The sequence below is a fragment of the Strongylocentrotus purpuratus genome, unplaced genomic scaffold (genome assembly GCF_000002235.5).
Source record: "Strongylocentrotus purpuratus isolate Spur 01 unplaced genomic scaffold, Spur_5.0 spur5_scaffold_5, whole genome shotgun sequence".
Classification (NCBI taxonomy): Eukaryota; Metazoa; Echinodermata; class Echinoidea; order Camarodonta; family Strongylocentrotidae; genus Strongylocentrotus; species Strongylocentrotus purpuratus.
In genome coordinates this window covers 12439261-12552699 of record NW_022145611.1, presented here as the reverse complement: position 1 = coordinate 12552699, position 113439 = coordinate 12439261, and the positions used below count along the sequence as shown (strand labels likewise).

The 113439-nt window shown below is 37.1% G+C and overlaps 7 protein-coding genes across 9 annotated transcripts; 3 read left to right on the top strand and 4 right to left on the bottom strand.

The window, feature by feature from the left end:
* Positions 1–13137: 13137 nt before the first annotated feature.
* Positions 13138–23413, bottom strand: LOC594755 (protein NRDE2 homolog). The gene is made up of 10 exons (XM_030999478.1): positions 23062–23413; positions 21850–22450; positions 20593–21518; positions 19920–20056; positions 19348–19468; positions 17576–18986; positions 16282–16463; positions 14906–15015; positions 14074–14145; positions 13138–13528 (listed from the first exon to the last, which is right to left on the bottom strand). The coding sequence occupies exons 1-10, from the start codon at positions 23156–23158 to the stop codon at positions 13385–13387; spliced, it is 3801 nt and encodes a 1266-aa protein (XP_030855338.1). The 5' UTR covers positions 23159–23413; the 3' UTR covers positions 13138–13384.
* Positions 23414–27793: 4380 nt separating this feature from the next.
* Positions 27794–35528, bottom strand: LOC755333 (vicilin-like seed storage protein At2g18540). Of its 2 annotated transcripts, none has more exons than XM_001189437.4 (6): positions 35337–35528; positions 32835–33341; positions 31052–31135; positions 30247–30357; positions 29582–29768; positions 27794–28067 (listed from the first exon to the last, which is right to left on the bottom strand). In XM_001189437.4, the coding sequence occupies exons 2-6, from the start codon at positions 33210–33212 to the stop codon at positions 27835–27837; spliced, it is 993 nt and encodes a 330-aa protein (XP_001189437.1). In that variant the 5' UTR covers positions 33213–33341; positions 35337–35528; the 3' UTR covers positions 27794–27834. The 2 variants fall into 2 exon arrangements, with proteins under 2 accessions (XP_001189437.1, XP_030855208.1); XM_030999348.1 differs by having other exon boundaries at positions 35416–35522.
* Positions 35529–38810: 3282 nt separating this feature from the next.
* On the top strand, positions 38811–44616 carry LOC756261 (multiple coagulation factor deficiency protein 2 homolog). Its single transcript, XM_001194225.4, has 5 exons — positions 38811–38995; positions 42534–42719; positions 43188–43271; positions 43579–43718; positions 44385–44616. The coding sequence occupies exons 2-5, from the start codon at positions 42544–42546 to the stop codon at positions 44486–44488; spliced, it is 504 nt and encodes a 167-aa protein (XP_001194225.2). The 5' UTR covers positions 38811–38995; positions 42534–42543; the 3' UTR covers positions 44489–44616.
* A 3927-nt stretch (positions 44617–48543) lies between these two features.
* Positions 48544–57854, top strand: LOC579721 (protein YIF1B-A). 2 transcript variants are annotated; one of them, XM_779819.5, is made up of 7 exons: positions 48544–48680; positions 50265–50545; positions 50966–51070; positions 51591–51727; positions 52598–52753; positions 53449–53542; positions 54094–57854. In XM_779819.5, exons 1-7 carry the CDS (start codon positions 48653–48655, stop codon positions 54262–54264), a joined length of 972 nt encoding a protein of 323 aa, XP_784912.2. In that variant the 5' UTR covers positions 48544–48652; the 3' UTR covers positions 54265–57854. The 2 variants fall into 2 exon arrangements, with proteins under 2 accessions (XP_784912.2, XP_011673873.1); XM_011675571.2 differs by having other exon boundaries at positions 48544–48686.
* LOC756277 (epididymis-specific alpha-mannosidase) lies at positions 57063–80049 on the bottom strand. The gene is made up of 20 exons (XM_011675572.2): positions 79688–80049; positions 78626–78766; positions 78137–78248; positions 75345–75517; positions 74080–74198; positions 73265–73442; positions 72214–72412; positions 71191–71384; positions 70260–70449; positions 69148–69287; positions 67261–67550; positions 64667–64861; positions 63788–63931; positions 62979–63078; positions 62319–62435; positions 61700–61910; positions 60958–61092; positions 60280–60383; positions 59548–59650; positions 57063–58773 (listed from the first exon to the last, which is right to left on the bottom strand). Exons 1-20 carry the CDS (start codon positions 79886–79888, stop codon positions 58565–58567), a joined length of 3255 nt encoding a protein of 1084 aa, XP_011673874.2. The 5' UTR covers positions 79889–80049; the 3' UTR covers positions 57063–58564.
* Positions 80050–85701: 5652 nt separating this feature from the next.
* On the top strand, positions 85702–95646 carry LOC100892178 (monocarboxylate transporter 12). Its single transcript, XM_003726182.3, has 4 exons — positions 85702–85781; positions 85926–86072; positions 93777–94694; positions 95289–95646. Exons 1-4 carry the CDS (start codon positions 85703–85705, stop codon positions 95429–95431), a joined length of 1287 nt encoding a protein of 428 aa, XP_003726230.3. The 5' UTR covers position 85702; the 3' UTR covers positions 95432–95646.
* Positions 95647–102965: 7319 nt separating this feature from the next.
* LOC579902 (fibrous sheath-interacting protein 1) lies at positions 102966–111993 on the bottom strand. The gene is made up of 10 exons (XM_779994.5): positions 111866–111993; positions 109302–109486; positions 108299–108896; positions 107631–107738; positions 106683–106816; positions 105779–105883; positions 105102–105257; positions 104494–104643; positions 103706–104120; positions 102966–103187 (listed from the first exon to the last, which is right to left on the bottom strand). The coding sequence occupies exons 2-10, from the start codon at positions 109467–109469 to the stop codon at positions 103009–103011; spliced, it is 2013 nt and encodes a 670-aa protein (XP_785087.2). The 5' UTR covers positions 109470–109486; positions 111866–111993; the 3' UTR covers positions 102966–103008.
* Between the last annotated feature and the right edge of the window lie 1446 nt (positions 111994–113439).

The window sequence follows — 113439 nt, the reverse complement described above, 5'->3', positions numbered from 1 at the left end:
AAAATTATTTATTTGATATACAAAAGATAATGGTACAAATGGAAAGGAGTCGGGGAGAGGGGGAGGGGGGGGGGGGTAATGAAATAATTAATTTTGCACATGTGAACACATTGTGAAGTATCACAAAAGTAGCACGTTTCATTATGGAAAATTAATCTGAACTTAAAACTTAATTCAATCATGCTGAGTAATAATAACAATTCGAGAAAGATATACTCGGCTCTTTTCGACCACTTTATTTTGTTTTAAACATTTTAAATTCATTACAAATATATAATACCTGATAAGTATGAAGTTTTTTCTAGATCCGAGTCAATAAGCACACCAAGAGAAGGAGAAATGTAAGTGTACTTAATAATTATCATGATGCTCATAATATCAAATGATATGTTCAAAATGTGAAGAACAGCCACACAAACAGATCGCATCGACCCATAAAGAACATGGACACCCCTCCCCTTCTCTATCTCTCTCTCTCTCTCTCTCTCCCTCCTTTTCTCTCTCTCAGTGGCGGATCCAGGGGGGGGGGCCGGGCCCCCCCCCTTGAAAAAAAAAATCATGTAAAATCACGTGATTTTTACCTTTTTGGGGGGTTGCCCCCCCCCCCCCTGGCGCTCAAGGGGGGGGGGGGGGGGGGTGCAAATTGAAATTTTTTTGAGGATCCAAAAAAGAAACACCCCCCCCCCCCCCCCCCCCCCCCCACTGAGCGAATTTTTGGCCGGCGCGTTTTTCAAATTTTCGGGAGCAAAAAAAAAAAAAAAATTGTGCTATGTACCCCCCACTGAGCGACTTTTCGGCCGGCGCGATTTTCAAATTTTCGGGAGCAAAAAAAAAAAAAGTTGGGCCCCCTCCCCTAAGAAATCCTGGATCCGCGCCTGCTCTCTCTCTCCCTCCTTTCTCTCTCTCTCTCTCTCTCTCTTTCTCTCTCTCCGTATGTCTCACGCTGTCTCATTGTCTCTCTCCTTCTGTATGTCTGTCTCCATCTCTCTTTCTCTATTTGGAGTGTGTCTACGTCAGTATGTGCAGACAGTCCCGAGGTTTTTCTCCAATCCAAGGCAACATAGATCACTTCTCTTCCCATTTTAATAGATCAGTTCAATTCTTATTTTTGATATCTGAAGACGATGTTTTTTTTAACATCTTTAGTTGTCCGACTTACCGACATCATTTCAAAGAGAGTACTTTTCAATTTAGGAAGGGGTATCCCCCTCCCCCCCCCCCCCCTCTCCTCCTTCAAGCGTCGACCCTGACTAAACATCATGGCAGTGTGAACGTACCGATTTCATCGGTCAGTCAATCCGCAGCCCCAGATTATTCATTGATTACCCAGACGAACTTGATACTCCTCAGATGGTGAGGACATATTCGAATACACACACGACTGTTTGTTCAGGCTTTCAACATTATGTGACGATGTAATAACACTGTTTAATGTTAAAATAGTGCTAGTAGAGGTCAGGGTTTCAAATAAAAAAAATACAGACATATTGATTTCCTTCTGGTCGTTTTTTTTCTCCAGTTACATTTATAAGGAAAAATGTAGGCCTAATCATTTTTATAACAAGTAGGTCCATGCTATAACTCGATTAACTGTGAACTTCTATTAACATGTCACTTAACAGCGCTGTGACTTTGGAATTAGATTTCGAAAATCATTTAAAATCTTAATGAGAGCCAAAATTATGATTGGTAACAATGATAATCAAACTCTAGCCATAATTACACATTCGTATCGCAATACAAACTCATTTCTTATTAATCATAACGCACGGACTTGCAGAAGAACATCCATTGGCTGAAATTAAATTAAATGAAAATAATGGATATCATCAGGAATTGTCCCCAAAATACAACTCGATGATTTTCGGTCGCTGACGTTTCTTTTCTTAACCTCATACAATAAATGAAAAAGGTTCAATAGAACGATTTGCTATTCTTGAAGGGACATTATTTGGTGCAGTTATATCCGACTCCCTGGATATACCATGTAAAATGTCACTCAGAGAAACCTCACCCCAATAATACAGAAGCTGACAAATCTATTTCATTGTATGCGTAACCTTCACCCCAGAAGAGCACCAACTTATTTATGCAATTCGCGTTCTGGCAATTGTTGTACAAATGACAATAGCAGGGGATGAAATGCTTCATCACCATACATACCTGGGAAGGAACCATCCATAAATTTGAATACATTAACTTGATAAACGACTTCGCATATAGTACGTCATGTTATTTAGAAAACGGCGATGTCCATGTCTTGCTGAGAAACTGTACATTATATTTTTGTTCTATACCTCTCTCACACACTTTGGTGGGGAATCTGGTAGATTTTTGATTGGCAAGGATACAATAAATAATAATTGAAGTTATTTCTTGGAGTGAGGTTTCTTTAAACTTTCTCTTGGCGTCCCTCCTCAGATAGAAATTGAACTCTTGTCCCCCCCCCCGACCCCCCCCCCCGACCCCCGACCCCCCCCGACCCCCCCCCCCCATATCCACCCCTACCAATACGCATACCGAACAGAGCAATCACGTAATGTCCCGTGAAACAGTAATTACTCCTGAGCAGGATGACGATAATGATTGCTGACGAAAATGTCAAAACAAAATTATTCCCATAAATGGCCACGACGATAACTCGTTACGGTGAAGGAATGAGAATATTAGAAAGACGGTTTAAGGAACAGTTTGGTTTTGTCCTTTCTGTTGCAAATCGTGATGCCAAACACTAACAAAGTATTTTAAAGACATGAATCGAATAACATAAGTACAAAGAGTCTTGTATGATAAAGATATTGATTTAAAATGAAATATAGAACTTAAACTCAAATGCTCAGAGTTAATCCCAAGCGAGAAATGGGCAATAAAAATGTAAATTACATGGGAATTGGTTATCCATACCATCTGTAAATTATGGTCCATAAAATGAAAAACATGAATTGTAAACATCTCTCTCTCTCTCTCTCTCTCTCTCTCTCTCCCCCTCTCCTCTTTTCACCTCTCACACTCTCTCTGTCTCTTTCCCTCATTTATTTTCCATCATTTTCTAAATGCGCTGGCACTTCCAATAATCCGATTTCTTCAATTATTCCCTCATCAGCGATGCTATTCCTGGTTAAATCTTGCTTCGAAAAATATTTTGGAAACACGAGCTCAGGTGTTGCTGTTGGCAAACCTCCTACACCATAATTAATCAACATCTTGCCATATGTGTTATATTTCCGGAATCTAATGCCTTGTATTGAAGTATAATGTGATATGACTTGTTTACCGACAGGGAAGACTACAGTTTGTATTTTGATGATTCTCCAGATAACCTGTCAAATCGGAGATAAAATCGCGCGTGGGAATTCATAAATAACTTCACTTTACCACTCTCGAAATTAGAAAGGAAATTATTTATGAAAAGAAATTGGATTTACAAAGGTGTAAATGAGACATCTGAGAACAAGTAGAGATCAATGAACTTATTATGTTCATTCTATAATGTTCAACGGAAATACGGTAGTTATTATGTTATCGCGTTTCCCGAAGGATAATTAGACTTGCGTTTAAAGGTATAGACCACTTCTGGTCATGCGATTGCATTGTGAAAGAAACGTTGTGGACTCGATCAGAACAGGTTGATCATCTATATAGCAAATAAGTATTGGTGTGTACTGCAGGTTCTGGAATCTTGACCCAGTCTTTGTAAAGTTACAAGCACTGAACACAGAAAGATGTATATGGGACTGCACGATATCTATCCAGGCCGGATAGATATGATAACTTACAAAATATGTCAATATTAGAAGGAGGTTTCCCGGCAAAATTTGTATCATCACGTATTAGTCAAAACATATTCTTTCACATGATTGGCAATAAGAGCTTCCATTTCAATTTTGGAGAGGGGGCGTTTCCAAAACTGGTCTATACCTTTAAGGAACTCAAATTTGCGTATAACTAGTATCAGCGCTTGATAATATTTTGTGACGTCACAAACCCAGATCCGTCAAGAAGCCACAGCGCGTTGCTATGATGATGCGCCTTTGAGGACCAAACATTGATCATTTTTTCTGTAACTCTTTGCGACAGTCGGATGCATATGGATGTATTTTCTGTATATCTGTATCTGTCCGTGACGTACAATCACCAGCATCTGGTTGTATGTCGCGTACGTAGGGTTAGGGTCAAACGCTAAACACGCCTAAATATTGAAGTGTGCATGCTTCGGTTACAAGGTTTTTAATATCTAATGAGTCCAATCAACAGTCTAAATTTCGCATCTTACCTGCTCTTCACTACAATCTGCCATCTATCAGCAGTAATTGTGTTTGTTTGTTGAATTCAGATTTGCTGTTGTGAAGGTAAGATGGATTGCAACACCACCGACACCGGCCCCTCCCCCTCCAATCAATATTACAGGCGAAGGGAAAGTATGATGGGTTTTATTCCAAAAGGAACTAAATTCACTTTTAGCGTTTTTTAACAAATCAAGAATTTGTAATGTACCACTTTCTCTCTTTAATAAGGCTATAATTGTTTTTGGTTGTATACTTAAGGTAGGCCTAGAGATATTGCCATACAATTGACATTTTCTAGACCGGTAACTACAGTATATCGTCACAGTGGATTGAACTCTTTTTGGAATAAAAATATTTTAGTGCAATATAGTGCATTTGATTTTCATTCTGTGTCAGATGCAGATATTCATCTAATACAACAAATATTGGTTAAAAGTCGATTTAGCCCCTTTTGGAAGTAAGCTCTTCATAATTTAATTTGTTGTAATTGTTTGGAGATTTGTTTTGTTTGTTTGTTATACATATTGCAAGATGATGAATAAATAATCAATACGGCTTCAAGGATCTGAGTGGCAAATCGTTTTTAATTTACGTGCAAGAACCTCTTTAAAGTCATATTTCCCGTTTTGCTTGAGAAATCTTTCTAATTCATTTCTTTATTCAATTTTTATTATATTGAATGATACAGGACTGGTCTATTTCTCATCTCGAAATGGGTGATACAGGCGGTATTGACTACGATTTCGTCGCTGACGGCCGCTATGACTGGGTCGCTTATTTCAACAAACATGGGTCCACGGAAGATCATGTGACACCATGTCAGGATTTGGACGGATATGACGTGACTCCAATAGAATATCCAGGGGATCGGCTTGATTTCGTTCAGACTCTAGAAAAAAACGAAAGCACGAAACATGTCTCATCTCTCGAAGGTGAATATAATGTGCTGGAAGAAATAACTTCTTCCTCGTTCTGTGTCGGAGAGACAAATTTTTATCACGTGGATAATAAGGAGTACGAGGAGAAGGAGGAAGAGAAGGAGGAAGGAGAGGAGAGTGATGATGAAGAAGGGGATGATGAAGAGGAGGAGGAAGAAGAAGTAGAGGAGGAGGAAGAAGAAGAAGAGGAGGAAGAAGAAGAAGAGGAGGAGGAAGGAGAAGCAGACGAGGAGGAGCAAGAAGGGAAAGAGGTAGACAAAAACGATTTTGAAACATCCCATGACGAGGTAGGCGGAGGACAAAACACCGAGGACGAAGCAGATGGCGATGCTGTGGAAGAAAACGACACAATCGACATCACCGACCTTCTTGCCATCAGCCCTTTCCGCGTCATACGGGAACATCGGGAACTTGCCACTGGTGACATCATCGTCGACGTCGCATTCAGGCGCCTGCCTGGATCACCCACGCTACTCGCATTCAAAGACGAGTTCGGTGAACTCAGCGTTCCCATGGACATGAGATGCAATCAGGAAACAGTCGCCATCATTCATCAGATGATTAAAGACAGAAAGAATTCATCGCCACGAGTCAAGCACATCTCGCTCTCAACAAATACCTCGTCCTCCGCAGTTGATCGAAATAACTTTGGTGAAAGCACAGTCAGAAATCAACAACGTCCATTGCTTGGCGACGGCGGAAAAACCTTCGGAAATCGAAATCGCAAACGACATCGAGATGGAGATAACAATGACCCGGTTCGTAATGCACGGCCAAGGATGCACTGATTACATAGATGAAAAGATCTGAACGGCTAGCTCAGTGAATCAATAAAGGTACACGCCATTAGACATGTTTCTCCTTTCCTGATATTGATCAGATCGGTTAAAGAAAATGTGTTGAACTTTCCATCATGACCGATATTCCATAGACTTTCCAAGAATGCAGTTTTCAACACAATCATCAATAAATATATGAATTTCAAAAAATTGTGTGTTATGTGTTTGTATATCTGTCATTCGTAGACTTCTCAGGGTAATAGTGATGATAACGTTGAATAATTACGAATACAGATCAGAAATGGTTTTTATTTTAACCAACTGAGCAAAAACAATAACTTGATAATAATAATCACCACTATCTTAACATTATTATGTTTGAAATAATTCCTCTTTTCCGTATCTAAAGAAGGGTATCTTATCAATAACATCTTACTTACCGGTATCCACCGATCAGAGCTCATATTTGTCCTTTTTCTTTTTTTTTATAAATCCAAGACACAAGTAATTTAATTCTTTTTTTCATTGAATTATTATTCATATTTCGAGAGTAAAATGAAATAATTCATTGATTGTGAAATATTTGGTGAAGGATTAAATTGATTGTGGTTTGGATTGCAATACTCCGTATCGGTGGATATTGTAACAAACGGCCACCAAGCAATGTCACTTATAACGGAACCGTATCGAAACTTCCATGAGAAAAGAGGCAAGTATCATCATGAGTACTTTATCTCATGAATAAAGTGAGAGATTTAATGAGAAGATATATTTTGTACCAGGAGAATGCTAAAACAAGATACGAAAATCAGTATTAACATACCATTAAACATGTTCTCTAAAATTCTAAATCAAATTCAGATCTTTTAAAACACATCGAGGTAAACAAATTGACTAATCAAACATAGTATACAATATGATGTATCTAAATGTGAATATGGTCTTCAATATACATGTAGTTACAGAAGGCTCAGTCACATTTTCTTATTGTACATAGTTTTCGTTTGTTATCAATGCCCTAAATAACCATGCATGATCAGTGAAGCAAAATGGGGTGTTAACGAAATAGAGTGGAGTAAATATATGTGAGCAGAGGTGACAATTATTTAGATGAAAAATACATCATTTTATATAAAATTACCATTTATCTCTGTCAAATCATAGCAATGGGTTTCGGAATCTGTCTTTGTCAAAAAGAGAACCACCATATATGATTACTGTCATTATTCGCAAATACTGTACTAGGCGTTTAACAACAAATGTTAACCTTTAACTTTCGAACTTTTTTGTTCATCGTCAGCATCCCTTGTAATTCGTAGAAAAGCTATACAGGAACATGTTCATAAAAATATGACGAGACGAGAAACGTGACATCGTTAACAAAAGGCACCGAGAAATATCCCCGAGCACGGAGAAAGAGTAATCATACGTGTTTGTCACTAGACAGTACCGGCCCTTCAAACTACCCCCCCCCCCCCTCACGCATCCCCCCTCTCTCTCTCTCTCTCTCTCTGTCTCTCTCTGTCTCTCTCTCTCTCTCTTTCTCTCCTTCTCTCTCTCTCTCTCTCCCTCCTTCTCTCTGTCTCTCTCCCTCCTTTTCTCTCTCTGTTTCTTGTACCTCATTCTCACCCATGTCTCTATTTCTCTTCATCATTTCATTCTCTTATTCTACCCTATCAACCCCCGCTCCAACTCTCTCTCTCTTCCTCACTCCCACCCCCCCCCCCCTCATCTCCTCCTCGACCATTCTCTCGACACACCCATATTACATCCTATGTCTCAATAATCTGCTCCATTTAACAATTTTGTATCGCTAGTCCCCCATTAGCTCTTAAGGCAACTCAAGAGGATGTCCCGAAGCTCCCCAAGAAAATGAACCCTTTATCTTCAGGATGATGCTCAATTAGATTGTTACCATGGCAACGAGAGATGCCTACAGGAAACCCATTAGGCCGATGATACTTGACGTATCTAGAAGTTCTAGGAGACAGAATTGGCTCAGTAGCGAACACTACCTGTCGCTGCTCTTTGAGATATCAGTAGGGATCCCTTAATATTTCCCTTTATTTCATGGTATCTTATACACTTTAACTGGGAGAAGATGATTTTTGTAATAATAAGATGACGTACGCCGGAGTGAACTACTGACTTGAAAAAGATAATGCAGTTGATGCTCCGTAGAGCGCTGATGTACATTGTTCACCGGCTGCATTAATTGAATTATTGAAGAAATATTCTGTTTTGAGCCAGAAGGGCGTTATATCTTATACTTTAACACAAAGATAAAGCCTATCTCGCTCTGAACAGACGGTATACAGCTCACACATGGTATATTCACATAAGCCCAGCTAGCATCATAAAGTATGAAAAACATTTTTGGAAATTAACGTCGATATGAATTTATTGATGGTTCAAAACTAATTGGTTGAGTTTATCCCGTCTTATAGAGACGGATAACACGTTCAAATAACGGCTGCTTAATTTACAACATATACTTTCGTTTTACAAACACTCTAAGAAGAACAGAAAAGGGTTTTATTAAATTTTCTGAGTATATTAATTTTGCCACTTCATGCATCGGGTTAATGTTGTTTGGTTTTTCTTCATATTGAAGCGGGTACTTCAAGACATCCAAAACATGTCATTCTGTCATCCTACAGCCCTCAAGTATTTTCAAGACTTCCACGTTGAAGATTCTCGATCAATCTGAGTGGACTTCATTTCCTCTAATTTCCCTTCACAAGCGTTAGCTAGATCGAACGCATTGTTAGAAGTATCTCCCCCCCCCCCTCCCTCGCCCTATATCTCTTTCTCTCTTCATCTGCCTGTCTTAATCTCTTCCTCATGTTTTTAAATATTTTTTACAAATCATTTTCCACCTCTCCCTCATTTTATTTCAAAAATAAGTACGTGCCACTTCCAATATTATCTGAAAGAAATGACAATATATTATCTAAAACAAATTTGAGACGACTATAAAGTGACTTGGTTATATGCCATGAATCACTTTTTCTACGCACTTACTCACTTCAATTTGCTCACATATACCATAGATACCTATCTAATCGACCATCGGTATTTATTGTCATCTTAATTTTCGCTCCTCCAGCTTTCACCAACTTTTATCACAGGCACCTATAAACTCATAAAAGCAAACGGAATCTAATTACTCACGTATCAAGTGTTATCCCTTCCCTACTTATTCATTTTAAAGAAATCAAATGTTTCATCGATATCAAATAAAAGATGGTCTGTTATTATCACGTTTGACTGTAATATGCTCCTCTTCAATGCCACTCTCCGATTCGTAACACTTATAATGTCTATAACTGTCACATCGTTCTTGACCTTTATAGTTCACTTCCTCGTGCTTTAAGTCTATCTTTATTTGGTTGCCAGAAAGGTTCCTTAAAGCTATTACAAAGTTTTGGTATGGGGTCATGAATTTGGTTCAAATGAACATATTGGAAGCATATACTATCCTACAATATTCAGTGATCGTTGTCGCGGTTGAAATCGAGTCTAAAGTTATGAAATTATAAATAACAAACTCTTTATGTTGTATAGCTCCCTCTCAAGGTCAATATATTAATCAAGCTATAAAACAATGTTTCTTGACTACAATCGACCGATTAGCTATTCCGGTTTGGAATTATATATCACAACTACATATTCTGAGATTTTCATGGTGGCAGCTACCATTGTACGGCCGTAGGCGCTATGTGAAAATTATCAAAATTTACCGGGAGCACCGGTAATTTTTTATATTCAATTTTGGTCGAAAACAGACATTTTTTAGGGGCTAAATTTTCTAGTGCTTATACTACATCCACATGAGCATCCAAATATATCAAAATTGTAAAAAATCACTATCCACCCAATTTTCAAAATTTCCCAAAACTTTGTATTACCTTTAAATTATTTCATTGTGCGATAGTTACACAATCAGACTCTCTTTTGACAAATTCTTCCCTGCTCTTTTTTTTTAAGTCAGTGATTGGGGTGGTTAGAAACAAGCGGATCATCGTGAAGTACATTTTAATGGCTATAGATGTCGGTACGATTTAATTCGGGAGGGGGCATGGGGGTGGGGTAAAGGCATTTAGATTCTAACCTATTTTTCATGGGTGAACAAACTCTTAATATGACATCGAACTGTATTTTTGCTAATCCGTCGCTCATTACGAATTACCCACTGATTGCCCTGTGCTTCTGCAATTAAAATGACAAAATTGTCATTTTGATGAACAATTACACGATTCTTGGTAAGTGTAGCCCTTTTTATTGATCGGAGGCACATTTCAAGATCGATAATGACATTGGCATATGGGTTATCATGAATCATTACATGGGAATTACGCCATTACGCTCTCCGATGTCTCCAACCACTTCTGCCTCATCCTATGTCTCTGTCTGTCCCCCTCCATCTTTTTCTCTCCCACTCTCCTTTCTCTTTACTCATCTCTCTCTCTCTCTCTCTCAACTTTATTCGTCACTTCTCTTTTTATCTTTCCTTTTTTAAAATCTTTATCCGTCTCTCTCTCTCGTTTGTTACTCTCAATCTTTATCTGTCCCTCCCTCCATATCTATCTTCTTGATATCTATCTTTATCTATCATTCACTACACCTTTCATTTTGTCTCTCTCTTGTTGTTCTCTATAACTGTCACTCCCTCCAAATCTCTATTTTCTTGCTCTTTTTCTTAGTCTCTCCCTCCATCTTGCGCTCTCTCTCTCTCTCTTCCCTATACACTACCTCTATCTGTCTCCCCCTCTGTATCTCTCTAGTCTATATGTGACAACTCTCTCTTTTTATTTGTTTTTCTTTGTCAATTATGTTGGCAAAACTGTAAACTTGTCACTCTTTCTTCTTGTAAATCAGATGGATTTCCAACAATTTTTTCTTTCTATTAAGATTGAAGAAATACAAGACTATATAAACAATAGGAACATAAATATAGCTAGAATCTGCATATCATAAGACATGTAGGGATTGTAGGCACATGGTTCTATAATATCTTTAATCATTGAATGTCATTCAACATAATCAAGCTATTATATAATAAACAAAATTCTTTCACAAACCAGCATTTCTCATATCACTAAAAGGTGTCACTTAAAGAGCAGGTCGAGTTCTAGGAAGAGGTGAAAAATAATTTGTGAGCATTATCATTGTATTATGCAACTGTGGAAGAACATCATAAAAAATGAGACAGATTCTTATGTCACATGTTCGTGTAGTCCCATATACATCTTTCTGTGTACAGTACTTGTAACTTTACCAATACTGGGCACAAATTCTTATCATTTTGATGATTCCAGAACCATGCAGTACACAGCAATACTTATATGCTAGATGATCAACCGTTTCTGATCGATTCCACAACATTTCTTTCTATATCCTGCAGTAGATTGGTTGTTTGAGCCAGTGAAATAAAAACAAATGCACAAAAACTTACTGGGCATCATCTTTGATAAAAACCACAACTCCTATTTGTAAATAGTGGCCTGTGATAAACACATGCTGTCAGGCCTACTTACCCAGATTTCCAAATTTTTCTATGCTCATTACTCAGCCACGTTTGTGACATTTATTTGTAATCTTGAACATTCAGCGTATGTTTTATTGGGTTTGGTGAGAATTTATTTTCTATATTTACCAGAACTCAAGTTTAACATTAATATTTAAAAATTCCTATGGTAAAAATAACATAAAACGATTTTATCTCATTCCAAAAAACATAGAAAAGTAAATACAAAATGATTGTTACTTCACACATTTGAAGATAACAAGCACTAATGGCAGCAAAAAGGATATTAGAATGTATGTAGAGTGTATTATAGTATCATATTGTTCTACTTGCATCAATACATAGTGTGTGAGATATTTTAATGATCTGCCTATGATCATTTCCAATAAATAATAATAATAATAATAATAGCTAGTTCTTATATAGCACTTTTCAGGACTGAAGGCCCTCTCAAAGCGCTTTACAGATATACATATTATTACCCCGGTCATCTGATTCAGGCTTACCTGCACACAATGTATGCACATTCTCCACTCCTTGGGAGCATTCCAGACAGGCGTCAATTTAGCAAGCGCACACTTGCTAATCTAAGCACATGCGCTTTCGCATCCTACCGGTTACCCATTTAACACCTGGGTGGAGAGTGGCAAATGTAGATCAATGTCTTGCCGAAGGACATTAATGCCGCGGTGGGACTTGAACCACGGACCTTGTGATCCACAGTCCGGTGAGAGATCCACTTGTCCATGACACCTCTAATGTAAATATCCAAAAAGGAAAGCTAGATCACAGCTACATTGGGCCCTACACTGGGATCCTTCTTCACTGAACACCTCTCCACACATCAATCTCATAGGCCCATTGAAGATGTTGGTACACAGCTGACCATTGATTTTACATGTGTATAAAACGTGTTGATGTTTTGGGGATTAAAGTTTAAAGGGTACATACTATTTCCCTCAATAAAACAAAGTGATTAGAACCAACAACAAAAAAACACCCTGAGAGCTAAGCTATTATGTCCACTGGCTTTTGAGCATTGAAACAAGCATACAAGTCTATTCCAATGCTTTTGAGCATTGACACAGACGTGTATGTTTAATGACAATGAATCTCCTGGCATTAACCATAACCAAGGCAAATTTAACTTTTTCTATGACGTATGACATGTTGACACCGTGTTTTCAGTCAAAGACATGTAGATTTTTGGAGCAACTGTAAGCGATAGTAGGAAAATTTCAAATTATATGACAATTGACCTTGCTTTAAAATTTCTTAATTACCGTATGCTTTTGACAGGATTCAACTCCCCCTCCCGCTCTTCAGAGCCAGAAGGGCGTAAAATCTGTGATAAAGTACTGTATCATGAGCCATTACCCTTCCGCCTCCAAACAGACAAAATATCACAATATGTTAAAGGGATCGTTTAACAATGTTAAATCTGAGATGCACGGCCCTATGTGTTATCAGTGTCTGTGATATGGTGTTATATTGAAGCCCTAAAAAAAATGTGATTCAAAATGTTCAAGAAGTGCCTCTAAAAAGTAAAAGCCTTTGAGTGACCGGTTTTACCATACTCGTTTTTCCCAATAGACTGTAGTGTTATGAAAACCATTTGTTGAACGCAAATTTCGATTTGGATTTTCAATCATAAATATCTTGATAATCAGACAGGGGATGGGCTTGTAAAATTCAAGGCGTTCCTGACTAACCTAAAGGTTTATAATCATCATTGCAGCATGAGCTAAATCAAGGAATTTTTTAAAGGATCTAAGACAAAGTTACCGGATCCCTTTAAGCAATACCTTTCAATAGAATTGGTTGTGAAATGTTGATATGGATGAGGTGAACTCATTCTTTCTTGTTCTGTGCTACCTTCATGAGTAGCTGGACTTCTTCTAGAGGGGCCCTGACCCTGAGCTCCTTTTCCATCAACAGGTCCAGCACTTCCTGGAGTTCTTCAGGAAAGTAGCGCACAGCATCCAGGTACAGAATCTGAAAATAGATACATCAGGAGCTAAGATTAGAATGACAACATCTGAATTGATATAAGCCTTCCATTTTCATTATCAGAATCATCTTTATCAACAAATTTGCTTACACCTGATATATCTGAAAAATGTTGTGTAAAACCAATTACCCATCTTGATGAATACATTTATTGGAATGATCCTGATATACATCTTAGAGAGACAGTGTAAGATATACTATGTGTTGGGATATGAGACAAATCAGGCTGAAATATTATACTATGAAATATCTGTTTAATACTATTCTGATTAATTAAGAATTAAATGAAGCGTCATCTTTATAAAATCTTTGGAAGAATCATCATCTTAATTACATACTAATACTTGCCAAATCTTTGCATTTATTTAATCACTCAAGTACCAAATCATCACCAGTAATACACTATCGTTTCCAAACTGCAATTCTCCCAAATCATCACAATCCTAGTAACAAATGTCATGATCTTCAGCAAGGATCTATGAACTTTCCCATTATTCCTCCTCAAATTGTTCAATTTCAATATTCCTCACCTTGGCCCATGGGCAGTGTTGAAGAGCTCTGTAAAATATTGCTTTCCCTCTCTTTGGTTCACCATTCTGCACCTACAAAATAATACCAATCATAGATGCGATAAAAGAATAAAATGTGCCAAAACATTGAGAATTATGGATAATATATAACTGTGATTCGTTATAGAAACTCATACAAATTGATTGATGATAAGAATATTTCAATCACAATACAATTAGCTAAACTTCACCAGCTACTTACTAAATTTACAAACCAGACAGTGTTGTATTGTATTGCCAATTACAAACTCAGTTCATGTATCTACTGGTCACTCATGCTTGTACAAAATGTTGGCTTCACTGAAGTAGTAGGACATAGGACTGGCTCTATCCCAGTTATTATAGTGCCAGTTTTATCAACTACCAATGAGGGCTTTTCATTAGTTACCCTTGATTCTTCATCTTTCCACCCTAATTTAGATCATCTTTAAATCTTCAAGTATAGCACTATCCCATTGCACAAAGTTGAGACATATGTGTGTTTTAATATTCTTTCACTTTAATAGGAGAGAATGTTACTGGGGAGAGAAGTGAATCTTAATACTCATGATTGTACAACACTTGATCCCACAACAAACGCTTAGAGATAACTCGTCAAATTCAAAATTGAATTCTGTTCTCAACAATGTATCCAACATGAATAATAAAACATAACCACTGGATAAAATGTTGGATTACAATACACCGCTAAAGTTTAACAATTTGAAGGAAAATAAAAAAGAGAGATTCTGTTTGACCTAAAAATCAGTAATCAATACATAAAGCAGAAAATAGATCAAAGGATTTATCTTACCTCAAAGAGTATGTAGAGACGCCACAAGAGGACACAATGCCGTGTGTATCTATTAGATGAAGCTCTGTCAAACAATGAGCGAAGCCTGTGTGTGATGCCACTCTCCTTACCTGCAACACAATAGAAAGAAGAAAACAAGCAAAATCTTAAAATATTGTACTCATGAGAAGTTTGGAATTGGTATGATTTATCATTATCAGTACTACCCTGATTATTAATTTTGAAATCCAGAGGTGTAAACACTTAGAGCAACTTTATCAGCTTTGATCAGAAGCTATTCTTAGAGAAAAACTAGATGGAATTTTGACTGCGCGCAGTCGAAAATGATGCCTCCGCCATAGAGCAATTTAAACAAGTTTGGAGTTTAAATCTCCAGTGGTTCTTGAGATATCATGATAACAATCTTAATGTATGGAATTTCATAAGTTGACCTCTGTGACCCTTGACCTTTGACCTACGTGCTCCAAAATGTAATCAGATTGTTTTCCTATAGTGATACACACTATCACTAAGTTTGAAGTTTAAATCTCCAGTGGTTCTTGAGATATCATGATAACAATCTCAATGTATGGAATTTCATAAGTTGACCTCTGTGACCCTTGACCTTTGACATACGTGCTCCAAAATCTAATCAGATCGTCTTCCTATGGTGATACATACTATCCTTAAGTTTGAAGTTTTTACATCTCCAGTGGTTCTTGAGATATCATGATAACAATCTCAATGTATGGAATTTCATAAGTTGACCTCTATGACCCTTGACCTTTGACCTACGTGCTCCAAAATGTAATCAGATTGTTTTCCTATAGTGATACACACTATCACTAAGTTTGAAGTTTAAATCTCCAGTGGTTCTTGAGATATCATGATAACAATCTCAATGTATGGAATTTCATAAGTTGACCTCTGTGACCCTTGACCTTTGACATACGTGCTCCAAAATCTAATCAGATCGTCTTCCTATGGTGATACATACTATCCTTAAGTTTGAAGTTTAAATCTCAAATGGTTCTTGAGATATCGCACTAACAAACTCAATACAAGGAATTTCATAAGTTGACCTCTGTGACCTGTGACCTTTGACCTACGTACTCCAAAATCTAATCAGATCGTCTTCCTATGGTGATAAATACTATTCCCGAGTCTTAAGTTTAAATCTTAAATGGTTCTTGAGATATTGTGATAACGGTCAAACGGGACGGACGTACGGACGTACGGACGGACAACCCGAAAACATGATGCCTCCGGCACCACCTTCGGTGGCGGAGGCATAAAAATGAGAACACAGACAGAACAGGGCTAGAACCTTACTTCTTTCATCATGGTCCGAACTAAACATTGTAAGGTTTGTGTGCTTTGGGCTAACCTAACCATACCTGAATATTCTCCCTCCAGTCTATGAAGTCTAGTGATCTCAGCATTGATGGCATAGAGCCACGGCACGGGATGTTGAGCTTCAGAGGTTGCCTTGTCAAAGTACCTCCTCAGTCTTCCAGCTATGTGAGACCTTGCTTCTAAGTCGATCAGGCCTTTCAACAACTCAGGGTTTTTACTGTACCTGGAAAACAGATGTAGAGGAGGTTACCGGTACATATTGAATAATAATTTTTTATCAATCGCATACTCAACATTCTTTCTGACACATTACAGCATTTTGACAAATTTAATTCAATATTTGGGGCCAGTCACCACGAAATGAGTCCAGTGTCGCATTAGGCTCAATTGTAGTAATAGCGATGTATAGTGTGTATGTACTGAAAATTGACCCACCTACCACATTTAAGATTTTTCCAAAAATCGACTTATTATTTCTTTGTTTGTTGAAAGTTTCATTGAAATCGAATGATGGGAAGTGTGTTGTTGCTATGTTGTTGTTGACCAGACTATAATATGTTACGCATCATTAACTTTACACCTTATTATCTCAAAACTGGGTAATCCCATTGTTATAAAGTCCAATTAGGTCTTTGTTCATATTTCTGGATATAATTTATCAATTTTAATGTGTGACCCCTTAATTTAAAGCTTACTTAATGTAGATTCATATAATACTTAAAAACAGGAATAAAATTTTTGACCAACTGGACTCATTTCGTGGTGACAGGCCCCATTTGAAATGGCCATGGAAAGGTTCATTAAATAATAATAATAGTCAGTTCTTGTATAGCACATACTACTTAGTCTCTATGCGCTTCCCAAGAGCATCATAAATTATTACCCTAGCTTTAGCTCCAGCTACAGAAGTCATCATTGGTATCTTAGAACAATTAATAATATTAATACTGTATTCTATTTTCAATATATCATTTAAGTACTGTACATGTAAAATGTGTATGCAAAATACCAATTTTTCCTAGAGGGAGGGTCAAATGACAATAAATTGGCAAAGGTTCTTGTTATGCAATGTAATCTGCTGACTGCCATCTCAAGCTTGAATAGGGTAATTAGGATTAATTAGGATAAATGCAGAAATACATCTGCAATAAAGTACATACATTTAAAAAAAAGATAATGTTCATGAGTTTGTATCACAATTTTCCATATTTCTTCAATGCTGTCGTTTACTTAAGGAGGGCTGACCATAAACTGGTTATCTACAAAAATGGCTGTTCTGTTTTTCACACGGTTGAATAGTTTCACATTTATCATTTATTATGGTACATTACCTACCTTTTAAGGGCTCTCTGCATGAGGATCCTCAATGACGTCACTGGCATTGGATGACTGTGGACATGGTGAGACACAACCTGTGTGTAGAGCAACATAGTCATCTCAGCATCAACGACCATCTGTTGATGGACTATCTCCTTCTCCGCATCATCCATAGTGCTGTTCACATGGTGCAGAAGTCCATCCCAAAGTGAAAGAGTCTCTTCAAATACCACTCCTGCAGCTAGCATCCCAACGCTGAGATACTGAAAGAGAGCGTAGCAAAGGGCAATGTGAACAAGCTGTGAGCCTTGCTGATCCAAGCATGTGAATAGTCGAACGTGGCAAGAATGTATAGAATCCCTAGAAGAGTCAGTGGCACTCTTGTACAGCTCAACGTAACCCTTTCGAGCTTTGAGGATTCGCCCCGCAGATACATGCTTGTCTGGGGTTGATGACAGGGGTGTGAAGTTGCCCCTCTCCCCAAGAGTGGTCAGCGCATGCAACACTTCTTGCCTACAAGTTGAGGTTGTTGATGTGGCATCACCTTTCTCTGACTCCGTTGGCGCGTGTGACTTGAGGATTCCAAGTTTCAAAACTGCATAGGTGGAGAGAAGTTTGGTGAGACCTTCTTGGTCATCTTCCTCTGCTCCAAGGTTGAGATTTGAGAATGCCAGAGCTGTCTCAAATATCCTCCAACTCTCCACCTTGTTTCCATTATGCCACTCCCACTTTGCATACTCCTCCCACAAGGACAGATTGTTACGATTGCACTCCTGGCTGAGCAGCCTCTTCGCATACTTCTGGCCTTCTTTCTGCCGTTTCTTCTGCTGCTTTAAGCTTGCAGAGGGATCCACTGTCTGAAGATTGTACTGCATTTGCAACAGTGTCAGGTGCTTCTTTGCTTCTGGTGGAAAGAGAGAAATGGCCTGGGTTGTGATATTATCCGCGAAGCGAAGAAGAGCTTTGTTCTGTTCATGTCCTCCACCGAATGTCTGGGCTTCCTTGTCATGACTCCCAAACTGAGACAAGTCTGGCATTCCTTCTCCACTCATCACCACTCCTCCATCATAACCTCCACTGGAAGATGTGCCTCTAGATCCAAAGACCTCTGCAGGATGCTCCATCGTCTCTGGTGTTGTCGTATGCACACAGGACAGGCGCTCTCGCTTCTTCACCCCTAGAAAGTCCAGGAACTGAAGGATCAACTCAAACTTCAAGTCTACGGAGTCCAGACTGATGAGGAATGGAGTGATATCATCCACCAGGACCATCCTCTCAGGATCCTCACAGTCATCTTCCGTCTGTCCACCGGTTGGTTGCCATGGGAGGAAGTGGATGCGTTCACGCTGGATTTCTTCCTGCAACCAGGCTTGCCACTCAAGATGTGTTTTGTTGATCACAGAATCATCTTCATCATTACCCTTGGAATCTAGGATATCAATGGAGAAAAAAAATCCACTCAAACTCGAGCTCAAACTCAAACTCAAACTCAATACACAGCGATTTCATTACTTCAATATAATACTTAAGTAATCTGGAAAGAATTGTAACAAACCTCTGAATAAATAGAGGCAATGACTACATGTCGTAACTGGGAGGTTCCCAGTTTGTAACAAGTCACTGCACTAGTGCTCTCTGGTATTAGCATTAATATTCAACTGCCTATTTCCTTGGATAGGACTTGAATCAGTAAATTCACTGATTGCTTTAATATCTACAAGCATGTTCTTTCTTAACAATCAGGAAAAATAATCAAAAAACTTCTTCAGCATCCTGAACTTTAACCTCACCTGGTGGTTGGCTGGACCATCCCCCTTTCTCTTTTTGTTCAATCCACTTCGCCCATCCCTTTGCATCAGGCTGTCCAAATCGAGGTTCATTGCTGTCCAGAAATGGCTCAAAGAAGGCAATCTGCAATGAATGAGAATCATTTTCTTAGAAAATAAACATGAGTCAATTCTACAATGTCATAATATTGTATTACATTATATCTCAATTTCTTGATCTGCTATTGTATTACATTGTATCTCAATTTCTTGATCTGCTTGTAGCAAGTAATCCAGAAAAGAAATATATCATATGACTACGGCATTGGTGAATGTCATTAATTTGATGAACAAACAGTTTTCGTCGTGTATTCAGATGGTCCAGGACAATACTGATAATCAAAAGAGCAAAAGTCCTCCAACAGCCTAGCAAGTAATGACAGGACAAAAAAAAGTTGACTTGCCTCTGTTCACCGCTGAGCCACATAAACTATTTTTCTCTTCTTAATTATTACAAAGAGAAAAATAATACAATGAATTCCCAGCTTTTAATCAATCAGTGTCATATTTTATTTTCCTCATTTGACTCTGCTTACCTTGCCTTCAAGTGTAGTAGACTCTTTTACTTTTTCGGGGCAGAAGCAGTTGAATTCCACTAGAGCTTGAAGCAATGCTACAGCCTTTTCCGTATGTCCTGACTGCCTCCATAAGTGACACATCTGCATCACAATATCTGATATGGAAGAATGAATGAATGATGAAATGCATCACTTCCCAATTATTCACAACAATAATGAACAATAATGAACAATTCTGTTGTATTCTATCATAAAATTCATAGGTTGCATCTTCCATTGCCATAAATCAGTATTTAAAATAAAAATTCTGCCCAAATAACAAATTCCATTAAAAAACTACAGATTGTGACAGAAAATACTAATTTAGTCGACAGCAAATATAAGAGCATGCGATGATGCCTATTAAAGTCTATTTGCACTACTTTGGCCAGGAGGGATTAGACCTCCCTGCATGGTCACTGACATGTAATTATCTCATCAAATCAGCTCTCAAGTAACATAAGACAATGGGGAACATTGGGGACCAACAGGTACCGCTTAGGCATTGTTTGCTATATAGAGGGCAGTGGGGCTTAAGATGGTCAGAAAATGTGAAGTTTGCGAAAGATGAAAGAAGCTGTCATTATCATTGTTTAGCTTGCTACAAAGACTCTAATGCTTCAAAATAGTTAGCTTGTAACTGAGAACTTACCTAACTTGACCGCAGTGTCCTGAGCCTCCATTGCATTCAGGTATCTACTGTAGACCGATGCAATACCTGAAACTGTGAACTTGCTGAAAGAGGAACGCTTGAATGCCAGGTACTGCTTCCACATGATGAGATTCTCAGAGTGTTGTCTGATGACAGAGTCCCACTGCCTCGAGAGCTTCCCCAGCTCCCATGTCTCCCTGCATAGCTCTATCTGCTCCAGCTGGAGCTCTGCGTTCAAGGGATTCAACTTCAGAGCTTTCTCCAGGATGGACAGCTTCTTCTCAACAATCAACTGTTCTCTCTTGGAGGTCTTGATTGGCATGGTGCTTTGGTGATCATCAGACCCTTGTGAGTTGATGGATTGAAATGCCTGGTCCTGAAACTGCACAAACTCGACCCATTTTGCGATGTCACCGGGGTGTTCTTGGAGGTGTCTGTTATATGAAGCGACCTCTTCTGACAAGCCACTACCACCAGATTTGCTTGTTTCTTGGACTTGCGAAACATTCTCACATTCAGTATTGGTTGTGGAATTATTCATAGAGGACTTGACGGGTATGTAAGGCATTTCTGCACTTTTCTTCTCCAGAATCATATCCATACCTGCGCTTTCATCCTGCTTTCTCTCTGCAGCAGGAACTCTTTCCACATCATCAACGGTATAAACTTGTTCAAAGTACCTTTTAACATTGCCTGAATGCTTCTTTTCTTTCTTCTTATCCTTCCCATCTCTCCAGTCTACCATTTGCTTTTCACTATCTAGTCCAAGGCAGGATTTTCCAAGTCTTCGGTAGAAGGCAAGGTCTGTGTGGTTAAGTGTCTTGAAGCAAAGATTGTTCCTGTCTGATTTTTCATCCACATAGAAAGGAGTCTCTGGTATGAAACCAATGTCGTCGATCCATATAGACGAGGGTCGAGCTTTGTGGCTGAAATCATGAAGAGAAGAGAATGTGTTAGGTGACTTGAAACTTGATGGAGAAAATATAAGGCTGTAGGCCCTTTTGTTAAATAAGAATTACCATATTCCATCATTTAGTAGAGAACACATGACATATATAAAAAGACATTTGAACTCTCAAGGCATTGAAAAACATCACTGTTTAAGTTACATTCCTTTGTAGGATTTAAAAAAAGTCTCTTTAACATGTTTAAGTATAGCCAAGTATAGATTGATGTATGGAATTGTTTGATCACTTTTTGTTTAATCATATACAAAAATGAAGAGCTATAATTAGAGATGAAGGCTTGATGTTTTACCTCTTGTACTCCTTGGCGTGGGACTTGGAGCTCCTTTCTCTATCTCCTTTCTGCTTCTTCTTCTCCCGGTCTTCCTTATGTTTGCTCTTTTTCTTTTTGTGTTTCCTGTTGTCTCTCTCAGGGCTAGGGTCCGACCTGTGATGTCCCTTTCTGCTTTTCTTATGTCTGTGAGAATCCTCTCTGCTTCTGTGCTTCTTATCCCTGTTAGGAGGTTTATGCTTCACATCTTCTACCTTCACTTTGGAAGTTATGTGCTTTTCCTCTCTGCGAAGGTCCTCATTACTCGAAACTGAATCAGAATCAGACTGCCTCCTCTGTAACACCTCTTTCCTCTCATCCCTTTCTGTTTTTACCACTATATCACTTCTTAAATTTGCTGAACTTGATGGATCATTTTCATCAGGTATGACCATGTATTCCTCCTTAACGGTGGGTTGAAGAAGCTTGGCAGAGAGACTTTGATATGAACTATTGTCTAGTAGGTTATGAACTGTGACATTGGTCTCTTGCTTGTAATTGTAGGCATCATCGTTTCCATGACAATGAGCTCTGTACTGGGCTACATTTGGATCGAAGCTCTGATTGGTGAGCCAATTCGGTTCTGTAAATGAGATGGAATGGAAAGAGTGAGAATATGAGGTTTAATTCCCTTCAGATTTAATGGAAAATATTCTTCAATACAGCACTAACCATCATGAGAACTTGTCCTTTAATATATTGACTTTTTATTTATCTTGTCTACTGTCTAGGTCTATCATAAGTTTTAAGATTTAAATATTGCTTGTTGTTAACTTCTTCAAATTGCGGTTTTTAATCAACTGTCCAAATACACTAGACGAAAAAACTTCAGTCTCTCTAATCGTCGGTTGTTCCACTGAGACTACGTCTGGCTCCACTAGACCTCAACAAATGTCAGTTTTATTAAAGAAATGACCCAAATCAGATGGTTATTTCTGCATTCTGTCTACAAATACACAACCTGTCCAGACACAGAATGAGTAAACCAGAAGATGCATTAATAGATCTAAAGTAAATACTTTAAGTTTATCGTTACTTGATTATAATTTATCAATTATTCAGAGTTCAGATTTGTCAACGTGACCAGCTCGTGTCGCGATATGTAGGACTAAGATAAGTAATGTGTTGACTGTTGTGATTATTTGGGAACCATTCTCACTCTCAGTCTCACTACACTCACTCTGGGTCTCTCACCTTCTTCATTTTCTAGTCTTGTCACTGTTTTGATAGCAGATGCACTGGGAAACAGTCCTCCCTTTCTCTCACTAGCAGCTGCAGCAGTGAATTCCATGATGAAAGACTCTAAACCTTCCAATTTCAAACGTCTTCAGAATTACGCTGATAAACGTTGCACTTACGTTCGAGATATACGATAGCTAGGCAGCAGAAATAGTCTAATTAGGAACGGTACACGCCAGATTTGTATCGGAGTAGCTTAGGCGCGGCGAAGCCAGGCTCTCCGTATGCAGCCAGCTGAATACTCGAGACTTGCAAATATCAAAATCTTGTGCAAAAGTTTCCCGTAGATGGCGCACCGTTGTTTTGTTTTTTTCTGGTATGGGAAGAAATATTCTGTTTGGAGGTTGGGGTGCATGTATGGGTGGGTATGAGGGACCGAGTTATGGGAAGGACAGAGGGTGATGATGGACTATTCAAACATAATAATTAGTGGTTGGCGGGGAGGTGGAGAAATATTAGCACCTGACGTGTCGGAAAGAGAGAAAGAGAGAGAGAGGGGGAGGGGGAAAGAGAGGGGAGGGGGGGGGAGAGAGAGCTAGGAGGGGGGGGGGGGGGAGAGAGCTAGGAGGGGGGGGAGGGAGAGAGGGGGGGGGGAGGGAGAAGGGGGATCGAGGGGAGAGGACCGGGGGGGGGGGAGAAAGAGGGAGAAAGTTCAATACAATTTTGTGGGGGAAGGACTGCATGGAGGGTGACCGGTACTCGGGTAATGCGGTTGATCATGTCTTATAATTCATAAAGAAGATGATAATTTTTCACCAAAAAAAACTTTAAAATGGATTCAAATTAGTTCTTTACCGTCAACAGGAAAATATGTGCCGAGCAAATTTTGTAACACTTTCTGAATGCAGAATAATAAAACTACCCTCATTCCCCGAAGTATTTTTCATCGACAATGGTCAGGCACGTCATACCTGGTAGGTGAATTAGAGAAATAATGAACAATTAAGTTACAGACGGGAAATGGAAAGCAAGTCCTATTGAAGTTATTTTCACTTTCTAAATTTAGAAACATAATAGATATCCTTTATAATCCGTCATAATTTATGAAAGTCCTCTTCCTATCATTCTGACCCAAGGATATTGTCAGTGTTTTTCTTTTATCATTATCGATCACCCCCTTCTTGCGCACTCTCCCTCGATCTCTCTCCCTCTCTCCCTCCCCCTTCCTCCTATTTCTCCCTCTTTTTGCTATATGTTTACACTGTGCACATTTGCTTAATCTTTCCTTTCAAACTTTTCATCATTAAGCAACAACCAAAATAAGACACAACTACAGACATTTTAAAAGTTTATATACATTCAAATATGTTTATTTATTTCTCATAAAATAATGGAAAAGTCACTCACACACTTCTGTATAATACAGCACATGCATGCATCAATATAGGACAACCTCAAATTAAATATATATGGTTTATATGATAAAATCTTGTTCATGAATGCTATTCATGGCACACACAAAGTATATATTGAGTTTGTTTTTCAATCTTATATGTTTCACTCGACACATACTAGAAAAATATCAAGGCTACGTATTAGTAGCTCCTATCCATTTCATTTGCAATTTACACAGAGACTCATTTTTGTAAATATACATGTACATGTGTTCAGCTCCTCCTTCAAAATACATACAATTTTTGAGCACTATTAAACAACAAAAGTACCGGGTAAGTACTTTTATGGACCATATGCCACAAAGAATTTCATAAAGTTAATATCTTACTTATTTAGTATTGATAATTCTTGTATGGCATATCAATACTTGCTATATGGATTAAGGCAGTGATATGGCACATTTAAGTACATTCACAAGGAGTTGAGAAGGAAAAAAAAAGCATGTTCATGGTTTCATTCTTTTACCCCCTAAATTTACTACCCCACTTTATCTAAAATATGAATACAAATGACAATATGTTACAGAGTAATGTTCATTGTCGAAGAACGGATACATAGACAGGCACCACCAATGTTGAGGCTGGAACTGGATTAACTCTGTGTTTGATGATGGGATTTAATGCCCACATGTATACACCTAACTAGAAATGCATGTTAATCACATGAAATGTCCCAAAACAAAAAATTGGTCCAAACAGAAGTATATAAATAGACTTTAAATGGAACGCTTTCACTTAAACCACATCATATTTGTTTTTGGAAGACTTTGATTTCTTACTCTTTCATCTACTGAAATTCTTTTTCTTCAAGAACTCATTAATGAAAACAAGTATAAAAATCTAATTACTTAATATACATCATCTCCCAAATAAAAGTATTAATAAAACAAGAGTGTTATAAAAACTTTCAGCTAAAATAGTTTTATTTACCGGTAGCTAATCTGATATGATATTGTTAAAATGCCCCGCCCCCCCCCCCCCAAAAAAAGAGAAGAATACTGCGCATATTGAAGTTACAACAGTCTAAGTACAAAGTGTCATCATCAAGTGTATTGTATGTTGTATATTGGTTTAACATAAAATTGCAAGTATTCTCATAAATGGCACACAGGAAGAAAAAATAATATTAATCAAAATACAATATTTTTTTTCACATGTGTGGTAATTCCTGATATTTGTCATGTGGATACTCTATTATTCAGTGCAATTGTGATCTATATTCAATCCCTATATAATGTACCCTATGCACTTTAAATATTAAAAATGCTACTCATATCCACACACTAGTGATAATGATAATGATAATCACCATTACACAAATCAAAATTATATACCCAATTTAGGAAGTGATTTTACATATCATCATTATCCTCATTTTAGATTCAAATTAATTTATTCATCCTAAATTGCATGCAATATTAATCTGTGATTACAAAGTATTTTCCCTTGAATCATAAACAACCCCACCTGCTTGCATAGATTTTTCTGAGAAGCTTTGAATACCGACAAAATCCTCCCGGCAATATGACACATCCACAAAGCACATCGTTTCCTCAGCCAGGTGCAAGCATGGAGAGCTGGCTGCAGTCAATGCAACTTAATATGCACGGATTGACACAAGAGAGAAAATATATCTTTCATTATATCCCATTACATTACATTTCAAACTAATGTAAAATGTATTATTTTGTATACAGAATGAAAGATGATAAACGGATCAGAATCAAAGAGTTGCAGGCAGGAGTAGGAAATATCATTCTAGAAAGACCACACTGAACTGAAGTACTATTTCTCTCGACTGCAAGGCTATCCGTTGCAGCTAAACTTGAATTCAGCCTGAATGTAAATATATATATGTAAACCTGTATATATTTATTTTTTAAATCTCTTCACTGAAATATTTCATGCAGAAAGAGCAGTTGAGCATGGAACTTCTGTCTACCGGTATTTAAAAATCTTTATTATTCAGAGTTGAATGCAAATCTTTATTAAAGATTTGTTATAAAACATCAGCAAAATTTAACTTGTTTTTGTTGTTCTCTTACCAAAGCTTGTAACACAATCAAACCTGCTTTAGTGACCAACTATCTACCAAGACCAAATTTTTTGTTTCCCTTGAAAATTATTTTTCATTAAAACGTGTACTATAGGCACCTGTACATAAAGACCACCTGCCTATGAAGACCACTTTTCTTGTCTCCCTTGGGTGGTCTTTATAGACAGGTTTCACTGTTTGACCTTACAGACTTTACGTTTCTACCTGTGGTTTGGAAAGAACTACAGAAAATATGTGTGTACACAAATGTTGTCTATCGATTTAATCAAAACAGAAGTACTGATGAGAACACACAATCTTCAGCAACAGTTGGTAATGTGGAATTCACAGAACGTAATTGAAAAAGAAAACATGTATTTGAATGACTAAAATCCATCATATTTTCACTATTTTTACAGTCTCTGTAAAGATGGATTTGATGTATCTTTACATACTAGTAAGGCCTCTTCAAATAAAGTTAGGCCGAGCAAACTCTTTGGACAGTATGTACACCATTCATAGCACCATATTAACAGCAAAAATGAAATGGACGGATTCTGCACAATGGTCAAGCTAGAGCATAAAATCCTCTACACAAGCTTGAATAGACACTAGAAAAGCTGCATTCATATGGGAATGTAATATGTATACATAATACTAATAATAAAATATCCACCAAGTAAGGTGCTCAAGGTGCTCCAATGTTACCTGGCTCTGCTATAGGCTACTGATTTCAGGCTACTGAAAAGTTACTCACGGCAGACTTAGCATTGTCAAATATCATCTTTACTAGTTGCATATATGTAAATGTCAAGGTCCATCAGTGTGTGTAGATAAAATCAGGGGCCACTGTCTTTTTCCAGAGCTGTACTAAAGGAAAGATCAAAGTCCCAGATGAGTAAGGAATGAAGATACTCTCATTCCAGTGATAAGAAGGACTCCAAGTGCTTTCATAGGGTCAAAGATGTCCCTTTTATTTACTGCCTGACCTGTATTATGTGTTTTAGACTTTGGTGGTAGCTGCATTTGTTCTCCTATGAGCTGTGAGCAATGACCAATGCCCTTGTCTACCTCTAATCTATTTGATCTTCTTCATGGCACCTCAGGTTAAACCCAAGTAGTCACATGTTTCTAAAGAAGCTAGGAACTGTAACTGCTGACTGCCATTCCAACCTATGCAGTGATGGTATCACTGAGGTTTGAACTACATCGATCCAGCCTCGATCTTGTCTATTCCATGTCTCTAGCTTTGTATTTCTTCACAGGGCTTGAAGTCAAACATAACCCTCCACATGTTTCCTACGTGTCAAAGAAGTCATCTTTCCCTGCTGCCTGACCTGCGCCATACGCATTGCCTGTCCATCCTTGATTGTCATCAGAGTCTGAAGCATAGTCAAGGCTCTTGTCGACCCTTGGTCCATTGCTATGTACCTTCTTGGTAGGACTACTCCTACCATTATAGATCCTCTCTGATGTGGTGGATGCAGATCCAAGGCCAGCATTGTTATCACCATCCAACCAAGAGTCCACATCTGTACAAACGCAGAGAAAAAAATAATTAAAAAATTTGGGGGGCTACTTTTCAAGCTTGCTTGCATAAAAATAACACTCTTTAATTTGTTTTGCATTAAACTCTATGCAAATTTTGGGGGGCTCTTTTATGACTTTCGGGGGCTATTTTTGGCATTTTGGGGGCTAATTCACCCCAAGCCCCCGTGTATTTTTGTCACTGCATACAAGGATATGATAATTCAATGTACATTGACCAAAACTGACTGTCAAACAAGCAAGTGACCTATAATTGTGGAAATATATTTTGTATTAATTTTTCCTTTTAAGGAGAATGGACCACCACAATATGTAGTGTGAATCACACTACATATTGTGGTGGTGATAGTAATTGAACAATAAAAGTTTGTATCAGACATGCAATTACCATGTTCATTATAGTGATAAATGCAGAACACAATAATTTATGAGATGTTTTCATTACCAAGGCTCCATTAAAAGGAATTTATTGCAGCCTTCTGTACATTCTTTGACATCATTGAATTCATTTCTAACTTTCTATCTGTTTTTGTTGTTGTAATTGTTATGTGTACTCTTTTTTCTTGCTTTATTCATTTTATTATACCTTATACTATGTGTAATTCAAATGTTTATCGTTTATGTATTCATATTTGTTTTTATTATTTGGCTACAGAACCTGTTGGCCAAGCAGCTCTCTAACTAAAAAGGCAGCTTAGTTAAAATTAGACAACACATGAATTGAATAAATCCTTTCATTTACTTATGTAGATAAGTATAAATTTATGTGCATGTGATTTTTAAAAAGTCATATTTGCATATATGTTTTGATCATTTTTTTCTTTTACAGAATAGAATAAAAATTGAAGCTTGACACCTGAAGATAAACATGAGCCTTACCAATACATCAAAGAGCTCATTAAGATAACCCGCACAGTCAACATATATGTATGTATCTACCAAAATTTCATTTTTGTAACACCTTGTTCAAAGAAAAACATATAAAAGAGCAGCTGCCCACTGTCGTTTGTAAGGCGAAACTTCCTGCCTGCATCAAAGAAACCTCCCAATCTACAACCAACTGTTCATGGTAACAATTTTATCGTGTAGTTCTCAAAATATCCAATCCTCTTGATGACAAAGTTTTCTGTTACTTCTATGGAGGAACTTTCTTTACATTTTTCAAAAAGAGAAGAAATTCAAATAGCGGCTAAATATGGATTCCTACTTGTATGCACATAAATATAAATCTTAAACATAATACAGACAGTCAAACCTGCTTCAGTGATCACCAGTATAGAAAGACCACATGTTCATAAAGATCGAAGAACATTTTGTTTCCCTTGAATATTATCTTTTATTGAAAATCATCTTTTATTGAAAACTTGATGTACAGGAACTGGTACATGAAGAAGACCACCTTCATATCAAAACCACCTGCCTATAAAGACCCCTTTTTCCTGTCTTCTTTGAGCAGTCTTTATATACAGGTTTCACTGTACTTGGCTTACATACTCACCATCTTCTGCATTGAAAGTCTCGTCTTTTTCCACATCAAAGTGATTCTCCTCGTTCTCCTCCTCCCTCATCCTCCTAGCCCTCTCCTTGGCCTGCTTGGCTCTCAGTTCTCTCTTCTTCTGCTTGGCAACGACATCAGCCTGAGCCTTGGAACGGTTCTTGCTGGCAGAGTCAATCTTTTCTTCAAGCTATTTGTTTGGACATGAACAGAAAAGGATTTACAACGATTTACCCTTGACACTTTGATTGAAGGAAACCTGGAGTTCTGGTATGCATGGGTGTGATATTAATGTATTTAAACATCATCAATCAAATTATCATAATACACAAAACCATCAATCAACAAATCAACCTCTAATGACATTCAATTAGGCAAGGGAAATAAAAGCAATAATTTTAGGGTGTTTTTGTCTTTTGATGTCCCATCCTAACATGAAATACCAGATAAAATATCTGAAAGTTGAATCGACTCATTTGGAATGGATTACTGGATAATAAATGTATCAAAGATTGGGACCTATTTACGGTAGTCCACATTCACACTAACCTTCCCATTTTTAAGTAAATTGACATGAAGAAAATAAAATCTCATCTATGTCTCTAAATGTTTCAAGACAATTTCCATTTAGTAACAAATAAGATGACAATTGTTCAATGGAACCATACCTTCTCTCTATGCTCTGCACTGTCTTGAATGTTACCAAACTGCCTTGCAAGTATCAGCTCTTTCCGCCTCCTAGATGACCTCTTTGAACTCTGACCTCGTTCTTCAAGGACCTGAAGAGAAATGACATTGGTATTGCAGTTGATCTAGATTCTTTTGGGTGCACTGCATGCTTGACTTTTGCAGTTGAACTACATTGTTGATAAAGGTACACATGATACCCCCTTAAAAAAAGAAATAGGGAACAAAATCCTACTATTCCTTTTTTAATTACTGTTACAGTATTCAAAGTCCTGTAATTGCTTGTTTTGCAGAGGATCTGGATAATGTTTTTAAGGCCATGCATGTGCATTGGGTACTTTGTTTAAAGCCTAACTGCACTAGTTTGGCCAGGAGGGATTAGACCTCCCTGCGTGTTCACGGACAGCTTGGTGATTATCTCATCAAATCAGCTCTCACTTAACATTAGAAAGAGGGGATCATGGGGAACCAATAGGTACCGTTTACAAGTGGTGCAGTCCCTACTGTATAGTCTCACCTCAAGATTACTTATTTTCTGGTGTGTGGGGGGGGGGGGGGGGTGAAAATTCAGCATATCTTAATCCATTAAACCAACAGCATCATACCATCACATTGTATGTCTTAATTGTCACACTAGTCTTCTTCTTCCTGCAGTCTCCATTATATTTCCCTCAAACATTTTTAGTGGGGGAGGGAGGGAGCTAGGGGTGGGGGGGGAGAAAGTTGGGCATATCTTTAAAAAAACATCATTCTGTGACATCATACAAAGTGTATGTCTTGTCATACCTGTCTCCTTCTCTCCTCAGACTCCATTAGTTTTTCCTCAATCATATCCGCAGTAAGAGTTGGTTCCCTTTTCATTTCCAATTTCTGTAGGTAAAAAGAAATATGGAAAATGACGAGGGAATAGAGTACTGTGCATGAGACTATGAGTAAGGGCTTGTTCAGATATGGTGAGGTAAACTACCGCAAAAAAGCTGCCGCGACCTTTTACTTGTAAATGAATGACAACTGCACGCAACAAAGGACTTGCATGCATTTACTGAGCTAAATGTTAGATACAGAAAAGGGAAGCTTATTACACTTTATTTCATCATTTAAAAACAACTGTGGTTTTGCAGGTTCATATCTGAACGAGCCTCAAATGTAAATAATGACAAAAGTTTAGACTACAAGTATTGGACATTGATTTTTTTTATCTTGAAATTTGAGCTAAAATATTGTGAACTAGGACTACATGTATTTTATCAATCAATCTCGGTATTCACAATTTTTATTTTTGAACAAAGGTGGCTGGAAATTATTTATCTCACTATATACTTTCAAAATATACCCATTTATGTCTCAGAGACGTAAATGCAAATCAAAATCATCTTTTTCGACAAAAATAAAATGACTTTGACTACCATAAGCAAAGTACACACATTGGATACTTGACCTGGGGGGTGTTTCACAAAGACTAAGATCAACTTTAAGTTGGACGTAACTATGGCAGGCCATTCGTGCCACTGTATGCTCTCACCGTTCACTGGCATTGGTCTCTCAAGGGACGTACAAATCATGGTCACAAATCTACAGAACTTTTATTTTTTGATAATTCATTATTGAAGGAATGATATTACTTAAAGTTCATAATGGTGGAAGCAAACAGTGACATAAACAGCCTGTCATATTGAAGTCCAACTTAAAATCAATCTTAATCTTTGTGAAACAGTCCCCAGCTCACACAAGCCAGATGAACCCCACACCTATCGGTTTCTTGACAAGTCTCTGTTCAATTCAGTCATTGTTTGACAAACTCTTCTAATAAACACACACACATTGTTTGCTAAGCAAGCACACCCTTAGAAACCAAGTATCAGCCACTGATAAAAAATAAAAAAAGATTGCAGACAGGAACTAATGGCCTGCAAAGTAAACAAGTTAAAGTTGTTTCTGGTTGCAGTATTAAAACAAGGGAAAAGATGAAACCACAAACTTTCCACATGAATGGATCAGAATGTATGGATCCAACGTGTATTTTGAAGTCTGGAAATGATGACCATTTATTTCCATGAAAACCCAAGAGGTTTCTGGCATAATTGTGCAACAGTTTGAATAACATGAATGCAGACCAATTTGTATCAAAATGGATGGCAGTTTTGAGATGCATGAAGAGAGAAATAAACCAAAATACATGTATATTCATATTCTATTCATAGTTATTATGACAACATTCTTGATCGTATTACATCTGTACATGTCATTAATAGGATGGGAATTAAAATAATATGGTCACCGGCTCACTGCTCTTTTTCACACATACAGTATATGTATATGGCAAAGTTCTGATATTATCTCCCCCCCCCCCCCCACAAAAAAAAAAAAAACGCAATCAGTGCAAATAGGAAACATTGCACACCATGCACCAAAAAGGAGATGACTATCTCCCTAAGGAAATGTCAAATTAATGATTCAATTTTTTTCAATACTTTGGGTAACATTGAATACAGTTCAATTTGCAACCATTCCACAAGTGTACAATTCGTGCTCTTTATTTCATGAATACATACAACAACAATCAACTCACCTGTAATCTCCTGGGTGGATGCCTGGCAATAATACTTTCCCCTTGATCCTTGTCATGGTCTACCATCACTTCAAAAGCCAAAGCCTTTGTAGGCGAGACACGCGGCTCACTGGACGACTTTGTCTCGTTATTGTTTGATTGTGAGGTTGATTCTTGATTGGCAGCCTGTCTCCTACGACCGTCTGATGTCTTGGCACTGTCAATGCCACTGTCCCTGCCAGAGGTACGACTGTTTGCTCTGTGCTCCGCATTGTCTCTAAGCACTGACTCGAGGCTTTTGTTGATTGGAGCAGTCTTGCTTCCGGGTCTAGAGTTGCTGTCAAGAGTTGCTAGTGAATTATTCTTGCTGTTCGTTGGAGTGGAATTTCCACACCCCATTGCGTACTGGAAAGCTGTTTCAGATCTTGAAAACTACATCTATTCTTCCGACAGTTCTTTTATGTTTCAGAAGACCAGTGAGAGCCACGTTACGATGAAATTAGAAACACATGTGTAGAACTGTAGACCCTGCAAAAGAACAAGAAAGGATTGAAAGTGCATAGATCTAGATACGTACCTGGTAACCCTCCTTTACTCCATTACCAACTGGGTATAACAATGCATAAAACAACAGGGGTCGATTTAAAGCCTTTTGATAGACCTGGCTCTAAGTCTATTTCTTACTTCATGAATTTAATGATTTTATTAGATCTCTGGACTTGGATGTACTTCACATAAATTGGGAAAAAGTAAACTTGATGTTTGAGATCTACAATGTGCATATACATGTAGATCTACTCATCAAAATATTGATCTACGCTGTACTGTATGAATGGAGATTTTCATCTTCTCTACACAATTGCTTTGCCCTGGCCCCTTATTCAAATCAGAACTATCCAACAAACTTTAATACACAATACAAGTTTAGTCAAAGTCAAACTCAAACTAAACAAGCATGAAGCCATAATATCATAGAAGAGTTTTGATAGACCTTGACTGGATGCATTTAATGATTTTATTACTTACCAAAAATGGTATGCACAATTTTCGTTATATCAAATGTAGGACTTAGCATTTAGAGGACTTAAGACTTAAGACATGATCTAATGCAATGTTAATCGTTAACTGGGATTGTATCTGACAGCCGATATTTGGGAAACTGTCTCTCAAAATTAAAAGACTTTGTCAAGGTATTTGATAGCCTATTATTACTATTTGTAATACCAATTTCATTTATTTACATTTGCTGGAAAGAGATTACTGTACCTCAGCTCAAAATAAATATATGATAAGCAGTTAAGCACATTCCTAATGAAGTATTACCCTTTTGACCATCTACAGTTGTATGGTGGTGTGACCATAGTTTGCGCATGACCTTAAATCGCTATCCTGATATGGCCAATGAAAAGAGGAACCAAAAACTTACTCAGAGACAAAATCTTTGCAGTCCATTTGGTAATAATTTAAATGAATAAATTTGTGTAGAATATGAGAAATCATGGATCAAATATCACACTTCCTAATATCTTTAAAATCTTTGCACTTTGGTCACTCCATATCCATCATACTTTTTTCATATCTTTTTATTAATAATAATATGATCCATACACAAAACCTTTTAAGTTTAGAGAGACAAAAATTTGGTAGAGAAAAAATATCTCATTGTTGTTTCCTTTGATTTTTGTAAGCATAGATCTAGGCCTTTACTTAGATCTATTATTAGCCCAAGTCTCCAATAATGGCAGTATACAATGTAGAAGGGCCTCAGTGGAAAACAGTATGTTACTACTGATGGAGCCACCCTACCGAAACAAGACTAGTAAATAGGTCTACCGGTAGATAAAATAAAGTTCGCCAGCCACTGAATTCTTCAACATAAACAGTTTAACTTTTAAAAAATCCAATTTATCCCAATCTATATCTATAGATCTAGATCTAGTCTAGCTAGGTTGATTTTAGATCCTCCTAGACCTAGTCTAGATCTAGTGTAGTGAGTAGACCCCTAACTTTTTTAGTGTATTAAAAAAAGTAAATCTAGACATTTTTAAGGGGAAAAAATCCTAATTAAGGGAAGAGGCGTAAATATTTACTTCTGAATGACAAACGCCTATAAACTAAGACAACAACGAAAACAATTTGGGAGACAATCTCTCAGTCTCACTCAAAATCAAATCAAATCAGCCGTGTGTCACTGACGTCGTGACGATCCGTCTTTTAAACTAGTTTTTATTAACTTTAACAAACATGAATGAAAGAACCACGGCCAAGTCTAGATCAACTAAATATCTGTTGGTGCAAACAAAGTTCTAGATATACATGTAGAACTATAGAGAACATCATAGAAATAGAGAACATCATGATCATGCACAGAAAACCATCCAGCTTAGCTTAGCGATTTGTGGGATAGGCTAGTCCGCTAGGCTCGGGGACTTGAAGCTCGTGGAGCGCTGGAACGTTCATCAGACTCGGACTAAACTAAAAGTCATCATGGATGATCACATTACAACCTTCAAAATATCTTACCTCTAAATGATTTCACACGATGAAGATACTATATCTGACGAGACCAATACTTCAATATCTATGTAATATGAATGTTTACCGATGAAGTTCACACAACATTCCGCAAATAGTAATATTTCGACGAATACGGTGCTACTGAGAAAACTTTCGTTAACTCCAACTTGGCGAAGTTAGCTAATGTGGACGATTCCATTATTGTTTTAGGTGTTTCGGTATAACAAAATAATTATAAATATATATTTTTCAGCACAATTGAAGTAATTTTCAGACAAAAATTTGCTGGAAAATACTTAAAGTGATATGCTATAATATTTTCTCGAATCTTTGAAACTATTAACACATATTTTCTAAACAACTTTATCTTCCATTTAAGATGCTGCCCTTCCCTCTTTCAATAAACAACGTGGCCGCGTCTGGTGTCTTAGCAACTGACTCCGACCTCGGTCGTGTAATGGCTTTCTGCGAACTTGTGAAGGAGTCTTTACATTGATTCCCGATTCAACCTTGTCAAATATTTCAAAATCATTTGACCTAAAAAAAGTACGATGTCTGACTTGCCAATTGACTTCACTGATTATGATTGTTATATCATCCAGAAAATTCAGTGTGTACTGTCCTAATCAACCATACTCGGCGTCGATCGGTGTTGGTGTTGAATGGGGTGGTATGGGTAGTGATGAGGGTAGAGGGGGGGGGGGGGGGGGGGGGGGGGGGGGGGGGGGATTAGCGTTGATCCCGGGAAATGGGAGTATAACCACCTAATTAGATGTTGGTATGTATACGTACAAATTATTATCTCTACGACCTTTTTTGACAAAGGAAAATATATATTTATTTGCACACTAGTGACTGTCGTCGTTTGTTCAAGTTCATTTATTTACACTCACCATGAAAAATACAGAGTAGTCACATTTACAAATACAGAATAAACATACATAAATATCATACATCCAAACAAAAAAAATAACATAATGAGAGTGAAGGGATGAGCAGATTAGGAGAATAGTCTTTATGCAAGAGTCCATCCCTCATATTAAATATCGTACCATTGGAAGAATGAAAACAAAAAACAAGGAGGGGGGGGGGGGTAAAAAGCCTGGTAGTTTTATCGCACGTAATATTCAATTAAATATATTTCATATTTTCGTTTGATAGTTTGAAGACTTTTACAATGTTGTATATTTATGGGAATGGAATTCCAAATTTTTGGACCATCGAAAGATATTGATTTTTTCATTAAAGTTGTTTTAAATTTGTGGTAGGTGGAAATTAGATGGATTTCTAGTTTCATGAAAAGTCGAATTCAATTTCAAATACTTTAGAAGTGCACATGGTAATGATTCATTTCGACATAAGTACATGCAGACTGCAATATGATATTTACAGATATCAAATACATTGAGAAGCTTTAATTTATAAATTATAGGTTTCGAATGAGCTCTGTAGTGTGAATTTGAAATTAACCGGATGGCTTTCTTTTGCATTTTCAGTATTCTGTTCAGATTGGTTTGACATTCTATTCACCTCCAATGACCTCGGCAATTGTATTCAAACCTTGGTCTGGGCCTCCGTGAAATACAAGATCACTAGGGAAATGATGAATGTCTAGGTTCATAATGAATGAACTGCGGAACACTCAATATTTTAGAATTCACAGTATAAACAAGTGGGGAAGGATATAGCAGACGGGTGTTATTTTTAGGAACCTCCAGAAACGAGAAATTCCGGAATCGAGAGTGGAAATAACGAATTCCGACCTATTCCTGCCTATATTAAATGCACGAGTCGTCTTTTTAGGCAAGTATGCCTATTATTGTATCCATTTATTCGTTTGATATCTTTTTATATACTCATTTATTTATTTATTTATTTATTTATTTATTTATTTATTTATTTATCTATTTATTCATTCATTCATTCATTTATTTATTTATTTATTTATTTATTTATTTGTTTATTTATTTATTTGTTTATTTGCTTATTTTTGTATTTATTTATTTATCTAAATATATCTATCTACCTATTTATGTATGTATTTATTCATTTATGTTTTCATTTATTCATTTACTTATTCATTCACTTATTCATTTATTCCTTTATGTAATTTAAAACAGATTTGCTAAAGGGTCTATACTAAACAAAGTACGTGGTTGGTCTTTCAAAGGAAACGGGTTGTACTTCCCTCGACTACAACTTCTATACTACTACTACTACATGTACACATTATGATAAAACAATAGAAATAAGTTATCTTCATTTGTCAATTTGTTATTTGATTGAATAATAGGCCAATGAATGTATTTGAATATATCATAATCACCAGTTTCCCCACAGATGAATTTCTGTTTTTTTTTAAATCAGACAATAAATTATCCGTGAAATTATCTTGAATCATTAGATGTAAAATGATAGTAACCATAACAATTTTTTTTTAAATTGTGACATCAATTGAATCTCGTAAGACAGTAATTAAAGCTACAACCTCCCCCCCCCCCCCCCCGAGTTTGGAAAGGTTTTGTACTGTGATTTTCCCAATTAGGCCTATATCATTTTAGTTCATCAGTGAGATCGTTGATCAAATTCACGACTATCAAAATGTATACCAATTAGGCGCTAGCCAACATTAAATGGCAATTCAACCCTTGGTATAAGTTCATTTGTAATTGTATGAAAGCAGGAAAATAAAGATAAACATGCCCTAATAATTGTTTGAGTGTTTGAAATATGATATCACTAAATAAGTGTGAATCTCAATCTGGAAATTTGGTTCGCGAATCGTGGGGTAGACACGGACACTAACTCTTCCGTTTGTCGTGTACAAAAATTATCATTAATTTCTGTTTTTCTCCTATTAGTACTTTCTCAAGTTCCTTGGTGCAATACTCAAGATATAATAATGATAATGTGTTATGAAATAGGTCCTTTAAATGGAAAAGACACTCCTGAGTCATAGATTTTTGAAAAAATTACATTTACATTGGAACTAATGGGAAAGTTGTTCATCACTAAATCATAGAGACTTTACCGATTCAGCCAATTTGATTAGCCCACGCCCTTGGTGATTACAACTTTCAAAAAATTATAACACTCCCAAATGTTGGATTTACATTCAACCAGGGATATGTTTAAACTCACATATCCCTGATTCAACCGTGGTCCTACAATCCACATTGTATAAGGACATCTAATTTCACATTCAAACGAAATTCAATAATTTCCAAAATAATATGATAATTATTCTAAAATCCATTGTCAGCGTCAATAAAATAGGGGAGGGGGAAATTTGCACTGAGCACTGCACTGGCTTTTAAAATGAAATGAATTTTGAACGCCAGATGGCGGACATGTCAATTAAGTCACAGAGTCAGATTGGGTTTATAAACAATACTCGGTAGTGCTTTCGAGGATTTTAGATAATGAGATGCGAAGCCTCCATTTCCTTGACTGTGTATCCACGATGTGATTGTATGTAGTACAGCACTGAACGGTGCATCGGTGCATAGTGCTATCGTGTCTTTGTGTGAGTGGCTCGCTGCATCCACACCGTATGCTATCTTCTGCTGACCGCAGATGCTGTCTTATTTCTTCCAACATATGGACTTGAAGTGAGCATAATATTCTTCAAAGGAAAAGGTATCGGGTTATCAGAAGAGGATTGAGTGAGTATTCAATTTTCTATATTTAATTTTCTTAAGAATCACGAAGGTGAGATTGTAAAATATATCACCATTATTATTCAGTCACAGGGGGTAATATCACTAGTACAATGGTAGTGTAATTTAAGCGCCAAAACAGAGAATCATATATATATAGATGATGATAGTCATTCATGATGGTGGCTCCTTAGATGTACCGACGACATCCGCTTTTGTATAATGAAATTCTTAGTATACGACATAGCCAATGTACGACATTGCTCATGCGTTTAATCATTTGCTTTATAAAGGCACAGTATTTGCGTTGCAGAATCATACTTTTTTTTGTAAAACTTATATAATGATTATGAAGCTTATAAATTATAATGCAGTTTATTTATAAAGATCATCAGGAATGCTTTCCCGAGTTCACATTCCATCAACGTAACACAGATCACTTCACATGCATATTATATTCGAACGTTGTGATTGATGGGTAGCCTCCTTGACAATATTACAAGGATTTAGTCAAGGTTACACTTGAACTTTGAAGACCCTTCACTACTTTGCCCCTCCTATCGATTCTTGTCACCGGGGTATATGACAATAAATAACAATAGACTATATTCTATTTAACCTGCAATGCATTGAAGTACAATACCCCCGAACAGTAAAATGAATTGTTGCTCATTAGAGAAAGGAATTCCCGTAAAAGGATCTATCACATTTTAAACACCTCCTCCCGAAGTTGTACGCTTTAGGTTTAGTAGATCTTACCATACTCCTTTAATTCAAGGTTTAAATGTTATGTCCGCCTCTCTATTTATAATCTGTTTAAAATTTAATTATTTCTCTTTAATATTAATTACCGGCTAATTTTCGTCTGTTTCGAGTCAGAAGGGCATTAACTCATGTACTTTAAAACAAAGTTAACGCCCTTCTGGCTCTGAACAGATTATGATTTACACTTTAAGCTTATAGGGGTATATAGATCGTCTGAAATGATTATAGTAATTAAATGATTAACGAAGATTAAGTAATTAAAGGCAGATGGGAAGTCACGAATCATCAGATCGGGCATCTCTTGAAGGTTCTATGTCCCATTTGCAGGCCCAAAAAATGAAAAGGTTAAATTCCAACGGCATTTGAAAGATAATACTAATTTAGAACTTCCCTCAAAACGAAACGAAAATGAAAATGTCTTTAAGTGGGAAAATAACAACCATTATTTTTCGAATCGACTTAAGTGATTGCAATCACCTACGCAATAGTCTGATTTTCAGACCGTTTTAATGAATGGTCGTACGTTTTGTGCTGCACAAAGATTCAATTAGTTTAATTTTGGCCATTACAAGTGGTCAGTTATTAATCAAGACAAAATAATGCTCATGTATACCTGTTATACATCTCATTTCATTAATGTTATTACCAAAGAAAAAAAGATGTCAATCAGTCACTCAATAGTGTCTGACGACTGACGGTGAAGTGTAGAAGATAAACACGTTTCCTTGCATAATCTTAATACTAGGACACAGCTAATGTTTAAATTTCACAAATAGGTCATACGTGACAATATTCATAATTCCTGCAAAGTTCTACAGAATTTGATGTTGGCTGCAAAAGGGACATAGTATCTTTAACATAAATACGATGTTACATGATTTTATGAAATTGTAAACAAAGACGTTTTATTTTGTAGCATATTTAACGGATTTGTTTTTCCCACTTTTTCCTTAAAACCTGCATGGACGAGAATTTAAACATCTATATAATTTATATAATTTGGTATAGATAATGTTATCCGAAATCTGATGGTCAGGTAAATGATACAAACAATTTTCATAATCAGGAAAGGTCAACAATTAAAATGAGCCACTTATCAACTTTTGACCTGCCATGTGTTCAGCGTCTACAATCATTACAGACAAAATGTTCTTTCATTTCACCCTTACACTATTTGTTTTTCATATGTTTTTTACCCTTGTATGCATGGGCAGTGTAAATGATGTCTCTTTGCTCAAGCTACCCTTTGGAGAAAATATTAATGTCTGACAGTCCTTATTACGATGATGATCCTGTAATCGTGCTGTACTGTATATCATTTTGCTCTTTTACAATAAATCTTTCAAAATTGAGGATAATTAAGAGACCATGACGAACTGTTGGAAAATAAATATAATCTTTCATGTTTAGCAAAAACTTGCTATATACAAACATATGTTTTCAATTTGAAAATTAAATGGCATAATATTAAAAATTTATTTTGTTTGAATTTATAGTGTTTTCAATTGAGCTTCATATTGAATTAGCACATTATTATCCCTATACTAAAAAATGCGATTAGTAATCGCATTTTTTGTTTGCAGTTTTCTCATGAGCTTTAATGAGCAGCATATATTTTGCACTTATGATAATATTCAAAGACCGCATTAATTTTCCTCAAAGCTCATGCTTATCCGCAAATAATATCGACCTTGAATCTACTGATAAGCTGTATAAATATTGTTGCTAGCTATATTAATGCACACAATGTCATAAAGGCAATAAAATATTCATGGTTTTTATACGTGTAATTTGCATACTATTCATGGGAACATTTTGACAGGAAAATATACCAGAACGCTATACCTATTTAGCTCTTTCCATTAAATTGTTTATCGATGTCCATATCGATGTCCATATTTAATAATTGGTAAGTTTTGAAATGATATCCGATGATATTACAATGGCAATACAGGGCTGTTCACTCTGTATATAATTTAGAAATGCATGAATGATCATTTCAACCACATATAAGCAAGATGACGGTGTGAGATTAAGCCATATTCTGAACTCAAGTTACAATCCCTCTGCATGATAAAAAGCTATATCGGGAAACAAATATGAACAGTTCTGTAACTGTATCGGGCTGAGAGCTTGGCCATATGGCTTCATTTGATATCCGAGATAAGACACAAATAACACGTACATGTACCCGTTATTATTGTAAACCCACTGATTGATTACTGCTTGTGGCTTTAATATCATGACTATCAGAGGAGAAAGGAAAGGATATGCGGGTGCATTAAAATAAAGTTGATTTAGGCAAGACAGCATGCGTATGGAAGGGGATGAGCAATGCATACGGAGATTATTCATCGAATATTTCAATAAAAATATTTACCTTAATTTGTCATGAAAAAAACAATACATGGATAAAGAACACATAGTTTAACTTAAAGAAATATATCGTGCTTCATTTTTATTAGGGAGTTCACTTATTGAACAATGTTGTCCGAAACTTAGAAATGTTGTTATCTGCTCATAAAGGTAATCAGCATTATACAATTGAAACCATCTTGTTGGTATAGATCAAATTTCACTGATTATGATGGAGCGAAAATTGCTTCTGCAAACAGTCTTAGGTTTCTGAACAAGATACCTTGATTTTTTGTTTCCTTTCAAAATGTATCAAAAGACCTGATGATTCAACATGACAGGTTATTCATAAGATGAAAATGGTTGATCCGGAGCCATTTCAAATTATATTACCAGTCTCTTAACTCTATTCCCTAATTTACAGAATTAGCATCATGGACCGTCAAACGTTGGAGCGCATCTTGTGGACGAGTGTCATTTTTCTCATCGCTCTCCTCCATCTGGTCTCCATGACAACCGGTCACACTGCGCAGGGGAAGAATATCAATCCACACGACCCTACAGACCAATCTAACAAATTCAGAGACCCTGAATTCGTCAGAAATAAAGAGTATGTGTATATATAGATTGTAGTTTATCCAACTGATCTAAATACATCACTAAGGTGCTCAATAATAGGTCTGGAGAAAGATCAATATTACATTTGACTTACCAATAAAACATGACGACAATATGTACATATTCTGATTGATCCGGATAATTATTATATTCAAGTAGGCCTATGTCAAGAGTCCAAACGCAGCACTTACGAATGAAAAAAATAAAAAATAGTTTGTGGTATCCGTACACTACTCGACGCATCTCAGGGATCGTTGACCTTCGTGGATTATGAACATTCTAGATCTGATGTTTATGTGAGCCCCCTCCCCTGCAGGTGTGTATCCCCCTCTAACTATTACAATATTAATTTTAGCTTCGTGACGTTGTCGATGAATATGCATGGAACAGCTTGAAAGGACTAACACGTTATTGCTGTATTTTTATGATATACTGAATTAAATCTTGTCCTTTATTTCAGGCACGTCAAAGAACATTTAGAAGGACAAGTCGATACAGATGAAAAGGAAATGACAGACGAAGAACTCGAGTTCCATTATTTTAAGTAAGTATATACTTACTTCTATGTACGAGGTATGTTATCAAGGAGATTAAGATATAGTATAAAAACAAACAACATCATTATATCTAAAATAATATTGTAAGTAATGAAATTAAGACGAATGATAATTATTATGCGGAACAATATTCTCATATTTTTATGAAATAGATTGACATTAATTTTGTTCATGTCGTTCAAAGTTTGTACACCTTTTTGCAAATCCCTACATCTAAACATTTTAGTCCATGAATATGAATATTGAAAGAAAGAGAGAAAAGAGCTATAAATATATTTTCCCTCTCTTTTACAGACTACATGATTTCGATAATAACACCAAACTAGACGGTCTTGAGATTATGGCAGCTATAAGTCACGTGGTGCCTTTTGAACCTCCTGAAAAAGACATGTCGGTGAATCAAATCGCAGATGCAAGGGTCAAGTATTTTTCAGGTGAGTATTTTAAGGGGAACAGAGAAATGTAGGGACTCTATTTTGTCATGGTCGTGGAAGTAGCTGGTTTTTGAAACGATTTGTCCGATAGATTTAAATCCACGCTGCACTTATAGCTACTTGCTCCCTCTATAATAACAAACAATACATAATCGGTGACCATTGATCCCCCATGATCCTCTTTTTATTATGTTAATTGAGAGCTGATTTGATGAGATAACCACCTGTCCAGTGACCTTGCAGTGTAGTTCAATCCCTCCTGTTCACTAGTATTGATGGGCTTTAAGACAAAACTATGCCTCCCATCAAAGTATCGCGAAATGAAATTCTAAAATCATGGAATCATCATTAGATAGGAGTGTACAACTGTCAATATTGCTGCTCATGTGATTTTATTTTTGACTGATTTCTCATTTTTTTAAATTCAAAATGTGAATAGGAATATATATATATATATATCTTAACGAAACATGTTGATACATTGATTTAAAAAGACCAATCCATATTTCAAGTGTACCTATATAATTATGATGAGTTTCTTTTATGTAACCATGGACCTAAAAACTACGGAAATGAACGGAGGGAGTCTAGTTTTACTAGTCTTAGTTTAGAAGTCCGTGATCTATAAAGATACATTTCTTTCCTCTTTCTTGTTTCTGCTTGTAGGTATCATCGATCAAGTAATGCTGGATGATGACTATAACAAAGATGGATATCTTACCTATTTAGAATATGTCTTGTCAAGACGAAGGCATCAAGACGAACCATGAAGATATTTCATTTCTTTTTTTCTTTGTTCAAATTTGTGTTCATGTTATGTTTCATTCTGTTTCGTTTACTTGTATTAACTATAACAAAGGCCTATTGTTAGCGGTTTTTAATTTTGATTTTTTGATTTTTTTTTTGTTGTTTTTGTTTTGTTGTTCTATATTTATGATAGAGACGACAACCACGGGGTAAGGTGTTGGAGTGACACGTCTCCCCTTGCAAAATTTTCCAGTTTGAAACAAAAAGTAAAATTAAAAATTAAAATGGTTTGACCTCTACAGAACATCTTTTTAGGAAACGTAGTGCTCTATCCGCATTCAAGGTTTATTTCTTATTAATTAAATGGAACTCTATATCATTCTGTGGGGTCGCAATGTTCAGTTGTAGCATATACGGTGTTCATATTGAGTTGTTTGATTTTATATGGTTCATTGATAAAAACGTACATTCAAATAGCAGCCAGAGGCTGAAACAAATTGAGTTTACAATGTGCCTGAAGAAGCATTATCGTCAAATTATAGGCCTACTGCAAAATAGTATATTCAGTAGGCGATATCAGGGAAAGTGTGATAATGCATTAATGGGGCCACCCGGCATAAACGTATAAACATTACAAAAACACTGTTCTGTAATCATTCTGCAAGCCATGCGCTTCATTATGTTGAATAAAAAATGACTGGGATTTTTATATGACTTGTGTTCAAAAGGAAAAAGTGAGTATTATTATGTTCAGAGATTGAAAGTGCAAAATGTTTCGCTACGTCGCCGCGCTCTCTTGCAATGATAATGAATACAATACAAAGTTTTTTTTATACTTCTTGTTTTGGGATGGGGTTACCCTCACAAATTCCTCCCCCTTTGTCGCCTCACTCCTATGCACATGCCGCCCCTCCCCTCTCCGACCTGACCCACCCCCCCCCCCATAAAAAAATAGCCTATACAGTCATGTATATCACAAAATCACAGCCCCTGTATTTACCAAGGACCTATGTATGATTACTGTTTTTTGGTCAATATGTTTGTATTTAGCTAAATGCTTCAATTCGAGTGCATCGAACATTCTTCACGATTCTTTTCTTCTTTTTGTGTGTGCACACTATAATATGGTGCTAATTTTGTCATGGTTTGAAATCATCTCAGCGATGGAACGATGAATTCTATGAATTTTACTCTTTTTTCTTTTTATTGCTTTTACGGAGATTACTTTGTATCGATAAAGAGGTACTATGCTTCAAGTCTTAAGTTTATCATTAAAGGCATGTTTAGATTTTAATGTTCATTGATTTTGATGTTCATGTGCAATACATGTTGATATTTTGTTGTGCATTGATGTTTATCTAAGATTTAATTTCATAAAGTAGCTTGTAAGATTATGCCTTCATACTACTCAGCTTACACTTAAACAAAAAAATGATTTCCTCGGGAGATATCAAAATTATTTGTGTTAAACAAGCAACCAATCATAACCGTTTATTTGATCTAAATTATAGTCCGACATAATCTACCAACTGAAATCTTTGCCGAAATAATATGACCAAACGTAACTCAATTAATAATGGGAGGAAATTAATACCGGGGATAATTTTAGGCACGTCGGCTGGATGATCATTTTGATGATCAACCGAAAGGGTCATTATCATAGGTGTATCCCTGATTGTACAATGTATAGCTTATTTTGTGAATATGAACAATTATTATCATCAGGCAATGGACAATTCTCGTTAGATGCAAGCATTACCATTTTTTTTAGTTAACATACTTTTTTTCTCATCTTCGATTACATGTTGTTTGTTTTAAATATGTATCTGTCATGTATGATTGCTTTTCAAAGTTACTTTTTAGTCACCGTGTATTAATAAATTGATTGATATGCAATAAAGACATTCATTCGCATTTTGAGGAAGGAATTCTGTCAGTGTCTTTCGTCCGTTGTCAGATACATTTTTTTCATAATGTGAGTGTCGAAAGAGATATATAGAGCATGGATACAAGAGAAAGATAATGCGAGAGAAAGAGAGAGAAAAGAGAGAGAGAGAGAGAGAGAGAGAGAGAGAGAGAGAGAGAGAGAGAGAGAGAGAGAGAGAATGAGAGCTGTCAATATTATTGCAATCTTGCATTATCACAGCGAACAATGAGTAGGGTGTGCAGCAAGCAGGAAAAAAAGCCCATTGTAACCGGAAAGATCCATCGTTTCATATAAGCAAGCAACTTTTCTGTTCAGTTGACGGAGAGAGAAATTAGACGGAGAGAGAGAAATTAAAGAGAGAGAGAGGGGGAGGGAGGGAGAGAGAGAGAGGGAGAGAGAGAGAGAGAGAGCGAGATATAGAGAGGTTTTTTTTTGGGGGGGGGGGGGCTCCTGCTTTTTAGTTTACGAATTATTGCTAGTTCGCAAAATATGCGTGGACAAAAATTAAGATATAGGGCCTATATAAATAAGCATTTAAAAACAATTACGTGGAAGGAGGGATCGGTAAAAATGTAGGGAATCATTCAGTATCTCCGAACAAGATAGAACAGGAGTGATCAAAATGTAAGTCACGTGTTTTTTCTTCTTATTTCTCCTTTCAGGTTTGTAAAATTTGACCCTGCCCATTCAAATGGTCACATGGTCTGGCTTCAAAATATGCAATTTCCATCACAGAGTGTGTATACGTTTGTTGAAAAGGCGCCTTTAAAGGGACTTGGTAACATTGTTCAGATGAGAGAAAATGGTGCATGCTAGATGTACAATTAAAGGTAATCTGAAAGTTTGAGTGAAATCAGACAAAACTAATCTGATCGATTCCTTCATTCTCCCAACAAGGCCTATATTATTATAATTTAAGCAAATTTAAGTGAATTTAAATCGTCACATAGCTATGAATCGGCTATATACATTCCAAACATTGAAGAGTTGAAAGATTTTTAAAAGCCTGTTTGATGTCTTATATATTTTCATGGAAAAACGGTTAATGGGAAAATTCAAAAATTAAGTTGAGAGAATTTACTGTTCGAGAATGTTGCACAGTATATACTTTTCAACGAAAACCATAAATGTCTTTGTGGTTTGAGAATTTTCCAGGATTTTGTATACATGTTAGAGGGTTAGTACAGTAAAGGGAATATAATAAGTAACATTTCATACAATTTTTTTCCTCAACCTTCAACAATTTAATGTTACCGGTTCACTTTAAGCCGAGTGAGAAAAAAAACTGGTGGACTATGAATTACGAAATTCATCCGAAATGTTAGGAGAAATCAGTTAGACAACATACATCCCAGAGAGTATTTTCTCGTTAAACACAAGTTCCAATCATATGCAATAAGAAAAGAATATAAAGAAATATAGAAATACTGAAAGGCAGTGATCTTCTCTTTTTTTGCTTGGACTTTCCAACAGGAATGTTTACATTTGAATAGAATTTATTTTACCAGTTCAATCAAGATGATTTCATTTTTCAGATGGGAGAAACTCGAATCCTTTTCAAAACTGATGGGCATACCAATGCTATTAGAAGTCGAGTTTGTTAAAAAGGAAAGAAAAAGGAATTCGATTATGGGTTAGCCAATTCGGCACGTTGTATGTACACGCATCTAGATAAGCCGGAGTTCCGCAGACTGATTTCAGATTGACCGGGGGGGGGGGGGGGGGGGGCTCCTACTATATCTACCAATTTAATCAAAGGGGGAGAAAAAAAAGTACCCTCAATGAAGAAACAAAGAAACGCAAGTTTTTAATGTCAGATTATAACATCGACAATGAATCAATCACCATTATAGTATAAATTATGCTTCACAAACCAACCATTCGAGAATCAACAGAAAATCTTTTAAATTTGTACCTCTTGCCAATATACATAATATTATCTTTGCTTTCTCAGTTGCAATGAATATCTTTAAAAGTTTTCAGTATACATAATACATTCTTTCGTTTTTTGTTATCCTTCCAAGCAATAATTATAAATGCAATTTGATAAAATTATGATGGTTATTTTTTTGGGGGAAAAAAGGAATTGATTCTCGACAGTGGCATTCCATAAGCCCTCCTACCTTCTTCTTTTTGTTATTTTTCAGAATCCTATGCGGTTTGATTATGTGTACCGTGGCATAAATTTATCACCAATACCCCAAAGACAAGCCTACCTTTGATCCTCATTATTTAAGTGTGTAAGGAATTTGCGATCAAAATGGATGTTCCACCTGGGTTAAGGCATCGTAAGTGTATGTTACTTTCTATATTTTAGATATTGGTGTTACATATGGTGCTGAAAATGGAGTATTCCTGCTGTGATGTTCCGCTGCAATGCAACATATCTACTTTTCAGTTCAGTTTGCACGTCAAGCTAAGCTGAGCTGTGTCTGAACGTCTGTGCTGCAGGTTCATGTCATGATCAGCACTGATCATCGTTATTTTGGTTTGAAATGATAAAAAACAATATATTTGATGTGTCAACATATTCGTTTGTGTTTGTTCAGTGTTTATATTCTAAACCCTATACTCATTTTAGCTTTTTGTTATGATTTGTTTAGCATTTTGTAAGTTTTTCTGACTCGTGCCATGACATGACCTGAGTAAAACTAAAAAAAGACATTTTGAAATGATGTAGACTCTAGATGTAGTCGTGCTCATGGCTCATGGATGTGAAAAAGAAAAATGTTAAATTAACACCAGTGTCTATATACTGACATAAGACATGCTTAAATTATTTAGTGTGTGCCTTGTCTAGGATTAGACCTATTCGAAAGTTAAATGTGGTCATTGTTTTCCAAATTTCCAACCTTTTCTGTCTTTCATGTCTTTCTGAAATTGCTCTGACTGCATGACTCTTGAAAAATTTCTGCTCTCCTTCATTTCATGTCTGTCTCTGAGATTCTTAGAAAATTAGATCAACATGAAAAAGGGAAGAAACTTGTTTGATTAGGTTTATAATTTCTTGCCGTAAATTTAGGAAAAGTTTTTTATTGCTTGAATTTTTATCTGTCAACCTGTATTCTTATTCATTCTTTCAAGAGTCTTATATTGCATGTCTATAAATATATTAAAGGCAGAATGACGAAAAAAGAAGAATGAAAAACCGATGCCTTTTGCATGACAGCAGTTTGGTGCTTTATACATGGAGAGCTGCCTCAATGCCTGATGTGTATTACTGTATCATATTTTATATTTATGTACTTCTACATGTAGTGTTATGTCTCAAAGAAATTTAAATATGTAGTACTATATTTGGTTTAATTAAAATTATATCAAAGTTCCCTAAACTTAAGATCACAATGCACAATTTTGTTTAAGACTAAAGATTTGTTTTCATATTTGCCTTAAACCTACATTTGTATAGGTATGTACACTGTACTTTCCATGCCACACCTTTAATCGCTTTAAAAATTGAAGTTGCTTCAAAAGTTTGCAGCTATTTAACATACATACATGTATACATGTAGACATTACATGAAAATAATTTTAATCACTTTAATTGAAGTTGCCTCTGTAGTATGCAGCTGTTGTTCATAGACATTTAATTTGTAATTTAAAAAAAGGGAAAAGTAGTATGTTATGTTTTCCATTTTCAATGATACATGTATTTAGTCTCTGTTCTGTTAATTAGGTATATATAATTTTAAAATAATTCCCCTTCAAGTAAACCATTCCAATATTTCAATATCCAAAATTAGGTGCACCTTAAAATATGTACACGTAGAAGAATAATCTTTTTTTTTAAAGATAACCAGCATCATTTCAGGTTTCCATTTCTAACATAATATTTCTCTCAATTGTCTTTCTATCATAATAAAATTGTGCAGCTCAACAAAGGCAAGGGCACCAGAGGAAGCCTAAGGCCAAGCAACATGAGGGAAGACAACCCCAGCTGTTTGATGACACCAGCACTGGCATGCCCCCACCACAGGAGGCAGCAGCACCACCAGCAGGAGGGGGAATGCAACAGAACCCCTACGGAGGCCAACCTGGGCCTATGCAACCTGGGTACCCTGGACAGAACCTGATGAATGACCCCATGGCCAACATGGCCATGCAGTATGGTGCCTCATTGGCAGACCAAGGAAAAGATGTAGTAGAGAAACAGGTGATTAAAGTTATCTTATCTCCTTTTAGCCCCCCCCCCTTCCCCCTCCATTGTTATTTCTACTGTTTGTTATTTGAATGTAGTTGCGTAGTACATTTCCTCTTGATACATATTGTGGAGGCAGTTAGTAAAGCAGTGACTTTGAAATGATAATGAAGTCTAAATCCCATTGCTTCTGAATACGCTGTCAATCCTTGGTCCCTTGTATAGTACTGTGAAGTTGATATTTCTCATTCATGGAAAAGATGGGTAGTACAATGGAGGTTACCAATGTATATTTTGCACCATGAATGATCGTTCCTCTGAATTTGAGACATGGTTCGATAATGGAACCACCGAGAAGTTTGCAGCACCCAGAATCTTTAAATCAATGTACATCAATAACTGAATAGTGTCTATATTTCTCTTTACTTTCCACAGATTGACAGGTTTATGTCTGTGAGCAAGCTCAAGTACTATTTTGCAGTGGACACAACTTATGTTGCAAAGAAGCTCCTTATCTTACTCTTTCCATTTTCACATACAGTAAGTGACTTGGTGTTTTTTTTTTAAAGAATATAATCTGTATCTTCAAACCCATGGTTCTCACCAAGTAAGCAGAAATCAAATGTTCAATATCATTGGAAGCTTTTTATCATTATGTCAACACAGTGGTAGTATGAGAAGTTTTGTTATTGTAAGATGCATGAAGGATTCTTCCCCCCCCCCCTTCAACCAATAACCAATGCTCTTAGATCTTAATAAATGTTGCACTAACAATTGATCTGGAAATCTAAACTGTAGTCTGAAGAAGCATTTAGCACGATTTCACTAGTTGTGTTGAAAGAAGTTTCAATAGATTTCGTACCAGTCACATGATTTATTAAACTAACTTACACTCATCTACTTTACTTTCATTACTTTTGACATCAGGATACAATGTGAAATCGTGTCGTACATGTTGTGTTATCAATTTAAAGTCAATGTACACATTTGGTATTATAGCAGGTACATCTAGAACTGTTATAAATTTTCATGAAAAGTCCTATTTCTTGCTCTCTTTTAGGACTGGACCATTCGTTATAACCAAGATGAGCCGGTAGCCCCACGCTATGAAATCAATGCTCCTGATCTGTATATTCCTGCAATGGCATTTGTCACTTATCTCCTGCTGGCTGGGGTAGCACTGGGACAACAGCAAAGGTACTTTGCTTTGTGATGGAGAACTAAAAAATTATTTTAAATTGATAATGATCAATTTTATATTATTCCTGATCATATTCATAAATGGTATACTTGTCTAAAACCCAGTGTTTGACATTGCAAAAAAAAAGCATGTGTCATGACTGTGAACTTATTGTTTCTACATGCAGTTCTGGACTTTTGACACTAAAGCTGACCTTTCAAATCTTGTATATGAAATTACTTAACTCAGACTTTTTACTTGTGTTTTTATCAACACATATTGCAATAATAAACAAATATACCATGCACTGAAAGGCTCTAGTTGAAATTATGGATCGAGGTGGCAAAAAGAGCACTATTTTCTGAGGGGCTATGCCCCTCAGAAAATAGTGCTCTTTCTGTCGCCGAGGAATCCATAATTTCACTAGTGGCTTGAAATATAGTGCATGATATATTTGTTTTATATTTTTCAAACCAACCTTCACAAAAATAATAATAATAATGATAATAATAATAATAATGTTTACTGTCACTTAAGTAGTGTATAGTGTAGTGAGAGTAGCTCAAACGACAGTACCGCGACCGTGACTGATAGCACATTGATCTTGATCGATCGCATAGTGCTATGGTATAGTGCACTATACCATAGATGACGTCATGGTTACATCATAGCAATGTTATGTTTGGTCACATGATGCTATGTTGGCCAATCACTGAACAGGATTTCATTGATCAAAAATATAATAAAGACTATAAGCTGATGTCTGTTTCATATTTTATGCTTTCTGTATGATGTAGCAATCTGGTTGTTGAGGGCTCTTGCTCTCCCTGGTGTCTTACTATCAACATTTGTTCACATCACTTTGTTCTGTTTCTTAATGGTTTCAGATTCAGTCCTGAGATGCTTGGGAGGCAAGGTAGTTCTGCCCTGGTCTGGTTCATCATTGAGGTCATAGCAGTCATCGTCACCATGTACATCACCAACATCCTCAACGCACTCAGAAAACTGGATTTAGTGGCATTTTGTGGATATAAATATGTTAGGTGAGGAGTAATGGGAGTAAACTGTGATGTGTATTAGTACTTAACAGCTGCTGAGAGCCAGAAGGATAATAAATCAAGGATTGAACACAGAGTTTGTGTCCTGGCAGTTAACAGACAATGTGATGATGGTTGAATCATGGGATAGAGCAAGAAACTGAAAAATTGTCTATTTGGAGTTATTGATAATAATAATAATAATAATAATAATAATAATAATAATCTTTTAAAGTCCACTCCAAATTTTATTAAGTTAAACCGAAAATGGAAATTCCTTTTGCCCAATTGATCGTGTGCCCGGCAGCCACTGAGCAGCGCCCGATCGACGTTGCCCTATCCCTTATTGTTGAACGCCAAACAAGGTAGCAGCAACTCCCGTCTTTTAACGTCTTTTGGTATGACGGGGCCGGGGCTCGAACCCATGACCTCCCGGCTGACTGAGCCAACACACCGGTATTATTAGTGAAAAGTGGTAGAAGAACTGGTGATAGCCACATAGCTTAAAGAAATGCATCAAATGGCAAAGGTGTTTTCCGTTCGTCTGCAGTAATACAATGTTGGCGATGAAATTTTGCCTGGAAACATACATGTACATCACACAAACAGAGTATCAGCTAAGTTTGCCCAGAATTGGTGTGTGAGTATCGGTTCCTGATGTTAGTATTAACAATAATGTTTTATTTATTTATGTTTTGCAGCATGATTGTATGCCTCCTTGCCAGTGTCACGTTGGGTTCATTCTTCTATTACATCGCATTCTTCTACACAAGTGTCTCAATAATCTTCTTTTTGGTGAGTAAAACAAAAAAAAACACTTCAAAGTTTATACAATATGAGATGGTGACTATAACATTACATTTGCAAATACTGTACTCGTTCCTGATTGTCCACTAATCTTGATACTTTGCATCACAAAAATGATTTGGTTAGACTACATGTATTTTTTTAATGTTTTTTTTATATATATTTTTTTAAAAGTGGTGCTCTTTCGTTATTTTTCTTGATATTCTATAGAAATTAATCATTGTTACAGCTTTTAGACATGATCAAGAGTTTTGAAATAAAAAACAAGCTGTTTTAAGTCACATTAGATTCAATATACCGGTACAAGAAATTGTGTCATTAACCACTGATGAAAGGGATAACATTTTAATTGTCGTCTATTTTGACAATATATACTATGCATGACTGTAAAAGAATGAATATGATTGTGGTGATGATGACGGCGAAGATTATGGGGAAAATTATAGTAGGTGCTGATAATGATGGAGATCACAAAATAATGATAGGAATGACGGAACTGAAAATTAACATCATCTTACCCCTCTCTTCCTACACGCTAGGTTCGGAACTTAAAGCTAGTCATCTTACCGGAATCGCAAGACGACGGCATGGGCCACGGCAGCAAGAGAAGAATGTACATCCTTCTCTTCATCGCCGTCATGCAACCCATATTCATGTACTGGTTGACCTTTCACCTCACAGGCCAGATAGCAGTCAAGGGTGGCAAGTAGAGAAACACAATGCAGGGTGCGATGAATGGGCAAGTTGAAGCTAATTGGATTATCTGCCACAAATAAGATCTTAGTATATATGGGACCCGTTTCACAAAGCCTTTTTTCAATGACAAATGACCAAAATCAGTGACAAATCTGCTGATAACCAATAAGAATCAAGGATTTCACTAGCTTATAACACAAACTGCCATTTATCACTGATGACAAGTTTTGTAAAATGCGGCCCAGATCATTGTATTAATTTAATAGCCCTACTGTAGGTCTGTCCGGATGTGAAGTGTGAAGTGATTTATGTTCTGAACTCCAAACATTTGGTACCCAGACCCAGTAGTGTAAGGGATACTAAATGACCAAATACTGGGACTTGCCCTGAATCCATTCAAAACGGGCCCCTGTATAATTGACCTACAGTTGTGTTGGCTACCTGTATATCATACTGTACATGTAGCGGCTTGTAAAAATGCGCCCGGAACATGAAAGGCATGAATGACCGTTTTTTAGTTATTAGTATTAGTTAGCCTCATCAAGATCATTAGTAGGGGTTTTAGAGCCATTTTTGATGGTTCTGTCTGTATATCGTCGCCCGGCTAGCAGAAGGGCGTTAGTACGCGAGCACCTCGAAAACTACTTTTCGAATTATTCACATTTAAAGATTTGTTTTATATTTTAACTACTTTTTGTCCCGTAAATTGTTTAAAGGGGCATGTTCCCCGTATTCCAGAGGGCGTTCAAAATACGTACGCGCTGGCGGACGGTGCTATAGCTGCCCATTGACACCAACAGATTAAGGCTCTTACGCAGATGGCATGTTCCGATAACTACACTAGCGGGAGCGTGCCCCTTTAAAACTTAAGACTAATGGAATTTTAAAGTAGAACACGACCACAATTTTTTTTCGGAAATAAGTCAGTTTTATAAAAGTTTGAGGCAATCTAGTGCTAACGCCCTTCTGCTTAGCGCTTCATTTTTTACCTGAAATTCGAGCTAACGCCCTTCTGCCAGCCAGGCGACGATATGGTTCATGACTTTCAACTAATATGCCCTTTTGTGTTCTGGGGTGTATTTAACTTTCACTAAGTTTGTATACCTTACCATGTAGTTATTGCCCAAGGTAATTGAGTGAGCATCTACAGGTGAAGCTACAAAAAATCTACGGAAATGTTGTAGCGCAAAATTGGAATCGTCTTCTTGCTATACCCCTGTACATGTATGTCATGTTTCTTTTACTCTTTTAAGTGTTTAGTTCAATATTGTGCTGAATTAAATATGGATTTATTGATCCATCATTATAGTCAATATATATCATTTATGAGACTTCTTTTTCCGGTCATTTATTTTTGTGATTAAAGGGGAAAAATTTTAAGGCGGTAAAAGATGATTATATTCCTAAAAATTTCATAATCAAGACTTGGTGGTACTTTGCTTTTGGAATTGGCTCAATTAAGAGCACAGGCTGACCAATAGAAATGTCTGCAAGAAAATATTTGCTTCGGGTTGGAACATGAGAGGGGAATGCATTTGGTATTTATTCAAAGTTCAATATACACTGTATTACATAATTATGCTGATGATGTTACTATGTGCCTGGAGCAATGTTGTATGGTACGTACATCAAGCGATACATGTAATTTATTTTGTGCATACTTATAATTACAAATTTGAATGAAATACTACCATTTTTTGTCAAATGCTACAGATTTCCGTCTGGCAGAATTAAGTAGAAATAAGTAACTGGAGTACAGGTTGTAAACACATGTTTTTAGTTTGTGTGCCTATAGTTTAATGCTTGAAATTATTATTATTTTGATTTATGATTCGTCTCAGTAAATATGCTGGTTTTCTGATGAGGACATACACTCATTCAAATTAGCCTTTATTCTGATAATAATCTATTTTCTTCAACATGTGAATTCTCTGCATCTAGAGTAACATAAATGGATTGTCAAGCCTGTCTTTTATAACAGATATTTATTTCACATTCTTTCAAATTCTGGATGGAATCCTAACACTTAAATAAAGCATTCCCCATTACATTTATGTTCCATATTAATAAAGAACTATGTACTGTACCTTCTTATGTTCCATGCATAAAATGCAAAACATTTATTCTAGGCTGTGGTTTTATGTGAAATTATATTTAGTTCTTATTACTCCCTTCCAAAGATAACTTACACATATACATGTACATGTACCTGCAAAATGCATTCACACCAGAAATATGAAACATACATGCTATAGAATTGCATTACTTGTATACATTTGTGTTGTGTAACAGAACACTCCGGTAGCAGGCTTTCTAGCCTAAGGGACCTTGCATTTTGCAGCATCATTGTTTGACATACATTTTGGTGGTATATAGCGAATAGCGAATAGTGAATAGCGAATGTCAAAAGGGCATTAGTTTCAAAGTCTTTCTGGTTGTGGATGTCAGACTTTTCTGTTCAAATGTGTCATTTCTGGTAATGTACTGAATTGGTGTGTATATTTTAAAGGCAGGGTACTTTATCGACATCGCTACCACTCCCACCAGTGTTGTAATGTACTTTCAATTGCGCCATCTTTTGGTGAAGGCGTACAAAGAGTGATTTCCGGTTTGTGTACTCAAGCCTCATCACACACACTAAACAATTGGTGTTGCATTGTGGGACATGTCTGTCAACACATTGAGAAATTGTGAGCAGCTGATGGCAGCAGATGTAAATCTGAAGTAGTGTCATTAGAATTCCCTGCCTTGTAAACGTATTTAGAGTTATAATCCAGGGACCCGTTTCACAAAGCCTTTTTTCAATGACAAATGACAAATATCAGTGATAAATCTGCTGATAACCAATCAGAAGCAACGATTTCAGCAGCTTATATTAACAACAACTGTCATTTTGTCACTAATAACAAGTTTGTGAAACGGCCCCTAGGTCATAGCCAAAGAGAAAATTGCAGTCAACCTGCCCATACAGAATATAAGTCGTTCATCTACATCTAAGAAGACAATTATTTATTGGCTTATCACATCACTACAGTCAGTAAAACATGTTGGTTTTGCAATTTTATTTTGATGCATATATAAAATTACAAAAGTTTTCTTGGGCACCTATTATACACTCTGCAGACATTTTCTTTAATATATGTAATATGGATATACTAAACTAAGCACATAAGGAACAAATGCTTCACGTTTCATTGTATAATTGGTGTTAGGTAAGTTAATATGTGCACAGTAAGTCACATATCTATAATTTGTTTAATGTATTGCTGAATGCTTTCTGATTTTCATGAAGAAATAAAAGCAGTAGGGTAAAATTGAAAATTTAGTATGTCAATTAAGTAGCGACATATTGGCCCGAATTTACAAAGGATGTTTGTCAACAAACCAAGGTTTATGTACGTCATATGATGCGTTTTGACACGTTGTTTACAAACCTGGTTTGTAAATAACAAAAGGAGGTTTGTCGACAAACCTCCTTTGTGAATTCGGGCCCTTAAGGCTTATGCTTCTTGCATTTGTATGGAATGTTAAACTATTGCACAGAAAGTGGTGCAAATACTGAAGTAATAAATTATGGACAGAAGTCCATTCTGTTTTTGTTAAATGGCTGCTTGCTTTAGTTTCATTTATTCATCATGCATGTACTTATATATATATATATATATATATTTGTTGTTACATTCCATAAAACAGATAGGCCTACATGTATAGACAGGATTATTATGTGCATTGAATTATATTGGGAGAATGAGCTTATCATACAGCTACTGTACTACATAATAAAGATACCTCCCTTATAATTTGATGTAATTTGAAATGTGGGATGAGAAAAGGTGGTAATAGCCATGTCCCATGACTATTCCTCTAAAATAAGTATTCCAATGATTAGTAAAGTTTCATTACATTTTTAGAAAATACATTCTACAAATGCAATGTCCCCCTCCCCCTCCTCCTATTTCTATGAGGGCCCTTTGAGGTCGGTTGCTAAAAAGGAAAAGGGGGTCACAATGCATGAAAAGGAAAGTATGAATATATGAAAGGAATTTTATATAAATTTTATTTAAAAAAAAATATTTCGGTCAATATTTCCTAATATTCAGAAATCCTTATAATGATCGAAACTCCCCTTTTTCTTTTGGGGGGTCTCTTGTCAGCATTTTTTGGTTACCCCCCTTATAAATGGGGAAAGGGTTGTTGGTCTCATGACAGACATGTACTCTCGTTACATGCACAAATCATGAAGTTATCTGCATCTTTTTTCTTCATGACATACATGTTGTGCTGAGAAATCCGAAAATGGTCGAGGCATTCTCATTACTCGGTCGGTGCATTCATGATGACAAAGAAGGTCTTAATTTCCTGTGGTTGTAGTGTGTAGGTAAAGCTAGGTGGTGTGGCAGTTGTTGTTGGCGCTGGCGCTGTGGTTGTGGTTGGTTCTGTGGTTGTGGTTAGTGTTGTTGTTGGTTCTGCGTGGGTAATCGTGTTGCTGATCGACATGTCAGGTGATTGAGACCGACCTTCATCTATTCATAGAAAAAACAAAATTAGACCAGGAGCTTGTCATGCCGAAGAGAGAAGAAAATCAAATTACAATATGACATTGAATGATTATGTTTGTCGTTTGATACTCTTTGAGTGCTCTTTGAGTTGCGAAGTTGTTGCACTATATAGATTGCGTATGATTCTGATGATGTTTATTCAACCTGCCTTCTAGGAACTTACAGCTTTAAATCCAATTTGAGTTTTTTTTTTCATCAGTAGATTTTACAAAGCGGCAGTCGGGTTTCGACCCCAAAACCTTTCTGTTTAAAGCCCACTGCTCTAATTGCTGAGTCATAACATACGATGTCTGAATAGAACATGGAATGAAAGACGAGTGGTCTGACATATATGTCCAGCCATTGAGCGGGCACTGCCACCATGGGGAACGGGGCACTGCATAGTCTTGGTAAATGAAATGTGAATTTTCCCGGTCGCTCGGGTGAGGATACGAAAGGGGTCCCATCATCTTCTTTTCTAATCCTCCCGATCCATTTCCCTTTCTTCCTTTTGATCTCTTGACATTGTCAGTATTATTCCGATATTTTGCTCAACATCCCCCCCCCCTTCGAGCAAAAAAAAAAAGATGCAAATTTCTGGTCACTATTTTTTTTTTTGCCCGTTTTTTTTTTTTTTTTTGGGGGGGGGGGGGCAGGGGGCAAGGTCCTTTCGCCCCCCTGGATCCGCGCCTGCCCCTAGATATGCCGAATTGAAGACATACCTTGTAATGATATCTCTATAGGAGGAGGATGTCTTACCTGCTCTTCTCCACTTCCACCTGTTCATCTGAGTGATGTTCCAGATACCCGTCAGGCTACGCTCATCCACTGTCTTTATCATCCCCAATGGTGATAAAATCATTTGCATCGAATACGAAGAATAATGGGTAAGAAAACAGTCGAGGGAGAGAAGGGGGACTCAAAATTACTGCAATAGTATGGAGACAGTATAAGAAGATCGCATAGACTTTCGAAAAAAATCAACCAAAGGTAATTTCTAAAGCTTTGCGCGTCATCCTTTGAAATGTTTAACAATACAAAAACATATTACATAACCCGAACTTGACATCTAAAGGCAATACAACAGGGTATTATTAATAAACATTTATCTACATTAGCTAGTCCATGCACATGAGAGAAATGGGGACCTGGTACGATGTCGAAAACCTTTTTGATAGTACTTACCATGTATCCTTTCGGTGACCATATGGTAGGAATACTCCCCAGGGAGTGGATGATGGCGCACAATGTGTGCGTGAATGGATCCGATAAAAATTATCGGTAAAGCTCTTAGAGACGGTATTCTATATTAAGCGCTTCATAAATTCCAAATTTACTATCAGTATTATTATCGATATAGTATATATTAACCATTTCAAAAGTAGTTAAAGACCAAATTTACGAATCAGACATTAGCGAGAAAGATTATAGTATAAGCCAACAAATAAAAATGCAAACAAAGTTGTGTACACTTGAGTCATTTATACGTACTTGAAGATCTACGGTGACGTTCCTGGACAGTATGGGGTGTTCACCTACTTCGTACAGGTGCTGGAGCCGCAGCAGAATTCGGCTAAGATTGAGTGGGGATCCTCCTATAATAGTTAGTGTAGGATGAACACCAACTATAAATGCTTGTTTATTTTAGAAATAAAGGGGAAGTGATGGGGAGAGTGAGATAGGGAGACATTATTGGAGGAGAGAGAGATAAAAAGATGGAGAGAGAGAGAGAGAGAGAGAGAGAGAGAAATAAAGAGAGAGAGAGAGAGAGAAAAAAAAAGGGGGGGGGAGGGACTAGAAAAGGGGGAGGGAGAGTGATATAGATGAGGACTGGGTAATACGAGAAAAAGATGGAAGCAAGAAAGCATGCACATTATTATATGGTGGTATGGAGATCCCTCCGTTCAAAATAGACCGTTGCATAATCAATACACTTTGCTAATTGATTCTAACATAATTCCATAGTAACTGTTTGATTGCTTTCATTTCATTATCAAATCTGAGAGAAGAATTCACAAAAAATTTCGACAAGACGTGAAGATCACTAGCAGCTCAATCGAAACCTAATTATTTTTTAAAGCAAATAATCTGCCTCTTTGGGCGTTATTCATGCTTATCATAATATGACCCAATGCCAAATGACTGATGTTGCCTTGTTCTACGACTTACCCGTAGATTGACTGGTTTTGGCAGAGACGTTGTAATTCCAGCCTGGTGTTTTGAAGGTGAGAAGATGAATGTTCTTTGGTAACACATTTGCTATAGCAGAATGAAACCTCCGGGATTGCAAGGCTGACCAGTTTACTGAAAGAAAATTAATGTTATAACAGAAGTTCTGCGTGAAGAATTGAATAATTATACTTCTTTACTTCTGTCTATTTCTCTGTCTGAAGCTCATTGTTTCTTCCTTTCTCTCGCCCTCACTTCTAATTATTTGTGCCTTCCTTTCGTTAATCCTGACCTTGCTTGTAATCTTCTTCTTCTCTTTGATTTCCCCTTCTCCCCTCCTACCTTCTCTTTCATCAACTTTTTTCTTTTCTTTCTTTCCGTTTCCTCTTATACGGTCTGTGTTTCTGTGTCTGTTTCTCCCCCTCCTCCAAATTATTTTTTCAGTATTATTGAAATATATCTGCACTTCTCTCTCTCTCTCTCTCTCTCTCTTTCTTTCTTCTCTCTCTTTCTCTCTTTCTGCCTGTCTCTCTCTCTCTCTCTCTCTCTCTTGCTCCCTCTTCCTTTATTTTCCCTTAAATTGGCACAAAGACAAACAAAATGTAGTTACTGAAGATGAAAATCAAGCCAATATTTGGGTCAAACAATTATTTGATGAAAAAATGGAAAAACAAAACGCCAGCTTGCTTTAGACAAAATAATCAGCCACTGAGAGGGAGGGGGTTTCAGGTACTAACTGTACCTTCCTTCACAGACGACCATCCTGACCCGAGCTGTACAGCGACCGGTGGGTTCTCGAGCTGAAGCCAGCTGCGATGACGAAGCTCCGATGTCGTGGATGCGTTGCCTAGCAACAGCCAGAACGTGGATGTTGCTACAGAAGGTTCCTCCAAGGTGAGGTTGTAATTGTGGGTCTCGAACTCGTTGTTGACTACTCTGCGATGCAACATGACCTGCAAAAATGAACAAATGGACATCTTTCAGATTTTCTATTCTATCCACCGACCCCCTTTGTTTCATCTTCTTTGCCTCCTCCTCCTTTGCTACACTTGCACTGCACCTAACAGTTCTCCCCCATTTTCATCATAATAACCATTTCTAACTATGCATTCTTTCAGGTGGTTTCATGCTGATGCATTTACTTTCATCAATCATCATGATCATCGGATGGTTCTTCGGTATCTACAAATCACCTCCGTATTTCGTCCAAAAAATAAATCTTTATTTAAACTTTTTAACACAAAGTAACATAACTATTGCAGCTAGGGTGAATACGGGAGAGCACGCCCCTATATGCGTGCCCCCTTTCTATGCAAACAGAAACAAGAGGAATTGCTGGATCCGCCCCTGTAGGAACTGACCTCGATATCTCCATCACTCTGACTGCTGACTCCATGGCTCCTCTCAGAGAGCAGCATCAATCTCTCATCGTTGGAAGCATCCTCTATGTAGGCCGAGCTTACCATTGGGTAGAAGTTCTGTTGAGAATCAGAATGAAATTTTAAAAAAAAAACAGTATCAGGCGATGAGTTGCGTGGTAACAACAAGATTGTCGGCGTAATTGATTAATCCTATAATGTTGTGCGATCAAAATATAAATAGTAGAATAATTTAAAGTCAAATAAAGATTAGACGATCTCTTTCCTCACTCTCGTTTATATCTTTAACTGTACATACTATTTTGATTTTGGCTGAATATGTTAAAGATTTAAGCAATGGACAATTTACAAAGTCATGTATATGACTAATGCATTATGTTGTTGCTGCGTTACAGCATGCATCTTTCGCTCTTCTTTTAAAACTTTTTCGCATGATTTTTAGTCTAAAATGTGTGTTATTTTAATGAAGTAACATCGTATTATATGACAAATATTATACAGAAAACAAGTCTCCGAGAGAGAGAGAGAGAGAGAGAGAGAGAGAGAGAGAGAGAGACAGACAGAGACAGAGACAGACAGAGAGAGACAGAGAGAGAAAGGAAGAAAGAGACACGGGGAAGGACAGCGTTTGATATAGCTTACCTGTGCAATGGTTGCACCGTGGCGCCTAGACCTATTCATAGTTTGGAAGGCATTAACATCAGCGTACAGATTACCATTAGACTTTAGCAATGTAGAAAACCTGAAAGGAAAAACGTAAGATATTTTGATTTTATTTTATTTCTGCATTTTTCCAAATATAACTGAATAACAAAGAATATATAAGGTGTAACACAAAATATACAAACAATAATAACTTCATGTCCAAAATGTTTTTTTTTTAAAACATAATATACATGTAATAAAGAAACTTAATTTTCTTTAACAATATTATCCGAACTATCGGTGGAATAAGTACAGGTTATGATAGGTAATGATAGGTAAGTAAAACATTAAAATGTATAAGTCATTTTGTAGAATTGTAATGTTCCAAATTATACGCTGTCGATATCTATTTTGAGTTTATAATGTCATTCAAATTTCAGATCGAGAACCGTGTGGATGCAATGGGATTTAGATCAAAATGGTCTGTAAATGTCTGTAATTTTTTTTCACAAATCCAATACGAGTTCTAGGACCGTATTACTATAGGGTACATAGTAGTTTACAGACTAACCGTATATCATACATTTTCCTCATTTTTTAAATTCTCCTTTGTCCTCTTTGGGTATATATTATAATGCGCTCTTTGCCTCTCCATTTTCTTTTGATTCTAATTTGCTTTTTAAAAAAACAACACATATCGCAATTTTATTTTACACCATAAAAAATGTAGTAATAGCATTTATTAATAATCTGTTTTTAATGATCGCACCATCATCTTACCTCATTTTTCGTTAATTATAACATACCTGTAAACGAGTTCCTTGTTCATAGAAAGAGGACCAACTTTGAAGTCCACTTCAATATGGCTGCACGACAGCTTATCAGGATGTCCACTTGCATCGTTGATCAATCGCATGGTCACTGAATAGCGACTTTCCACATCGAACAGCCTAGAAAAGAATACCAGAAGAAATATGCTGCCAGAGTATGACTATGCAAATACTTTTGAAATAAATCAATACCACAAAGAAATTGAAAAACAAGTGTTTTTCAGCCTAGAATAGATTGTGAGAAGAAAAACTTCCCTGTATATGATTATATCAATACTTTCAAGTATTAGAAATATATCCCTTCACATACTGAAGTGCATGGGCGTACTGATGGGGGTGGGGGGGGGGGGGGGGGGAGGGGTAGGCAGTTGGTCCCGAAATAAAATTCAAATGTGATTTGTTTCTAAAGTGATTTACAAATATTGCTGAAATGACATGATTTCCTGAGTTTTTTCCTCGCTTTTGCCAATATCATTAAGCCACCTGGCGCAAGGTGATGAGGATTTGTGTCTCGCCCCAGAAGTTTTTGCTTAATACGCCACTGCTGAAGAGTGCCGTAAAATTCAAGAAGAGCGATACCCGTTTGACACGTGGCATCATTAATTTTGCCTGACTGAGACATCAAATGGCGTGGTCCTTGGCGCGCCATGAAAGTCAACACGAAACACGACGCAACACGAAATCAACGGGATTAATTTAATTCGCATAATCGATTAGCGCACGTATTAGCGAACGTATAATTAGCGCACGTATTGGCGCACGTGTTAGCGCACGTATAATTAGCGCACGCATTATCGCACGTATTACCGCAAACGAAATGACGCCTCGTCATGCAACTTGGCACGATGTTGTTACCCATAGAAATGTTGTGTTGTCTCGTTTACGAGGACACCCGTGCTGACATTAAGTTGAGTCCTGACGCTGCCGATTACCGTGGCAGGTCCGTAGGGTCTGAATACGTAGTTGTTGGACGTTTGGCCGTACAATACGTCGTGGAAGACATGGTACTCCAGGAATCCCGCGCTCATTGTAGTGGTCTTGCCGTTTTGTCTGAATCATAATAGAGCATAAATCATGTAGGAACTGATAAAGTGACGATAGTGGACAGTTTACATTCTTACATTTACTCCATAAACTTCTAAGAACATATTTTTGTTTTGTACTGAGAAAACATGAAGAAAGTATGAGAAGAAGAAAAATCGTGAGAAAAAGGTGGCTAAAGTAAGCTTAAGAGCACATGTATATTTCCTCCTGCGGTGAGGGGATTATGATGAGAATACACAATACAATAAATTAGTAGCAGCGTCCATTCATATTGAGGACATAATCGTCTCCCAGACAGATCGGCTTAAAGAAGTACCGAGTTAGATAACACCGCTGTGCGTTCGTGTATCTTTTACCCTATAGGTTACTAGTATCTGATTTGACTGTTTTCTATGGTGGCCCTGAAGGGACATCGCGAATAGACTAAATCGTGAAAAATATGCGATAAAATTCACGATATCGTCAATTTTATCGCATATTTTTCACGAAGAAATTCACGAAATTGACGATATCGTGAACTTTATCGTGAACTTTTCACGATGAAATTGACGATATCGTGAATTTTATCGTGAAAAGTTCACGATATAAAGTTCACGATATCGTCAATTTTATCGTGTACTCTATCGTGTACTCTATCGTGTACTCTCGATCCTGACGGGCGCTTCGTAAACAAAACCAGCCCTAGCTGGGGGAGACAGAGAGAAGGAAAAAAGGGAAAGGGAAAGAGAAGATAAAAGGAAAGAAAGAATAATAAGAAGATAAGAGGGAAACGGGGGGGGGGGGCGAAGGGCTCTTGCCTCCTCCTCACTCCCCGCCAAAAAATAAATCAGAGAGAGAGAGAGAAGGGAAAGGGAAAGGGAAAGAAAATATAAAAGGAAAGAAAGAAGAGGAAGAAGGAAAGAGGGAAACGGGGGAAGGGCGAAAGGCTCTTACCTCCCCCCCCCCCCCCCCGCCAAAAAATAAAAAAATAAGAGAGAGAGAGAGAGAAGGGAAAGGGAAAGAAAGAAGGGGAATAAGAGGGAAACAGGGGAAGGGCGAAGGGCTCTTGCCTCCCCCCCCCCGCCAAAAATAAATAAGAGAGAGAAGGGAAAGGGAAAGAAAATATAAAAGAAAAGAAAGAAGAGGAATAAGAAGGAAAGAGGGAAACGGGGGAAGGGCGAAGGGCTCTTGCCTCCTCCCTCCCCACCCCCGCCAAAAAAATAAATAAGAGATAGAGAGAGAAGGGAAAGGGAAAGGGAAAGAGAAGATAAAAGGAAAGAAGGAAGAGGAAGAAGAAGAAGAAAAGAGGGAAACGGGGGCGAAGGGCTCTTGCATCCCCCCGCCCAAAAAATAAATAAGAGAGAGAGAGAGAGAGAAGGGAAAGGGAAAGAGAATAAAAAAGGAAAGGAAGAAGAATAAGAAGAAAAGAGGGGCTCTTGCCTCCTCCCCCCTCCCGCGCCAACAAATAAATAGGAGAGAGAGAGAGAGATAGAGAGAGAAGGGAAAGGGAAAGAAAATATAAAAGGAAAGAAAGAAGAAGAAGACGGAAAGAGGGAAACGGGGGAAGGGCGAAAGGCTCTTACCTCCCCCTCCCCCCTCCCGCCATAAAGGGAAAGAGAAGGGAGAGGGAAAGAAAATATAAAAGGAAAGAAAGAAGAGGAAAAAGAATAAGAAAAGAGGGAAACAGGGGCGAAGGGCTCTTGCCTCCTTTCTTTTCTTTCTTTTCCTTTCTTTCCTATTCTCCCTCTTTTTCGTTTTTCTCTTTCTTTCTTCTCTTTCCCTTTCCTTCTCTCTCTCTCTCTTATTTATTTTTTGGCGGGGGGCGGGGGGACGAGGCAAAAGCCCTTAGCCCCCGTTTCCCTCTTTTCTTCTTCTTCCTCTTCTTTCTTTCCTTTTATCTTCTCTTTCCCTTTCCCTTTCCCTTCTCTCTCTCTCTCTGATTTATTTTTTGGCGGGGAGTGAGGAGGAGGCAAGAGCCCTTCGCCCCCCCCCGTTTCCCTCTTATCTTCTTATTATTCTTTCTTTCCTTTTATCTTCTCTTTCCCTTTCCCTTTTGTCCTTCTCTCTGTCTCCCCCAGCTAGGGCTGGTTTTGTTTACGAAGCGCCCGTCAGGAGAGTACACGATAGAGTACACGATAGAGTACACGATAAAATTGACGATATCGTGAACTTTATATCGTGAACTTTTCACGATAAAATTCACGATATCGTCAATTTCATCGTGAAAAGTTCACGATAAAGTTCACGATATCGTCAATTTCGTGAATTTCTTCGTGAAAAATATGCGATAAAATTGACGATATCGTGAATTTTATCGCATATTTTTCACGATTTAGTCTATTCGCGATGTCCCTTCAGGGCCACCATAGTTTTCCACTGATGATTACCTGAAAACTAAGAAATGCTTTTTGACTTCACTCGCTCACTTGTTTGTTATCGACGACAGTGCATTCGTGGAACGGTCAAAAGATATTTTGTAGCATTCATTCTCGATCGATATTTCATCTCCTTCTGAATCACCGCGCCCTTCTCCTTCATCCATGCCTCCCGCATCCTCGGTGGCGGCACCGTAACTTCTCACAGTGGGACACTGGCTTTGTAAAAGACGTTGGTTTTCGTTGATAAATAAAAGGACGAATATTTGGTAGCCGATAGGTGGAATGGTTGCAAAGAAGTAAAGTTGGTACAGTTGACTCCCATTCGACGGCGGATTTACCTAAAGGGAAAATTGGTAACACGTCAGCAAAGACTTTTCTCTTTTGTCATCTTTTTTCTGGTATCAATTTCAAAGTAATGCTTCTATCTTAACCCCCCCCCCCCCCGATAAAAATCCCAACAACTTTAAGACGTCATAACACAATTTATTTCAGTTCAAAACGTATTTTACAAGCATGTATATAGGCTAATTAGATGTGGATGCGGCTATGCGGTATGAGAGGGATAATACAAAGGGTGAATGAAAAAAAACGAACTGTGTATTAAAATCATGGACCTACTAAAAAATCGAATAAACACCATTCCATTCCGTGAAAATTGTGGAATAATGACCCAAATAAAGGATAAAAAATACAAGTACATCAAAGCATCATCAAATTCATAGCAATGATACAGTCTCTTGGAGAAACTCATAAATGTACATTGTGTTATGACCTTTATATAACCTATTAAAATAACCTCAGTTACTATTGTAGTCCATCTGCATTATGGCTTTACATAATTTACAAACTCACACTACAAGTGTATCAACTAGACTGAACTATAGCTTGAATAAACAATGAACTAAAAAAATAATACATTTTAAATCTCTACTTAGTGCTTCAGCACTCTCATAATTGACCTTCAAAGTATTTAGCAGTATCTTCATCTATTCATCTTCTTAATACAAGGTCAAATGAACATACATCATAACAGCATAATGGAGGCGTACAGGCGCGTACACAGGGGGGGGGGGGGGTTTGGGGGATTAAACCCCCCTTTGGTATTTTTCTGTGTGTAAACCCCCCCCCCCAACCCCCCTAAAACCCCCTCCCCCCTTTAATTTTTTTATTTTATTATTATTTATTTATTTTTAAAAAAAATTAAAAAAAAATATTCCCATGGCTGACCTAAAAAAGCTGACCTTACCCCCCCCCCCCCCAACGGAGCAAAATGTCAAATTTTCAAATTTCGAGACCAAAAAAAAAAGAAGAAAAAAGTGTCCTCTTATCAAGTATCAAGTGTATGTAGCAATAGATGGTGCTATGCTAGACACATTGCCTTTGTAGTCATGTCATGTTTTAACGGTACAATAAACAAATGATTTGAGTGATAAAGCAATTTCAATTGCACTGTCACAACAGGCATTTTTTAAATTTTGCAAGATCCCCTGTAGTACAAGCTGCAAACCGTACGATATCATTACACAAAATAACACTCTGTACTATCGAAACATGAAACAAACTAAGAATTGTCCTATCCACAAGGAAGGACTTCATTTTTCGTAGGAAATACATGCATTCTTTGCTGTGCTTTTCCCGGAGTAACCATACATTGTTCTGTCCACAAGAATTTGCTATTTATAACTGTACCTATGAGGTAGGTATATTTTTTTCAATATATTCACCATTCATCTTAATTGGTTCAATACAAGATGCCCTTACATTTCTAAAATCAAATATCATGATCTCTTTCGTGTTGGGGGCAATTACTGTAGGAAGTTATCGTTGACAAATTTGTTGAAAATTGTGCATGCTCTAAAGCTCCTGTATAGGCTATATTAGCGCATTTAATAGCGCAGTCAAAATGACGCCCCATGTGCAACAGACGTAACAAACCTGGCTAATGACGGGTTGACCCCGTGCGTCAAGGACCGTCACATTGGGCGAGTTAACTTCAATTCGTACTAGGCGTCGAACGGTCCATCCGAGAGAGTTGTAGACCGCGTAGGTTAGAGTGCTCTTGCCTTCACTAATTTCTAAGATCAAGAAGAAGAGAGAGAGAAAAAAAAAACATGGGCAACGAGTCACCGTTACCATTTAGAATGAATTGATAGGAATCCTCGACAAAGCCGTGGAATTAAAATACAGAGTAAAAGAGTCCATGAACCATGTTTGGGACATAAACGGGGCCCCGCCCATCTGGGGTGGCTAAGCAGGGGACGGACGGTTCATTAAACTTGTGATCAATAACGAGTTATGATAATTGTGGTAGCTACTGAAATAAGTGCATTTGATTGGCTGTTGGTAAACTCGTCAGAAATGTAACTGTTCTTATTTAAGATTAGTTTTATGAAACGGGGAACTGACCTGAATAGTAAGCGGATGTCATGGAAATCCACTCATCTCAAATACGACGAATACCCCGAGTCCATACCAGCAAGTATGTATTTTCACCATTCTCATTTTATAATTTCATTTTAAGTTTATGTTCATTGATACATGCATTATGAAAATTGTGCATGTTTGAAAGGAAGTGTACATACTTCATTGTGGGAATAGAAAGGGGGAACCATAACGCGCCAATATCTTTATTCAAATGGAGTTTCCTAATTCGTTTGGCTTGGTTTGGTTTCCTTAAAAATAAAATACATATATTATTATGAATATGATAAACGAATCAACAATTATTTTTTTTAAGGCCGCATCGCTCTTTTAGGTGAAAATTTTGTCACCAATGTACACCCTCGTAACCTTCCCTTCTGCTTTGGAAAGATGATTTAATTTAAATTTCCTTCGTCATGTTCGTCATTTCACTTCCGTTATGTACAGACTTACATCCCAAATCCGTTTTAATATGCTTAGAATTGTCCTCGACATGTGCCATTCATGACACCAATTTTTTTTTTTTTAAATCAGTTTTCTTATATTCTCATAACTCTTATTCTTTCATAATTGGTTACAAGAAAATGTACATGTGAAATTGTCCTTCCCTTATGTCTACCCCATACCTGATTTTAACCCGAGTACATTATATCTTTCGTTGTGGTGTTCCGTCTCCCTTGCGTTAACTTGCGTCAATTCATTAAGTATATCCGTCAGCACACTTATGGTAGCTTGACTGCCGTCACGTAGGTGACTGATATACATGTCACGCACCACAGGGGCTTCTGTTCCCGTGACGCCGTCGTGATGTTGCACCTGTAACATGTTCGAGTGAAGATTCTTTTATTTACTTCCATTTTCAAAATAACATCTTCTCAAGAAGTAAAATGCAAGTAACTTCTTCATTTTGCCAGAATCATATAATACGCAATCTTGATGATCACGGCTATTTTTTGCATAATAAAATGTTCCATTAACAATAAGGGCAACCAATAAAACATCGTCAATATAATCGAAAAAGAAAGTCGATAAAGGTGAAAACTCATGACTTTGCACAAGGAAGGGGGGGGGGGGTCTATTCAAAAGGATTTGTATGCATTTTTTTTTTATTTTACTCTAACAATGTTCTCTATATTTATCTCCTTATCGCCCAGTATCATTCTCATCAATACCTCTATATCCTCAGCCTCCAGCATCCAAACAAAAGGAAACAATACCTTATATCTCCCGTGTTAAAATGAATGAATGATCATGCTTTTGATTTGGCAAAGAGAAACATTTAAAGAATTTTGTGATTGAGCTATAAATGAATTCGAAATCCAAATAAATAAAACAATAAAATAATCCCAATAAAACAACACGTCTGCATTTCTTTAATTTCTTGGCATGATTTTTTTTTTTTTTGGGGGGGGGAGCAGTCGGTGTACATGTATGAAATAAATTAGTTGATTTTGTGTCTGTATTAGCAAATATTTAATACAACAAACTGTTTTTAATACGATTTTCAGTCGGGATTCGAATATTTGGTGCCCGGCAGCGACCATTATTCTATGATACCTCGGCAGTAGCCCATCTTAGCTTCTTGATCTTCTCCAGTGCGCTGGTGGTATTAATGGTCCTTGAGATGTTAAAGAGATGGGTATACAGAGAGAAGAGGGTCTCTCCAGCTCTTAGAGTAGCCTGGCTCGCCCGGGCTATCCCCTTCAGCTCAATACGTGAGGTGTAGAATCCGGTCCAAGCTTCCTCGCGTGCTGCACAGTCAAACACAAACACAAATCAAAGAAAAGGCAATATCATTTATACAAGACTAGGTTTCTGTTAGACAGTTTTGATTTGATAACTTAATGATAAAACTCTTTATTAAGATTCAAGGACATTTAAAAAAAAATGATGTTCTGACCCCCCCCCCCCCCCCCCCCCCCCGCTGGTTTCATCCTATTCATATTATCCTCTCCAAGTTCTTGTTTTTTATGGTAAATGATCATGATACCAATAACGTGTACTTATGGTTTTTTACTCTTCAAACTAGTGTGGCGAATTAACATCTGCGCCAAAATTAATAGAGGTGATTTCCTCCCTCAGGATGATGGGGCAAGCACTGATGCATTTTTTTCTTCTCGTACTATCCTTTTCCTCCCTTCTTCTCTGTTATCTTATTTTCTCTTTCTTTCTCCTTTTGTTTTCTTTCCTTCACTCTCCCCTGTTTTAGGCCACCAAAGGGGGGGGGGCGAACGATTCGCCCCTGGATCCGCCACTGTAGGCCTACTTATATAGGGTTTGATTTTTTTTAAAGCGTATTTCATTTCAGGGCAAATCTGTATAAATTTATATATATTTTTGTTATATATGTATTTTCCTATGGCGTAGCTACAGCGTTGAGGGGGGGGGGGGGGGGGGGGCATATACAACACCCCCAACCGAATGGCCCAAAACGAAAAGGAAAAATAAAATAATGATTGGACAGGGAAAAGGGAACATAGAACGAAGATGATAGGATTGATGTTGTTGTTACTGTTGTTGAACTTGTTGATGATGTTGTTGTTTAAACTATTTAAGTTTTTCGTTAAAATTATTATTTACCGGTCGAATAAGGGATAAAATCTCCACTGTTCTTGACGTCCCACGTAGTGTCACTGTTGTGAAGGGCGGTGAAGAACTGCCCGAGTGTCGCCTGTCGGATTTTGATATTGTATTTAGATCGCTGTTGGTTTATATGCACTAGAAGACGTTCCATATTTTCATACTGGTCGGTGGCATTGAAGAACTGCTTATCACATCCCTGTAAAAACGTAATACATAAATATGAACAATGGTCGATGAAAAGGCAAGGAGTATATTGCTAGATATTTGTTTGTTTATGATGTTATGCCTATACATCGCAAGATTTGGATAGACAGCGACATTAACAAGTCGATGTCATAACTTGTTAATACAGTATGGAATCATATACTTTACCATCTTCTTTTTTTTCTTCGATTGTACATTCCATGAATCATACAAATGAACTGGACAAAGAAACATTTCGTAGATACGTAGTTTATGGGGCAATCAACCAATTTATTTTCAAAATCCCTGTTTGTCAGGTGAGAGATTTAAGTTTTCTCTTCTCTACTTTGGATTGATGGGGAATTTTATTTTTCTGTCTGCGAACTTGTCTGCAAATTCAATCCGACACTCCCACCCTCCCCCCTTACACAGTCATAATACATGTTCTAGCGAGACCTCTTCGTGTACACAGCATGAAAAGATTATAGAAAGCTCATTCAACAATCTGTAAAACATTTAATAAACAGTACTTGGAAAGTGTACCGCTGTGCCGCCCCCTCCTGGATCAAATTGTATTTACAAAAAATGAAGTTGCTCGTCAGAGATTTTGAAAAAAATTAAATTCATTAATTTGTTTATATATACATTTATTAAATATTCATTCATTCATGTATTACTTTATTTATCAATTTATATATTCATCTTGTTTTGTTTTTTGGAGGACAGGCTTATCAACAATCTTAACACTTAATTGCGCCCCCATCCACTCGTTGATCCTTTTTTTAAATTCAATTCAATTCGGTTTTTCGGGGAAAGAAAGGCATAGCAAAAGTTTTGGCCTATAATAACTCCTTGTAGTATGTACCCATGGCCAGAGTAGATGCGGGGTCTTGAACCACGCAGCTCGTTTCCGAATGTTGGCCACCATGAAGTCCGCATACTGTCCCATGTTTTGTGTCGTCACTGGGTCGCTCATGTTGGGGTAGATACCGTCGGCTGGCGGATCTGGGAACTTGGCTACGCCATTCCACATATATGCAGATCTGTACAAGTGATGGTATTGATACGTTTACAAATAAGGTTTCGGAATATTTATGTTGCAGATTGCTTTCCACGGTAGGCATTATTTAAATCAGTCATCAGTCATTGTTTCTAAAAAATATAGCCATAACGTAATGAAGCTGAGGAAGCTATTTGCATACACTAGTAGGGTAAGGGTCAGGGTTGGGGTCGTGGATATTTTTAGAAACATGCCTCTTCGACTGATTACATGATGCCTACCGATTAGCACCCCCCCCCCCCACCCACACTGTCTATTCATGTTCGAATAGTCAAAGAAGGCATGTGACAAAGTATTGGTGAAATGTCGGGCAAGCTTTTCATATTTTTAGATAGTCACAATTAATTTATTGACGATGACTGAATGTTTTCAGTATAATTAGAATAGCGTTTTATTGTTGATATCATTAAGTCATTGCACACGTGACGTCTTTCCGCTGACGGAGAACTCCGTCAGCAATTGGCGCACTCTTTAACACGACTTGCGAGAGTGATAATGTAGGAAAAAAAGATGCATGCACTGATTTTCTTGTATAGAGGCACATGTCCGTAATAACGCAATGTAAATGACTGTTCGTGTACAACAGGTTTCCTGCCAGTGACGGTAACTCAGTATCTCACCTGTTTGAAAATGGCGGATGCTCCATGGGAGCACAGTAGCTATACGTATCCATGACGTGTGTGAACATGCTCTGTGATGAGCCCAGAGATGGGGAGGCTTGCCATACAAACTGGAGTCCCTACAAAAGATGTACAGACAAAATTAGCTGAACTCATGGAAATGCCTTTAATTTTTCATTATTGCCTCAGCGTCGATCGCCTCCAAAAAAATATTAACATGATCTACCCGAGTACAGGTGTCGTGGACTAGTGGATACGGTACCTGGCTGTAGAACTGTGGATCACAAATTTCGCGGTTCGTGTCCAAGCCCGATACCAATGTCCTTTGATAGCCTTTAAATGTACTATGTCCCATTTGTAGGCCCCCAAAATGAAAGGTTAAATTATAACGCCGGGCATTTGAAAGACAATACTAATTTAGAACTTCCCTCAAAACGAAGGGGCTTGAAAATGGCTTTTAGTTGGAAAAAAACGACCATTAGTTGTCGAATCAACTTAAGTGATTGCAATCACCTAAATAATAGACTGATTTTCAGACCCTTTTACCGAATGGTCGTACGTTTTGTGCAGCACAAAGATTTAATCAGTTTCATTTTGGCGATTACAAGTAGTGGGTTATTGATGTAGAAAAATACTTATCTACCCCTTACGGCTCATTTTATGTATGTTATTAACCAAAGAAAACATGTCAGTGAGTTTTGAATAGTGTCTGACAGTGAAGTCTAGAAGGTAAACGGGTTTCCTTGCACAATTTGAATAATAGGACACTGCTAATTATTACATTTCACAGATAGCACATACATGACATATTCTTAATTCCTGCAAAGTTCTACATAATTTGATGTTGGCTGCAAAAGGGACATAGTATCTTTCAAGAGAGATGGCCACTATTAAATGAATTTATTTATTATTGTTTGATATATCAAACATTTCATTCCTTCAAGAGGAATTTTTCTATTGCTTATTTCTCCTGAGGAATTTAACGCCCATATCCAAGTCCATCGTGTTTATCTTCCTCACTTCGCTTGCAATCTTTTAGTTCACATAATTTGTGATTATATACACGAAAACCACTTTATTTCGTTCGGGGATGAAGTCCGCTGAGTTTACGCCTGGCTTCACTGAGCGTCATAAACTCCAAAACTTCGAGAAAACCTGCATAGCTCTTGAAGGTTACTCGAAGAAGAAAAAGAAAATAATTGGGAAGAAGAACAAGAAGAGGAAGAAGAAGGATGCAACTCCATAGAAACAGCAGATGCGATTACCTTTGCCTTCATCATGGCGGCTTTCTGATCATAATTTATTCGTGACGTCAGATGGGCATTAAACCCCATCAGTGCAAAGAGAGTGGGCGTGGCCGCCGTTGCGCCGAATGGATCAACATGCCAACCGAACCGGGGCCGAACACCAAACGTCTCGTAGATAAAGGCGTGTCCTTCTAAAAGGGGGAGATATAAGAGAGAGAGAGAGAGAGAGAGAGAGAGAGAGGATTAGAGAAAGAGAGAGAGAGAGAGAATGAGAGAAAGAGAGAAAGAGAGAGAGGGAGAGAGAATAGAGAGAGAGAGAAGAGAGAAAGAGGATGAGAGAAATAGAGAGAGAGAGAGAAAGAGAGAGAGATATGGAGAGAGAAATGGAGAGAGAAAGAAAAAGATACAGAGAGAAAGGAATTAAAAGGGGAAAAACAGAGAGAAATAGAGAGAGAGAGACTTTTTTTTTATCCAAAAGTTTTTTATTGATTCCAAACAATACAAATCAATGTTATAGAAATGAAATACAGTTGTTTTCATTTTCATTACATAGATTGTACGATTGATGAAGTAAAAAAAATGAAATCAGTTGTAAAATAAAACAAGTAACCCCAAAATACCCCAGAATACCGAAAATTGGAGCGACAGAAAAATATAAATAATCTATTTTAAAAAAAAATCATTTAAAGGAGGCTACAATGGCCCAGTGTTAAAAGTTAATGAAAACTTCACTTGTTCCCACTTCTGTAAATGTAAGGCTAATTTACCTGCCCTCCCTGCAATATTCTTTTCTTCTTCCCTAAATTCCAACAGTTCTTTTTGAAACTCACCCAAAGACAATATCAAATAATTCCATACAAATACAGATCTTCATAAATCGTTTTCATAACATAAATAAATTATTCACAAAACAGTGAGCAAAGAAGGAGAATAATGGAATGAAATCACTTAATTTTCTAATAATAATAATCACATACTGAACTTAATTACTCATGAAAAATGAAATAAAATAATAATACATATTTGTATACAATCATGCACCCTAAGCCCGCCACCCTCCACCCCTTCTACTCCTTAACCCCCCCCCCCCCGTAAACATTCACATTCACTCGCACCTCACAAAACATACACAGATTCACACGCGCACACCACTGGAACTCCAGCCAATCATCCTCACTCACAAACACCAAAGACACTCCCATTTAATACGCCAAACGCAACACTTATCTACCCAACACATAGAACACTGTAAAAAAATACGCCATTTACATAACAGCACGTACCCACCGATACAGCTAACCACACCTAACATCCTAACTCCTAAAAAAAAAAATCACATTCACACTCACACACTCGCACCTCACAAACAGACACAGATTAACACGCGCACCCACACACACACACGCACACACACACATCTCACATACCAATGTTAATGTAAGCACCATCAAAATTGGACACTTTCGATCTGTTTGAACAATATAGACAGACCCCAACCAATTCGTCAAAGCAACTGTTTTGAGCAAAACAGCATTTACTCATTCATTGCTCAAAACAGCATTTAATGCTGTTTTGAGCAATGAATGAGTTGCTTTGACGAATTGGTTGGGGTCTGTCTATTGTTCAAGCAGATCGAAAGTGTTATATTGTGTCGGTTATTATTGTCAGCCAAACCATAGAAAGTGCTAGAATGGACAGTGATTGAAATTCGTGGGCTTTAAAACTGTTCGATGGATTTTGTCTTCGTAAGCATATTAAATCGCCTGGCCTAGTAACATTGCTCGTCAAAGAAAGTACTTGGTCTAACTTAGACTCTATAGTGCATCAAAGACCCCATTCTCATTCACTTCGTTGGAGCGGTCTAACTAAGACCCGTTCCTCAGGAGCAGTTCTTAGGTGAGTGAGAACGGTCAAAGTGGTCCGGGAAGTGGACTTCTGGACCGCTCCAGAAGACTACCTCGGGAGGTGGTCTTGAGGAACGGGTCTTATTAAGAGCGGTTTGGACCGCTCTAACGTGCAATGTGAACGGAAGCGTACTTTGACCGGAAGTGAGCTAATGACGTTCCGTGCGAAACATGTAGTACGGTACATACGGTTTGTATTCCGCGCGCGAAAAAATTGACCTGCTGACCTGAGCTGCCATAGCAACAAGACCACTTTGACTCGTGGAGCGGTTTGAGCCATAAAAAACTGCTCGGAGTGTGAACGCTCGCAAACCGTTCCTTAAGACCCGTTCCTCTGGAGCGGTCTAAATAAGACCACTTTCAAAGTGAGTGAGAACGGGGTCAAAGAGTGATGAGGTGTAATCTGGTCTACCATATCAAACTCCAAGAACAAAAAAAATGGCTGTTTTAAATCTGAAATTCCAACCACAATTTTCAATTTCGTCAAGTCATGATCATTTCTTCGTTATACCTCATAATATTTACTATAATATCCAACTCCTGCACTAAGAACACTTCTGCCTTTTTCATCTATTGGAAAGCCATTGATGTTTAAAATAATCGAAATGAATTGTTTCATCAACCTATGTCTCAAAAGGTGTAATTAGATTTAGATGATTGACTTTTTAAAGAGTGTTGATCTATTTGGCTAAGCCTCTTTCTTTGAGTATATCATACTATGTGGAATGTGATGTCAATTGTGAAACCGATCGACATATTCCGAATTCTCTTCGGATCTATGGGCTTGGTGAGATATCACTAGGGATATTCTGAATTATTTTGTCGACTCATGAATGTTTTTATAATGTAATGGCAGATCATACTTTCATTGATACAATACAATTCTATTTAGAAAAGGGGTTTCACCTGTCATTTGTTGTATAATGGCGCTAAGTTCAGTTACTGCTTCATCGTGCATCACCTGACCACCAATGATAAACTCCAACTGTCCATTTGAAACAAACTTTCGAGTTTGACTCTGAAAAGAAGGATAATTAGACTTTTGCGACGAATCACCGTATAAGTATATGCATCACATAACTTTAAAATCTCGTTTTTTTCGTTTTTTTTTCGTTGATAGGTTAAAACACATTCTAATATTTAACTTATATCTGAAAAACTCCCAAAGGATACATGTAAGAAGACATTGATCTACAATTGCCATACTCAACCCATGTGAGGTAAATTGGAAAGTGGTAGGATTATTCCTTGAAATAATTATGCGCCGATATCAGTAGCCGGAGCTTAAGGGTAATAATTTCCGAAGCTCTTTGGTAGGGCAGAGAGTATTATGCGCTATACAAGAACGGACTATTCATATTAATATTACTGCTTTTTTTGGGGGGGGGGGGCTACCTTTTGTTTTTCTGTGGCTACGCCATCCCACCAGAGCCTGAAGAACTCCTGTTCTACAGCAATAAATCGGCGGGCAGGGTTGCGACCAAGTTCAGCTATCACTGTGGTGTAGACATTGGCGGCATAAGCGTGCATACTCTCCTGCAAAAGTGGAGGAAAAGCGATACAATAATTGACAGTTTGAAAACTAGAAAATGAAAGATCGACCCTTTTTCTTCTCCAGATGAAAGCACATCTGCAAATCACTCAACGAGATTAATCATCTCCGACTGTGTTGCTGTGGAAAATGTCTCATTCAAGTATTCTATAATGGCAGAAAGGTTATGCGCCAATGTTTGTTTAAAACTTATAAGTTTTCTTTAGTATGAAGGGAGAGAGAGAGAGAGAGAGAGAGAGAGGGAGAGGTAGAGAGAAAGAGTAAGGGAGAAGAATACTTTGTAAGAATGCAATTGTGCTTCTCCAGATGAATGTACATCTGCAAATCCCTCAAGAAGATAATCATCTCCGACTGTGTTGCTGAGGAAAAATCTCATTCAAGTATTCTATAATGGCAGAAAGGTTATGCGCCAATGTTTGTTTAAAACTTATAGGTTTTCTTAAGTATGAAGGGGGAGAAAGAGAGAAAGAGAGGTAGAGAGAAAGAGTAGGGGAGAAGAATACTTTGTAAGAATGCAAGTTAACATTGGTGATTCAAGAAACAAAATCTAGATATGTTAATCGGGTATTAGAAGGGTTTTTTAAAATAATCTTTATGTCCTCTTTCGCGATTCCCACGTAATCAATTACCGTGGACAAACTGGGACTTTTGTTTTGCTCCCATTATGATAAGTATGTTAGTTGTCATTCGCCCATATAAATCGTTTACAACTACATTTAGTTTAAAATCATCGATTTTGTTTACTTACATTAGGTACAATGTAGCCAACAAATAATTCAAGTTAGTACGATCTACCAATATTTATGACAAGACGTATATGACTTGATTTTTTGACTAAAACAAAAAATAAAAAACAATCAAACAAACAAAGCACAAGCTTTTCAAATGAGCAATAATAGACATACCTTGACTGTGTAAACCCATCCAACGTCCATGTGACTATGGGGTATCACATAAACATTCAGGGTATCGCCATCACTATATGCATTGTCGACTTCGTCCTCTCTTTCGACGCCAAGTCCCTGGACGGTCACCACGCCGGAACCAATCAAGAAGTTGACAGAGATGGTTATTACGATGAAGAAATTCCTTTTCAGGAGCGCCATATTTTTCAAGATGGTTTCAGATTGGTTTCAGATGCTAGTAAGAAGCTCAGTTGTTTTCAATCTAGAGGATATCATTCCAATGCTATAACTAAGCACTGATTGTTAATAATAGGGTACGTGAGATTTTGCCGAAAGAGATATACACAAAAAACAATGGCATAGGAGGGCAAAGTCTGTTCGTGTTTGTTTGCCAATGTTGATATTCAGGAAGCTAGGAAGTCTTGGTACCATCCAAATGTCATTTCCCGTATCCGGACAATTACCCCCCCCCCCCCTGGAAAACCATAACAATTACCTTTATCGGACGATTACACCCCGGACAACCTGGACAACTCATTGGACAATTACCCTAGTGGTTATTGTTTGTCTTTGTTTAGTCTTTCTGGGTCAATTTTAAAATTAAATTGATGAGGCACTAGGTATTTTTGTTGTTGTAAATGCTAGTCGCAGGAGGGGAGTGAGTGTGGTAGATTCAATTCAATTCAAATTTATTAAAATGGAACAGAAGGTAGATTACGGACCTACCACGACAACCTTGTAAAAACCTTGTAAAAACCTTGTGAAAACCTTGTAAAAACCTTGAGGTATACTAGGTCCATTGGATATACATTGATAACTCGTTAGATCGGGACAAACATGTGAAAAAAACTCCCCGGACAACTACCCCGTATGACAACCACCCCGGACAACTACCCCCAGACAACTACCCCCTACGACAACCATCATCTAGGACAAATACCCCCCTGAACACTATCCTCGGGGGTAGTTGTCGTAGGGGTTAGTTGTCCGTGGAGTTTTTTTCACATGTTTTTCCCAATCTAACGAGTTATCAATGTATACCAATGGACCTAGTATACCTCAAGGTTTTTACACACGGTAACCTGATTCAATTTTATGTTATCAGTAAAAAGATCTAGATTTTTTTCCACGAATTCTTTTTTATAGATCCGATTTATAGCATTGTTTCACATTTCTTTGTATTTAATGCCATCTGATTACAATGAAAGCCATCAGTTGATTTGATGTGTATATGTATTTTGTTGTGCTTGTTGTTGTTGTATAATGTTTTATCGTGTTCTACGGACACTCTGAAGAACAGCATCCGGTTAAAGTGTGTAACCGCAGTAAACTGAAATTATAAACAAATTATTAAAAAAGTTCTTCATAATTATGATCAGGTAATACTGTAATAGTTTTGAAGATCGCTACATGATTGATTTCAAGCAAGACAACGACCCGTTTCATTGGCCTATAACACGACAGCAAAGCAAAAGACATGTTATCAGATCTGTACTGTAAATTACCAGTCTGACGATATGTTAGATTCTGCTGAAATGAATATGTATCACAGGAAAATAATCAGGCGACTTCAACAGTAAATACAGCGTACATAAATTAGATTAAGAGCCATCTACTCAATAATAGGGACTTTTAGATGCTAGGTGTGACATCCTTGTAAGGCATCGCCGGGCACTTAAAAGGACATCACAATGCCTTAAAAGTGTCACACGTGGCAGTCCACGTTCTCGTCGTGCAAATCTAAAAGTCCCTAATCTGCACAAAAATAAATGACAAAGCAAAATGATTTGGTTTCAATATGAAATTATAGTAGATGATGTTATTGCAATGTGAAAACACCCCCAAACGGCCTTAAAAAACCTCCCTCCGGCAGGCGGAGGGCGATGAGTTGTCCACAAAAAACAGTTTAATACCACACTCTCTCCAGTGGCCAGATGTGACAGATGTTTTTTTTTTTAAAACTATATCATTAAAAATCAGTAAATAATTCCAAGTTCCAGCAATGACTAGGTCATCCTTCGGGTATTATATAAAAGAAAATAATCTACGTACACTGGACTGGTCTTTGGATACAAATAGTTAACTTTTTGGTTAAAGTCCAGATAATGAGGTCGTGAGTACAACCTCTTCCTGATTTTATTTTGACTACGAGCGTTGATGAATAGTAGGGTTATGAATACAAGCCCAGCTCGTCCCTAAAAATAATAAAATCGAAAAAAAATAGCTAATCATCTACCAACATAGACACGATCTAGCTATAAAGATATACATCCTAACAATTTCCAAAATAATTACAATATCTCTAGAGTCTAGAGCTTTGCTTCACTGAAATAAATAATTTAAACAGACGACATTTATAAACGACTGTGTACGGTATCTTTTATCTGGAAATGTAAAATAAAATATCTGTCTTTATAGTTATCACTTCTCAGTACAATGCAATTTTTACACTTATTATATTCTAAGCAAAATAAACGAATCACGGTTAAGACTTCCATATTCAACATGCAAGATAAAATAAATACCCATTAACTCACATTACATGTAAGAAAATAGCTTTCTAACTTTCTAACTTGCAGTTCAGATGTCGAAACAATAACACAAGCTGAGATGAGGGCTGATGAGGCTTTTACCACGGCATGTGCTACCTGGTCCGTGCTTGGTCCTATAGGGATAGTCTTACTGGCGTACTGGTTGGGGGGGGGGGGCTTGGGGTGCTAGCCCCCCTCCCCCCAAACAAACAAAAATCAATTAAACTATGACTTATTTTCAATTCCATACCAGTGATTTGTAAATGTTCGTGATATCACATGATTTTCAACAAAATGCGCGTTTCTCCATTTCTGTTGCAAACTGACACATTCCCAAATAGCCAAGAAGAGCATATGTTTTTTATAGTCACTAATGGGCCTTAGTGGCCACTAACAGCTAGTAACACTAGTAGAAATTTTCTTTCCAGAAGCTACTGCGACAAGGACTGCCGGGAGATTTTGTTTTGTGTATCTCTTATCCTCAAGCGAGGTTTTTATTTCCATATATACTGGCTAATAGCAATACATATTTACATTAATGAGTGAACATAGGCTAAAAATTTAAGTATTTTCAACAATTAATCTTCCAGCTTGGTATTATTTTCTTTACATTCATATCTTAAAAATAATCTTAGCAACGACTTTAATTCAAAAAACAAAGTATGTGGGTAGTTAACAGAACCATTAACAATCTTCTTAACGTAACATTTATAAATTGCATATTGCGCATAATTTAAAATAATATTCAGAAGTGAATATTTCTTGTTTCCAATATCCTTACCTAAAACTATTATCTTTTGGTCTATTTGTATTTCTTTTTGGAATAGATTAAATATAAAATTACATATCATTTTCCAAAACAAAGTCACATCCTTGCAATGTAACATAAAATGAAAAGTTGAGTCACTGCCGGGAGATAACATGCTACCGACCACTCGGGCTGTGCATGCACAGATTTGCGAACGGACGTTCCATACATACGTACATACGTAACGTGTACCGTTAAGGGGCCCAGTGGGGCAACTGAACAAGGATTAAGAGTAGAGAACGGTACAACGAATTGTCTTTTTTCTCTAATAATTTAATGAAACTGCAAAGCGTCCATCCTTCGCGCGGGAGGGGGCAACTGATTCAGACTAGGATTAAGAGTCGAGAACGGTACAACGAATCGTCTTCTTTCTCTAATAATTTAATGGGCGAAAACGAATTCAGACAAGGTTTGAGAGTAATAATTTAATGAAACCTCAAAACATCCCCGCTTCATGCGGGAGGGGGGGGGGGGACTGAATTCAGACAAGGACAGGTACAAGAAATCTTCTTCTTTCTCTAATAATTAAATGAAACTTCATAGCTTCTGTGCTTCGCGCGGGAGGGGCGAAACAAGAATTAATAGTCGAGAAAGGTACGACGGATCGTCTTCTTTCTCTAATAATTTAATGAAGTATCAAAGCTTCCGTGCTTCGCGCGGGAGGGGAAACAGATAACTTAGCTCTTGGCCCCGGGTAATTTTCTATATTTATTTATATTTTGGTGTGTTGAAATGCATATACTTGTTTGTGTTATGAAGGGCCTCAACGAAAACCAGTATTTATTTGCTAATTGGGCTACCCTTCTTTTTAAAGATGTGTAATAAATTAAAAAAAGAACAAAAGTTCTCTTTATGGTAAACTCCTTAAAATTCTTCGTATTCCTCTTATGCTAAACCCTCTATACAAACTGTCCATTCAAAATTCATTTTACTATCCTCATACTGAATCCTAGTAAACAAAACTGTCCTATCAAAATTCTCTTCATCCTTTCCACATACCTGCTACGCTATTAGAGAACCCCAGTTAGTAAGGTTGTAAGATTGTAAGATTTTATTGACTCTATCGACCCCCTCACGGGGTGTGAGAGTACAAACATATTTACAGCATAGTATCATTATCAACATACTAATAGTTATAACAATAATGATAATAAGTGATAATAAGAACAATAATAAACATATAATGAACAATGAAAACATGTGATAATATAAACAAATAAACATATTTACAAATCAAGGCGAACAGGGCAATTCACCCTCCTACCGCTACGAATGTGCCTAACAACATTGCTTACTTGTGAGCTATTACTTACAGTATTACCATTTACCCTTGGCTCTTTTGAAAAATGTGACATAATTATTTTAACAAATTTGGCTAATTTCTTTAGCTGGCAAGCATTAGCTGTATTAAAAACCTTATCCATGCGCAACGCACTTGCTCTTAAGCAACTACCACATAATTTATTTGGTATATATTTTTCTCTCATTTTGAAAGGATGGACATACAAAAATATAATGAAATTCATCACCAATATCTGTTGGGGTACAAAGTGGGCATTGCGAATCATGTACTATTTTGCATCAAATCTACATAATACCTTTATTAAATGGCAATCTATGTGTTCTACATCTAAATTGATTTAAAGTTATTGTTTCCTTCTAACATAATATCTGCAGGTATTTTTCATAAACCAACTTATTCTTAAACATCCTATAGTTCGTGCAAATACGATTTGACCAGGTAACTGCGCTCCATTCCTAAATAGACATGTCAGAAAGCCTGGTTTTCATAATATTCATAATCCATGCAGGCAGCACTATATCCATCTCTGTGAGCTCGCCAGATGTTCCCAAGTCCTGCATTATCAAAACTGTCTGCAAGAAACTTAATACACTGAGACTTTATATTGATTAAATTTAAAAAAATTACTTTGCGACCACAACAAAAATTAAACAAAGAATCAATGAATATTTTGATTGCTTCCCTTGAACTAATCTAACCCATTATCCAATCATTCTACACTTAATTTTATCCAATATTTTACCACGTCCAGTTTCGCCATAAACCATGCAGTCAGGTGTGCACTTATTAACAAACAATAATCGTTCTTAAAGGATTTCTGCGGAAAACTTCCAGTTGATCTATACACTCATAGCCCCAGACCTCAGCACCATAATAGAAGCGGAAAAACTAAGTGATCAATTAAATGACATTGTGTATCAACAGATTAAAAAAAAATGCAACCTATATATTTGCCTTTACTAACATACTATACATTGTCTTTCTAGCTTGTGTTTACCTAGGCATATAACAGTACCTATAAATTGCCGCGAAACACATCCATTCAACTCGCAAAAGTCTCGTCTGTTACATTCTCTGACTATACAACTCAACACGAACACAGGGTCATAGGGGGAGGGGCGTTAGAATCATGAAAGAAATTTCAGTGACAATGCTTCCAAGCAAACTTTTAGCTTGAATAGACGCTGTACTTTTTACAGTACCTTCAGGAAAACTTGGAAGTGTCTCAGTGGAAGATCATGAATACAAAAATGGAAGGCACGCGAAATTCACAAGATAAATGGAAGTACGTCATCGTCCTGAGCAAATTCATCATCCAGTTCGTTGAAGTTGCGATGACAAAGTCGTTTGGGATCTTGATCTCTACCTCTACCATGATGTATGTGTTCTCAACGAATGCTTCGTCGTTAGGCCTTGTGTGCAGCATGCCTACGTCCATGATGTCTTTATCAAGTGAGTGAAATTGTGAAGCAGTGGGTAATAATTCCAATCATAGTTTGTCAACAGGGTCGACGTGAGAGGAGATGAATGTTTTTCATCTTTCCTTATATTTTTGTGTGAATGTTACGAAATATATTCCTTTTAATTATCTCACAGGTCTCCCCATGGCTTACATACTAAAGAGCGGTCACATATCACCTAGAGTGATGGCGGTTATTGGAGCTATTATATCATCGTTAGGAATCATCATTGCCGGTCATCTGACATCTGTAATCGCTCTTGGATTCTGCCTGACCATAACAGGTGAGTACAAAAACTGATGAGGAATCTGGAAAACACGCATGGTGTTCTAATTAATAATTACATATACATGTACCATTGTACATGCACGGAGAGGCTACGGTTGTAATTATGAGCTCTCTGAGGTGACTGCCATTTGTGAGGGGCGTAGCCCATTATATAGAAAATAGTAACTTTTCTTGTCGCTTGAGAGAAAACTAAACCGTTAATTGCCTCGAAAATATTGCATGGTCTGTTTGGTTATATCCATTATCAACTTTTGTAATTCAGTAAAGGGGCGAACACTTTATAAAGCTAAAAATAACATATATATATATATATATATATATATATATATATAGTCAAACCTGCTTTAGCGACCACCTGTATAGAACGACCAACTGTCTATAAAGACCACAATTTCCATTTTCCTTGAATATGGCTTCTCATTGAAATCTGTACTAAAGGAAACTGTACCTGCTTTAAAGACCACTGTCCATTCTTCCCTTGAGCGGTCTTCATATTGTGACAGGTTTCACGGCATTTGTATACAGTGTAGGCCTATTCATTTTTATTTTGTTTTGTTTTAATGATGGGAAGATAATAAGGCCTAAAAAAAAGATGTTGTATTGCCCTTAAGGTGCCAAATTCTGGGTCGGTCGGTCAGAATTTTGTTTCTTTCTTTTTTTCCCCCTCTTTGGGCTGATATTTCTCAGTTTTGAATGCTTTGATACCTGTGTTTCAGCGACATCATTCAAATCATATCTTTCACCTCATAATAAATGATGGTTTACAATGTTGTGTTGAGACAACACTATGTGCTTCCCAGCTGACAAAGTTGGTTGTCAACTACCTGTAAAACTTGGTAGAAATGTGAAGATTGTTGACAAATTTTACAGGTGGTCCCGGGCACAAAGTTGTCTTTTTACTATAATTATAAAACCAAAGAATGGACCGAAACTGACTACACAGGAAGAAAACAGCCAGACAGTTTTGCATGCAACAGGTTCAAATCATAACCTGTTACAAATGTTTGTATTTAATCTGGCCCACTTTATAGAATGTATTCGTTTTTTGAGTCTGAAATGAGTCAAATCTGACAAGAAATTTAAACAATTCAAACACATGAATGTCTGAACTCGATGTATCTCCAATGTTTTAATCTGAGTTGTTCAATGTACAAAGTTACAAACTAACTTACACTTGCTGGAAAACTTTAATAAAGAAACAATATCTGAATAAATAAACATAAATACATGTGTTTTTCTTGTACACATAATTTCCATACACAGATCCGCCACACACCGGAATGTACTTGTTTATAAAAGCACCAACATCTTTGGAAGTATTTATGTATAATTTTAGAAATGTCTCTTCCTTTACACTTTCTAGTTTTACTGTCTATACTAATATCTGAACAAAGATACGTAAATACATGTGTGTTTTCTTTCCCACATGATTTTCATCCGCTTCTGCTACACACCGGAATGTACTTGTCAGTTTTTCCGTTTTTTTAGATGCAAACTTCAGTGTTTGAATCCACACACGAAAAATTACTTCTACCCCGCATTTGGCCGTGAAAGTAACAGCGTACTAGTAGCTGTTTTGGCCGTCACACGTCGCCATGTTCAACACTGCACATGCGCGGCCTTTAATTCTCGGGCGCACAGCACTCAATTACTACCAAATTAATTACATGTTAAAGGCCACTTTTTGAAAGCTCGATTTGAGACTGTCCGGCAATATTTTGGGTATAAATAGATATCAACGGATTCCAAATTGATGAAATGTTAACATAATGTCTCGATGTATATGTCCCTTTCATCTCATTTTACGTAAATTTTGAACATATTTTAGTGCATGCCTTCAAAATGTGTCATGAATACTCAGGTGTTGTGATAAGCAGCGATCGTATGGCAAGCCGTTTTAACATTTTATTAATATTTCTTGATATCAAGAATTCAGTTTTCGATATCAAGAATTATCATTGCTTTAAAACAGAAATTCGTTTCTTAAAATCAAGAATTTCTTGCTATTTCTCTTTCTCTTCCTCTCCCTTGCTCTTTTCCATCTTCGACTCCACCCTTGTCTGATTGTAATTATCTTTTACCTTCTTCAGTAAGATACCATTATTGAAATTCACTCAATACATGTTCAAAGTCTGGTTTTGAAATATAGTATTTTTAAATCTTTAGTGTGGTATTTTGATAGTTTACGCATTACTCACATATTCCGTATTATGTGCATTCCCATTTCCTAAAAAAATATGAATTCATGTATTGTAGACATTGAATGTGGCACTATGAACTGTAATTTTGCATACACAGTGATTATATACTCTAATTCTCTCTCTCCCCGCCGGCCTCTTTCTACCCCCCCCCCCTCCTTCTCAGTCTCTCGGTTCCCCGGTTTTTACCTTTTACTTCGTTCTCCACTGTCGTCCTCTCGATTCCTTCTTCTCTAGCTCTTCTTTTCTCCTACTTTCCTTCAACTCTCCTTTTTTGCTATATCTCTCAGTGCAATATGTGTACATAGTTTGACCCAATACTGTTTTTTAGTTTGATTGCCGTATTGTTTTTATGTTTTAATGTTCTCACATTGTATGATAGTTGTTACAATATTGATGAGCAAGTTCAGTTGATTTTATCATGTAAACTGAATGTAATTCAGCCTATACGGGCTGCCAGGTTCAGTATTTTAATGTAAACCAAATATCGTTAAATATCGTTAAATATAAAGGACCTTTCAGACTCGACGATAGATGATCGGGAGTATGAGTTGACTCAAAGCTAAATTAAAAAAAAAAACAGGCGCGGTTGAGCATTTTCCAAAATGGGCTGGGGGGCACTAGCAAAATAGGGCACTTTCTGGAATATAAGGGCCACCTTCAAAGGGAAACATCAACATGTATATACCCCTACATTTGATCGTGATTACATTGCCAGGGATGATTCCAATATTTGTTTCTCTCTTGACATGGTCCAATATACTATTTAAGAATCATAAACTTTGCAGTTGGGTGTGATGGTCTGAATATTGAGAACATTTAAAGATTTGTGACGTCGCAGCGCGAAAAGTTTTAAAATGAGAAAAACAACAACAAATCCTGATGGGTTTTAAGCACAATTTAATCATGAAAGACTGAAAATTCATTTCATAAATAACACATTTAAACCAATTATAAATACGAGCGAGCTCTGGGGGAAATAAATGAAAAAGTTGCTCTATAGGGGCGTATGTTATGGAGAAAGTAAAAGTGGTATTTTTCAGATAGAAACAAACACTATTAGGAAAGAAAAGCAGACAGCAAGCAATTTGTGTAAATGACAAAAGGTCTACGGGAGTGATTAGAAGCAGTAAAACTGTCTTGTCCTGGGAACCACGTCTATCTTTACGGATCGGGTGCATGGGGAGAGCCTTTAATCACTGAATAGGGACTCTTGCTATACGTTGTTACATTATTGTATTTGATCCAGTGACCTCGGGGCAGTAGCCATGCAGTAAGAACTTGTGTTAATAATAAAATGTCAACCGGAGTGGTTGTTAGAAGCTTAAAGATAATCTTTAGTACTGGTAATGCGATTGCATTGTGAAATAAAAGGTGTGGAAAGGATCAGAAACAGTTGATCATGTAGCATGTAAATATTGGTGTGCACTGCAAGGTTCTGGGGGGTGTTTCACAAAGATTCTAAGTCAAACTTAACTCTAAGTTGGACTTAAATATTATGGAGAGCCATTCGTAGCCTTATTTTGAAATATATTGAAAAGCAAAAATTCATGTATTTTAGACTTTTCATAAATTCCACATCAAGAACATGAAATCTCTCACGATAATTGAAAATATGAATGATTTGAGTCAAAATCTTATGCATTTAAAAACAAATTTTACAAAACATTTTCAAACATGCTAATGGTTTCCATAATTGTTAAGTCCAACTTAGAGATAAGTTCAACTTAGGATCTTTGTGAAACACCCCCCTGGAGTCATCAAAATCATAATAAATTTGACCGAGTCTTGGTAAAGTAACAAGCACTGTACACAGAAAGCTATATATGGGACAACACACACGGTGTCGGGGCTAGTACTACCTTGATTTCCTTGTCTTTCTATGCTCATCACTCAGCCAGTATACATTTTCTTCCAAAATTGTTCGGCACATGTCATTTATTTGTAATCTTGAACATTCACAATCTTGAACATTTCCATACACTTACAGTGTAAGTTTCGTTTGATTCTGTGAGAATTAATTATCTTTCTTTTTTTACCAGAACTCAAGTTTATCTTTAAACTACATACAACTCACATTCTCTCCAGTGTTATACAACAAAAGGTTGCTATCGTAACCACTTCTATTTTGCGGACAGGGTGCATGGGAGCCCCGGGAGTTTTTTTTTTAAAGGACCCTCAAAATAGTCGTCACGAGCGATACAAATTGTAATTTCCTTCTCAAAAGTCACATAGCCCCTTTCATTTTAGAAATAACCTCTCTGTTTATACTATGTCCCTTTTGCAGCCAACATCAAATTCAGTAGAACTTTGCAGGAATAATGAATATGTCATGTATGACCTATCTGTGAAATTTAAACATTAGCAGTGTCCTATATTCAAATTATGCAAGGAAACCCGTTTACCTTCTAGACTTCACTGTCAGACACTATTGAGTGACTGACCATAGACCTATATCCGTAATAGGTCCATGGACTGACTGGCATCATTCTTTTTCTTTTTTTTAATATTATAATAATCAATATTATAATTTGAGTAAGGAAATCCGTTGAAATGTGAAAACTTTTAGGGTGTTGCACGTCTCGGGCTGAAAAAATGCTGCGTGTCATTCGTTATGACTGGAGACTGTTCAAAAGGCTGGGATTTTAAAATAAGTTGTTTGAAATCTCGAAATGAAATATAAAAACTCAAAAATCCGGGGTTGAAGGGACCGCAGTCATGTGCCCAAAATCTCCGGTTCAAGCCTTTTCACGCAACAAAGTCCAGCCCGATAAATGTTTTAAAAAGGGGGTGTATTTGACATTTCACCCGGAGATTTCTTTAAAAAGGGGTGTCCTTTCTCTCTCTCTCTCTCTCTCTCTTTGGATTCCTGAAAAAATTGAAAAGGGGTTATAACATATTAAAAAGGGAGTGTTTTTTCTCCCTCTCTCTTGTGACTCCTGAGAAATTAAAAGAGGGGGTTATAAAATATCTCGAATATCCGGAGGGGGGGGGGGGGTGGTACATTGAGCAGTGTTCCAGATTCAGGGGGGGGGGGGTCTCCAAAGCAGGAAAGGCTCGCGAAAACACCGCGAAAGGGGAGTTCAGAAATGTTGGCAGTCCTGAGAAAGAAGGGGGTGGGGTGCTTTGGGAGGGAACAGGCATACACGTACCCTAAATAACACAAAGTGGGGGAGGGGGCCGGGTATACGATACGGGCTAAAATTAAGATACCAAATTACATTCCAAAAAGTAGCCCCCATCATCATGAAAAGAACCCCCATGAGAAGCCTGAAGGGGGCACTTTTTGTACATTTGAAATAAAGCCCCTTGGAAAGAAAAAAAAAATTGAAGGTTGATTGTCCATATTAACCGAACACAAAAAAGTAACTATGCCCCATAATTTCATAATCTACAATTGTGACAAGATTTTGTCTTGCAAAAATATTTCTATGGTAGTTAGGAAAACAATGTGTGAAAATAAGGGGTTACCATTAATCCATGGTCGAGTAAGCATACATTAAAGAATTATTCGTCATATTTCAAAATTCGCAAAAGTAATATTATCATTGCAGTTTACTGAGTATTAAAACATTTCAAAATGCAGTGTTTAACAATTGCAATGTGCCATTTAAAAATTAAAGATGGATGGAATATCAAACAGCATTGTTTCACAAACCCTACACATTACACATTTGTTGATCCAGGATTATTCAGTCTTTGACTGTTGTTCCTATCCATGTATATTGTATCTCGTCAAATGACAATGTCTCAAGTATGCTGATGACATGGCTATCATTGGCATCATCCACGCAGGGGCGTCTCCAAAGGAGGGGGGGGGGGTGTGTGGGGGTGCGACACCCCCCCCCCACCCCACCTGTTAAGATATTGTCGGTAAAATTGCGCTGCCGTCGGGAAAAAAGAGAGGGAAAGGGAAAGAAAAGAAAAAGAGAAAAGGAAAAGAAAAGAAAGAAAGGAAAAGAAAGGAAAGAAAGGAAAGAAAAGAGAAGAAAGAACGAGAAAAAAGAAAAAGAGAGAGGAGAGGAAAGAAAGGAAAGAAAGAAAAGGAAAAAAAAAGAAGAAAAAACAGAAAAGGGACAGAAAAGAAACGGGGATGAAAGAGAGGAGAGAGAGGGGAGGTAAGAGCCTGAGAGAGGAGGAGTGGGAGTAAAAAAGAGAGGGGGGGGGGGTTGTTGTTGGGTGAAGTCGTGTCGTCGAGGGAGCAAGAAAGACACGGGTAAATATCGCGCGGTAGGGGGAGAAACTGAATTCAGACAAGGAATAAAAGTCGAGCACGGTTCAACGAATCGTCTACTTTCTCTAATAATTTAATGAACGCAAAAACTTCGGCGCTTCGCGTGGGAGAGGGAGAACTGAATTCAGATAAGGATTAAGAGTCGAGAACAGTACACCGAATCGTCTTCTTTTTCTCATAATTTAATGAAACGTCAAAGCTTTTGCGCTTCGCGCGGGTGGGGAAAAAACTTCATTCAGACAAGGACTAACAGTCGAGAACGGTACAATAAATCGTCTTCTTTTCCTTATAATTTAAGGAAACAGGCGAATGTCATCCCATGTTTCGGACCTTATGGCTTTCAAAGAAATCATATCTGGACCGTCAAGGAAAATGTCTAAGAACCCCTGGTCTAGTGATACGTTCACTTGCCTACTTTATTGTTTCGTATCGTTATGAATGTGGATTATGCTTCCCTCAGATCAATTGTTAAACTTTGTACTACACTCTTAGATTAGATCGGCTGTATGTACGAAGGTCCAAACTTTAAGCATGCACCATGTACCGATTCATTCATAAACTATACCCGCCCTACCTTAGTAATGTTTTGGCTCCAATAGAAACAACAATTGAACAAGATCCGTCCCTATAGGGAAATATGGCTCATATAGCCAAAGACAAATTGCGGTAAGAAGTCCCTCGCACATTGCAGGACAAAGTTGTGGAATGAGCTTGATTACCCTTCCTTCACGACTTACATTAATTAAAGCTTTTAAACGCCACCTAAACAACCGCCACAAAACAAAAACTGAGTATATAAATAAATTGATTTTTTTTTTCTCACCGACCTTTTCTCTTTTTCTTAGGATTTTTGTTTAAAACTCTTTTTATTTGACTCTTTCCATTCATCGTTGTATATATTTTTTTCTTCATTGTTTTGCTGTAATATGACCGCAACTTTGTTACTTTTCACATGATTCATATTTCCATGATTGTATGTTTTAAGTTGATATTGTATATTATTTTGTTGGTTCGTATGTTTCTTTTAATTGGACCCATGTGGAAACAGCTATTAGCTGACAAGGGTAATCCAACCCTAGAATAAATCAAATCAAATCAAACGAAATAGATTTATACTTTCAAACCAAAAAAAAATGAAAAAAAAACGAACAAAGGAAAAGTTTACAGTCATATAATTTTAGATATAACCCTGCAACATAATTGTCAATTTCCTTTTTGTATTGTGTTTTTTAATTGTTTGTTTTTTTACTCACGCTTATCTCAAAAGGAATTGGACTGTCGATGGGGTACCTGCCATCCAAAGTCTTACTCAACGACTACTTCATGGATGATTTTATCCTCATGAATTCTATAGGCAATCTAGGAAGCACTGTAGGTGCATTAGTTGTTCCTGTGATCATTGAAAGATCACTACAGGCTTACGGGTTCAGTGGTGCCATGTTGATCTTAGGAGGAATCAGCTTACATGCAATAGTTGGTAGCGTTACTCTTCGGGCCAAAGAATGCCCTCGCAAATCCACAGGCATCGGGAAGGCAAGGAAAGATAGTCAAGAAACTGAAGAGATTCCTCTGATAAATCCTAATAGTGATTACCAGAGTGTAGATATGACTGTGGGGGAACCAGACATCTCGGTTGACCATGAAGCAACTTCCACAGATATTAGCCAGTATCAAGATCAAATTGGCGAGGAATCTCCGAGGCAAAGATTGTGGCACTGGATTCGGCATTGCATCTTCGTGGAGGAACCTCTCATGTCACTATCACTTCCTTGTCTCTTCCTCACGTCATCCATCTTGCAGTCGTGGTTTTTGTTCCTCGTTCCGAGAGCAGAATGGCGCAGAATTCCATCTTCTACAGCTGTCTTGCTATCTTCTTTTGGTGGAGGAGGTGGGATTATTGGTCGAATTCTGTGCATAGTTCTCCTCTACTTTGGGGTCGATTTCATCGTGGTTTTCCTGATCGTGGGCGTGATATCATCGACTACCTTCTTAATCGATCCGCTGTTAACATCGTTCCCGGCCATGTGCGCCACGGCGTTTGTCCAAGGAATGTGCCTCTTCAGCTCATCTCTTGGTTATGGAGCCTTCATCAAAGTCGCCGTGTCCAATGAAAACTTCACGGTTGCCTCGGGAATAAGCGGCTTGGTGGTCGGCCTCGGAGGAAATATAGGAAGTCTGCTGTCAGGTAGGCCAACCGTCATTATTACATTGACTTTTAAACCATGGAGATATAAGCCGTCAGGGGCGGATCCAGGAATTTCTTCCCGGGGGGCACATGGGGGGGGGGGGCACACGGGGGGTAATAGAACATATATATATATATATATATATATATATATATATATATATATATATATATATTTGTAAGGTCACCTTTTTAGGTCAGCCATTGGTATTTTATTTTTTTATAACATTTTTTATTTAATTTTTTGGGCCGGGGGCACGTCCCTGTTTTTCAGTACATTTTTGGCGAATTTAGGGCTGATTTTAACATATATTTGGGGCCGGGGGTATGTGCCCCCTGTGCCCCCCCCCCCCCCCTGGAACCGTCCCTGGCCGTTGTAGGACTTCTTCTTTTTTCTAAATGTTACGAATGTGTTTTCTAAATGTCATATTTTAGGTCACATAATTATTTACATTGTTTTAAAGTAATCAAAGACATATTAAAAAGATATTTCATAAGGCTAGCCGGCCAGCTTATTCTATTTTGCCATTTAATACTCTAATTTGATCTGAGTTTTACCAATTTGTTTTCTAATCTCTCTGTCTGATTGTGAAGGTATGATCAAGGACAAGACTGGATCCTATACCAAAGTATTCCTTTTTCTTGGTTTTGCCAACTGTCTAACTGTGATCCTCACCATTGTCTTCTTGGCTGCCCGACGGAGGCGGGATCATCTTTCCTTACAAGAAAACTTATAAGACAAATCATTGTATTATAAGCGAGTCTGTAATTAGCCACTGGAGTCGTATGACGTCAACGTGTCATAGGTCAAATGAACATATCTCAAAACTTACTCGCCTGTTCACTCGCATTCTGTGCGTGCGTTCATCCTTCACTGTTTAGTGTATGTAGTACCGAGTGTTCGCCGTGCTTTCTATATTTTTATTCATCGAAAATTCCTACAAGAGTTGTTGAAATGGATTGAGGAGGCTCCTTCGATTAGGATGTACGTTTGTGGACCGTCAAACCGAGTCCCCTCTATGGTAAATTTGATGATCTTAACACGCAAGGGGGACTCGTCACCGTGAGGAATATATTGACAGTTTTATAGTGTTTTTAGTCAGATTCTTTTGATTTAAGCGATTTTAACATAACGGTAAATATTAATATAACATCTCTGGGTAACTGTCTGAAAGTGGCAGAGTGGTCTTGAAAAGGAGGAAAATGAGGGGAAGATATCAACGGGTTAATTGCCGTCTCGTATTAATTTTGGAGGGGGGGGGGCGATCGGATCACGAGGAGTATATTCCTCGTGGTACCGTGTAAGTCCCCTCCTATGGGATTTTTTTTGGGGGAAAATATTATATATATATTGTAAATCAATCGATTTGTTCGATCCAGTTCGATGGCACAAATACGACACTACTGGACAAAGATCCTAACAATTATAGAACTTGTCTTGTTGCTCTGTTCGCCAGCAGTTTGAGGATATGGAATCCCGCGGCACATTACTCACAAGAGCTCTCACATTTTGCGCATATGCCACTTACCCGATCGATCCACGAACAATAATTATTCAACAAAAAAAAAAAAAAAGAAGATGTCCATTGACTTAATATCAGCTCTCAAACTCAGAACTGTTATCAAAAACGAAATGTGAACCATCTAAAAATTCATAGTTATAAAAAATATCTATAAAGATATATTAAGCAACAAAATAAATAATATCATATTCAAGAAAAGGATAATGTGCACCAAACGCCCTGAAACAACATTCCCAATTTGAGAGCCGAACTATTGCGGCAACACCAATGGCCATGTTATGGTTAGATAAACTTAACCTTAACACAGGGAAGTGCTAATTTTCAGACTCCATTTCTGCACTCCTTCATTTCATTCATTTCATTTCATTTCTTTATTGTGTCCATATAGGATAATTGTTTATATTTACATTAACAATCTTGCTTCAACATAATAAACATAGTAACAACATATAATTGACAATCATAGGGCCCTGTTTTAGTATACATTCAATATAATATACATGATCATGATGAATATACTTGTTACTCTTTCTTCATTTTCTCCTTCTTCTTCTTCTCCTCCTTCTTCTTCTTCTTCTTCTCTCTATTCTTACATACACTCCCTTTTCTTTTATTCTTATATGCGCTAATCTGAAGTAGGTATTTTGTTTAAAAAATTATTCCTTGATATGGTATAACAGTAGGGGTACAACAGTAAAGTAAGTATACTGGAACAAAATATATATTCGTGTAACATGTCAATAAGGAATTTTGCATAGTTTTCACATTCTCTGCTCGAGTCTTTACTGGATTTCATTAACAACTCTTATGGAAAGTGGAATGAATGAATTAATGCGGCGACTAGTTCTTGCTTTAAAAGATCTCAATCTTCGTCCGCTTCTCAGGTATATGTACTGGTCATTAAGGGGGTGGGTTAGATCAGACATAATGGATAGCGCCTTAGATACTACTTTTTCCTTAGTCTGTAAGGAAAGAGTAGTATCTAAGGTCAACAGTATGGTTCATTATTTTGTTGGCTTGTTTTACAACCCTTCTCAGCTTTTGTTTGTCACTTTACCTCTCTTTACAGTCTCCTGATGATAATTTTGTAAATGATATTATTATACCAAACTGTTATACAAAGGTACCCAAGTGTATCTAGAATAGATCCCACCACACTGTGGCATTACATGAAAACGAAATGCAGATCACCTCGCAAAAACAAGCACTACAGCAAGAAATCATAATTTTAAAAAATCGGTTATTTTTATCTGAAATGAAAGCGTTGTTAAAATCAGAACTGTAAAATAAATGGAAACAAAGATGGGAAAATCATATTGACACAAGGCCTTTCAAACCAACACTTTTATGCATACTGAATATAGACAGCGAAGTATCATTCGCAGACTCGGAATATGGCTTAAATGCAGACCCCGCCAAAGTATGGTCATCCCGAACAACCCCTAATAGTGAAACCTGTACTGCCATACCCCTGAAACAATTATTCATTATTTAATAGAATGTCCAAAATATACAATAGAATGAGCAATGTTGATGACATAAGGCAATATAGTTAAGTCCAGCGAAATAATATGAGTCATAAAATCAATAGAAAAAGCAGTCAAAAAAGCTCTAGTTTGCTTCCTTTGCGCTTTGATCTTTAGCCCAACGTAACGCAACGTAACGCATCGGTCTGGCAAGAAATTATCCACTCCCAGTGATCTGGCCTATGGATCTAAGATCTCAATCCTGTTTTTATCAAAAAATTGTGTGAATAATCAAAATTTGCCGTCTATTCCTTGTCAATCTCGGCGAATGTTTTGTATTATTTTTATACACTATTGAACAATGCAACTGTATATTGTATTCTTTTACATGATTTTAAAAATATGCAACTATGTACAGAAAAAACGGAACCGAGAAGTTTTATCATGACTTAATCACAATTATAATTGATAAATGACACATATTTGGAAAGCTTAGATCCTCCTCTTTCATATTCCACGTATCAGTGATTAAAATGAATTTGAAGAGAGGAAACCAAAAAGTCATTTGGCGGACGGTATCTTAATTTCAAGGAGAAAATCACATTTCTAGAAAGTTGAGTTTCTGCCCTTTCATATGACACCTCAATCAGGAAAAATGAGCAAGAAATAACAAAGTTCTGTTAGTTTAAAGTAGTGCTTGCCTTTCCATAATTTGATGAAGCGAGTTCGTTTTTACTGGCTGCCTGCCGTAGCAACAAACAGAGTTGACAAAAGAATTAACTCCATTTCGTGGACAATCAGCCGTAGACGAAGGACTTCATGCATGACTGATTGTCAACGAAACGGAGTTAAGTCTGTTGTCAACTCTGTTTGTTGCTACGGCAAAATGACTTTTTGGTTTCCTCTCTTCAAGTTGCATCAAATGAAAGAGGAAGATCTAAGCTTTCCAAATATGTGTCATTTATTAAATATAAATGTGACTAAGTTATGATAAATCATTGATAACTCTCGGTTTCGTTTTTTCTGGAACGCACTGTATTGTACACTTTCATATCATTTTTTAACAATTCAACTATATATTGTATACTTTAATAAAATATGAACAATTCAATTATATATTGTTCACTTTGATAACGTTTGTTTAACATTGCAACTATATATTGTATACCTCATTGTGATTTTGTGAACAATGCAACTATATTTTTTACACTTTAATACAATTTTAAACAATGCAACTAGTATACTTCAAGACAATTTTGAACAATGCAACTTCATGTCGGTAAACTTTATTAGTATTAGTTTTTGGATTGTTCTACAAGGATTTGTTCTCTCAAAAACCGAATTAATGGGGAAAAAAAAGATGTATAGTTGTATATTCCTGTATTCTATGTCCAATCGAGTATATACTAAATAAATACACCTCTACCCTTGATTGGGCTGCCAATTGCATGTACACTCAAATTATCCGAAGGGGAAAAAACATGGGGATCAAGAAGGCAGAGCATTAAACGAAAACAAAACATAATCAAAGAAAGGGAATATAATTCTGTCCTTCGCGTACCGTTATTTTGAAGTGACCGCATTTTTATTCGATGTCCATCAAACAAGTTCTATGCAAGCCATGCTTTTGAGTATGAGCTTTAAAATAAAAAAAAGGATTATTTAAGTGAAGAAGCGAAAAAGATCGAGTTAAAAAAAAAGTAGAAGACATTTTTCACGCCTTACGCGAATAGTGTACAATGTATTATGCGGTTGTCCGACATCAAAAATAAAAAAAAACTAAACGAGGGGTGGGTGCATACAGCAGGGGCGGATCCAGGGGGGTCCGAGCCCCTCCCCCCTGGGAAAAAAAACATGTAAAAACATGTGATTTTTTAGCTTTTTGGGGGGATGCCCCCCCCCCCTTGAGCGCCAGGGGGCAAATTTTCGAGGGCCAAAAAAAAATATGCTCACTACCCCCCCCCCCCCCCCCCCCCCACTGAGCGAGTTTTCGGGAGCAAAACAAATAAAAAAAATTGGGCCCCCTCCCCTGAGAAATCCTGGATCCGCGCCTGGCATATTGGTAAGGAGCAGAAAACGATGTTATTGGGAAATATTTATTGCGGGCATATCTGCTTTGCTGAAATGTTGATAGACCGGCCCTAAATCTAAAATATCGAGCGGCCTCGGGGGGGGGGGGGGGGGGGGGGCTCCCCGAACTCCACTATGCCAACTGGTCCCTGGTGGTCAACGATTTTGCGAAAATCTTAACAAATGTTGCTCGAGGAATTTCAAAGGTTGAAGGGTAGGAGAGGGTAAGTTGACAAGGAAATCAAATATTGGGCGCAAAAGTACAAGCCCATCAATGACTTCTTCCACTCTCCCAAATCTAACTCAGTCTGTCTCTCCTCCAAAATTCATCTTCACTTGACTTTTGGGCGACTCTGTATATTAGTGTAGGTTTCTCCTCAGATTCCTCATAAAACATTGAGATATGCAAGGTGTGTTATTACACATCAAATCGAATTTGAAGCATAAGAAACTGCAGACACATCCATCCCTGGAGATTTACCCCTCCCATCCTGAGAATATGGTAGAGATTTGAAAAAACCCTCATGGCATTATGGTGCACATTTTTTATGAGATTTGAAAGACATCTGAAATAAATGAATAAATAAATAAATATTGGGGGTGTTGGAGTGGGGTTCCCCGTCCCAATCTGAGCAAATTCTGAGACTTAAGGCCCACCAGGTGTGTTGATATGCACAATTGCACTAAATTTCGTACTATGATTAGGTAGTCTGTCATAAACAGATCAGCTATTGATTTCGTCAGAATTTTCTTTCTTTATTTATTTTTATGTGTCCCGCTTTTCTTTTTTGTGCCGGTAATAACTCAGGATCGGTACGGTCAATTTCTTTCAATTTTGGCAAAGTCATATATGTCATTTTCAAGGTCATCAGGCGCCATTTTTTTTTTTTTTTTTTTTGTACTTTCAAGTTATTGTCATATCTTCATAACAGAAAGTCACTTCTCATTCATACTTAGCATGATCAAGGTCAATATCCGTCAATATCAATGTACAATGTATCCAGTTTTGTTGAGAATTATTTGAACAATATGTATTTGATTTGAAAGAAAATAATAAAAAATTATCTTTCAAAAAAAAAGTGTGTTCATCGGTGTGTTTCTATAATGTGTAGTATCTTATTATATATATTGTTATTGTTTTGTAATCTTGTTATTTATTATTATGTTAGGGGACTATTATTTACAAGTTTTTTCAAACTCCCTTTTTAGTCTCGAAGTGATGGTAGTGAGGAAAATCTGCACACAAATTGTATGCGATTTTTCATTCACTACCGTCACTTTGTGAATATAGGGACTATATAGCTGCACCCATCTTGTCTAGAAATTCACACAAAAAGTCAATATTTCAAGGTGTTGGATGCATAGTTAGGATTTCAAAATTTACATGCATATTAATATTCGCACAATTCAAAGATTATGCATAATAATAATAATAATAGGCATTTCTATAGCGCCGTCTCTAGATAATTCTATTCCGAGGCGCGATTTATTATTACCCCGGCTTTCGCCTAGCTGCGGCCGTTTGTACAGCGCTCCAGCATTTCAAGGAATTAATTCCTGCCAGGTACCGATTTACATCACCTGGGTTGAGTGGGGCAAATGTAATCTGACTGGTTGAACAATACAGTATAGAAGAGTGTCAGAGATTATAGGTTCAGAGTGCAGGGCAAGTGTATGTGTATCTCTGTTTCAATACAGAATGCAAATAATTTCTCCTTTGTATATTATATCCTCAAGTTCTTTACAATCTGATGACAAGAAGATATGAATAGTATCAGCATGTAGTTACATACAGAGGAAATGAAACTGCTTGGTAAAGGCTATATCTTTTAACTTTATCTGCATCAAAATAAAATTCATGAACAAAATACACTGCATTCATTTGCCATTGAAATCTATTAAATGGACTAGATTTACATTACAATTATGCAAGATTATATATGACTTAAGAAAAAAATTATATTTGTATTGCATACATATTATACAAAGATCTTCATTTGCTGGTTTTTACTGGGCTTTGGGAATCCTTCCACACAAGTATGCAAATGGAAGACGAAAGGCTAATGCTGATTTGCATTATCCTTACATCCTGGGTTCCATTCTACAATGAAGCATTTAACCTATAATCACCACAGGGAATTGTCTGCTTGGATGATGGGGTCAGTATGTTATAATTAGGAGAATTGGTTAAACATGCAGAGGGACACTGTAACATTCATAATGATTAGGAACTGTACAAAAAGGTAATATAGATCCACATTGCACTGCCTCTATAAATTTAGGCAAAAAATTGGTCACAAGCAATAAATATCACTGTGGAAAGGATTATCAAATGATATATTGTCTGGCTGCCTAGTCAATAAAACACTGATATATTATCCTAACATGTGCACTTGAAACAATAAACAATGAATAAGCACACTTAAGATATAGGGACCAAGACTAGGCTGTGTAGCTATAAACGTTTTGTAAGAAATGGGTATCTATAGCAACCATACAGTACAAGTAGATATAAAAGATCATCTCAAGTTCTGACAATGATGAAGAAAACAATAATCAATTTAAAGGAAATAAAACAAATTCTATATAAATAAAATCCAACAAAATCATCACCATATATACATATGTGAAAATAAATAGCATCTGCAATTCTGAAAGAAAATGCATAAACGAATGAGAAGTACCAGAATAAACAAAGTATTCCATGGAATGTGAAAGGTTCGTTCAGACCATGTTCACTGCCTATTGGTAAAGTTGTCCAATGTGTGCATATCCAAGTTGTAGATGTTTGGAGTTTTGGCAACCACCTGAACATGAAGACCACGTTTACTGATTCGCTTGAATAACATTTCGATTAAGAAACTGTACTAAAGCAACCTGTACAAACTTTATAAAGACCATCTGATTATATAGGTGAAATGTGACGTCATCAAAAATCTATTTTGGGAATTTCTCAATTTTCCTATAGAAACTCAGTGTTATATTGCTCTGGTTCATAACATTACGAGCCAGAGCAATATAACGCTGAGTTCCTATAGGACATCCATTTATTCAGATGGTCATATCTCAGCCAATATTTAACATATTCAATTGGTTTTTGACATTTGGACATTATTTTTTGATGCTCTTTTGGAAAATGAAGAAAAAATTGAGAAATTCTAAAAATAGATTTTTATGATGTCATAGCTTCGGTACTCTAAACAGGCATTATTTTCTCCCTTGAGCAGTCTTTATGTATAGGTCTCACTGCACTAGCTATATGTCCAATGAAGCGTTTAGTTCATCATCATCGAACTCTCTCTCATCGTCGTCATCAATCTCTCTCTCCTCATCGTTCTCCATGTTTTGCAAGCGACTGGATTGCAGTAAGGTGGCACGGGGGTTCTTCAGGAGCTGCTGGATTACATCATGAGAAACAAGTGTTCTCGATGTATCTGTAAAATTATGAATTACAATATTATAGCTCATACAGTTTCCTTTTCTCTTCTTGTTACATTCTAACAAGCTTTCACCTGTATATAGAAATCACAGGTGTATAGAGAACATATTTTCCCTATTTCTCTTGGTCAGAGCTTCTCATTGAATCCTAAATGAAAAGTCCACCGAGACTGCGTAAAGTGGTCTTTACACACAGGCTTGACAGTATGATCTCTATCTCTCCCGTTGTTTTTCCAACCCTCCCACTATCTCATGCCCCATCTCTCTTCATCTGCATATCTATTAATTGCTATGTCTTTGGGCCTTTAAAAGTTTATTTTTTTCAATGGCATAACCTTAACATCTATCTATTCATTTTTTATATTATTTCTATGTAAATAATTCAACACAACATATGGTATTACTTTATTATGATAATTTTTTTCTCTTCCAACTGGTCATGAACTTAAACCAGAGATAAATACTTGATGCTAGTAGCACAGGAGGGATGAATTTGACAATGGGTTAGACTTACTCATACTCATTTCAGATCTGGGTGAGTCATCCATAGAAAATGCAAGTTGCGATGCCGAGTCCCTCCCCGTCATCATAGTGGTTGTGGTCCTGCTACTGGCACGACTGCTATCAGCATTTTCTATTGCAAGTAGCCCAAGGCTGGCTTTGGCCTCTGAGAGAAGCTGTTGCAGGGCATCATTGGAGAGTTTCCCACCAGGGGGTGCCCCCGACGACATCTGGCTGCCCCCCTGCCCAGGCAATCGAGGGGACGCTTGCTGACTGCTCGCTCTCGGAGACGACTGGTTGGATTGTAGCGTTGAGGGGGTTTGTTGGAGTCGGGGCGAAGTGATTTCCGTCAGGGTTCTGTCACTGGCATCAGAGCAGCGTTGCAGAAGGGAGTTCAGCTGAGCCTTTGATAATGATGGTGATGATATCTTTGAAAGGAAAGGTTAAAAGATGAAATGTACAACAAAAATATTTGTGTCAACAGGAGAAGCATTTGCATGAAGTTATCTCTGAAACTATTTTTCTTCACCTTGTTAGGGCAGATACCTACGGTAGTTATTGTACTTTTTAATGTCCACCTTTCAAACAGATAGCACATGAGGGGAAAGTGGGATGGAACTATTGTCAATGCAATTTTTTGTTTACTAAAACTACTTAGAATACTATACTTTTTTGATAAAAATCCTACATTTATTGTGTTGTATAGCAATCTAAACACACTTCAAGAAATTAATGGCTTGAAAATATAATTATTTTGTAGATAATCTCAGGAATAGGACCCCCTTAAGGTGACCCTCTTACCTCATTATCAACTTGATTTTGAAGGCTGACAAGTTCCTGCTCTATGTTTTTGAGTCTCTGCTGCTGACTTTGCTCTATCTTGGTGTCCTTGAGGATGCGCTCGCCAAGGTCAAATGCTGCTGGGTTGAATGACTCACGTCTGTCTCCAAGCTGCAAGAATGACGTGTTTATACAATGGTCAATTATTTATTTATCTACCTTTTATTCATTTTCTTTACCCAGGGTTACTTTATGAGATATAAAATCACTGTTTATACATTCAGACTACCAAAAGATGCTTCAAATAAACATAACTGAAATTAAACAAAACAAAATTTAATCTAAATTGAATAATTGCAAGATTCACATACAGGGAGTGAGGTACAGAACATTTTAACAATATTTGTGATTAAGGGGTTTAACACAGACACTTACTTTGTACATTTCTAATTGCCAACACTTAGAAATAAATAATTCAGTTAACAAAAATCAGCACTTAGTATGTGATTTTTTAAACATGCAGGTTTTGGTAAGGTTTGATCATTATACCCGTACAGACAAACTTAACCTTCTGATATTGCTGGGTCCATTCAATTATACTGTGAAAGATATATATGTAAAACAAATACCATAGAGGGGGTGCTACAGATGTCCATGAAATCGTCAGATGGGAGAAGGTTCTTTAGTTTCTCATCAATGTCTTGTAAAAGCATCTGACTGTCAGCATCCGGTGTGTAGCCAGACCCAGGGATGTGTTTCAACTGAAGACTGTTCCCAGAAGAACCCTTCAAGAAAGTAAAAAGTATAGAAACAAATATCACATACGTATACATCATCAAATGAGAAAAGAAACGTTATGATATAATGTAATAACAAGTCAATTTCATGAAATATTTTTGTCATTTAATTGAGCACACAAAAATACAGATCAACCGATTCAAAATGAAAGCACACATAAAAATATTCATATAATACTGACTAGCTTTAAGGGAGATAAGAGAAATAATTCAAGAGCATAATCATATCCCCAAGTCATAGACAAGGACAATATTGTTATCAAGGACATACAACCTCATATCATTCCAAACAATGAGCTAGTCAATATAATGACTTCTTTAAACCTGTATTATACACTCATTAGCATCACTTTATCTAAAGCACAAGTTTCTGGATGCAAGATAAGAGAAATATGAATGTTGTAGACTGGCCAGTACGGCACACGGTAAGTGAGCGTACTTATTACTTGTCCATAGAAGGACATGATAGCCTGAAAAAGAAACCATCAGAGAATTTAAACAAATCTTACCTCATCTGGTTCACCTGCAAGAACAACAACCTCTGAGAGCATATCTTCAAGCCTCTTTTTTTCATCGTCTGTCATGGCGATCAGATTACCCGCATCCGATGCCAACTGAAAAGACAGAGAAGGGTATCATGGTTATTTACTGTATGGTTATTTATCTGTATTGGTACTTGAATGCACCCCTTATTTAAAAAATTTCGGGGGCTACTTTTCAAGCTTGCTTGCATGAAAATAACACTCTTTAATTTGTTTTGCATTGAACTCTATGCAAATTGTGGAGGCTCTTTTATGACTTTCGGGGGCTCTTTTTGGCATTTCGGGGGCTACATCGCCCCAAGCCCCCGTGTATTTTTTTCCCTGAGTCATTGCACTAGAGCCCATTCATATACAATCGCTTCTTATTGGATATGAACTTAACAATGTGTCTTTCTGAAAGTTTGAGGGAGACAAAATATGAGATGAGCTTATTAGTTCTTCAAGGTCACTGATATCTTGTTAATTGCATTCCTCTTTGATTACAAATTGTGACAAAGAGATCACTCATCAATTATTTCTTGTAGATTTCTCCTTTCAAGTAATTAACTCTGTGGACTTGTAAGTTAAAGTAGTTTGGTAAATGTCGACATTTCCTTATCATATTTTCCACCAGTCTGTCTCTCTCTCTCTCTCTCCCTCTCTTTCTCTCCTCCACTATTACTATCTTTTAATGTCTTTGTTTTTCATACTTTTCCATTTTATATTAAAAACACGTTCCCATAAAACTATAACTTATTTCTACATCTCTGTTGTAGGCAAATACATGACAGATACATATCAAAAGAACTCCACAGATTTGGGGAAAAAGTCTTGTGTGAAAATTACTTCTCACTTCTCATGACTGGTAACTGTAGTTTTTATATACCCTCACCTGAATATTTCTGTGAATGAAATCTGGTTCATCTTCTTTCCTACCCTGGTTGCTTGCCCCTGGTGGTCTAGGTCTTCTAAGGTGATCCCTTGGGGATGTCTTAGAAGCTCTTCTACTCTGACCTACTGTCCTCCCTGAAAATTAGGAATAAGAACAAGTGATGAAAACTGTATTTCTTTGTAACAGATCTTTAAGAATCATGTTAAAGTACTTGGGCAACTCCAAGGCATTTTGTCTCATATGTAGTTGACCGTGTCAAAGATGGAAGTATACTAAGAAGACTGTTTTGAATAGATTGATAGCCCTAATATAACTGGGATAGGACCAAATATCAAGGAAAATAATATTGTTCATATTAAATATGTTGATATACTTCATAAATATTTGGGGGACAGAATGGTCTAAAAAATGTATGGTAGTTTGATTTTTAAATACACCCTTTCACGGTTAAAAGAGTGCGCATGCGCTGACATTGGCGCCATTTTAAATTACGAGTAACCAAAGTTGTTTACTTGCAATTGCGCAGGCAGTGACACAACATTACATGGGCATCTGAAAACATTGATGATGCAATGTTTACTCGCAAATTAAAATGGCGGCCTTAAAGGGATCCGATAACTTTGTCTTTAAATCAAATCAAATAAAATCTCTCTTTCTCTCTCCATTCCAGTTTTCTGATATCCCTACACATGTCTTATTTGTGGCTATAAGAAAGAAGGTATCATCAAATCAAAATTATAATATATTTCTTTTAGCTCTCATAATTATGACAATGCCTTCAAATTAATATACAACAAGATCAGCAAACGTTCTCATAAACAAATCTGATAATGAGAAAGGAAAATCTTGAGACCTACATATACATGTAGGAAAGACAGGTGCTTAAATACAAATATCATCCAATTTCCTAAATGTTTACAATATTTGTTTGTGAAAAGAGAAACCTACCAGGACTGGAATGTTCACTCGATGATGAAGTTTTATGAGATGGACTGCTGCCCTCTGGTGGCTGCGTAGCAAACACAGGAGTTGAAGGAATGTCTTCCATGTTCACTCCTAAATGTCAAAGAGAACCACAGTATTAGAAGTCATCAAAATTATTAATGACATAAACAAACTGAACCCTTTTACGGATCGACGGATTAGGTGACAAATATAAAGATGAATTACTGTGTTTGAGCTTGGGTTGGTTGGAATTCTTTATATGTTTATGGCTGGTTATATTCCTGAACCTGAAAACAAATATTCAATTAAAATTCATTTCAGCAGTGAAGTTATGTACATACTAAGCTTCAAATATCAATTTTGAGGTAAATACAGCTGAAGCCTCATTCACAGATGAAGAGGTAAACATCCTCAATAGGGACAAGCTGTGGCTTATTGTTATCATCACTTAAGTATAAATGAGGGGCAAGTGGAGAGAAAAGAGTAGCAGTGCGCAACAGAGGCTCATATGAGTACTTATTAATCTGTGTGTCTTAATCAAGACTCAGAAATGTGAAGTCCCACTATACTGACATCATTTTATTTTTCTGTATTTTTTGTAAAAAGGTGGCTTAATGCATGTCTGCATCTTGAGTAAATGAGGTCTAACAAAGCTTGTATAGCTCACAAACCTTCATCATGACTGACAGGTGGTACCAATGCCAGGAATCGAGTGGTGTTCTCTGAAGCCTCTTTAGACTTTCCTCCTCCCTCCTCCTTGATAGCCTCTAGCTCCACCTCCAGCTGATAATGGAGCATCTTCCTCTGCCGTTTCACCTCCTTCTCCCTCGTTACCCTTGTGTTCAGGATGCGATCCAGCTTGCGCATCTTCTTGATGGCCTTCTTCAGCTCCGGATCCGTGATGGCTGCTAGGTCTGCATCCGGATCTTCCTCTTCCTCCTCTTCCTCCACATCTTGCCTACTCTCCCGGTTCTCACTTCTGCGTCCCCTGGACGAGCTCCTACCGGATCTGTCCTCATCAGTTCGGTTGAGATGAGTTAACTCTCTCAGGTTGCTTGGATCATCGGTGTCAGGGAGACTACCATCCATGCTTTCATTGTCACCTTTGGCAAGGAGGAGGAGGTCCAGATTATGCAGTCTGTCCTGGACCCTGCAAGCATTAAACACTCCTCCACTTCTACCAAAGTCATTGATATCCTCCTCCTCCCCATTTCCTACTTCTTCATCTTCAGAAGAGTTGAGGAACTCAACCACAGCCAGATCATTATCCTATGAAGGAAAAAAAAAAAAAAAAATGTGATACAGTCATAATTGGCACAAATTTACTATTCGAAAAATACAATAAATCAATCACTTTGACATTTCAAAATAACATAAATGTTTGAACTTTGAATTTTACAGCATGTCTGCATTTATAACTAGTTTTACCCTGTGTAAAGCAAACTTAGAAGAGATAAGTCTAACTCTGCGAAGAATGGTATAAAGATAATTATCTCACAGTCACAATGATGTTATGACAAAATTAAATATTTGGGCAATCCTCACTCATTTACTTTTCAGTGCTCATTGTTTTCTTTGAGATTTTGCTCATTACACGTACGGTACATTGCGTGATAGCTCTGTCCTTAACAGGATAGGATTTAGGATTTTCAGCAAACTCCATCATTCACTCACTTCTTGCAGCAGTATGTCAGGATCAGGTGGCAGTAACTCCAGTGAACTACTGGCAACACTGAGAGACCTATTAACTGGGCTGTTGAGCGATACCCTGCTACCTGGTCTGTATCTAGAGTTTCTAGCAGGCCTGGTGATATCATCTAGACTGCCTCTAGTGATGTCCATGCTGGACGGATAGACTCCTGGAAAGGAATGACAGCAAATTAACAATTTTAATTCAGAACATTTGCAGTGTGGCAGAGTACCAATGTATATTTGATTTTCCAGTCTGATGGCAGGCTTGGTAGTCATGTCATTTTATGAACAAATTTGCAGAACCAAGACCCACTTTTAAAGGCTATTGTGTAGAGTCCCTAAAGTCTACACTCTATACCACTTTTTAATAAATGATTTTGAAAAAAAATATTGATGTCAAAATGATCTTGTATGAGATCTAGATGATAATTTAAAGTGCATGGATCATTTGACAATATTTCACTGTTAGATAGATTACAATAAACTTGGGTTAAAAAAAACCGCTCTACTAGATCTGGTTTCTTTTTTTCCACACAACTTATTGTAAGTCGAGACCAAATTTTGATCTACCGGTATATACATGTAGGTGTACCTAGACATGACTAGACCTCTATAAATTTTGAGACCACACCATCAAAACCATCAAGATTTAAAACACTGCATTTGGAAAGTTATCTGAGGTTTCTAGCACTCAACAGTACATGATACCATCGACCCAAGACTAAAAGGAAAAGCCCCCCCCCCCCCTCCCCCCTCCTTTTATTTCCTTGCGCGCTCATGAAATTTATAAACAGGATGGTAGATATTCAACTAACAGGCATAAGCCCTACCCCGCCCGCCCCCCCTCAAAATATTATACAAATAACGCATGTCCCAGAGTGCAATAGCGGTGAATGCAGTACGCGCGAGGTTTCTTTAGATTGGTGCCGCTCTGTGCAACGAGCCGCTTGCGGCGAGTTGACAGTGCGAACCATCTGAAGAAACCGAGCGTACACTGCATTTACGTTTCGCACAACAGGGTCAAGTGAGTTATTTGTTTTATAAAATAGCGACACAAATAGCAACAAACGAAACTTTAGATCTAATAAGTTAGAGTCTACGAGAGTTTGATCTAGATCTATAGATCTATATCTAGAGTTATGTTGGTTCTAGACTAAGACCTTGCAGGCTTACCAAAAAGTCAATGGGATTCATTGCCTTGATTAAAAATAAAATCCATACAGTTGGTCTAGAGACGAGTCTACATCAGACAGCTGAAATTCCTGGCTTCATTATAAAATCCAAAAGTCAAAACAGGCCTAAATCCAAGGCAAAAGTAAAATAAATATTTGCTTTTTAATAATACCCCGTTGGCCGCTCTAGCTAGCTAACTAGAGCTAAGCTACGCGTACGTTGCGCTGGGGATCATGGTGGAGCGTACAATATTAGCTACGCGTAGCCTACAATAATTGCAATGCACTCGAGGGAGCGCGTACTAGATGTACGCGCGCGCCGCACTGGATCTCCATGGTCACGTGCATTATAACTTTTTGTCGCGCTTTTTCTGCACTCATTTCTGCAAAATCGTGCTTGCATCAAAAATTTGTCAATGTCATGTGACGCGTATTGACCAATCACGATGCTTAAAATACTAGAGCCATTTTATAAATTCCCATACGCCTATGATTTCGATGCCCCCATGCTAATTTTTATTTTTTTATGGGTCGATGCATACAAAATTGCATTCTGTCGCCACATGCTGGTGCTACTGTAAACGACTTTTTTATGACTTATAAAAAAAAAATTACTTTTAGATGCAGCGGCACGCACGCCGATTGGACATCAAATTCTTTAGATACCGATATCTCTGGAATCCTTTGAAGATAAATTTTCTAGATGTCTAGATCTAGTTGAACCAATTTGTAGATAAAACTTTGCCGTCCAGTAGGTCTAGGTAATAATTGAAGTAAACCTAGACTCTAGATCTAAATAAATTTGTGTAGACTCTAGGCCTATAGATCTCTAGAATGTGAGAAATCATGGAGCGAATAGATTTTCTAGATCCATCACATTTTCTAATACTAACTGTTACTGTTAGACCCTAGATCTAGATCTAGATCTAGAGTCTAGACCTAGGCCTATTATAATTTTCTAAATCTCCGCGAACTTTGGTCACCCCTTCAAAGTAGACTCTACTCTCTACAGTTAGGTCTAGATCTAGTTAGACTAGACCTAGTTGTAAGTTGTAATTCCTGTTGACATGGTTGAATTACAATCTATGGACTAGTATGAGTACGACTACCGGTATGTCACCGTCCGCAACTCCATTAGACTTGGAGAACACGACGGAGCTCTGCAGTTCCGCCTCGCCTTTGCCGCTGCGGCAAAACTCTCCGAAAAAAACCAAGTGCGACTTTGTCTTCGAAGTTCGAGCTCAACTCAAGTCACAGTCACACTCACAGCTCAGTGTATATCACTTATCAATCCCACGCCTATCAAATTAGCCAAAAACACATGAATCAGGCTATCGCAATGTAATTTTACAAGAATACAGACGTTTAACTTACCAAAAGATCAATTGTTATTGTTTGCACTCGAATATTTGTCTCGTATCGTCAACTACCGGCCGCCAAAGACACAGCGTTCCTGACAACAGCCGCCATTGCATATTTTCACATAAAATCATGGTATCTTCCACTTGACTTATTAAAAAGAAAGTCTAATCAGCAGACTGGATGTCTAGGTTAAAAAAAAAAAATTAAAAAATAATAATAATAATGTCATACCAATATTTTATGAACTAATAAACGGTGACTTGTTTTTCATGTTCATAATAGCAAAAAAGAGAAAGAGAAGTTTGAGAGACAAAAGGGAGACATGAGAAGAAACTATAAACGGCCCTCTCAAACACTGTCCCTTACTCAATTACCTTATTATTTTACACAAAATATCAAGGTCTACATTGGATTCACAAGAATACTGAGTGATGAGTTATAATGAAGCAGATACATGAAAAAAGTTTTAAAAATATTAAAAACATTTCATATTATCCCTTATTTATTAATTTGCTCAATCTGGGCTCGCTAGCCTGAGGGAATATACAAAAGAAATAAGACGCCCCCGACCCCCCCCCCCCCCCCCTCCTCTCTCTCTCTCTCTCTCTCTCTCTCTCTCTTTCTCTCACTCCCCATCTCGATCTGTCACATGTAATATGGTTCAAGGAGCTATATGTATCTTACTTTTAGAAACAAAAGTAGTTGACCTGTGCATATATCTTTTTATAAATATGATATAAATGATCATATATAGCTGCAAAGTTTCTAGTTTGTTGAAAGAGAAATATATTATATTCCTTTCTTTTTTCAGTTCTTTGTCTACATGTGAGTTTCATAACAAAAAAATTAAAATTAGAATTCTCCATTGCTGTCCTCCCTTTTTTTTAAATGGGGAACTCTGAATTATGCTTCGTGACCATTATTCTCTCATTTATTCCTTTCGCACTGTCTTTATTTCCACAAGAGTTGCCAAAGTTGCTGATTATGTTATTCCTTACACTTTTTTGTATAGGCTCAATATCAGGTTAAATCATGATTTTAAACAGCAAATATCATTTAAGTTGTCAAAAAATACACATTCATCAGAATACTTTATAATCAAACTCATTATTATTTATTTTTACAATAGAAAAAATAATCACTTGAATTTACAAGCTTTAACTTTTTTTCTTTCTTCTTTATCATTATTATAATAAAGCTTCTTCGCATTGAAGCAATAGCTAAGAATAGAAATACAATTTCATTCAAGCTAAAGTCAGACTACTACAGCAGCCTAAACAAAAATTCCATCATTAAGGGAGGGATCATGAACCAATTGTATAGAATATTTCACCAGTTTCCTATTTACAAAGAGGAGTGGATGATGTCATTGCAATGGTGCCAAAAAACTAAAACAAAAACAAAAATCAAACACACAAAACAAAAATATAAAGTATCGGTAAATCTTAATATCATGGTACAACACATCCATCATAGAGGGCAAACAATATACACTTTGAAAATAGAAGACCCATTAAGTACACACTATATCATTGTTATTCCTTTTTTCCCTGCTTTATAGAGACAATCCTGGATCTACCATTGCA

Bases quoted from the DNA above. Each gene is read 5' to 3' on its own strand.
- LOC594755 (XM_030999478.1), bottom strand. From the start codon at position 23,158: ATGGAATTCACTGCTGCAGCTGCTAGTGAGAGAAAGGGAGGACTGTTT. The intron at 20,057-20,592 runs GTAAGTTCTCAG...CTTCCATATCAG, and splicing joins GGACACTGCGGTCAAGTTAG to ATATTGTGATGCAGATGTGT. The intron at 13,529-14,073 runs GTGAGGAATATT...ATCTATTTTCAG, and splicing joins AACACTGCCCATGGGCCAAG to ATTCTGTACCTGGATGCTGT.
- LOC755333 (XM_001189437.4), bottom strand. From the start codon at position 33,212: ATGGGGTGTGGAAATTCCACTCCAACGAACAGCAAGAATAATTCACTA. The intron at 30,358-31,051 runs GTATGACAAGAC...ATTTCTCTTCAG, and splicing joins CTGAGGAGAGAAGGAGACAG to GTCCTTGAAGAACGAGGTCA. The intron at 29,769-30,246 runs GTATGGTTCCAT...CCAAACAAATAG, and splicing joins GTGCAGAGCATAGAGAGAAG to CTTGAAGAAAAGATTGACTC.
- LOC756261 (XM_001194225.4), top strand. From the start codon at position 42,544: ATGGACCGTCAAACGTTGGAGCGCATCTTGTGGACGAGTGTCATTTTT. The intron at 42,720-43,187 runs GTATGTGTATAT...CCTTTATTTCAG, and splicing joins GAATTCGTCAGAAATAAAGA to GCACGTCAAAGAACATTTAG. The intron at 43,272-43,578 runs GTAAGTATATAC...TCTCTTTTACAG, and splicing joins CTCGAGTTCCATTATTTTAA to ACTACATGATTTCGATAATA.
- LOC579721 (XM_011675571.2), top strand. From the start codon at position 48,653: ATGGATGTTCCACCTGGGTTAAGGCATCGTAAGT. The intron at 48,687-50,264 runs GTATGTTACTTT...AAAATTGTGCAG, and splicing joins TGGGTTAAGGCATCGTAAGT to CTCAACAAAGGCAAGGGCAC. The intron at 53,543-54,093 runs GTGAGTAAAACA...CCTACACGCTAG, and splicing joins TCTCAATAATCTTCTTTTTG to GTTCGGAACTTAAAGCTAGT.
- LOC756277 (XM_011675572.2), bottom strand. From the start codon at position 79,888: ATGGCGCTCCTGAAAAGGAATTTCTTCATCGTAATAACCATCTCTGTC. The intron at 71,385-72,213 runs GTAAATAATAAT...TTGACTGTGCAG, and splicing joins TTTTATCCCTTATTCGACCG to CACGCGAGGAAGCTTGGACC. The intron at 61,911-62,318 runs GTCAGTTCCTAC...TCATTTTTGCAG, and splicing joins AGAGTGATGGAGATATCGAG to GTCATGTTGCATCGCAGAGT.
- LOC100892178 (XM_003726182.3), top strand. From the start codon at position 85,703: ATGATGTATGTGTTCTCAACGAATGCTTCGTCGTTAGGCCTTGTGTGC. The intron at 86,073-93,776 runs GTGAGTACAAAA...TTATCTCAAAAG, and splicing joins ATTCTGCCTGACCATAACAG to GAATTGGACTGTCGATGGGG. The intron at 94,695-95,288 runs GTAGGCCAACCG...CTGATTGTGAAG, and splicing joins TATAGGAAGTCTGCTGTCAG to GTATGATCAAGGACAAGACT.
- LOC579902 (XM_779994.5), bottom strand. From the start codon at position 109,469: ATGGACATCACTAGAGGCAGTCTAGATGATATCACCAGGCCTGCTAGA. The intron at 105,258-105,778 runs GTAAGATTTGTT...ACTTTCTTGAAG, and splicing joins TTGCAGGTGAACCAGATGAG to GGTTCTTCTGGGAACAGTCT. The intron at 103,188-103,705 runs GTAAGTCTAACC...ATAATTTTACAG, and splicing joins CAGATCTGAAATGAGTATGA to ATACATCGAGAACACTTGTT.